This window comes from Leucoraja erinacea, chromosome 10 (genome assembly GCF_028641065.1).
Source record: "Leucoraja erinacea ecotype New England chromosome 10, Leri_hhj_1, whole genome shotgun sequence".
Classification (NCBI taxonomy): Eukaryota; Metazoa; Chordata; class Chondrichthyes; order Rajiformes; family Rajidae; genus Leucoraja; species Leucoraja erinaceus.
The window spans coordinates 40937040-41067358 of NC_073386.1; the positions used below are offsets into that span (position 1 = coordinate 40937040).

General features: G+C 41.2%; 3 protein-coding genes across 4 annotated transcripts; 1 reads left to right on the top strand and 2 right to left on the bottom strand.

Moving 5' to 3' along the window:
* Positions 1-3698: 3698 nt before the first annotated feature.
* stx6 (syntaxin 6) lies at positions 3699-24421 on the top strand. The gene is made up of 8 exons (XM_055642011.1): positions 3699-3868; positions 4339-4507; positions 7234-7329; positions 8592-8654; positions 9503-9625; positions 10637-10743; positions 15642-15736; positions 20672-24421. Exons 1-8 carry the CDS (start codon positions 3834-3836, stop codon positions 20743-20745), a joined length of 762 nt encoding a protein of 253 aa, XP_055497986.1. The 5' UTR covers positions 3699-3833; the 3' UTR covers positions 20746-24421.
* Positions 24422-35834: 11413 nt separating this feature from the next.
* Positions 35835-85791, bottom strand: LOC129701066 (uncharacterized). 2 transcript variants are annotated; one of them, XM_055642016.1, is made up of 10 exons: positions 83689-85791; positions 77846-78919; positions 75941-76013; positions 64044-64187; positions 58915-60899; positions 56640-56871; positions 52034-52277; positions 44114-44235; positions 43207-43388; positions 35835-38148 (listed from the first exon to the last, which is right to left on the bottom strand). In XM_055642016.1, the coding sequence occupies exons 2-10, from the start codon at positions 78882-78884 to the stop codon at positions 37958-37960; spliced, it is 4212 nt and encodes a 1403-aa protein (XP_055497991.1). In that variant the 5' UTR covers positions 78885-78919; positions 83689-85791; the 3' UTR covers positions 35835-37957. The 2 variants fall into 2 exon arrangements, with proteins under 2 accessions (XP_055497991.1, XP_055497990.1); XM_055642015.1 differs by having other exon boundaries at positions 77846-85791.
* A 9310-nt stretch (positions 85792-95101) lies between these two features.
* On the bottom strand, positions 95102-95647 carry LOC129700675 (thrombospondin-2-like). Its single transcript, XM_055641254.1, has one exon. It carries the CDS (start codon positions 95645-95647, stop codon positions 95102-95104), a length of 546 nt encoding a protein of 181 aa, XP_055497229.1.
* Positions 95648-130319: the final 34672 nt, after the last annotated feature.

A 130319-nucleotide genomic window follows, 5' to 3' on the forward strand; every position in this document is an offset into this window, starting at 1 on the left:
TAAATGACAAACAAAATGAGAGGCCAGAAAATAGTTTCCACGGCCCTGACGTCAGGATTCGACACGCTGAAAGGCGTAACTTTCCATTATTTACAATGCAGCAGTGCCAAACGCGTTGGGGAAATGGAAGCGAATATTTCATTGAGCAGGTTCATTCAGCGCCATGCACAAACGCAGCGAATTAGTCGTATTATTTTAAAAAGTGCATGCAGAAAATATTTTGTTTTTGCCGTTGTTTAAACGATTCTAAATGTTAGTGTACATGTTAGGGCCTCATTGCTAAGCAGCTGGGCTAGAGCTCCTTTACTGGAGACAAACGAGGTCAACACAAACGAGGTCAACACAAATGTGGGCAAGAGCTTTCCAATCATATCCCGAGTTAGTTTTGTAGTCTGATTCTGTTCCAGGCAGACGCACGTAGGCTAACGCATTCATTATCAACAGTACGCGGCTACCCTGTCTTCTCGTTCATTTAACAAACAGCCAGATTTTCAATGAGAAAGATTCCAACCCTACCCAGGGCTCCAAAACTAAACGTTAAAACATTAACTAACCCATGTTTTTTTATTCATTTAATCATCAGCTAAAAAAATGTTAGAGACGATAAATGGGTCATAGACGGGGGGGGGTTAGAGGTTAGAGGTAACACATAGTAAATAGTATGATTTTGCAGCCCGTTGATCATTTTCCATCCATGGCCATCAAATAGCATATTTGCCAGGCCATTTCCATCTCCTGTTTGAAGGAGAATTATGGAACATCATTTCTATATTTCCAAAGACATAGACTATTCAGCCTATCAAGTCTATGTCCATTTTCCCCACCAATTTACTCCCCCTCAGATTTTGCTGCTCACTTACACACCATGGACAAATTAACAAGTAGTCTACCAAACCAGCATGTCTCTGGGATAGCACCCAGAATGGTGAGGGAAATCCTTGCGGTCATGTAAACTGCACACAAAGAGTACCGAAGATCAACATTGAACTTAATCTACTTAATCATTACACCATACTGTCAAAAGGGGAGGCTGTTAAGGGAGTTTTGCAATAAAACATCCGATCTTGGAAACATCGATGACTGAAATCATTCCCTATACACGAGTTTGAGAAAAATGTATGGAAAACAACAAAAGATCATTTTGTTTCCCTCATCCCTAACCTGTCTGAAGAAGGGTCTCGACCTCACCCATTCCTTCTCTCCAGAGATGCTGCCTGTCCCGCTGAGCTACTCCAGCATTTTATGTCTATAAAAGATCCTTAGTGTCAGTTTACTTTTCAGAGTGACTGAATCTAATTGGTGTTTGTTTATTTGGTTAAACAGTGGCAGATACTGGTTAGGCCTCTCTCCTCCCCACTTCTAAAGGTTGTCACCTTACAATTGATTAGTCTCATTATAATCTATTCGTTAAGGTGAGAGGGGAAAATGTTAAAGGAAATGTGCAGGGCAAGCTTTTGCTTTAGGTAGAGGGTCATGGGTGCCAGGAACACGCTGCTGTGGGTGGTGGTGGAAACAGATACGGTAGTGACATTTAAGAGACTTTTGGATAAGCACATGGATATGCAGGGAATTGAGGGATATGGATTATGTGAAGGCAGATATGGGTTGGTCTTTGAATCATTTTCAACACAGACAGGTTGAAGGCCCTATTCCTCTGTTATATTATTCTACGATGATCTAATATCCAAAGTGATTGCTTACTCAAATGAGTACACTTAAAAAAAAAAATCATACACCAGGAAATTGTTGTCAGTGATCTTTATCCAGGTCTTTACAATGCAAATTTGGCTCCCATACCAGAATCACTGGATGCACATTTGCTGACAGATTTAAGTGTTAAGCACTAGAGGGCCACTCATGGGAATCCTAATGAAATTTAAAGGCTTGCAATTATAAGGGCACCACACACAATCTCAGATCCTTCTAAAGCTCTTTCCAGACAAGAATTTACTTTTTCCTTTGAATTTCTAATAAACTCAAAAGCCTATTTGCACACAGCAAGATCCCAACAGTAGCAATAAGATGATAACCCAATAATCACAAAATATTTAATGATGTTGGTTTAGGATTCATTAATTACTGGGCAAGATAGCAAAGCAAGTTTAATTGGTTTCAGACTTGTTTCTAGAGATCTGAACACAATCTATTCTGATATTCCAAACAAATACTCAGAGAGTGCTGCAATGGTTGGACTCCATCTTCTAGATCAGATGTGAAATTTCAGATCTGGTCTCTGTCTCACGTGGAAATTTAATGAAAAAATGAAATCCCATGACATAATTCCCAATAAAACAGCAGGTTCATTCTTGCAGTGTTCTTAGCAAATAACAAATTACCTTGTCATTACCACATTACCATTTTCTACTGCTTGCAAATTGTTTGCCACGTTTCATACATTACAATGGCTACAAATGTGTTTCGCTTGTGATGGAGCTCTCTAGAACACCTAATTTATGCAAGAAATAACAAATGCACACCCTCTTTTCTAAAAGCACATCGAGTAATTAGTCATTTGGAGAAAGTTGAATCTCAGACACTGCGGTCACAAATGAGTAACAGTGAAGTTATAAGAACCAAAGCTGAATGAGGATGGTGTCCAGAGGAAGATGTTTACTAATAACAATTGTTGAGAGATTGCTTTAAGGGACAAACTATGTAGAGAAACAATGATGATCAGGATATCCAGGCAAGCACGAGAAAAGTATTTGGATGAAATATACACACTTCACTCGGACAAAGAGTAACTATATATTTAATCTGCTTTTAAAACTTACTGTTTATTCTGCTTCCACCAGCCTTTCCATCAGTCTACCTTGTTACCTATATTAAAATGTTTTTCGAACAGTGATGGAGTGATTTAACAGGCCAGACATAATCTCTGATGAGAATGGACATATGACCTCTTTCAATCTGGGTCCTATATCCAGCCACTCGAAATTCTTTCTCATTTATTCTATTGAAGCCCTTTAAAATCTTAATCAACAACAGATCCTTCCCCATTTCCAAAGGAATTCAATCTGCTTTATCTCACAATTGAAATCTATCCTCACACCTTGCATCCGTGATCACTTGAGTGAAATTAGGAACTCATTTGCCACAAAAAGGTTAACAACCCAAATGTCACCAAAAACGTCTCTTTAGTAGCAAATCAGTTCCTAACAGAGGAACAATCCTGCCCTGTAAATTAATGACCAGGCTTCGGATTTCTATTTACAGATTTTAATCCATAAATACCCATCGAATTGAGCCATGACATTTTCTGAAACATTTCCAAATAAATAGCCTACTTAAATTTGATGGTGATGAGGGATATGCTGCACACAGACCTTCTGATAGTCTAAAGTTGCTCCTGATTTCTCAACTTTCTCTCTCATCAGGACACGGTTCCTGGGAGCAGCTCCCCGACTCTTTCTCTCTCCCTGCTCACACACACTCACTCCCCTGCTGCTTCTGCACAGAAACTTCGCCAGGGTGTAGTTTGCACAGTAATTGTGAGGTGGTGGGGCGGGAGGGGTGCATCGGAAACTAGAGCTCGTTTGGTTTGGGAGGAAGGTCGGGGCGATTGCCCTCCTGCATCTGCTGCCGATGGGAGTGATGCATGGGGCCGGGGTTGGGGCCTGGGCCGAGGCCGGCCTGCTCCACCGTTACTCCTGGCAACCCGCGCCCTCTCACCCGGCAGCGCTTCCTGGCGGCCGGAGACAGCAAGATGGCGGCGGGGACGGACTGAAGGGGAGAGGAGGAAGATCGGCCCAACCAACGGCTGCGGAGCTCACCGGCAGCGCCGTCTTCGGAGCTTCCTGCAGAGTCAACGATCGCCCACCGCCGCCGCCGCCATGTCGATGGAGGATCCCTTCTTCGTGGTGAAAGGGTTAGCAACGCTGTCGGGCACAGCGGACGGAGCTTGAAGCTTGAACTCGTCCTACCGTCCGCTCTAATCCTCCCCTCTCCCATGAAACCTCACCCCGTCCCAATCCAGCCCCATCCTGCTTCCCAAGATTACCCTCTGTCCCCCATATACTCTTCCCAGCCTCAACCCTCCCTCCCAATACTCCCTCCCTCCATCTGCCCTTCTCCTTCCCTCCACCACTGCCCATCTCCCTCTCCCACTACCCCCTCCCTCTCCCAGTAACCGTACTCCTCTGCAACACCTCCTCATTTGCTCCCTCACACTTCAGCGCTGCCCTATTTGCCCTTCCCCTTGTTGTGCCTCATCTCACGCAGCCAGTCCTCCCGTGCCCTCATTCAGTCAAGACCCATTGTTCCTTCTGGATTATACAGATTTCACTGTTGTGTGTACCAGCTAAAGCATTATCCATTTACTGATTTGTCCCTTTGCAGTGAAGTGCAAAAAGCGGTTAATACTTCCCAAGGATTATACCAACGATGGACCGAACTCCTGAGCGATCCTTCTTCAACCAGCAAGGAAGAGTGTGACTGGACAACCAATGAGTTGAGGAACAGTCTTCGTAGTATAGAGTGGGATCTGGAGGACCTAGATGAGACTATTAATATCCTTTAACTGCAGATGCCTTGATATTTCCTTTCAAGTAATTTCTAAAACGATTTTGTCGGATTTGACGCTGCATTCACTAATTGCAAGTAAGAATTTGCAATGGTTGTGTCAAACCCACGTGTCCCTTTTGTCAGATATGCACCAAAATGTTAGCCATGACATCCCTGTTATCCATAAAATTTGCCTGTCAATGCCTTTACAGAGGCTATTGGTATAACCTTGTGCAGAATTGCAAATGACTCAATGTTATTTTTAAAAACACTTTACGTTATGCAGGAATCTACGGAATTATGGAAAATATTCTCCATGTTTGTTTCCTCTCGCATCCCAAATCAGTGCGAGTTTAAGGTTAATTCATCTCGGCAAATTACCCCTAATGTGTAGGGAAAGTGTGATGACTTGGAACAAGTGTGAACGGGTGACCAATAGTCGGCATGGACTTGGTGGACCAAAGTGCCTATTTCCAAGTTGTATCTCTAACTCACAAACTAAAATATCCTTCCTTTTGATCCTGCTGGGAGTCACGTAATTTTACATGCCTCAGGTTCATATACTTTTGCTTCGTGGTTAAGTGACTGGACATAGCAACATATAAACTTCTTAGAGGATTGGACAGGGTATATGTAGGAAAAATGTTCCCGACGTTTAAGGGGGTTCACAGTTTAAGAATAAGTGATAGGCCATTTAGGACTGAGATGAGGAAAACTTTTTTACCCAGAGAGTTGTTAATCTGTGGAATTCTATGCCACAGAAGGCAGTGGAGGCCAATTCACTGGTGTTTTCAAGAGAATTAAATTTAGGTCTTAGGGCTAAGGGAATCAAGGGATATGGGGGAAAAAGCTGGAATGGGGTACTGATTTTGCATGATCAGCCATGATCATATTGGCTCGAGGGACCGAATGGCCTACTCCTGCACTTATTTTATATGTTTCTATGGACTGACAGCCTTTGTGCTGGGCCATTGATCCAGGGACTTGAGCATGAATCCCATCTCAACAGGTGGATTTTTTTTTTAAAGCTGCAGACATTAACCATGAAACAAGTGGACTGTTGTATAAAACAATATCTGCTTCTTTACCCACGATGGCCTGTGCATGACTCAAAGCACACGGTTGTAGCTGACTCTTATCTACCTTCTCAGTTCAGAAGCAAACAGGGATGGACAAGCAGCAATACTGACAGCAATATCTACATCCCTTGAACAAATAAGAAAGTACCACCTCTCTTTCCCAATCGCAACATTTAAGAAACATTTAGACGGGTACATGGATAAGATAGGTTTTATGGGTTAGGGCCAAACGCAGGCAGGTGGGACTGGTGTGGATGGGACATGTTGGTTGTTGTGGGCAAGTGGGGACAAAGGGCCTGTTTCCACGCTGTATGGCACTATAGCCACAAATAATTTTACCACAAATCAATTTCTCCAATACGAGTAGCATCTTCATAAATCTCTGTACCTTCTCTCCTGTTACCACATCCTTCCTTTAATTTGGTGAACAGAACTGCAATGTGGTAGCCACATGTTACCCTGCTTATGATTACAACTGGAGGTGAAGTTCACCATTCATTGAAAGAACTAACTTGTAAACAGCATAAATACCAAGGACAATGTTTGTGTGTCCGAATTTCTAATGGTTAATATTTGACTTACTGGAGTCGGGTTTCAGACTGAGGGGGGGGGGGGGGGGAGGGGGGAAGGGGGAGGGCTAGGGGGGTAAATGGGGGGGGCAAGGGGGGAAAGGGGGGAGGGGGAGGGGAGGGCTGGCCACAAATGACCTCAGGCAAGGCGGTGCATGGTAGCCCACTGTACTAGGGAAGGTGTGATCTCAACAAGGGAACAATGTGGAGAACTGCAAAACTGGTAAAATGACTAGGATGAAAGGGGAGGAGATCATAAGTTACTTAAAATTAGAGAATTCAATGTGAATACATCTGGGTTGTAAGCTACCCAAGCAAACTATGAGGTGTTCTTCCTCGAATTTATGTGTGGCCTCACTCTGACACTGGAGGAAGCCCAGGACAGAAAGGTCAGTTTGGGAAGGGGAGTTGAATGGTTGGCAACTAGAAGATCCCTCATACCCACGTGGACCAAGCATCTTTATAGCATTTACTATATTTTAGTTTTCAGAATCTTTAATACTCCATTGTTTTGGAAAGAGATTAGATTCAGCCAAGTTAGCAAACAGAAAATATTCCATTGTTTTGGAAAGAGATTAGATTCAGCCAAGTTAGCAAACAGAAAATCAATTGTTGGAACAAAACTATTTTCCTGTAAGGATGAATATAGCAGATATGTGGCATATTTATAATAGCTGTCATGATGGAGTGTCACAGGTCAAATTACTCTCTTGTCTATAGACATACGCATGTCTTAAAAGGAGTAACTTAGAAATATGTCACTTTTTATTCTAGGCTAGGGTGGGAAAGAGTAAGAGGAAAAGAATGCAATGGTTAAGAAGTTTAATGTCAGGATATGTGCTTTTTTTAGTTCAGTGTGTGCCAAGGTTGTCATTGTGTTGAACTGCAAACTTATCCTGCATTGGGAAACTAAATAATGCTACATTCTGAATAATTATTTTTTCACCGGATTTGATAATATGTTCCTGCAAAGAAGCATACTGACATAATTCACTATATTAAAGACAATATATCAATGCAAGTTGTTACTGAGTTTAAATCTACTATGCACGCATCAGTCAATTTGCCTCAACTGCAACATAAGCATCGTGGAGACAAACCCTCGTAAGTTTAACCTCGATCCAGCAGAGCTGATTAAAAGGAAAGCGTTCATCACTAGCACCAAAACAATTGTAAAGGTAAGTCCTTGTGATGCATTCACAGAAAGGCATGAAAGTAGATGCTTTATGTAGGCTTTGGCAGTGGAATCCAGAGGCCCAGGCTGTGGGAAATTGAGGACACAGCATCTCCCATTGTTGGGCAAGGACATGATGGGGCTAGATAGCAGAACGGAAGGCTGTGTGGAGAGGAAGAACATAATGTCCTTTTGTCCTCTTACTTGTACCACTTATGCTTTTTATGAAAATACATTTCTGCCAGGAATTTGTTTTCCTTTATGGGAAATTAAGCGATAATCCAGAGAATTAGTTCAAAACCCACGCAGATTTAAATCAACGTGCTCCGGTCTAATTGTACTTAAACAAACATGGCAAATGTTTAGGCAAGAAAAAAAACCTGTTGTCTTTACTAAAAATCACCAGGAAGGAAAGGGCAGTTAGGCATGGGTTAAATTCATAACGAAGCTCCCTCCACAATCTTGCAGTCCTGCATCAGCATTTGATTTTAAACAGTTCTCGGGTTTGTTTCTGCACATCTACTGGTCATCAGGGAAATGATAAGTGTTGGGGAAAGTCAGAGATTATGTTAAATTTGAATGTCTTCGCAGTTCATAATCTTATTTATGATATTGGTGATACCTTATGGGAGGTAGACACAGGCCAAAAAATTGGAATGGACACATACCAGATGAAAACCACATTGCAGGGGTTCTTTTATCTTCTGCATTGTACTTGTAGCCATAATTTAGTCCTATAATCTGAAATCATTCAAGCAGCCTGCAAATTACTCAGGTGAGTAGATGGGACCAGTTTAAAGTTGCCTGGGTCTTGGCTTGGAGCAGTCGAAATCATGTTGATCATGCAGACTATACTACAGGATGACTGGTGTGGGAAGTACAAAATACACTGGGAATGTTGCTGAAAGATTGCAGAGAGAGAACTTTGCTATGTATTTAACCCATGCTGTACTTCTCCTTCCCAAAAGATTTTTAGTACATTAGTCGTGTTTAGTTTGGTCTAGAAGTTGAAATGGAATGTTGTATTAATATAAACACCAATGGAACAAGATGGATAGAGGGGAGATCCACAGTCCCGTGCTGTGCTTAACATTCCCTTTTGGTATGATGTGCAGTTTGCTGCTGGAGCAAAACCAGAATCTTGTAATGGCAGCACCAGGAATGTAAAAAAAGGATCACGACCCAAAATGGCACCTTTCTATTCCTTGACCTGCTGAGTTACTCCAGCACTTTGTGTTTTAATGAACATTATTATTATGTTGACAGGAAATGAAAGATCACATGTCCAGTTCTTCCATGCAAGCATTAGTGGAACAGAAAAACCGACAGGTATGTGGCTATTATTTGACCCTTGCTTATTATTAATTGGAAACCTCATGTATCACAGGCACCACAGCTGGGATTTATTTCAAGGTTTTTTAAATCATATCAAGATATCATTGTAGGATTAAAAAAAACACAGCCTCTTGGTGAATTTCCATGATCGATTATCAGTTTTGTTACACCGGGCATGTCCGCCCCCCCCCCACCAGTGCCATTGGAACCATACAAAATCATTTTGTTGTTGCTCAGTGGGAACCATTGGCCTTGGAGGCTGAGGTTTATGGATTCAAATCTCTCTCTCTCTCTCTCTCTCTCTCTCTCTCTCTCTCTCTCTCTCTCTCTCTCTCTCTCCCTCTCTCTCTCTCTCTCTCTCTCTCTCTCTCCCTCTCTCCCCATCTCTCTCTCTCTCTCTGCAGATGCTGGTTAATACACTCTAATACCCACATCTCAACCCGAAACGTCACCTATCCATGTTCTCCAGTGATGCTGACTGACCTGCTGAGTTCCTCCAGCACTTATCATCATCATTTAAACCAGGCTGAAGCATAAGTGTTTCCTGTCCTTTAGCAAGAGTGTCATTTGGGCCGCCATGATGAGCATGAACCTACAACACGATATGAAGATCTAGGGGGTACTTCTCTTTGATGTCCTGAACAATATTTATCTATTAACCAGGGTCATTGAAACAGCTGATCTGGTCATTATTAAATTGATGTTTATGGGAACTTAGTCACGGTTTCTCGTGTCCTGCTCTGGGATTTTCTTAATCCACGCAAGTCGTTTTATTCTGTTGTCTTCAATGTGGATTCTGGCTGTGTTGGGAAATCGCACTGGCTTTTGCTATTTTTTTGCAGGCAGTGCTAAGCAGCAGGGGAAGCCAGAGACCAAGCTCCGCTTCAGATAAATACAGCCGACTCGATCAGAAAATGCAAGCAGTGAATTCTCAGTTTATGGACGACCAAAACATGCAACAACAGGTAACCTGTGAGGATGAGGGTAGCGGATGGGGAATGGGATATCTTTTAGCCTGCATGTTTGATAGAGAAATAAGATATGGATTTCAGACATGATACCCTCCCAAAAATAAAATTGGGGTGAAAAACAAAGTAGAACAAGTTGATGCAGCTGCCTAGTCCTGCACTAGATTGCAGATTTAATTTTGAAACCTTGCTAAGGTTTTTGATTTTAGTAGATCCTTGTCAAACTGGTCTCCTTGCCCGAGAGTACAAGCAGGATATTTGTGGGTGAAATTGGTATAGGTTCCTGCTCCTGATGCTTAGTTTAGTTTAGAGAAACAGCGCGGAAACATGCCCTTCGGCCCAGCGATCCCCGCACATTAACACTACCCTAGGGACAATTTTATATTTATACCAAGCCAATTAATCTACAAACCTGTACATCTTTGGAGTGTGGGAGGAAACCAAAAATCTCAGAGAAAACCCATGCAGGTCACGGGGACAACGTACAAACTCTGTACAGACAGCACCGGTAGTCGGGATCAAACCCGGGTCTCCGGCGCTGTGAGGCAGTAGCTCTTCTGCTACTGTGTTCTGCCATGTGCACGTTCGTATTTACGCTGAGCACAGGTAGGCTGTGAAGCCCCTCAAGACAGTAGTCTTTTGCTTTGTGTCAGTCTGGTTGCAAAAATCCAAGGATTCAAGTCCAAACAAAAGAAGAAAGTCATTTGTGCATTGACGGAGAAACACAAGAAAGTAGAAAAATTGCCATCTACTCGGAAATAGTTTGAATCGAGTGGAAAATCTTTGGGCAAATAAAGTAAAAGATCTTCAGGAGACTCTGGAGATGATTATGGAGATGCAACAGTCGAGTGTTGAGGAGCTGTGTTTTAGTGATGGGTGACTTTATGTAGGGAGAGACCCTATACTGGGGAAAGGGGAGGTTAACAATGATGAGGAGGAGTTAGGGACTTACCACTTGAGCTTTGGGAGCACTTGAGTCATTGTTTTTATGCTGTTCATCCTATGCAGTTGATCGTGGAGCAACAGGATGATCAGCTGGAGTTAGTTTCGGGCAGCATCGGAGTTTTGAAGAACATGTCGCAGAAGATTGGCAATGAACTGGATGAGCAAGCAGTGTGAGTGTTGTTTCAACAAAATGCCTTTTACGTTTCATTCTTTCCCATCCCTAGAGTCTTTGCTTTGGTTGGCCCCAAGAAAACATTCTATGCTTGGATCTCTTTCCAACCCTCCGTTTGCCATCTCCTTAATTAACATGTTGTAGACCTACAAGTTTCAACAACCCTAAGCTACAGTGCCCTCCATAATGTTTGGGACAAAGACCCATCATTTATATGCCTCTGTACTCCACAATTTGATATTTGTAATAGAAAAAAATCACATGTGGTTAAAGTGCACATTGTCATATTTGATTAAAGGGTATTTTTATACATTTTGGTTTCACCATGTAGAAATTACAGCTGTGTTTATACATAGTCCCCCCCCCCATTTCAGGGCACCACAATGTTTGGGACACATGGCTTCACAGGTGCTTGTAATTACTCAGGTCAGGTGTATACCTTCATGCAGGTATAAGAGAGCTCTCAGCACCCAGTCTTTCCTCCAGTCTTTTCATCACCTTTGGAAACTTTTTTTGCTGTTTATCAACATGAGGACCAAAGTTGTGTCAATGAAAGTTTAAAAAAAAGCCATTATGAGACTGAGAAACAAGAATAAAATTGTTCGTGAGACATCAGCCAAACCTTAGGCTGACTAAAATCAACTGTTTGGAACATCATTAAGAAGAAAGAGCACTGGTGAGCTTACTAATCGCAAAGGGACTGGCAGGCCAAGGAAGACCTCCACAGCTGATGACAGAAGAATTTTCTCTATAATAAAGAAAAATCCCCAAAAACCTGTCCGACAGATCAGAAACACTCTTCAGGAGTCAGGTGTGGATTAGTCAATGACTACTGTCCGTAGAAGACTTCATGAACAGAAATACAGAGGCTACACTGCAGGATGCAAACCACTGGTTATCCACAAAAATAGGACGGCCCGGTTACAGTTTGCCAAGAAGTACTTAAAAGAGCAATTACAGTTCTGGAAAAAGGTCTTGTCGACAGATGAGGCGAAGATTAACTTATATCAGAGTGATGGCACGAGCAAAGTATGGATGGGAGAAGCAACTGCCCAAGATCCAAAGCATACCACCTCATGTGTGAAACACTGTGGTGGGGTTGTTATGGTCTGGGCATGTATGGCTGCTGAAGGTACTGGCTTTTCATTGATGATACAACTGCTAATGGTAGTAGCATAATGAATTCTGAAGTGTATAGACAAATCCTATCTGCACAAGTTCAAACAAATGCCTCAAAACTCATTGACTGGCGGTTCATTCTATAGCAAGACAACGATCCCAAACATACTGCTAAAGCAACAAAGGAGTTTTTCAAACCTAAAAAATGGTCAATTCTTGAGTGGCCAAGTCAATCACCTGATCTGAATCCAATTGAGCATGCCTTTTATATGCTGAAGTAAGAACCGAAGGGAACTAGCCCCCAAAACAAACATAAGCTAAAGATAGCTGCAATACAGGCCTGGCAGAGCATCACCAGATAAGACACCCAGCAACTGGTGATGTCCATGAATCGCAGACTTCAAAAAGCCATTGCATGCAAAGGATATGCAACAAAATACTAAACATGACTACTTTCATTTACATGACATTGCTGTGTCCCAAACATTATGGTGCCCTGAAATGGGGGGACTGTATAAGCACTGCTGTAATTTCTACATTGTGAAACCAAAATGTATAAAAATGGCCTTTATTAAACCCTGACAATGTGCACTTTAACCACATGTGATTTTTTTTTTTCTATTACAAATCTCAAATTGTGGAGTACAGAGGCAAATAAATAAATGATGGGTCTTTGTCCCAAACATTATGGAGGGCGCTGTAAATGTCCATCTATGCACGAGGCAAGATATGAAGAGTTGACAGATTCTGCTGTCCAACCATACCCTACTGGTACTTGATGCAGAGCATGTTGAATGACTGTATGGTTGACTGGATTCACTATTATTGACTAAGGTTACAGCAGTGTGGCGAGGGTTACAAGAAATAAAGTATTCAATCTTTGCACAGAAGTAATAATTCTGGTGCTCTTTCCGGCTCGGGGATTAATTGGAAATTTCAAACCTTCTTATTCATTTGGCCAAATGGATGGAATTGTAATACAAAGGAGTTGTGATTGAATTAAATTGTGGAAGCGAGGGATTAAATGGCATCGTTCTTATGAAGGAAATGGGATTTATGAGGTAAAATGTTAGGTTTATGACTCGTTAATGATTTTGCAAACCCAGGAATAAGGAGAAGAGGGAATGGAATAGAGTGCAGTTTATGATATGGGTTGGAGAGAGAAGGCCAGGAGTTATTTGCGAGGTGATGGTGTGGGATACGGGTTTTGCGGAACAGCTAAAGGCTGCGTTCAGATAAACATGAATGCAATCAAGGAAAGGTAAAGTAGCAGAACAGTTAGACCACGAGACCAGCAAGAGAAAGGCCAGGACAGCACAGTGGCACAGCTGGTAGAGCTGCTGCCTTACAGTGCCAAAATCCCCCATTCATTTCTGACCCCTGGCGCTGTCCGTGTGGAGTTTGAATGTTCTCCCTGTGAGCGCATAGGTTTCCTCTGGGTGCTCCAGTTTTCTCCCACATTCCGAACACGTGCAGGTTGATTAGTTTTGATTATTGGCCACTGTAAATTGCCCCTGGTGTATAGGTGAGTGATAGAACCTGGGGGAAATTGTTGCGGTTGTAGGGAGAATGAAAATACGATTAATCAAGGATTAGTGTAAGTAGGTGGTTGATAGTTGGCACAGACTCTGGGCTAAAGCGCCTATTTCCACTCTGTATAACTATGAATAATGATCCTGAGATTTAATCGCCCATTCACAGATGGGAATATAATTTCAGTTAATTAAATAAATGCAAAGTAAGATAGTATCAGTAATGGTAATAAGAAACGACAGTATTTCAAATACCCATTCTATTCACTAACGGTATTAGGAAGATAATGTGCCACCCATATTTGGTCTGGCCTTTGTGTGACTCTTGATGAAATTAAATTGGTAGATGCTTAACTACATTCTGAAACGGGTTAGTTAAAGCACCTAGTTTAGAGTAAATTAGGGTGGGCAATAAATGATCACCTTGCCAGCAACATCGAGATTCCAAAAATGAATGAATTTTAAAAAAAAAGGGATCTTCGCAGAATTGCATTTCAGTTTACCATCTGATGCCCATCACTGTGCTGTTGATTACCGGATGAAGAGTGAAAGTTGAGCTGGAGCACTTCTGCTCTTGAAAGCTACCAATGCTTTTGTTCAAGCTTTTGGGAGTTAATAATACTGTGGTTTCAGCATCAAACCTCTGAACTGAATTCCATTTTCCATAAGCCTAACCAAGTGCAACAATTGCAAATGCTCTTTAGGGATATCCCACCCATTTCAGAGTTCTAAAGTATGGGGGCAGCAAGATGGCGCAGCTTTAGAGATGCTGCCTCACAGCACCAGAGACCCGGTTTGGTCCTCACTAAGGGTGTTGTCTGTACGGAATTTGTACATTCTCCCCATGACCTGCGTGGGTTTTCTCCGGGTGCTCCGGTTTCCTCCCACACTCCAAGGACGTACAGGTTTGTAGGTTAATTGGCTTCTGTAAATTGTAAATCGTCCCTAGAGTGTGCAGGATAATATTAGTGTGCGGAGATTGCTGGTCGGCACAGACTCAGTGGGCCGAAGGGTCTGTTTCCTTGCTGTATCTCTAAACTAAACAAAACTAAAGTATGGAACTACTTTCATAGCAAAAGGATTTGAGTATAGGAACAGGGAGGTTCTACTGCAGTTGTACAGGGTCTTGGTGAGACCACATCTGGAGTATTGTGTACAGTTTTGGTCTCCAAATCTGAGGAATGACATTATTGCCATAGAGGGAGTGCAGAGAAGGTTCACCAGATTGATCTGGGATGTCAGGACTTTCATATGAAGAAAAACTGGATAGACTTGGCTTGTACTCACTAGAATTTAGGAGATTGAGGGGGGATCTTATAGAAACTTAAAAACTTCTTAAGGGGTTGGACAGGCTAGATGCAGGAAGATTGTTCCCGATGTTGGGGAAGGCCAGGACAAGGGGTCACAGCTTAAGGATAGAGTGGAAATCCTTTAGGACCGAGATGAGAAAAACATTTTTCACACAGAGAGTGGTGAATCTCTGGAATTCTCTGCCACAGAGGGTAGTTGAGGCCAGTTAATTGGCTATATTTAAGAGGGAGTTGGATGCGGAACGTGGCTAAAGGGATCAGGGGGTATGGAGAGAAGGCAGGTACAGGATACTGAGTTGGATGATCAGCCATGATCATATTGAATGGCGGTGCAGGCTTGAAGGGCCGAATGGCCTACTCCTGCACCTATTTTCTATGTTTCTATGTTACTTTAGCCTGAGAATGGGTCTTTTATTTTTTTAATTGAGACAAATAAAGCCAGAAGAATATGCAGGTGGAATTGACACTGTGTTTTATGTAATTGTGAAGAACAAGAACTTCAGAGCATGAACATGGCTTGCAGGGAGCCATCATACCACATTTTATCTTGTTCTTACAACAGAGATATTTTGTATGCTTGAGGGGATGTCAGTGTGATGGGGTTTATTTGTAGGGGTTGAATATGATGGATATATGGAGAGATGAAATACATTTGCATTTGAAGAAGAGGGGTTTTCTTTGTGTAGATGTTTGGAGGGAAAGGTGAGAAAAGTAAATGCTTGCGGTGCTGTTACCAGGGGTGAAGTCACAATAACCTTCTTTTTAGAACAGCCATGTCAAAGCATTGTAACTAGCTTCCTCATCTGTATAAGTGGAAAATGTCATCTAAAATGGAGCTAATAACAAATTCTGTAAATTATTTAGTGTGTGTAGAGGGTGAAATTGGAGCCCTCTCCTTAGTTTAAGGTTTCTCTGAATGCTCTGCTCTCCCACAGTATGCTTGACGAGTTCACCTATGAGTTGGATAGCACACAGTCACGGATGGATAACGTCATGAAGAAGCTGGCCAAAGTGTCCCACATGACCAGTGGTAAGTTTGAAGAGATGAGCTTTCCCTGTAGACTGAATTTAATTGGTGTTGCTTGACCCAAAGTCGAAGAGAATGACACGGGAATGTTTGCCTTCCTTGAGTCCTTCTTCCCTTAAAGAGAAACTGGGAGGGGAATTATTTTTTTAATATGTTGAAAGTTTTTATGGAAGTTTTTGACTAATCGCATCCGTCTTATCTATGTTGTACAAAATTAAACAAGCTGTTTTTGTTCATAAAATTAAAGGCAACAAAAAAAACAAGGTAGTAATTATGTGATAAAAATGTTGCTGATGTTGTAAATCTGAAATAAAATACTAGAAAAGGATTTCTATTCTGGAGGAAGAAAATCAGACTTGTGTTTTCGACAGAAAGGATCATTGTACATGAAAAGCCATTTGACACTGTGTTCTGCCTCTTTAAAAGACCTATTCAGTTAATCCACATATTTTTTTCCCATATGTACACATTTCTCATTTAAGTATATATTAAATTTAGTTTTTTTTAAAGTAATCATCGACTCCTCTTCCCCATCTTTCCAGCTGTGCGTGTCGCATTTATGGTATGATTCTCGTAACATAAAGGCCTTGTCAGTTTATCCTTCTCGTTACGAGGCCTTCTCAGTTCGTGCTTCCACCTTTACAGATTTGTGTATGTGAATTATTCGTTCTCTTTACCTGTTGAATTGTAATTTATTTTGTCCCCTTTTCTTCCCTCCTTGGAAAAGTGAATGCATTTGACTGAATATGATATCAAGGCACCCTGGTAAAACTGGTTAACGAGTAACTAGGGAACACATTTGTTGCAATTGTACCTCGGGCAAAGAAAGGAGTTGATGATTAATCATCCCAGCCCTAGGACTTAACAGCGGGATGTTCTCTGGGCAGTGTCCTGGGCCCAACTACCTTCAGCTGCTTTATCAATGTCCTTCCTTCTATCATAAGGTCAGAAGCGGGGTGGGATATTAATTTGTGATTGTTCATTGTTCATCAAAGGACTTCAGTAAATGAAACAGTCCATGTCTTCATGCAGCAAGACATAAACAACATTCAGTCATGAGCTGATAAGTGGCAAATAACAGTCACAGCACAAAACTGTCAGGCAATGATCATCTCCAAAATTATATGGTCATATTTCACAGGTTATAGGAGCAGAATTAGGCCATGTGGCCCATCAATCATGGCTAATCTATCATTCCCTCTCAACGCCATTCTCCTGCCTTCTCTCCATAACTAATGACAGTTATACTAATCAAGAATCTGCAGGGTTTAATCTCCTATTCTTGAGATTTAGTGACATTATGATAGACAAATCCTTTACTATCAAAATTTTGGATGTTACCATTAACTTAGTAGTTCAGCATGACCCACCAAAATCATTTTTCTTGTGTCCTGTGTAGTCTCACATTTTTCTTGTGTCTCCAATTCAATTCAATTCAATCCAGTTCAAGTTCCCCCCAGTCTATTTCCTTTGCTCCATAGATGCTGCCGCACCCGCTGAGTTTCTCCAGCACTTTTGTCTACCCCCCCAGAGTCACTTGTTTGCCCATCCCCTACCTGCTGTAGCTGACTGGTTTCATACTTGAATGTACCTCATTCATCCCAGGAGTTAGCCAAATGAATATACTGCCTCCAAGCCAGTATATGATTTCTTAAATAAGGCCACTAAACCCGTGTACAGACTCGGGTCTGTAAACCCATACTCCAGGTGTTGCCTTGTCTACACTCTCTAAACTGTAAGAATACTTTGTGTAAGAAGGAACTGCAGATGCTGGTTTAAACTGATGATAGACACAAAATGCTGGAGTAACTCACCTGGACAGGCAGCATCTCTGGAGAGAAGGAATGGGTGACGTTTCGGGTCACCCATTCCATCCCTCCAGAGATGCTGCCTGGCCTGCTGAGCTACTCCAGCTTTTAGTGTGTGTATATTCTATAAGAATACTTTCCTTATTTCTAAAATCAAATGCTCTAGGGGACTTTTACCAATTGCTTTCCTAACCACTTGCTATCATTTTGTGAATCATGCACAAGAACATCTAGACTATACTGTAGTCTTTCTCCATTAAGATAATAGTCCTCATTTACATTCCTTTTACCAAAGTGCACAACATCGCACTTTTACACGTTGAACTCCGTGTGCCAAGTTTTCAGCTATTGACTGAACTAATCTCTATCATGTTGCAGAATTCAAATGTCATCATTACTGCATGCCTTCCCATTGGCATGTCAATGGCAAACTTGGATACATCCTCTTCCCTTCCTCCACGTCATGAATATAAATCATAAATAATTGCAAGCCAAGAACTGATGCTTGAGGCTCCCTACTAGTTGCACCCTTCCAACCTGAAAAAGACCGTATTTATTTTATTCCAACACAAAAACAGGAAATGCTGGAAATACTCAGCAGATTGGGCTGTATTGTGGGATGAGATCCTTTCCTGTTTTTGCTCCCTGAAAGTGGAGGACAGAGCTGCTGGCGTTGTTTCCTAAATGGTGCGTTTTGCAACTCCAACGTTCTTTTAGCCAGGAGAGGTCCCAACCCAAAACATTACCTGCCCATTCCCTCCACAGATGCTGCCTGACGTGCTGAGTTCCACCAGCACTTTGTGGTTTGCTTAAGATTCTAGCATCTGCAGTCTCTTGTGCCTCTATTCTTTTGTCTACATTCCCACTGGCTAACTGCGCCCATTCACTCACTGACCAGATAACTTTGTTTACAGCTTACCATGGTCACCCTGGTTTTACCCTATCAGAACCGTCCCCTCCCATTCTCCCCATAGCTTTATTAGCTTATTTTGTGCCCTTTTCAGGTCTGTGGAAGGGTCTCTGTCTTAATATCAAATTTGTTTCTCTTCCCACGGATGTGCTCTGAGCTGTTGAATGTTTCGAGCGTTTTCTGTTTTTCTTTTAAATTCCCAGCATGTGTAGTTGTTTTGACTCACATTTATTCTAACTTTGGTTTTATGCAATAACCAATCCATGATCACACACTTCCCAGAATGCCACAAGCTTCTGTGCATCAGCCCTTTATGTAACAACTTGCCAAATGCCTTCTGAATATCTAAGTACACTGCAGCTACTGATTTCACCCCTTTGCCTGCGTGCTACATTTAATTCTTTAAAATGTATCAAATTTAATTTGCCTTTCATTAAGCCATGTTTACTGGATTTGATTACACTGAGCTTCTCAAATTATTATTTCTTCCTTGATTCCAGACTTCAGCAGCCTTTGTCAACAACAGACTAACAGGCCAACTTTTTGTCTGTCTCTCCTCCTGAACTTTGGGTCATGTGCGATTTTCCAATCAGCTGATCTTTGAACAGATATGTCAAATGTACTGCATCCCAAGTTTCTCTCACCCTCTTTACCCAGGGAGGAATGAAAGATTTTGTTAAGCCTCCCATTACCTCCTCCTCAACTTTCTTTAGCAATCTTAATTACAAGCCTTCTGAACCAGATACCTTGAGCATTGCCATCATTGCTTCTACTGCCTCCTCTGGCAGCGCGTTCCAGGCACTTACCACTCTGTGAACAATAACTTCCCCGCAAATCTCTTTTAAACATTCCCCTTCTCATCTTAAAGCTGTAATACCCTGTGTTTGATATTTCCACCAGGGAAAACAATTCTGACTATCTTACCTATATGCCTCATAATTGTATGTACTTCTATCACATTTCCCTTTAGCCTCTAACATTCCAGAAAACGCAGACTAAATTTTTGCCCAACTTTTCTTTATAGATAATACATCCAATCCAGGCAACATTTTGAAATCCTCTTCTGCACTCTATCCAAAGCATCCACATCCTTCCTATAGCGTGGCACCGGAATTGCACACAATACACCAAATGTGGTTTAACCAAAGTTTTATACAGCTGTAACATGACTGTCAAACTTTTGTACTCTATGCCCCACCTGATGAAAGCAAGTTTGCCTTCTTTACCACGTATGCACTTGTGTTATCATTTTCAAGAATCTATGGATTTGCATCCCATGATCCACTGTACATAATTGCTCCTAAGGGTCCTTCCATTTACTGTATACATTCCTCTACCATTTGACCTCCAAAATCCATCTGCCGTTTTGTTGCCCAAATTTCCATCTGATCTGCATCCTGCTGTATCCTTTGACAATGTTCCAGCCTACCCATTATTTGCACCAATATCAGTGTCATTTGCAAACTTACTGATCAGTCCACATATAATTTTGTCCAAATCATTCGTATATATTACAAACAACAGAATCCTTGCAGAATGCCTCCAGCCAGAAAAACACCCCTGTACCACTTCTATGAACAAGCCATTTTACTAATTCACTGTGAGCTTAAATTTATCAACCAACCTACCATGAGGGACCTTGTCAAATACTTCACTAAATTCCATGTAGACAACATCCACTGCCCTACCCTCTACATCGGTTATTCTTTAGTCTTCTCACTGTCAGAGCTGGAGTATTGTGATCAAACACTTCCTTGTGCTGAGTTTAACCCAAAATGTCATCTATCCTACTGACTTTAGAGATTCAGTGCGGAAATAGGCCCATTGCTCCACCGAGCCTGTGCTGGCCAGCAATCACCCCGTACACAATATCCTATACACAAGGGACAATTTACAATTTTACCGAACACAATTAACCTACAAACCTATACGTCTTTGGAGTGTGGAAGGAAACCGGAGAAAACACATGGGAGAACGTATAAACTCCGTACAGACTGCACCCGTAGTCAGGAGCAAACCTGGGTCTCTGGTACTGTCCTGCAGATGGTGATTGCGCCAGAAACTGTAAGGCTATGGCACTGTGCCGCTCATCTATATAAAGAGCTGTCTTCTGCACGCTGCATTCTTTGTACCTGCCATAAAAGGAATCGATAATGGAGACATTTTTCAGGAAAACATATTTATTGTCCTTTCTAAATGGTGCTTTGTTTCATCCCACAGATCGCCGACAGTGGTGTGCAATCGTCGTTCTACTGGTCATCCTGGTTGTGGTGCTGATATTGTTTACTATCTAAATGACCTGAACATTTTGTGCAAGTGTTACATAAAGGAGGGGGGAATGGGAAGAGGGAGAACGAAGGAAGAGCCTTCCACTCTCTGGTGCGACAATCCATGGGTCAGTTGGCCAGGCTCTCGGCCTTTGGTTGCTGAGTATGAACAGGTTCTGCACCCCATCTGTCTTTCCAGCAATCACTGTTGCATTTTTCACCTGCAGAGTTACTGCTGAATGTCTCTTGATTTATCTTTAATTGGTCATTCACAGAAATTCTGAGGAATTTAAGTAGGGCCACATGAAAAGTGAAGGTGCAAGGTTACACCCAGATCTGGTCCCTGCAGGATAGATGAATGTATCATGTTTCTTGGACTTGGGGAAGAGGGTTTCTGGGCATTTGGCTTCCTAGAAGTTTTATATTTCTCCTGCACAGTGCTCTTTCTGGTTTGGGCATGTAAAGAAGGCTGTGTGAAGAACAGGAAGAACACTGTTGGCCAAGATGGCCACCAGACCCCAGTGTCAAGTGTTGGCCAGCCCTGCGTCAGCTATTCACAATAGAGGCACCAGTAAATCAAGACCAGACTCCTCCTTTCAGCTGGAGTACGTATGGATTGGAGGTGTGGCCAGCACTCTGCTTGGATGTGGTGCTTTCAGTAGCTAAATAACTAGTGCAACAGCAAGTTATTCAGCTATTGAAAGCCATGGGACACTTCCATCTGATTTCCTTGACCACATCACCTTTCACCAGAGGAACGAGAGGAAACTATAATTAGGTTTAGAACATGATCATGTTTGGTACATTCACACAGAGTGGCAATTCAACATGCAGAAACTCCTAGCATTAACTATCACACCTGGGAAATATTTACTCAGATGCCATGAGGGAACAAAATGTACGGTTGGGTCACATCATGGTGTAGCCCATTAATTTTTAGTTCTGTGTTTTGGGAACGTGCAGCTGACAAAAGAGCAACAGTGTTGTCTCTAGTTACTGCTGACCCATTCCTTCTGGTCTTATGATGGCCATGGGTGATGAGTTGACATCTGTGGGATTGCCTTGGGCTCAGACAAACATTTTTCAAAGGTAGTTATCAAAAGTACTTTTTCACCTTGGGCTTCTGTGCATTTTACCATTGATTTGAATTGGCATGAATAATTCTGTTCCAAAATGCACAGCCCCATATATTTGAGCAGCACGAAAATTCCCATAAGGCATATTTGTAAACTTATAATTGGAATGGAGTGGGGGGCAGAATGTGGGGGTGAGATGGGGTGGAATGGAATAAATAGGAGGAGATTCAAAACATGGAGTCTTCTGTGCTTACTGGAATTCTAGTAACTTTGTACCAAAGTGTTAATTTACTACTACTCCATGGTAAACTCAACCAACATTTTGTTGCCCTTCCTTATCCCTGCCACAAAACCACCTTTCCCACTCGTTCAGACACACTATATATATATATATATATATATATATATATATATACCTCCATTGTATTATTTTCCAGTCTAATCATTCAGATTACAAAGGGTTCATACAGAATAGTTCAACATAAACCTGTACACTGTCGATGGTGCTTTGCCATTGTCATTGCTAAAATGTTCTTCTTGTTCGATTTCAGTCTGTGTGTGGCACATGTACATTGTACCTTCAGTTTGTACTGACAGTAATGCAACACCATGTTTTTATGCTCTCCAGTACTCGCCCCAAACCAAGCTGGTGTCTTCTGGGGTCTCCCTTCTTCCTGTAGCAGAGAGCCAGAAAATCCCAAATTAGCAGTCCTCCTCGTCCAACACTGTGCACAGTTGAACAGTGCCGGTTAAGAAGTTCCCATGTTTACTGACTGGCCTGAGTTTATGTCAGTGTCGTGCTTTGAAGCAGCTGATGCTTGCCTATGCCCAGGGACTTTGAAGGGCTGCCCACTGCGGACTACCTGCCTGTGGTACTGCTGCAGAGAGCAACCATGCAGAAGGTGTGAGCGTGCATGGCTCTACCTGTATACCCAAGTGGGATTTCATCTCACCTAGCAAATTATGTTCACAGGCTGGATAGCAGTGAAAAAGGCAATCATTGAAATGGGAGGATGAGGAGAAGGTAAAGATGGGGAGTTATAATTAAAGTATTAAACCAAGTCTAGATGAAGGTTCCCCACCAGAAACATGGGACTCCAATTCCCTCCATCCCTGGATGCTGCTTAACCTGCTGAGTTCCCCCAGCAGATTGTTTATTGCGGGAGTTTTAATTAGTTAGATAAATGAAGGATTTGATTAAGGTGTTTGAAATGTTGAAGGATTTGATAAAAAGGGCACTGCCCAGAAATGCTGGTAGACTCTATTGAGTCAACAGGATGGTCATATCAGCAGAGGGTGCATGGCCATTTTGGATTTCAGGACCTCATGCAGTATTGACTTGACATTTTCATTGTTCAAATGACCCAGGCTGTGGGTAGGAAGGAGCTGGATTGTTCGGGTTAAGGAGACTGTAGAGGATTCCTTCAGCCGCAACAGTTCATTAGGGTAATTGAAAATATCCTTACTGAGATTGGTACGTTTGTTAGGAAATGCTATTTAGTCATGTGGGTAGATGGAAAAGTAATAATCAACAATTGAACAATGGAACAGAGGAGATTGGCCTCCTGCTGTTTGTTATTTTTTTAAACCAAGAATCAAAGGAAACATTTTAATTTTTCCAATATAGTGCTAGTATGAGATCTTCAGATGTTTAAAAACAAATCTTATTACGGCAATTGCAAAACCAAGAATATTTAAATCAAAGTATTTTGCTGTTCTGAACTAGTCGATGTAAAATTGAGCTGTTCCAAGTACCTTTGGGCCAAATTTTTACATTGGATCATTTAAATGCATCTAGTCGTTGGCCTGCAGAATCTGGCAGCTTGGGAATTGATGGAAGCTTCACAGGAACGAAACCGTCACCAGTAACAGCAACCCCCTTAGATTCCAAATGCCATTTATAGCTTAGACCGCTCACTTTGACAGTGAGGGGTGAGGAGGCAGCATCTGCACACCCCAGGACACTGCATGAAGGGCATTTGGTAGAATAGAGAATACCGTCAGTCATTCTGAGATATATTTGCTTTATCCTTGATCAGTATTTGCCCTCAACCAATTTTTTTTTTAGATTGTCTTTTAACAGTTCCCAAACCATCACCATTCATTAGGGCTCAACTAATCTACACTCGTTGGCCTTCTCTGCTACATTACTGTCTGTAATTGCTGATTGAAAAGGCAGTAGATTTGAACTCCACTCCAGAGCACCCAGGGCAACACTGAGGGAGGGCTATACTGGCAACAAGCTGCCTTTCATATGAAGTGACAAACTAAGGTCCTGTCTGTCCTCTTGGAAGGATACAAGATCCCACTGCTCCATTCTGATGAACAGAGGAGAAATAAACTGTGGCAGCCTGACCTGTTTATTCCATCATGTGCATTGGGGAACATCCCGATTCTCTGGTCATTGCTTCTGGGTTTAGGATCTTGCTGTGCACACATTGCATAACATACTTCCTGAATTACAACAACTGCAGTTCAAAAGTATCTCATTGGCCATAATGTATCTGGGTTGTTTTTAAGTTGGTGAAAGGTGCTATGTAAATGCATATCTTTAGAAGTTAACATGTGACTTCTGATTTTCATATAAACGATGATGTAATTTACAAATAAACGATGCATGATCCAGCCCCCTCTGCTTTCTCTTCTGTATGTTCACTTGTGCGCTTATTATTCTGAACACTCCAGCCAGGAGAAACATCATCCCCGCACCCACCCTGTCAAATTTCATAAGAAATCTATGTCTTCATCAACACTCCAGAGTCTGGGTCCAATTCTTCTTAATTTCTGCCTATTCAACAAATCTGCCATCCCAGGAACCAATCTGGTGAAACTTTACTGCACTCTCTTCATCACAAGGACATTCATGGGGAAGGAGACCAGACCTGTACACAATAAGCCAGATGTGCGCTCACCGGATCCCAAATGTAATTGAAGCAAGACATCTGTAACCAAATCCCATCATAATAACAAACAATTGGCCTTCCTAATTGCTTACAGACTGCACAATATCTTTAAGTGATTTGTTTGACCCTCAGATCCCTCAACACCAATACTTTTCAATTTCCCATGATTTAAAAATTACTCCACTGTAGCTTTTCACTACCAAAGTCGACCACCTCACATTCTCATTCTCATTCCACGCAGCTTTTCTGTCCGATCTGTCTATACCTTTACTAATCCTCCATTAGATTCCCCTTCCAATTTCCTCTGTTCCAGGAAGAACAATCCTAGCTTCTCCAGTCTAACTGTATAACAATGTCCCCTTATTCCTAGAATCAGTCTAATAAATGTCTCCGTAGGAAAGAACTGCAGATGCTGGATTAAATCTAAGCTAAATGCAAAATGCTGGAGTAACTCAGCGGGTCAAGCAGCATCTATGGAGAGAAGGAATGGGTGACGTTTCGGGTCGAGACCCTTCAGACTGATGTCGGGGGAGGGGGCGGCACAGAGATAGAATATAGTCTTCCCAGTTCTCCCATGTCTTCCTGTCTCCAACTACATTCTATCTTTGTCCCGCCCACTCCCCTGACATCAGTCTGAAGAAGGGTCTCGATCCGAAACGTCACCCATTCCTTCTCTCCAGAGATGCTGCCTGTCCCGCTGAGTTACTCCAGCATTTTGTGTCTAATGTCTGCTGCAGCTTCTAAAGTCTTTTTACCTTTCTGAAAGTGTGATGCCCAAAACTGGACACCATACTTCAGTTGTGGTTAAATTAGTTATTTATATATGATTATCATGATTTCCTTCTCTTGTTCTCTCTGCCCTCTATTTATGAAGCTAAAATCCCATTCATGTTCTTAAAATTACTTTCCTGCTATTTTCGACATTTTGCTCTTCCAAATTGCACATTTTGATTTTGTTTTAGCACTGAGCTTCATCTGGTGGCTCTGCCCCTTTGCATGTCTTGTAACCTGTTAGAGGTCCATTGCTGTCCATCTGACAATTCACTACAATTCCAAGATTTTTGTTGCCTGTTAATTTGGACAGTGTCCAAATATTAAAATTCATCTTTCACGTACATTAGGGAAAGCAGCAACCTGGTATCATTCTCAGGGATACACACAAAAAGCGGGAGTAACTCAGCGGCTCAGGCAACATGTCCCGCTGAGTTACTCCAGCTTTTTGTGTCTACGGTTTAAACCAGCATCTATAGTTCCTTCTTACACTACGTTCTCAGGGAGCTCTGCCATAAGCACCCCTCCAGTCTGAGAAGCAACCCACTGCTTCTCAATTTCCCACAATACTTATAACATTGATGCTAGTTGCCTTTTTTTTAATCCGTAAAGTCCCAGGTAAAAAGCTGGGGAGACAGGTTGAGGTCCATGAAAAAATATGTTAATTGTTTAAATGGGTAAATGTTTTAAGGACAGAAAGCAGAGTGTGTTGCAAGAACCGTGTCTTAGGCTGGCAGATGGCAGTTGCCACTCTCATTCCAGAGCTAAGAGTTACACATATCAATAGAAACATAGAAACTAGGTGCAGGAGTAGGCCATTCGGCCCTTCGAGTCTGCACCGCCATTCAATATGATCATGGCTGATCATCCAACTCAGTATCCTGTACCTGCCTTTTCTCCATACCCCCTGATCTCTTTAGCCACAAGGGCCACATCTAACTCCCTCCTAAATATAGCCAATGAACTGGCCTCAACTACCTTCTGTGGCAGAGAGTTCCAGAGATTCACCACTCACTGTGTGAAAAATGTTTTTCTCATCTCGGTCCTATAGGATTTCCCCTTTATCCTTAAACTGTGACACCTTGTCCAGGATATGGGTGTGCAGGGCAGCATTTCAGAGTGTACAGATATTACATGCTCAAAGGTGTGCTGAAGACTGAGGAGGCAAATAACAGACCACAGGAAGATGCAGTTAGTGACTGAAAGCACAAAATTAGACAGATTAAATTTAATACAGAGAAAAGTACATGTGTATATCAGAATTATTTAACAACATGGACGGAATGGCATAGTTCTAAAGGTGTGTGGGGAAAGAGTCTATGTGCATAGCTTTCTGAAAGTGCCAACCTTGTTGAGAGTTAGTAAAGGTATACCGGAACCTAGGATTTATTAAATAAATATAATAGCAGAAACATTATGTGAAATTTCATAAAGAAAGGATGGGCTATAATTGGAGTCCTGCAAACAGTTCTGGGCATTTCATATTGGGAAGGATAGAAAAGGCCAAGTGACAAAGCAGAAGAGACCTATTGAAAGATGGAGCTGCAGGGAACTGAGGAGACATGTGATGTCTATGATAATTGAGGGGAACCCCCATTCCCTAAGGATTGTGAACATCTCTGAGCTCCTGGTATGGAATCTGGCTGGGAGGCTCGGTCTCCACGAGCTAACACATTCTGCAATTTAGATGCACACCGGAAATATCAGAATTTAATCTATTATTTACTTTCCTTTTTGTTAAAATGTAAACATGAATTTAATCTGATTAAAAGCCTCTGGAAACCTCAGTACGCCACATCACTGGTTCTACTTATCGATTCTACCGCACATCCTCAAAGATCTCCAGCAGATGAGTCAAATTAGATTTCCCTTTCATAAATCCATGCTGAATGCTCAAGCCTATTATATTTTGCTTTTCTATTATTAAATCCTTCATTACTTGCCTGTATATGCTTGACACATTAATGTATTGGAGACAAGGCCACCACTTCCTTCCCCCTGTGCACCAGATTCACACACTAACCAAATTGACAACTGTGTGGTCTGTTTATAATTCCCTGTTCAAAGCAATACTGCCTGTTAATCATTATCACTGCAGCGTAAGCTTAGCCATGGGGAGTCATATACTAAATGTACACAACAGTGGCCATTATTTGTTGTTACTGTGCATTTGGTGTGCCCATGAATCACTATTAATGCACACATCTGTACACATTAATCACTGCTACTACACTGACAGTACACATTAATCAGCACTGTTGCATACTTTGCAGCACACAGTGGAATTCAATCGTCACAAAGCCTCCATACTAATCACTGTATGACTGAGATGCACCTGTCATTCACTACTAATTAACGCACTAGTAATTGACATTATTAACCTACATAGCAGGCACAATTAACTAACTACATAATAGTTAATTCATTGCTATTGCTGTAGTATCCCAATTGATCACTAGTGCACAACACATGACTTTTTTACACATAGTGATGTTCATTAAGAAGTATGATTGTACCACAGAGTACATTATTCACAAAACATATCAATTAATTGCCAAGTAATAGAAAGGTTGTACAAGTCGTTGGTGAGGACGCTTTTGGAGTGTTGTGTTGAGTTTTGGTCACCCTGATATAGGAAGGGTGCCATTAGGCTGGAGAGGGTGCAGATAATGTTTACAAGGATATTGGCAAGAATTAAGTGTCTGAGCTATACGCAGAGATTGAGCAGGCTAGGACACGATTCCTGGGAGCGCAGAAGGTCTTATTATAGAGGTGTATAAAACCATACTGTAAATAGATAGGGTGAATCCCCAGTCTTTTTTACTAGGGTAATCAAGAACCAGAGAGCATAGGTTTAAGGTGAGAGAGGAGAGATTTAAGAGGAGCCCGAGGGGCAACTTTTTCAAAAAGAAGGTGGTGGGTATTTGGAACAAGCTGCCAGAGGAAGTAGTTGAGGAGGCAGCTACAATAACAACATTTAAAATATGTTTGGATAGGTACGTGGATAGGAATGTTTAGAGGGATATGGGTCATTCATGTGTAAATGGGGACAGATTGGTCAACATGGGCGTGTTGGGGTGAAGGGCCTGTTTCTGGGCTGTATGGCTCTATGATTCCAAGGTAGTGTCCATTCATCACCACTACAGTAAACATCAGATTCACAACTACTGTACAAAGCAATGCCCATACTCGTACTGCTGTTGCCTATTGTCACGATCACGATACAGTTACATCTTTACCCATTAATCAATATTACTTAGCACGGCGCAACTACAAATGCACAAAGCTGTACCTTTAATCACAGTTACCCTATGTAACTGTGACTGTTAATCATCATTACTGTATATTTCATCAATCACTATTACCAAACCCTGCATTGTCCATCAGTCATGACTACTGTATGCAACAGTACCCATTAATCACTCCTAATCTGGAGCAGCATCTTTAATTGCACTTTGATGCTTATAAATTAACATTACCAAACGGTGTCTTTGATCACCATTACTTGGAAGGGGGTTCCATGTCATTCATGGTTACTGAATCAATTACAGTGCCCATTTATTACCCCCAATGCATCCCGCATTGGCCCTTAATCCTCTTTTGTGCAATGTCTCCCAACACTAGGGGAAAGGGAAATTATTTATTAGGAATCTGAGGGGTAACTTTTTCACATAAAGGGTGGTGGGTGTATGGAACGAGCTGCCAGAAGACATAGTTGAGGCAGATACTATTGCAACGTTTAAGAAATATTTGGACAGGTACATGGATAGGACAAGTTTGGATGGATATGAACCAAACACAGGCAGGTGGGACTAGTGTAGCTGGGATATGTTGGCCGGTGAAGGGCCTGTTTCCACACTGTACCACTCTATGACTATGACTCTAATGACTGTACACAGCACCGCACATTAACACTACCACCGCATATACAGTAGTACGACCTTTTAATCATTATCCTTCACATGCTTTAACCTCCATTTCTTTATTTATCAATGCCCATTAATTTCTAATGGAAGGATAGCATCCATTTATTATGACCACACAGCTAATTCATCAATAGATATCATTGTACATGGCAATTCCCAGTAATTGTATCATTCAAGATTCATGATTCAAGAGAGTTTATTGTCATGCGTCCCTGATAGGACAATGACATTCTTGCTTTGCTTCAGCACAACAGAACATAGTAGGCATGACTACAAAACAGATCAGTGTGTCCATATAGCATTATATAAATATATACACATGAATAAATAAAACGATAAAATGCAAATAAACAGATAATGGGCTATTAATGTTCAGAGTTTAGTCCGAACCAAGTTTAATAGCCTGATGGCTGTGGGGAAGTAGTTATTCCTGAACTTGGTCGTTGCAGTCTTCAGGCTTCTGTATCTACTACCTGAAGGTAGCGGGGAGATGAGTGTGTGGCCAGGATGGTAACACAACAGTTAATTACAGTGTATTGGCCTGTCCATATATCTAAATTGTGAGCACCAGTTAACTTCATTCACCAATACTGTGCACAATAGTGATTACGTTATCATGATATTGTTCAAGGACTTTGAACACGGATCCAGAAATGTGAGTTTGAATCCCATTATTGAAATTCTTGCAGTAAATCTGAAGTTAAAAGTCTAGAATCAATAATGGTAATGGTGTAGCCATCAGATTGTCATAGGAACTCATTTGATTCACTAATGTTCCTCAGGGAAGGGAATGTGTTGTCTTTGCCGAGTGTGGTCTGTATGTGACTGATGACTCACCACACCTGAGTAGACTATTGCTGATGCATCAGTTCATGAACGATGATGGACAATAAATGAGTAGATGGCACAAGGAACTGCAGTTGCTGGTTTATGTAAAAAAAAACACACAAAGTGCTGGAGTAACACAGTGCATCTGGCAGTATCTCTTGAGAAAATGGAGAGATGACGTTTTCCAGTCATTGTTGGGATTGTGGTTGAGTGAGTGGAGGTCTGTGCGTTCAAAAGGTTTTATTGGAATTGTTGCTTTGTCCAACCCATCCTCTCTTCCAGCTTTCTCTCCCTCATCACCACGATCAGTCTGAAGAAGGGTCTTGACCCGAAACGTCACCCATTCCTTTGCTAAAGAGATGCTGCCTGTCCCGCTGAGTTCCTCCAGTACTTTGTGTCTTTTTTTTAATGACGACATTGTGAGTGTCATCTACATCCTGTGACTAAATAAATACCAATTGTATTTATTGAACGCAGCAATATCTACCAGTTAAATATTACAGTGTACACTAACTACAAATAATGAACCTAGCAACCCTATTGTCCATTTAAAATGTATATACCATTGTTGATTAATAACTAACTTTACAGTGGTGTCCATTAATTGATAACAACTGTACATTATAACTTTAAGTGAGATGAAAAGGCATTGTCACAAGCATTAATATTCTGTTATTGCTGTAAGTAGAGTTATACTGCCCCTTCAGCCCAGCTTTTCCATGCTGTCCAAGATGTCTTCCTGAGCTAGTCTCATTATTCATGTTTGCCCCATATCCCTCTAAATCGTTCCAATCTGTGTCCTGCCCAGATGTCTTTTAAACTCAAGCATAGATAAGGTGAAAATCCATGGTGTTTCTTGAGGAACAAGAATTAACAGTCCTAGGATTTTGGTGAAGGAGGAAAGATTGAAAAGGCACCAGAGGGTTTATATTTTCATACAGAGGGTAGTGCATATGCCAGAAGAAATGCCAGGCGTATGCAATAACAACATTTAAAAGACACCTGGACAGACGTATGGAAAGGAAAGGTTTGGAGGGATATGGGCCAGGCACAAAGAAAGGGCACTAGCTCGCTTGGGCAACTTGTGGGTACATGTGGGGCTGAAGGCCCTGTTTCTGTGTTGTATATCTCTATCTCCATGACTCTAAACATTGTAATTATACCTGCCTCGAGCACATCATCTGGTAGCTCATTCAATACATCTCCCCTCCCTCTACTATTTCAGTTCAAATGAAGGGTCTCGACCCAAAACATATTTTCCCCCCCACAGATGATGCCTGACCCTCAGCTGCTCATTTCTATCGGACTGAAGGTAGCTATTGAGTCTGACAGGGCAAGACCATGGTGAGATTTTAAAACAAGGATGAGATGTTTAAAATTTCCTGAATGGGGACCATTCTGGTCAAGCACACTGAAATGATTACATGTAAGGATCTGGGTAGCAGCATCAAGAGAATTAAGGATACGAGAGCAGCAGCTTGAAGCCTCTTCTGTCAGCTATACCAAGAAAGATGAGCAGCCTCTTAGACCTGGAGCCCCATGTCATCACCACTGGTTGAAGCCCAGGATTCCTGTGTTAATTTGTACTCACCCAGACTCCAGAGAACCAGTCATTGAATGCAGAATGAGGAGGCCACATTGCTGTTGGAAACATGTCTGCACAATGCAGAAGGCACAGCATTTGGTCACTCCCTGTATGCATTGTGTTACTATGTTATTAATTTTGTCCTATTCTCCCTTTCTTTGACCGGGTATCTGTTTCTGTCTGATTGCACTTCTGTGTGGCAGTGGCGCATTAAATGCAATATGTAAATGTTGAGATACACAATTGTAGAAGGTCTTAGCTGTAATATTCTTGGTCGAGTCATAACATTTCGGCTACAAATCCTACATTGGGTGTTTGAGCCCAAAAATCTAATCCAACGTTCCAATGTGATATAACATTATAGCAAGATAACACCTGCTTTCTCCAGTTGATGTGAAAGTTCAAATAACATAGAAACATAGAAAATAGGAGGAGGCCATTCGGCCCTTTGAGCCAGCATCACCATTCATTGTGATCATGGCTGATCATCCCCAATCAATAACCCGTGCCTGCCTTCTCCCCATATTCCTTGATTCCACTAGCCCCCTAGAGCTCTATCTAACTCTCTCTTAAATCCATCCAGTGATTTGGCCACCACTGCCCTCTGTGGCAGGGAATTCCACAAATTCACAACTCTCTGGGTGAAAAAGTTTTTTTCTCACCTCGGTCTTAAATGGCGTCCCCATTATTCTAATAGCATTATTTGAATGAGTTATCCTTGGTATCAAGGCAATACATATTTACCAAGAAACATCATAAAATAAAGAGATCTTGATGATTATTAAATTGTTTGCAGGCAAATTGCGTGCCACATTTCTTCATTACTGCATTGAGTATACCTCAAAAGTCATGCACCTTTGCAGCACAGAAACAGACTTTTGGCCCAACTCGTCATGTCAACCGGGTTGTTTAATCACCTGCCTGTGCCGGGGCCATATTCCTCTAAAGCTTTCTCATCCATGTAACTGACCAAATGTCTTTTAAATGTTATAATTGTAACAATGTAACATCTAGCAGCTTGTTCCATACATGCACCATTCTCGGTATGAAACAGTTGCCCCTCAGGTTCCTTTTAATCTTTCCCCTCTCATCTTAAATCTATATTCTCCAGTTTTTAACTCCCCTACCCTAGGGAAAAGACCATGGTTGTTCACCTTATCTAGGCCCCTTATGACTTTAAGTACCTCCATATCTCAACCTTCCACACTCCAGGGAAAATAGACTCCTCAAGAGATTTTTTGATCCCAGCTGCCTGTACGTGACCCATACCTTTTTACTGACTATTCTTTGTTATCCAAGGTTCCCTACCCCTGCAGCCCTGCCCTTCAATCTAATAGGAACATGGTGGCCCTGAACATTTGCTATTTCACATTTAAAGGCTTTCCACTTATCAGATATCTCTTTACCTACAAACGGTCTCCTCCAATCAACTTGTAAATGTTCCTGTCTTGTACCATCAAAATTGGTTTTGTCCCAATTTAGACTTTAACTTTTAGACCAGTTCTATCCATTTCCATAGTTATCTTCAAACTAATAGAATTATGGTCTTTGGCCCCAAAGTGCTCTCTTGCTAATACTTCAGTCACTTGTTTTGCCTTATTTCATAAGAGGAGGCTGACCTATATATATATATATATGACCTATTATATATATATATATATGTTGTAGACTGAGAAAAATGTTCCCAAGCACACTTAACAATTTCCATCCCATCTGAGCCCAATGATAGTCCCAGGCTATATTTGGAAAGCCAAAATCCCCACTATTACAACCCAAATTTTTAAGAAGCTATCTATAATCTCCTTAGATATTTTTACCTCAGGGGGGCGGGGGGAGGGGGGTCTATAGTACAATCTTTGGACAATATCCCAGGATAATCTCCCAAATCAAGAATGCAACTCCCCCTCCTCTCTTATGTCCATCCTCATGCCTCCTGTAGCATTTGTTCCCCGAGACATTGAATTGCCAGCCATGTTCCTCCCTCAGCCCTGTTTCTGTAATAGTTATAATATCCCAGTCCTATGTTCTATCCATGCCCTAACTGCAACTGCTTTGCTATCAGGCCTCTCGCTTTGAACTAAATGCATTTTAAACCATCGGACTTTCCTAACTCCCTGGACCATTTCATTGTCTTAAAGCACCGTTGGTAGTTTTGAAACATGTTATGCCGAACGTCCTTCATTTTTAAAACAAAATATATGAGTTCATGTGCACATCTTAATAGAATTTGCATATACTTTCAAACATGCTCATGAATGTTTTTGCACACCATCAAATAGTTTCTTCAAACGGTATATTGTTGAGCATATGCACGCCATTTTGATGGAAGTTAATGAAAACACTTAATACCAATATTTAATTGACTGTTTTCCTATAATATTTATTAGTAATAGTTTTTTAATTGAATATTTATATTTAATGAATATCTCTGTGTACATTATTTAATCAAGAATATATACAACCCTTAAGCAAAATGTATTACGAGAATTTCAAAGTCAGCAAGAAGATTAATGTCACAGCATTGGAACAATTAACTGCAGCCTCGTCCAGGACATCAGTGTCTGAAACAAAGGTTCTTCTTGTAATGTGTTGTTGCAGATTTGCACGGCATCCTTAATCCCTCTGGGCAAGATTGACAATCAGCAGCTGGGGTTGAGGCAAGAGAGATCCCCTCCTCCCACCATGCTCTCTGGGGACAGAGGACCAGCTGGCTTCATTAGCATTACAATGGCTGTGGACGAGGCAGCTCAGGATGGAAGGTATTAGTTAAGCAGCTTTTCACTGATGACCCAGTGATTTTTGACAATGCTTCTTCCTCCCGCCACCTGATCTCCTCCACATCACCCCCCATATTTCCTGCCAACAAAGGGGAGTCATGGTGAGCAGAACGTGCAACCTTTAATCACAGAACTACACAGAAACAGGAATACTGAAACATGTCATGCAAGCCGAGCCTCCTAGAATGGCTTTTTTCATATCTTGCACAGGAACCCAGTTCCACCCATTCATCTCACTGTCAGTGGATCCTTTTCCTTTTCCCCTCACATATTAATAATCCTCTTGCCTTAAATAAATTGTAATTATTCGCTTCTATCATTCCAAGTTATATCAAGCTCTACTTTCACTCTGGCCTCTTGGTGAATACACAAGGAACTGCAGATGCTGGAAATTAGAACACAAATTGCTGGAGTGACTTAGTGGATCAGGCTGTATCTCTGGAGGACCTGCATAATTGACATTTTGGGTTGGGACCTTTCTTCAGATTTCAATGAAAGGGTTCCAACCTGAAACATTGCCTATCCGTGTTCTGAATAGATGCTGCCTGACCCATTGAGTTATCGCGACACTTTGTGCTCTCTGGGTGCCAATGTTCTTCCTTGCTTTCAGACTGGAGGTATTAGTGGCCATCTCATGTTAATGGCCCCAGTTTTGAATTTATTTCACAACACCTTCTCTACACCATCCATGCGGTTTCTTTAACCTCCATACCTTCTCCCCCACCTGCCTCCAACAACCCATCACCCTCCCCTCCATTGGTGCCACTATCACATGCCAGTCCCTGCCTCATCTCTTCCCTCTCACCTCTTTGCATGTACACCGTGGGTAAAAGACCTGTTCCTGCGCTGTATTGTTCTAAGTTCAATACTGACTACCCCCCCCCCCCCCCCCCTTTACACTCTCAGTCTTGTTGCAGGGTGTTGACCCAAAACATTGTTGACTTTCCCATTGCCTCCATAGATGCTGCCTGACATGCTGAGTTCCTCCAGACATTTTTTGTTGTTCCTCCAGTTTCATCAATTCATTTTTACTTACTTGCCTTCAAGAGATTTCCACCTAAACAAATAACTAGTGGGAATGGGAGTAGTAATGAAGGTACGATAGTGATGAGGCTTCCAGGGATAGGGACAAGCAGAGGTAGTGGACGTGGCTGAGGAGTGGGAGTTGAGGCTGGGACTATCCCAAAGTTTAAGAAACAGTTAGACAGGTACATGGATCGGACAGGTTTGGAGGGATATGGACCAAGCACAGGCAGGTGGGACTAGTGTAGCTGGGACATGTTGGCCAGTGTGGGCAAGTTGGGCTGAAGAGCCCATTTCCACACTGTATTGCTTTATAACTCTATGACAATCTCTGTACTCATTGAAATATCTAATCTTTCTCATAACTACTATTTTCCATCTTTGATACAATCCTGGTAAATCTTTGCTACATGCTCTCATTTGCTTCAATGTTCTTCCTATTGCAAAACATCAAACACTGCAAACTGTACTCTCACCGTCGTTTAATCCCAATTTGCCACACATTAATCATTAGAGAATACAATTACCTTAATTCTGCGAACAACATGGATACAGGCCAACGATACACACAAAATGCTGAGTAACTCACGGATCCAGCAGCATCTCTGGAGAAAAGGGATTGGTGACATTTCGGGTCAGGATCCTTTTTCAGACTGAAGATGAATCTCAACCCAAAACGTCACCTATCCATTTTATCCAGAGATGCTGCCTGTCCAGCTAAGTTACTCCAGCATTGTGTGTGTATCTTTGGTATAAACCAGCGTTAGCAGTTCCTTTTTATTTCATAGATACAGGCCAATCAGCCCACCCATTGTAATACTGTTCAGAAATAAATTGAATTGTCTTCTAACTTCTATCAGCAAAATTCTTTATTTCCTTTTTCCACATGAGCTGATCCGATCTTTTTTATATAGTATGTACTCCCGGTGCATTGAATTCCATATTCTCTTTCCCTTCCAGTTTTTCTGATTCTATATTTTATTTCTTGTTAAAAATGTTTTTTCATGGCTACGCAAAAATGAAAACACCATCTTGAATATGCTCTGTCATAGCTGTTCATAAGTTTAAAGATTTCCACAGAATTTCCAGGCAGTGCGAAGTGGTCCCAATTCATTGATGGCTTAAAGGAGGTAAGTTATGAAGAGGAGCTCTCTTCATCAAAAGGTGGTGAAAGTAGAGTCTTCGAGAGGTAGTTAGATCCTTGATCAGTCAGGAATGAAAGGTTATTTCAGCTTGAAAGAGACGTGGAGTTGAGATTACAAGCAGATCAGCTGTGATCTTGATCATTAATGGATCAAGCTTGACAGGCTTATTTCTGCTTCCAATTCATGTTGGTTTTTAAAAGACATTGATTGGAAGGCCACTCACCATGCTTATCAAATTCCTTGTTTTGTGCAACAATATCATTTAGTTCACATTTCTCCACATTGCCCTGCACCTGCCATCATTTTCTCCTCCCACTACTTCTTCCCAGCTTCTCAGTCTTGTATAATTGACTATCTTGGATATTGAAGTACCTGTAGCCATCTCTACATCATGCACGTACTGAAATATCAGTCATAGCTTTAATTTCAGAATGGTTTCACTTCTGATTCCAAATAAGCAATGTTTTCGCTCTTAGGATTCCTGAGCTCGTTTTCAGAGGAAAATATTTTCAGGGGAATGAGGGGAAAAGACTGGCATGGAGGATGGATGGTCCTGAAGTTGTGGACGGGACTATATAAATGTAATCTTTCTGTTTTTGTCTTTAAATAAGTGTCTGGCACCAATGCTGTTAAATATTAGCTATTTCATTTTGTGAGCAACTTTGTATTCCTAAACAGTATTGTATAGGGAACATGGCAATTGTTTGAATTATAGCTGTTGCTGGTATTAAACATGTGGTGTGCATAAAGAACATATTCTAACATTTACAAAAGAATGGCACAGTTTGTTTGTCAGTAACTCAGTGCCTCCGGTTGACAGAATAGAGACTGTACTTTAGTCTGGCTGTAAAGACTCAATTAGTTTTGTAGTTTTGATGTCAAGGAGAGCATTCTCTCAGTTATCTGCAGGAACGGAGGTTTTACTACTCTGCACTATTGCTATTGAGCAATAAATGGAGAATGTTTATCAAAGTTGTATATAGCAATGATGTTCAATCTTGATACCAATCAGGATTCCATCCTTTGATAAAGGCACCCAGACAAGTGGCTCTTGTAGCCTTATACACATGCCTTGGATATGACAACTAATCCACATACAATGGCCACTTTGATCCAGAGACCTTTTTAACTTTGGAATATACTGAAAGTACTTTGATTGCACATCTAAACCACGGGCCAGTGACTGTTACTATCGATATTCCTCGTCATGTGCTAACATTATGCCTTCTGACCCTAATTGACACTGTGTTGTCTTGTAACATCAGACTGTTCACTTCATTGAAACTGAGATCTTCCACACGTTCTCCATTGACTTCCAGAACTTCATCCCCTGGTTCCAGCAATCCAGAGTACAATTTCTCGGCATTCTTGTCTGCCATTTGGTGAATAAATATACCTAAAGCCAAGAAAAAATAATATGATTTAACTTCATAAAGTCGCTGCTCTGAAGATTTGCTCAATACAGTCGGGTGCAGGAGGAATGCAAGGAGTGGAATTGTTTAAATTTGTCTATATGTAGATTATTGATGAGAATAAATTAAAAAAAATCAGGTTAATAGAACCTGGCAAAAATATCTACTTGAATATGAAGTTTAAGGGCTCTAAGAATGTCAAGATAGTTACAGCACTGAAAAGTGAAAGGATGTAATACGTGATTTACATCTTTGTGACCAATGCAGCACAAGCTGCCAAAGTTGAATGCATGAGGTTCTTAACAACATGTAGATTAATAAAATTAAACCAACTGACATTATTGGATAACAAAATGTACACATTGTGCTAATGTATTGATTCTTCACCTTTGTGCTGCCTTTGGACACTTTGCTTGCCCTTCTCCTGCTGTGGTCTATGTAATGCAGACATATTTAGAAGTCTGTGTTTGCTGTTGAGGAGGCCACTGATGGCCAGCATGGCCCACTGTGATCAGCCCTCCTAGGCTGTCCGCACCATGTTTGCATGAGGGCCAGGAACCTGGACCAGCTAATACTATGGCAAATGGAAGGATGCTGTTCAAGTACAAACTGCTGGAAGTACAAGTACTCTGAGCTTGAGAACATTTATTTCTCCACAGAGCCACTGGGATAGCAGTTGGCCTGTAATTTGGGGAGACAACATTGAACTGCTACTTTCACTTCCTCGAAGCACATGTTGACTTTAATTGATTGAGATGATTTAACGCAATGCTGGCAGCAAGCTGTGCCTGACTGGTGTAACATATTGTTTTGTTGCCAGTAGACTGAGCTTCGCTGCTGCATGCAGACTTCAGATGGCCTCCACCTGTGCTGCTGTGGAGGCTGAAAAGTCTGTGATCAATGACTACACCATGACCGGGCCTGACAGATCTGAAATACCCAGCACTTCTCAGATGATCAGATTGACTTCTGGTTTCTCTCAGCCTATGTATTTTACAGAAGGGCTCCCCCACACTTCCTGACAGCTCTCAGTTCCTCTCTCAGTGGACTATGCACAAATCATATACTTAGGCAAATTCATTGTCTTTCTCCTGTAGATTACATAGAAACATAGAAAATAGGTGCAGGAGTAGGCCATTCGGCCCTTCGGGCCTGCACTGCCATTCAATATGATCATGGCTGATCATCCAACTCAGTATCCTGTACCTGCCTTCTCTCCATACCCCCTGATCCCTTTAGCCACAAGGGCCACATCTAACTCCCTCTTAAATATAGCCAATGAACTGGTCTCAACTACCTTCTGTGGCAGAGAGTTCCAGAGATTCACCACTCTCTGTGTGAAAAATGTTTTTCTCATCTCGGTCCTAAAGGATTTCCCCTTTATCCTTAAACTGTGACCCCTTGTCCTGGACTTCCCCAACATCGGGAACAATCTTCCTGCATCTAGCCTGTCCAACCCCGTAAGAATTTTGTAAGTTTCTCTTTTATCCTTTTGCAACCCTCGTCAAAACCGTTGAGAACTTAGCTGTCCTTCTGGACGTTGACACACTTATCTCCTGACCTGGCTGCATCTGGCTTGTGGCCGTTGCCCCATCACATCAAGCACACACCGTCTAATTACCTTGTACAGTATATTCTAGCACGACAGAATCTGAGATCCTGCTTGGAGAATTCAAGCGCAATGATGCTGCATCCTATCATTCCATCCTTGCTAGAGTTGCAGAATCATACAATGTTGATTCTGGGAATTGCTTTTTTGGGTGGTACCTCTCCCAGCACCTACCTGCACCACACCACATTTTCACAGGCCTTCCTGTTATTCTCTCATTTCTCCTGCTGAGTATTGCCTGTTCCAGTAGAAACGTTGCCTATTTCTTTCGCTCCATAGATGCTGCTGCACCCGCTGAATTTCTCCAGCATTTTTGTGTACCTTCGATTTTCCAGCATAGAAACATAGAAAATAGGTGCAGGAGTAGGCCATTCGGCCCTTCGAGCCTGCACCGCCATTCAATATGATCATGGCTGATCATTCAACTCGGTATCCTGTACCTTGCCTTCTCTCCATACCCCCTGATCCCTTTAGCCACAAGGGCCACATCTAACTCCCTCTTAACGAACTGGCCTCAACTACCTTCTGTGGCAGAGAATTCCAGCGATTCACCACTCTCCGTGTGAAAAGAGAGCATCTGCAGTTCCTTCTTAAACACAGGTGCAGGAGTAGGCCATTCGGCTCTTCGAGCCAGCACTGCCATTCAATGTGATGATGGCTGATCATCCCATATCTCTCTATACCTTTCCTATCCAAACATGTGTCCAAATGTCTTTTAAAAGTCACGATTGTATCCACTTCAATAGATTCCTCTGGCAGCTCGTTCCAGATACGGACTTTCCTCTGAGTGAATAGGTTGCGCAAGGTCCCTCCCAAATCTCCCAACTCTCACCTTAAGCCTGTACCCTCTAGTTTTAGAGGCTTGTGAGCATTCACTTTATCCATGCCCCTCATGATCTTGTACACTTTGATAAGATCACCCCTCAGCTCACTCCTATGCTCCACAGAAAAATGTCCCAGTCTATCCAACCTCTCCCTATAATGGGCCTGTCCCACTTGGGCGATTTTTCAGCAGACTGCCGAAGACTGTCAAGTTGCCGGCAGTCGCTTGAAAAACCGGCAACTGGAACGGTGACTGTCACTGAGTTACTGAGCATATTCCAGTGTCACATGGCATTTGTACATTTGGTTGCACATCGTAATGCTACAGCATGGGGGCAGTGTCCACACAGTGCTTGACTCTAAATCTATGGTACAACATCCCAATGTGTATACACTAACCTGATTCAGCCTAAAGAAGAAACACCACTCACTCTCTTCCTTACAATGAGTTCCTATGTATAAGATCATGTCAGCGGATGGAGGATTAATTTTATTTCTGTTCATTCAGCTTGGTGAAATGTTTCCAATCTGAGCATATCTGTGTGAGCTGGTTCAGCATGCTTAAAATTGTGAAATTTAATATAAATGAATTCAACTAATATACTCAACTAATAAATTGGAACAGTTGGTTAAGCAGACGATATATTGTACCTGCAACATGTGGGAACTGGTGGCCCTGCTGTAATAAACATGGAACTATATTTGCGACTGGGTCGATGGGCTACAGTCTGCTCTCCGAACATAATGGTAATTCAGGAAGTGCTGAACACAGTATTTCAGAAGGCCATCACACCCTCTCATATTAACTCCCTTCAAATCAGTGAATGGTCAGAAACAAGGTGATGTGACTTCAGGAGGGAGGTAGAAGGATCCAATTGTTGGTTCTTTCCTTTGTCTAACAGGGTAAAGGTTCTTACTCCCTTTCTGGACAAGCATGGGTTCTCCAGTGTGTGTGCAAACTGTCCATTGTATCAAGGCACAAGGAGCTTTCCAAGTCAGGTGAGAAAAGAGAAATGCAATGGAGGATAGCATAGTTAGGGGAAAATACATTGTTTTCTGCTGCAAAGACAGAGTGATCTGGAGGTATTATTATCTGCCTAGTAATAAGGTTAAGGGCATATCTTCCAGACTGGAGAAGAACTTGGAGTGGGAAGGAAAGGATCCAATTGTTGTGGTTCACATAGATGCTGAAAAATTGGTAGGACTGAGAAGGAGGTTCTACTGAGAAATTCTCAGGATCTTGGGGCAAAATTAAAATGCAGAACCACTAAAATGATAATGTCTGGATTATTACCCAAGCCGCCTGGTCATTGGCAAAGTGGTAATGCGTTACTGAAGGAGTGAAATTATAGAAATGGGTCGTTTCATGGGATAGTGAATTGGGGAAGGAGAGAACTGTTCTGTTGTGATGGGCTCCATCTGAATAATATTGGGGCTAGTTTCCATGTGAATTGCAAAATAGTGTTCTGGACAGGTCATTTGACTAAACAGGAAGTGGTGAGGACTCTACGAAAGGACTTTTAATAAATTAGTAGGAAATAAAAAAGCGGTGGCACAGGATAGTGTGCGGAAATGAGTACATAATGTGACACAGGCTGGGGCAGGAAATCTAAACAAAAGTGTGCAGCATAGGGCAAATCCAGAGTGAGTGAAAACTGTAGAAACACAAAGCGTAATGATCTTTATTTGAATGTATGTAATATTACAATAATGTAGATGAGTTGACAGCACAGATAGCAAAATAATCTACTAACTAACATTTGGAGTATTGTGTGCCGTTCTGATCACCCCATTACAGGAAGGATGTGGAGACCTTGGAAAGGGTGCTGAAAAGGTTTACTGGAAATCTACCTGAATATTAAGAGTATTAGCAATAAGGAGCAGTTAGACTAACTTAGATTGTTTTCTCTGGAGTGTCAGAGGCTGAGGAGAGACCTGATAAAAGCAGAAAACATTTGAGATAGGGGAGACAATCAGAACCTTTTTCCAAAGTTGGAATTGTCAAAGACTAGAGGGCTTAGGTTTAAGGTGAGAGGGGCAAAGTTTGAAGGAGATACGTGGGGCAAGGTTTTATTGCTAAGAGTGGTGGGTGCCTGGAATGCACTGCCAGGGGTGGTGGTCGAAGCAGATACGATAGTGGGATTTAAGAAGTTTTTGGATAGGCACATAGATATGCAGGGAAGTATGGCATATAGACTATGTGCACGCAGAGATTAGTTTAACATTGGTCAGGACATTGTGGGTGAAGGGCCGGTTCCTGTGTTCTACTGTTCTATGGCTCATATTGCATGTCAAGTATATTGTTGAATTGTACAATAGGGCATATAAAATGGCATAACCAGTGTTTTCGGAAGATTTTGAGATTTAGCAGCGAAACACTACAAATCTTATAAGAAGGAAGAAAATTGATTTTGGGAGAAACGTTTTTAAATACGTTTTTTTTCTTTGAAAACATTTCTTATGTTTTTATAACCCAATGAGATATTCACCATGTTTAGTGCACGATTGTTGCAATGGAGGCCAGGCAATATTCATTCTAATGGTTGGTCCTTTACCAGAGAATAAACCCCATAGCTCTTTGCCTGTGACTGAATTCTGAAGTAGTACTCACCACCACGAGATCTAGAGATGAAAAACCCAAAAGGTCCATGAGCTGGTTTGTACAGTTGAAGCAGGAGGCTGCCATCAGCAAATGTCTCCATTACCTGTCCAATAAACCTTGGGTGATTGGGCGATCCTATATCTTCCACACTGAGCGGTGTTAATAGTTTACAGCCAGATGTCTTTTGTTCCCTTTTAAGAATATAAAGTATGCATTAATAAAGGCCAAATCATCATATCACAATCATACAAACCTCCTCTTCCCAAATAATTCACTCTTACATGAGACATGGAAACCAAGGCCTACTCCTACTGTACCATTCCCCCAGCAATTGTTATCACATTGAAAGAGGCATGATTCGATATTAATTGGGTTCTTGTCTACATTTGGACCAACTCTGTGATGAAGGAAGGCACCATGTGATCCTAGCACATTCCAAATTGAGCAATGTAAGAAAATTATAACAATTTAATAGCACTTTGTTGGCACCATACAACATTTTGCTGATAACTGCTCGTGGACTATTATAGTGGGGCTGTAATTTCCAGATTTACCCTGCAAAGACAAGCTTGCAGTTGTCAGGCAGACACCAGTGTTGAAAAAATACAGGAAAAGCTTGACTAGGCCAAAGCAATTACTGGAGCACAAGTCCTCACACAATTTGAGCTCAAGGTATTTATGGTGGTATTAGAAAATGTATGAAATCTTTTGTTGAGTTTGTGAAGTGTAAAGAGAGGTAGAGGGAGACAAGGATTTGGGAAGGATCATCAGCTGAAGGTTTCTATTTCAGATATAAGAAGGGCAAAGGAAATGGAAGAAATTGGAAATAGGAATTAAATCATGTGAGATATGACACAACTCTATTTCTGCACAAACCCCTCCACCAATACTCAATACCTTAATTGGTACCATGTACCTGCTTCCTAAGCCAGTCTCCATCATCTCTCCTACCAGGTACGAGCTGCAACGCTTCTTCTTACTTTGGGAGTGAAGCGATTGTATGGATGATGCTTTCCTCAACTGGGCCAATGGGGACACCTAGCAGAAGATTATTTCAATAGTCAGTGAATACTCAGTCATGTTGTCACTATTTTCACACATTTTCAATGTTGACAAGGAGAATTGGTTTGTTTAAGAAAGAACTGCAGATGCTGGTAAATCGAAGGTAGACACAAAATGCTGGAGTAACTCAGTGGGTGAGGCAGCATCTATGGAGAGAAGGAATTGGCGATGTTTCTGGTCAAGACCCTTCTTCAGACTGATGTCAGGGGAGGGGGCGGGACAAGGAGAGAATAAAGGCGGAGACAGTAAGACTAGTGGGAGAACTGGGAAGGGGGAGAGGATGGAGAGAGAAAGCAAGAGCTACCTGAAGTTAGAGAAGTCAACGTTCATACCGTTGGGGTGCAAACTACCCAAGTGAATTATGAGGCGCTGTTCCTCCAATTTTTGCTGGGGCTCACTCTGACAATGGAGGAGGCCCAGGACAGAAAGGTCAGATTGGGAATGGCAGTGGAGGTTACTGGGCCACCCGGAGATCAGCTTGGTTAAGACGGACTGAGTGGAGGTGTTCAGCGAAACGATCGGCGAGCCTGCTTTTGATCTCGCCGATGTAGACACCTGGAACAACGGATGCAGTAGATGAGGTTGAAGGAGGTGCAAATGAACCTCTGTCTCACCTGGAAAGACTGTTTGGGTCCTTGGATGGAGTCGAGGGGGGAGGAAAATGGACAGGTGTTGCATCTTCTGTGGTTGCAGGGGTAAGTACCTGGGGAGGAGGTGGTTTGGGTGAGAAGGGACGAATTGACCAGGGAGTTACAGAGGGATCGGTCTCTGTGGATAGCAGAAAGGGGTGGAGATGGGAAGATGTGGCCAGTGGTGGGATCCCTTTGGAGGTAGCGAACATGTTGGAGGATTATATGCTGTATGCGATGGCTGATGGGATGGAAGGTGGAGACAAGGGGGACTCTGTCTTTGGGGGGAGGGAAGTAAGAGCGAAGCTGCGGGATATCAAGGAGACCCTAGTGAGAGCCTCATCTATAATGGAAGAGAGGAACCCCCTTCCCTAAAGAATGAGGGCATCTCCGATGGAAAACCTCATCCTGGGCGCAGATGGAGGAATTGGGAGTGGGGGATAGAGTCTTTACAAGAAGCAGGGTGGGAAGAAGTATAGTCAAGACAACTATGGGAGTCAGTCGGTTTGTAGTAGATGTCAGTAGATGTTTGTGTTCTGTACAAAAAAGCTAATCATGCTTCTGAAAGTTAATTATTCAGTTGATAGTGAAACTATTTCTGGATAATCTTATTCCTCGAGATGCTAATTCTTCTGAGTAAGCAAAGACTAAGAAAATATTTGAACAAAAACAAAGTATTGCAAAAAATATTCAATTCAATTCAATTCAACTTTAATGTCATCGCACAAATACAAGTATCAGTACAACGAAATGCAGTTTTGCGTCAGTCCTTAGTAGTTGTACATAAAGAAAAACAAAAAAAATAGAAAGAGGGAAGATACAGAATAATCAGGAAATACAGAATGATTAAACAAAGGGGACGGAGGGACCAGAGAAATCTATCGTCGGGACTCCGAGTTCAGCAGTGTGATTGTGTTGTTGTAGAAGCTTTTCCTCATCCTACTAGTACGTGACCTGAGGCTCCTGTACCGCCTCCCTGATGGGAGGAGGGCAAACAGTCCATGGTTGGGGTGTGAGGGGTCTTTGATGATCTTCCCAGCCCGTCTCAGACACCGTTTTCGGTGGAGGGCATCCATGGCAGGGAGCGGGGCACCGATGATGTGCTGCGCGGTTTTCACCACCCGTTGTAGTGCCTTCCTGTCCGCAGCAGTGCAACTGCTGTACCATACCGTGAAGCAAGTGGTCAGGATACTCTCTATGGTACAGCGGTAAAAGTTGGTCAGGATCTGGGGGGACAGGTGGGCTTTCTTGAGCCTCCTCAGGAAGTAAAGGCGCTGCTGTGCCTTTTTGATCAGCTTGGAGGTGTTGAGGGACCACGACAAGTCCTCCGAGATATGTACTCCGAGGAATTTATAGCTGGAGACGCGCTCCACCTCAGTCCCGTTTATATGGATGGGGGTATGACTGCCTTCTCTGGTCTGCCTGAAGTCAACAATAATCTCCTTCGTCTTTTTGGAGTTGAGGACGAGGTTATTGTTGGCACACCAGGCTGTCAGGTGCTGGATCTCATCCCTGTAGGCTGACTCATCGTTGTCGCTGATCAGTCCTACTACCGTGGTATCGTCAGCAAACTTAATAATGGCGTTGGATCTGTACTTTGGGATGCAGTCGTGGGTGAAGAGGGAGTAGAGGAGAGGGCTGAGTACACAGCCCTGTAACAAACTCTGAAAAGTACTTTCCCCATATTCTCAGGTAACAAACCAAGACTTCAGTCCTGGGCCTCCTCCATTGTCAGAGTGAGGCCCAGCGCAAATTGGAGGAACAACAACTCATATTTAGCTTGGGCAGCTTACACCCCAGCGGTATGAATATTGACTTCTCTAACTTCAAGTAACCCTTGATTTCCCTCTCATTCCATCCCTCCCCCTTCCCAGTTCTCAGATTAGTCTGACTGTCCTTGTTTACATAGAAACATAGAAATTAGGTGCAGGAGTAGGCCATTCGGCCCTTCGAGCCTGCACCGCCATTTAATATGATCATGGCTGATCATCCAACTCAGTATCCCGTACCTGCCTTCTCTCCATACCCTCTGATCCCCCCGGCCACAAGAGCCACATCTAACTCCCTCTTAAATATAGCCAATGAACTGGCCTCAACTACCCTCTGTGGCAGAGAGTTCCAGAGATTCACCACTCTCTGTGTGAAAAAAGTTCTCCTCATCTCGGTTTTAAAGGATTTCCCCCTTATCCTTAAGCTGTGACCCCTTGTCCTGGACTTCCCCAACATCGGGAACAATCTTCCTGCATCTAGCCTGTCCAACCCCTTAAGAATTTTGTAAGTTTCTATAAGATCCCCTCTCAATCTCCTAAACTCTAGAGAGTATAAACCAAGTCTATCCAGTCTTTCTTCATAAGACAGTCCTGACATCCCAGGAATCAGTCTGGTGAACCTTCTCTGCACTCCCTCTATGGCAATAATGTCCTTCCTCAGATTTGGAGACCAAAACTGCACGCAATACTCCAGGTGTGGTCTCACCAAGACCCTATACAACTGCAGTAGAACCTCCCTGCTCCTATACTCAAATCCTCTTGCTATGAAAGCCAACATGCCATTCGCTTTCTTTACTGCCTGCTGCACCTGCATGCCTACCTTCAATGACTGGTGTACCATGACACCCAGGTCTCGCTGCATCTCCCCCTTTTCCAATCGGCCACCGTTTAGATAATAATCTGCTTTCCCGTTTTTGCCACCAAAATGGATAACCTCACATTTATCCACATTAAACTGCATCTGCCAAACATTTGCCCACTCACCCAGCCTATCCAAGTCACCTTGCAGTCTCCTAGCATCCTCCTCACAGCTAACACTGCCCCCCAGCTTAGTGTCATCCGCAAACTTGGAGAGATATTGCCTTCAATTCCCTCATCCAGATCATTAATATATATTGTAAATAGCTGGGGTCCCAGTACTGAGCCTTGCGGTACCCCACTAGTCACTGCCTGCCATTGTGAAAAGGACCCGTTTACTCCTACTCTTTGCTTCCTGTTTGCCAGCCAGTTTTCTATCCACATCAATACTGAACCCCCAATGCCATGTGCTTTAAGTTTGTATACTAATCTCTTATGTGGGACCTTGTCGAAAGCCTTCTGGAAGTCCAGATACACCACATCCACTGGTTCTCCCCTATCCACGCTACTAGTTACATCCTCGAAAAATTCTATAAGATTCGTCAGACATGATTTACCTTTCGTAAATCCATGCTGACTTTGTCAAATGATTTCACCACTTTCTAATTGTGCTGCTATCCCATCTTTAATAACTGACTCTAGCAGTTTCCCCACTACCGATGTTAGGCTAACTGGTCTGTAATTCCCCGTTTTCTCTCTCCCTCCCTTCTTAAAAAGTGGGGTTACGTTTGCTACCCGCCAATCCACTGGAACTACTCCAGAATCTAAAGAGTTTTGAAAGATTATTACTAATGCATCCACTATTTCTGGAGCTACTTCCTTAAGTACTCTGGGATGCAGCCTATCTGGCCCTGGGGATTTATCGGCCTTTAATCCATTCAATTTACCCAACACCACTTCCCGACTAACCTGGATTTCACTCAATTCCTCCACCTCCTTTGACCCGCGGGCCCCTGCTATTTCCGGCAGATCATTTATGTCTTCCTTAGTGAAAACGGAACCAAAGTAGTTATTCAATTGGTCCGCCATATCCTGGTTCCCCATGATCAACTCACCTGTTTCTGACTGCAAGGGACCTACATTTGTTTTAACTAATCTCTTTCTTTTCACATATCTATAAAAACTTTTGCAGTCAGTTTTTATGTTCACTGCCAGTTTTCTTTCATAATCCATTTTTCCTTTTCTAATTAAGCCCTTCGTCCTCCTCTGCTGGTCTCTGAATTTCTCCCAGTCCTCCGGTATGCTGCTTTTTCTGGCTAGTTTGTACGCATCATCCTTTGCTTTGATACTATCCCTGATTTCCCTTGTTATCCATGGATGCACTACCTTCCCTGATTTATTCTTTTGCCAAACTGGGATGAACAATTTTTGTAGTTCATCCATGCAGTCTTTAAATGCCTTCCATTGCATATCCACCGTCAACCCTTTTAGAATTAATTGCCAGTCAATCTTGGCCAATTCACGTCTCATACCCTCAAAGTTACCTTTCTTTAAGTTCAAAACCATTGTTTCTGAATTAACAATGTCACTCTCCATCCTAATGAAGAACTCAACCATATTATGGTCACTCTTGCCCAAGGGGCCACGCACAACAAGACTACTAACTAACCCTTCCTCATTACTCAATACCCAGTCTAAAATAGCCAGCTCTCTCGTTGGTTCCTCTACATATTGGTTTAGATAACTATCCCGCATACATTCCAAGAAATCCTCTTCCTCAGCACCCCTGCCAGTTTGATTCACCCAATCTATATGTTTACATTTTATCTCTGTTTGAGTTGTTGCTACATTCTCCTAGCTAAATGATCTATTCTACATTTTCCTTGATCTCCATCCCCTTTGTCTCATTTTCACACCTTACAGTTCCTTATCTCTGTATCTCCCTCTCCTTTGACTCAGTCTGAAGAAGGGTCTCGACCCGAAACTTCACCCATTCCTCTCCAGAGATGCTGCCTGTCCCGCTGAGTTACTTCAGCATTTTATGTTTAACTCCAGCAGCCTTTGGTTACCCACTACATATCAAATGCATACAAACTAATATCAATAGACAATAGGTTCAGGAATAGGCCATTCGGCCCTTCGAGCAAGCACCGCTATTCACTGTGATCATGGCTGATCATCCACAATCAGTACTCAGTTTCTGCCTTCTCCCCATTCCCTTGACTCCGCTAACTTTAAGAGAATTTAACTCTCTCTTGAAAATTATTGAAACGTATAAGATTATTAAGTGTTTGGACTCGCTAGAGGCAGGAATCATGTTCCCGATGTTGGGGGAAATCCAGAACCAGGGGCCACAGATTAAGAATAAGGGGTAAGCCATCTAGAATGGAGATGAGGACAAACTTAAAACTAAGGCTGTTGAGGAGTAAATTTACATGGAATGTGGAGGAATGTGCTAAATCATAGAAACAAGGGTGATAATAGGGGACCAACTATTGAGATATAGGCTGACTAGGAATATTGTAAGAGAGAACTAAAATGATCATGGTGATTTTGGTTCAATAAAGAAGTCAAATGAGCCAGGTCAAGTAGAGCAGGTGAGGACTAGTGATCATAATACCAAAGGGCTACAAGAAAGCATATCAATCAAGGTAAAAATGTTTATCAGACAAGGGCCATTTCCAATGGGATGAGAATATGGAACCAACATTTTATTCGCAGAACTATGTGAGGCCTTTAAAGTAGAGGTGTTTCAGCTACATTCTAGGAACATTTGCATTAGGAACACAATATGAAAATTCAAGTTTGTGCTTCCTAAATGACCAGGGAGAATGAGAGTAAAAAGTATCAGGAAAAATAATTTACGACAAATGCCATGTCAGGAACAAATGGGAAGCAGACAGATTGGAGAAAACAGAGAGAAGGCAAAAGTAAAATAAGAGAGGCAAAGAGAGATCATAAAAAAGCCAGACAACAAACATATAAAACCCAAACATATGTAATATAAAAGAACTGCAGATGCCGTTTTATACCTAAGATAAATGCAGATGAGCTGCAAGCGAGCACTGTTAGGTTGCCAGGCGAAAGCATCATTGGGCAATAGATTGTGTAATACAAGATGCATATTCTGGGGCTTCCCACCTGGTGGCGCTCATGTACTATCTACCCCATGCATTCAATGCTTTGAATGTAACAAGGTGATGAGAATGACATCACTGTTAACAGAAAAATTCACAAATACTCCTCGTCTCCCCTTCCACACATCTTCATCCGACCCAAGCTATTTCCCTCATTTACTTATTCAGCTCTCCCTCAAGAATTTTGATGTGATTAACATGCGCTCCACATATCTCTAATGCATATTCAGATTACCTCCATAAATTCACAAAATTGGGCAAAAATGAATTAAAAGGGTGGCAGTATTCATACAGATTCAGGTAAAGAGCAGTTCCCACTGGGAGAAATACGTAGAGCTCATAGCTGCTACATTGAATACTTGTTGACCAGTGAGAAGACAGACAAATGTGAAATAATCTCTCTCTGTCATTTTAAAAGGTTGCTGTGATGGTGACGGAAATAGGGGGTGGGGACGGGAGGTATATTTACACTTGGGGAAGGGGGACATCAATATATAGCAACAATATCAAGGTGTGTGGCCAGTCCCCACGAGATCCAATGCACTGTCAGAGTCTTGTTCTGCAAATGGCCCTATGTCTGTCTCCGTGTGGTATGCAATGATTAGTCCGGCAATTTTCACAGAATCTTGCACATAGATGCACTGCTCTTGGCAATAAGAGAACAACACCATATTCTGCATGTATACCGAACAATGCAAAATGAACTGGCAGCGGCAGTGAGTGAAACATGAATGTCACACTTGGGACCATTTAATTTCCTGTTCTTTGAGAATCTGTGACAGGATCCACGTTTTGTGAAATTGCACACTATGGTTCATTAACTTTGAAAATGGCCACTGCAAGTTTGATTATGTCATCCGTTGCATGACTGACACTTGCTGTGTTTGCAAGGGGAATCGTACACAAAAGTACCAGGTTATTTTCTCCATGTACATGAATGTACAACTGGGTCCAATTCTTTGATAATTGTCTCAACATCATGTCAAGTCAAGTCAAGTTTATTGCAGTGAGGTACAGGAACAATGCAAATATGGCTTGCAGTAGCATTACAAGCACATACACACAGAGAAACATAGAAAAACACAAATCATTGACAAATTATACATGAAGTTATGCAAGACAGTAAAAAGAAATCAGACTGTACAAATAAAATCAAGATATTAGTGCAAAGTGCAATTTTAAAAGTCCATGGCAATGCAAGAGGTGTGCTGTTGTGTTCTTTAGTCGAGGTAGGATAGAGATCAGATCTATCAACACTTTTCAAAAACAGGTTTAGAAGGTCGCCTCTTAACTTTCTCTATTCTGGAGTGACAACTCAAGCCTATTCAGACATTTATATTTGGACTCAATTTTTGAACTTAAAAATCTTGGAAGGAGCTAAAGTGGCTAATGGTGACGGAAATGGGGGGGGGGGGGGGGGATGCCAGCCAGGTATACCCACCAGTCGCAGTGATTGCAGAGAAGGAGTCTTCCTCAAGCCATGTCCGCTGGTCTTCTCACACCTCAGGTCCCCAGACATGTCCCCTGTAGATTGGCAGTTAATCTGCTCCATACTGGATGATCGGAGCCGGTTCAATTTACTGACCGTGTTGTGTCTAATTGTTGTAAAGAAAGCCTTCATAAAGGATCGATGCTTGTGTTGACTGTCAGTAAAGTGCTGAGTTCTAGCATTGTCCTTGGAGGTGCTGGATAAGAAGCCATAATGTCATTCAGCCAGTGCTCACTTGTATCTCATCTGCACCTTACATTATAACTACACAAGCTGGTTTAATATATACAGTGGGTGTGTATGAGAGGAATCACCAAGGGGTCACCCAGGAGTTGGAATGTGTGACAAGGAATAGGTTACTCATCTGGCGAGATGCAATGGGAATACTAAGAAAGTGAAGTAAACACAGGGGCCTAGACGTTCTGAGCTTCATAACAGGAATGATAAAACATTATTGCATGTTTTCTGAATGCTGTTTCCTTCTACAAGGTTAGGATCACCATTTTCAGTCATGAATCTAGTACGACACAAGTGCAGTTGTGCAACATTGGTAAAGAAGGAAAGCTACTCTTGTGACCAATGCAATAAGATCAATTTAATTGAGCGACCAGCATTCGGATGCACAGTTAACGACCACTTGAAAGGACAGTATAGGATGGTGGGAAGGCCAGGAAGCATGCACCTCAGTTTTTTGACCAGGATCTCAAGAATATTATAGATGAAATTTGCTTCTTCAATGAAGTCCAAGAGACCTTCAAACAGGAACTGGTAGCAGATAGTGAATAAGATGCCAGCCAGGTATGCAGCCGCGAAATACAAAGACCATTACTAAAAGAATTATGACCTTCTACATTCAGGAACATCCCCATTCAACATCACCCCTCCACACAGACCTATTTTCAGAGGCATATGTCATTTGATTGTTTGCCAATTTAGCTGCAATTCGATGAATACAGCACCTCATATTTTAGGTAAAGTTTCTGCTTTTAGGTGAAGTTGGCAGAGCAAACAGGATGAGGGCCCTCTCATGGTTAGAGCTAGCATGAGCAGCTCAGCTAATGCCAATCAGATGGATGCAAGTTATCATACGTTAAAATCCATCCCTCCTTCATCAAAATTACTATTCATTCTGAACGGTTCTGTATTTATATAGATCACTTTCAGCAAAATGCCATTGTCAGCAGGATCACTATTCTAATCATTACCTTCTCAGGTTTCAGGAGATCATTTAAAGCCATCATCATTGTGTGTAAACCAAATCTGACTCATCAGAGTTCTGCTAACTACCTTCAACAGCACGTTGCTCTCACGAGGGCATAGAGAGATGCTAGTGGGGAAGAGATTGCTCTCCATCAGGAATGGATTACTGTCATATGTAAACAAAGAGCAGATTCCCAGGAGATTACTGTAGCCCTCAGTATGGAAACAGTTGATTTGTGTGATTGAATGCTTTGAATGCAGGGTTGGCATTTCTGAAGATTCTAATGGTATTCGTGTAATCTGCGATATGGCAGGCCTGCCATGAATCCAATGCCACTTTAGTACACGCAGTTTCTATCCTCCATCAAGATGTCAGATGTCAAGATGCTGGCATTCATGCAATTCCCATTGATAAACTGCTTCATAGTGGGTAAAAGTTCCAGTACTCCATGACCTAATACGATTTGTGTATTCCATCAGTCAGAAGTTGAGATGAAAACTGTTGGTTAATGAAAAGCTACTCATCCACTGCATGGGCCCAGATAGATGAAGATACTAAAGTGAAAACAGGATCTCCCTTCATGACTACAAGAAACACAGCATCTACAAGGTCGTCCTCCAAGAAATGGAGTCTGCAGCAAGGTCAGCCATAGCCTTTTAGCTACCCAACTGTAGAAGTCACTTCATTGACCAAAATATGGAATGGGGACAGAGTGACACCTAATGTTCTGGTTGTTGTTTGCCAGTAATAATTTATTTATTTAATGCTGCATTTTTATCCAATCTTTATCCATGAGAAATATGAAACTCAACATTTAGAGTAATTCACGTATACCACAACAGCATATGTGTACTTGCCAACTTTGTCAAGGTAAGTTGCGGCTTTTTCCTCTCTCGCATGATAAGGAGTTCAGTCTGTATCATTCGAAAAGCAGGCTTCAAATTGAAAGTAGGCTTTCAACAATTGTCTTCAGAATGGTTCTGATTAAAGTTCATCATAATTAATCAAGATAGATATTAGTCAATCAAAAAGCTGACCTCAATGATCTCCTACGGATTAGGGCAGGCACTGATTCATTCAAATAGTTTGCAGGTTCTCATGATGCATCACATTGCTTGACTCGGGATGTTAATTGATCTCATTGATTTATTTTAAGGCCTCTACATCTAAGGATCATTATACTGTACATTTTATTGTATTCTTGATAGATAATAATTGTTGAGAGCAATTGCTGCAAACAAAAAAGAAAAACAGATAATATTTTAGCAAAAAGTCCCTTCCATTAGACTAGCCTGTCAGATATGTCGTACAGCACTGCATCTTGCACCTTTTATGTTCTCATTTATGTTCTCACTTTAACTGTCCTCATTTCATAGATTTAATTATTTTTTGATCAAATTCTTTCTCTCTAACTGCTCCATGAACCATCAACTAGATTACTTTATTTATAGCGTATCCCCATGGAGCCCCACCCCCACCATGTCAGAGTAATGCACTTTGTCCTATCCATTTCTTGAAATGTTTTTCTTTTTCTCATATCTAATGAAGGGGCTTCAACCTGATATATTAACTTTATTTCGCATCCCACAGATGTTGCCTGGCCTACTGAGTGTTTCTGGCATTTTAGACTTTACCAGTTCTGGCGTTTAGACTTTAGAATTTAGAGATACAGCATGAAAACAGGCTCTTCGGCCCATTGAGTCCACGCCAACCAGCAATCACCCCGTACACTAGCACTACCCTTCACTAGCACCAATTTACAATTGACAGTAGCCAATTAGCCTACAAACCTGTATGTCTTTCGACTGTGGGAGGAAACCAGAGCCCCCTGAGAAAGTCCACGCCGTCACAGGGAGAATGTACAAACTCTGTAGAGCCAGCATCCGTAGTCAGAATTGAACCTGGGTCTCTGGCGCTGTATGGCAGCAACTCTAGCACTGCACCACTGTGCCACCGTTTATTTTGTGTACAATGTAACCTTACCTTAAATAGCATAAAATCTGTAGCATTCTTTATCACATTTAACTCAAACTATTTATTCTCACATAATCTAATTCTATCATCATCATCTTATAAATCTCAATCATATATAGATGCTCAACTATTTTACTGTGAAGTATTTTTAGCTTACATTGATAAAGGGATTTATTCTGGTGGTTCTACCTTTTAGCTGCCTGAAGCATCAGTTTCATCCATCATATGAGGAGAAGAATACTGAACATAGTATGCCAACTGAAACCTGAAATGTATATATATATATATATATATGTGTGTGTGTGTGTGTGTGTGTGTGTGTGTGTGTGTGTGTGTGTGTGTGTGTGTGTGTGTGTGTGTGTGTGTGTGTGTGTGTGTGTGTGTGTGTGTGTGTGTGTGTGTGTGTGTGTGTGTGTGTGTGTGTGAATATCTGTATGTATATACACACACTGAACTTCTTTTCCCTCTCTCGTTCATCATATTGTTTACAGTGTACAATGTTTATATATTCTGTTGTGCTGCAGCAAGTAAGAATTTCATTGTTCTATCTGGGACAAATGACAATAAAACGCTTTTAACTCTTGACCATTTGTAATTTTGAATGTCTGTAAAGTGTCCACATTCTGCTCTAAAGACGATAGTTCTAGCTTTCTTTAGTCATTTCCTATAATGAGGCTACATTGTAAGTATACAATATTTGTAAATTTGTTCCTTTTAGAAAAAAGCCTTTTTTCGTGCAGCATATTTCACAATTTTGGGCCGTGTTGATTTTTCTGATGTGCCTCACAGCTAATTAAACCCTTTCAACATGTCGTCTCAATATGACAGTGAGGAAATAGAGCAGCCAAAATGAACACATTAAAGCCTCATAAACAACACAATTAGCTTTATGTTGGTTGTAGAATAAACATATTTTTTATATTGCAGTCCACATGAAAGACTGCATTAGATTTGCATATCTAGTTTCCTGGGCTCCAGAGTGGAACCCCCAATCTCCTAACACAAAAGTAAATGGTAAACATGCTATCAACTAATCTACAACTGGCACCTGATGCCCTACATCAAATACCCTCCAGTCCCAAAGCTGTGTCCACCCTTCATTTATCATCCAAAACATTGACTGTCATTATATATGATTTCCTAAGGGAATCCCAGATGAAGTTAGGCAGCTCTTACGGTAGAGAATCTGGATATTAATCACCTCAGAAGACATGCTAATCCAGCCCTTCCTTCCTACTAACCAAGAATCAATATTGGCAAAGGCAGTCTCAGGATTTCCTTGCTGGTTCACCAGGCATTTACCCTGAGGCCTATAATAACCTGCTATACAAAATTACCAATTTACCTGGGGGTTCTTCAGAAAGTATGAGAGCTTTAACTCACAGTGGCAGCTGATTGTCATCTGAAGGTTTACTGTCTGGATGGTGAATGGGTCTATCTCTGCAGTCTGCTGTCCCAATCACTGGCAACAGTGGCTCACCATCCCTGGTTGCTGGCTGAGGAAGCTTGGGCAAACCGCTGTCTTCTTCCTGGAGCAAAGTTGGCAAAGATGTCAGTGACTCCCAACTGGAAGTAGAGTCTTGAGGTTGTATTCTCACTGCCACAGGCTGACTTTCTGTTAAAAGAAGAGAATAAGATGAGGTTTGCCCAGAGTCCCATTGCTTTAATCTATACCAAACAGAGCACAAGATCCTAAGAAAATAGGAGCAACAGTGGACTATTTGTCCACTCAAGCCAATTCTGACATTCAATATGAACATGGCTAAACTGCCATAAGCCACTTCTCTTCTGTGCCATTAACCCAAAGCCCTCATTTTCCCAATATTTCAAAAGTCTATTTAGCTTTAAAATACTAGCCTCTACACTCTCTGGGGGTAGATAATTCCAGAAACTCGCTGTTCTCTTCAAGAGAAATTTCACCTCAGTGTTAAACTACAATATGAGTAAATCAATACAAAATATTTAACATTGTACATGAATGACAACCAACTCTCTAAATAAAGCTTTTGCCCATACTTTACCTATAACTTTAATTCTGTTTGAATATAATCTTACAATGTGACTCTCATTAATTTGATAGCTTCACCAAAGAGCTGACACCAACAATAAGACCAAATATCTCCAATGTAGTACAAGATTTTATGATGCGAGCAGTGAGTGATCTACTAAGTTTTTCTGCTTTTCAAGCAGAATTACTGAAATATTCTCTCTGGTTAAGCATGGGCAGAAGTTTCTCTAAAAGACCCGTCACTTCAAATGATCTGTAACTTATTAATAAACGAGTGACTCTTGCCAGCAATCTGTGATGTGATTACATCAGTACTTTTCTCAATGTAATTTACTGTAGAGGGAAACATTAGCCATGCTTCCTCAGACAAACTGTTAAAGGTTAAATCCAATCCTGTCAGTTAGGGGTCTCTTTAATGTGTTGGATGCTGAGGTCCACACATCTTTTAAACAGGATACAGGTGAGCTTGATGTTTGTTTTTTTTTACTTTTCAAAGGCATCCTTTTAATTATGCCGACTAAGGTGCTATTCAGTGCTATTGTCATTACCCACAGTAGATTTCACAGGAGGTCACCAATAACCACAAACAAAACTGGACCAGCAACATACTATGGCCACTGTATAAGAGCAGGTCAGACACATTCATTGTCTGTGACCTGACTGTTCAAACATTTGAATAATTGACAAGGCACGAGTATGTGTGATGGAGTACCATCATTTGCTGTCCCTTCTGTTCCCGACGATGAGGAGGAGGGCGGTTTACGCACCCGCTCTGGCCGGCTGGTCAGGCCGCCTGTCCGCTACGGGGAACTCGCATAGTGTTGTACTGTTACCGGTGCGGGTGGTGTTCGTAGCGTATGAGCCGTGGTCACTCTGTATAGTACCTGCCATGCTTTTGTTTCTAAGAGGAAGGATGTAGATCAGTGCATGTTCCTTTAACCATAGTGACCTCCCGTATTACTAACCACTCCCCATTGTCTCCAGTATAATTGTAGTGTCCCCACCTCTAGCTCGCTCTCTAGCTCCAGTGATGACCACGGACAGCTACAGCATAGTGCCAACTAGTTACTTTAATAAACAGTTACAGTAAAAGACTTGTGTGTGCAGTAAGTCATTTTACACTTTCCAAGTTACATGTCATCCTGGTGGGTGAATATTGCTGATACTTTATCAACATATACTGGAACATTTTACACAGACTGTATGAATACTTTCTACAGAGTGTAGCAATTCCAGAATGTGTCTCACGATTACTCTCTCTAGGGTAAATCGAGGTGGACAACAAATTTTGTCAATGAAGGCAAATGGGACCAGCTCAAAAAAATACCTTGGTCGGTACAGATGAGGGCCTGTTTTAATTCTCTATGACTATAAGAAGGGCTTCAAACATACCTTTTATTTGCACTTAAAGTGGAGATATTACTATAAGATATTGCCCTTGGCCTCCTGCTGTCTTGCTTAAATAAGATAAGGGTGAAACATTTCTGGCCTGTAACCTGACTGTTCTTACTGCCTAGCACACTGGAAATGCAGGAGACTGCCTGGCACTGAAAATAATAGACAGTATTCAATTCAACTTCTAAATAATTAGCTCCAAACATTACAGTAGATGATAAATCATTCAGTAGCTGATATCAATCTCCCACATACCTGTTCTGTCCTTCTGTTTTTCAGTTTTCTGTTTGGATGAGGAGACAGTTGCCCGATTAGGATCAATAAGGCAATTCTGATTTTTGGAGTGTTTGATGGCTGTCTTATGTTCAGAGGTCACCAATCCATCATTCATGTCAGTTACCTGTTCAGATATTTCTGAGTTTTTCCAAACTTCTGATCGGTAACCTTCTGAACTTTGATAGCCACCATTGTAATTCCTTGGCATCCGAATAGCAGAATTCAATGAGGGGTTAGCTGAAGGGATTGGCCTGACATCAGTGTGGTTATTTGGCAAATTTTGATCAGGATCAGTAGGACTGTGTTGAGGTTGAAGCAAAAGCGTTTCTGGAACGGCCTGAGAATCAGATGGTCGTCCATTATTCTCCTCTGGATTTAAATGAATGAGCCTGTACTGAGAAGTACATGTATCCAGTTGTATTAACGAATTGTTCTTCTGCGTTGGTGGCAGTTGGTTTTGTTGGGAGTTGGACTGGATTGTTACATTGACTTTGTTGATCATTGGCCTCTTGGAAAGAGAATCTTGATCAGAAGTGTTTTCTTCAAATTGTGTGAGATATAATATATTAATTGAGTGGGAATTGGGCATCCTGGATCTGCTATGAGCATGAGAAAAAGCAGGAATGTCCTTGACTTGGCGATTTCTGAGCGAGCTTGTGTCCTTTTGTTGGGGTAGTGACGAACAGTGTAAGGTGGAGTTCTCTGTGTTGTGCTTAGAACTTTGAACTGACTTCATGAATGGACACAATGAAGTATCTAGCTGTGCTGAAAAGGGAGTAACCTCCACAACTTGTTCTGTGGGTAGCCTTGATATGTGACTGTGCTTTGACATCAACACACTGGCCATTGGGTCAGACTCAGCACAGTCTCTTAACTCTTGAATGCTGCTTATTTGGCAGTGGACAGATTGGAGACCATCCTCTTGTCTCTTGATGGGTTTTCTTCTTGGCTTTAAATTGCAATCAGCCACTATGCTTACTGGTTCTTTTTCAACAGTGTACTCCCCAGTGCATCTAGTTGACTTCCTTATGCCTTTGGCATTCAGTTCAACATTATTTCTAATTGAGCTATCATTGCTCCCTGATATTATGGCACAGCAGTATGTTACAATCTTAGGCTCTCTGAATTCTTTCATTTCTTGGAAAGCAGTGTCGGTAGCATTTTCTTCAGTTACTGACACATCATCAATGGAAGTGATCTCCCCTATATAAGTTTCTTTTATTGGTTCAATTCTGATTCTGTGTTGTGAAGGGAGAACCCAGCAAGGTACAATTCTGGGAGGCAAGACTCCAACATCTGGAGCCTCCATACCAAGGTTAGTTTCCACCTCCATTGCATTAGATATAGGGAGCTTGTGATAACTGGGTCTTTGAGGCTCACTGCATTGCTTAAGTACACTAGCATCTGGAAATTCATAAGAAGGAGGGTCAAGGCAGATGGCTTTGGTACCTGAAATGATGTAAGAGCCACAACAGCTACACTTCCCATCAATGCACATTGCTGTATTTACACGAGGCCTGCTGGCCTTGCCAAATTGGTTTTCTCCAGTTGCTCCAGTGGAAATTGGATTTGCTGCACTTTTCCAACTCCAGCTCTCTGTAATTTCAGCGTTCTTATTGAAAGATTTGTTGTAATTCCCCGATTCAGCTCTCGACATATGCTCCTTCCCTGGATTCCCATAGGATGGAATCCCAGGCTTTTGTATCAATCCCCTTGGGATGGGTCGCACTGAGGACTCAAGGCCACACTTCCTGTGGAATTGGTAACGGACTTCAGCCTCCTGGGTGGACTCATCCTCAAACCTTACATGGCTTGGCGACTGACTTAGCTTCTTGCGTAGTCCACAATGCGACTCAGCGCTGGAGGAGTCACTGATGTTGCAGCTGGTTTGGGTGTTCAATGAACGTCCTTTTCTGGAGAAAAGGCCTTTCTTTGGTGAAGAGACACCATTTGTGCCAATTTCCCTATAGAAAATGAAGAAATGCGTAGTTATTACAAAATAAGATATGCAACGTGCTGAAGCAGTCGGAGATTAAAGGTTGTACCAGGAAGTGAAGATAGATTACTTGTCATGGTTACATGCTCTTAATTCCGTACTCTTCCTTGACAATAATGCTTCCATAATGTTAAACGATAGCTCGGATGTTACTGTCTATACATTAGCCATGGATCAAGAGGTTGAATAGTAATATCTTGTTACCCACACTATTTTGGAGAATAACAAAATACTTCTAAGCAGTCTATACTTTTATTCAATGCCTTGATCAATATGTATCCTTAGCCAAAATCACTAAAATAAAGCATGCTCTCTTCTCTATCCTAACAATGTTTTGGAATATAACTGTTTGCATAATGTCCTAACATTCGTTACCATTCTCTACTCAAGGCATTTTTATAGAGTGATTAGCCTCACAAGAGCAGTTGCTATCGTTTCTATTTCTGCTGTGAAATTAACTTTGTATGCTGTGCAATACACTGATTGTTGCGTGCCACTCCAACACTGTCCAATGTTGTGTTGCTAGTAAATACTGTGCATTGAACCAAGCTTTATTCACCACCTGGACTCACTACCAATCCTACTTACATGGAAAGATGCAAAAGACTAAATGAGCTAACATTTCATCCTGAGAATTGGCATCAAGGTGTAACAAGACCTTAATAGTGACCAGACCCCATGTGAAATCAAACTGTAGCCATGCCTACAGAATAACTTGACCCAATTGGAGAGGACACAAACCCCCTGTTTCCAGGTTTTCATTTAATTTATTCACCCTCCTGTGATTCTGCACAGTGAATCTTGAGGTACAAGAATTTCAGAATGCAGGCTGTGGTGAGCAAGGGGTTTTTGTGCAGTGGATGATTGGTGTAGCAGTAGGTGAGTGTTTCCACATTATTTGATAGTAAATCAGGGAGAATTCCAGTGTCCCTTGTGGCCATGTGTTTGAGAAGTATATCTAGCTGCAGCTCCTGCCTGACAATAATGCACAGATGGAGTTGTAAATGGACTATAAAACATCCATGATGTAAAGGTACTGTGGACGGCACATTTAGGGAGCTGGTCACCCCACATTTATTGGCTGCACAGGCAGAAAAGCAGTAGATGACCACTGGGCAGAGTAGTAGACTTAGGCACACTAAAAAGCTGGAGAAACTCAGCGGGTGCAGCAGCATCTATAGAGCGAAGGAAATAGGCAACGTTTCGGGCCGAAACCCTTCTTCAGACTTAGGCAAGTGGCTACCACCGCTAGTTTTACTGCGGGGGGTGGGGATGGAGGAAGGGCATCTGGGAAACTATGGTGGTTTGAAGCGGGAGCAGACGGATGTTTCTGTGGCCGCACATGATGAGCACGTTAATTGCCACAACATACAAGGCTGTGGTTCAATTGCTTGTAAATTAAGTTACTATACATAGGTAGGTAGGTACACGATGGGCCAAAGGGTCTTTTTCTTGTCCTGTATAAAAGAATGTGGAAACACTCACCTACTGCTACACCAATCATCCACTGCACAAAAACCCCTTGCTCACCACAGCCTCTCCAGGCAGAATATAAATTAATTAGTTTAAAATATTTACAAATGAATTACACGCATCAAGCAGATTCAATCAATTAGTGACTCAAAAGGCTGATCCATTTACAGTCTCCATTACTTGTTCTTCAGCATTCAAATGAAAGGGTAAACTTAGTTGGGATGAAGATAAGACTGCTTCTCATAGAGTTAGAGAACTGCACAGTTCAGAAATAGACCCTTCATCCCAGATTGTCCATGCTGACCAAGTTGGCCAATCGAGCTAGTCCCACTTGCTTGTGCTTGGTTCATATTCTTCCAAACCTTCCCTATCCATGTACTTGTCTCTGTGTCCATTAAATGTAATTATAACAATTACTTCTACCACATCCTCTGGTAGCTCCTTCCATATACACATCACCCTCTTTTTGATATGTTGTCTGTCGGGTCCCTTTTAAATCTTTCACCTCTCATCTTAAACCTATGTCCTCCAGTTTTAGATCTCCCTACCTTGGGGAAAAAGACTGTCGATATTCGTCTTATCGATGTCCCATGTGATTTTATAAACCTTTATAAGGACATCCCTCAGCTTCCTAAGCTTCAGGGGAAATAGATCCAGCCTAGCCAACCTCTCCTTAAAGCTCAAACTCTCCAGACCTGGTAACATCCTTATAAACCTTTTTTAATAACATCCTTCCAATAGCAAGGTGATCCAAACTGTACTCATTACTCCAAATGTGGTCTTACCTACATCTTATACAGCTGTAACATAACATGCCTACTTCTTCATTACCCTATCAACCTGCGTTATCACTTTAATGGAATTATATACCTTGTACTGAAAAAAAGTCACAACCTGAAACATCACCCATCCATATTCTCCAGAGATCCTGCCTGACCTGCTGAGTCACTCCAGGAAGTTGTGTCTTTTTTTGTAAACCAGCATCTGCGGTTGCTTGATTCCCCTTTAGTTTCTCTGTTCTACAACAGTTCTCAAGTTACCTAAAATTGGAGAATTCAATGTTCATATCGTTGGGTTGTAAACTAGGAACACTGTAAATCAGGTACACTCAGGTAACTAACCAATCCACGCCCCGTTCTATCCTCTCCTCCATCTGGACTCACGCCTATTTCTCCTCTCCCCTTCCCTTACATTTCTTCCTCTGTTTTCTCTTCATGTTCACAGCTCTTCAATCGTTGTCTTATACCTTTTATCTTTTTATCTCCGGCCTTTGTCCAACCATCTGCCTATCAAAATCCCCCCTTACCTATATCCACCTATCACTTGACAGGCACCACATCTCCTCTCTACCAGCTTTCGTCCCCCCCCTTCCCCCAACTACAAAAGGATGAGTTACTCCAGCATTTTGTGATTTATTTTCTATAGGAGTATCTGCTGTTCCTTCCTTCTTGATAAATAGGATTGTGGGCTGAATTGTTTACTCATGCTTCTGTGATCTTATAATAAGATATTGTTCATATATTATATGCAGTTAAATTCATTTACATATATTGCAACCTTTTGGGGTAAATTGTGAATCTTCTGGCCATTCATCTGTGGTAGGATTTATTCATCCTAGAAAGCTATGAGTAGCACTTACATAGAACTCTTCACTACTGGCAGAATACTGTGGTCAGCCTTGAGTGGACTAGCTCGGGCCTTCCTCCGAGCTCTCTCCAGCAGTTGTTTTGCCAGCTCATGCCTGGGACTCAGTGGAAGCTGTCTGGAGAACACGAAGCTTCTGCTGGGTAGATTAGGATCAAACACAGGTTACTGGACTAAGTGAAGTTACATTGCAATGTGCACTTAGACAGACACACATACACTGCGCGCACATACACTGCGCACACACACACATCTTTGAGTTATGGCACATGATGACCTATGATCCTTTTGGAGAAATTAAAGATTGGTTTAATTAGGAATAAGGATTATCTATTCAAATAAAGAATGTAACCAATAAGGACGCAAGTGAGTAGGCAGGAGAACCGGTGAGCTCTGCAACATTCTATTGATCAGCCCCTTCCACATCATAGGCACTTATTAGTTCAGTCTCCTTCAGTCCTCTGCTGATTGCTTTGTAAAACAGAATAGACAGAATTTATGTGTGAAGACAAACAAAATGTTTTACCATGTCTCATTGATGCAAGATGAATTTGCAAAATCAGTTCAAATGCCCTTATTCACATCCAGGAAATCACTGATTTCAATGGAGTGGATAATTGACTAAAATTAACAGACCGTTGAAGTGAACAGTTCTGGGTCTGCTGACACTCAGTCCTGGATAACGCTAATGTTTAGTTGTTAACAATACATGGTCTACACACACATCCTAGTTTCCTGAACAAGGCTTGGATGACTGATGATGAGTCCTGTCTAAGACACCTCGCTGCTGCTCTGCTCAATGTCTGGCACAAATTAGCTTAAAGCAACCAAGTCATGGTAATGATTTGATCCACTGGCATTAATAGAGGCAAAGCGAGAAGAAGGAACGGAACAGATTCCAAGGCCCATTGTTTTTCTATACACTTGTGATGCAATTGGGAAATACAAAAATACATGCAAAAAACAACCTAGTATATTCCAAGAGGTTATTGTGATTAAAATATGTATCTCAAAATATCCCATCCATTGTCTATATGTTGCATTCTCAGTAACATTATTCACCATCACAAAACCAGTTTCTATAGGGTCTGAAGAAGGGTCTCGACCTGATACGTCGCCTATTTCCTTCACTCCATAGATGCTGCCTCACCCACTGAGTTTCTCCAGCATTTTTGTCTACCTTCTATATTTTAACTGATAACATTCTCTTAGTTTGCTGTTATAAACTCAATTCCCTCTCCCTGGCAATGATCTAAATCTGAAATAGAAACAGACTATTCAAAACCTTGTCCTACTCTCTTGTGTTCTACTGTCTGTAATCTTGCCATCTGAAGACTGCAGCCAATGTCCTAATTCACATGTGTGCTATTTGATCCTGAATTAACAGTACGTCAATTTTAATATTCTCATCTTAGCTTTCAAATGCCTCTTCCGTCTTTGCTCTCCAGAACACTTGGAATCTTGTCCAGTCCTGCAATCTGGAAGTGCTTTATGCTCCTTCAATTCTGGTTTTGTCCTCATCCCTGATTTTAATCACTGTAGTCACGGTCCTATTTCCTCACCAAATATTATAGCTTTCTTCACTTTCCTCTTTTAAAACACTTCTTTAAAACTACCATGAATCTAGCTTTTGGCCAGCTTCCCTAACGTTTCCTTTCATAACCTAGCATCAATTTATTTTGATAATCTCCAGAGAAGTTAATATCATGCTCAGTAGCACAGACGGGTGGTCCGTGGAATTCTGCTTATGCAGGGTCTGAGAGTCAAGATTTGATTGATGGGGAAACTTGGTGAACTGTAGAAAGAGTTGTTACATTTCTAAAATTAAAACAAACATATGAGAGTTGAACAAATACACAGCACCGTTGTGGTGGTATAATGGCACAGCTGGTAGAGGTGTTTCTCACCAGGTCTCCTCAGGTGCTCTCTGTGTGGAGTTTGCACGTTGTCCCTGTGACTGCCTGAGTTCCCTCCTACATCCCAAAGATGTGCGGGTTTGCAGGTTAATTGGACTCTGTCAATTGCCCCCTAGTGTATAGATTGTGAACGAGTAAGCAGGATTACATAGAACAAGTGAGAACAGGTGCTTGATGGATGGTGTAGACTCCACGGGTGAAAGGGCTTGTTTTCATGCTGTATCTCGAAACCACACTAAACTAGCAGCAACCCAAACCAAGAGTTTGATAAATAGAGGAAAAGAAAAAACTAGTAATATCACAATAGACAGGAAATTAATTGTTTGCAGTTTTTTTATTCCTCCCTCTCCATTTCAAAGGTGTTTAACCATATAACCATATAACAATTACAGCACGGAAACAGGCCCTACAAGTCCGTGCCGAACAACTTTTTTCCCTTAGTCCCACCTGCCTGCACATACCATAACCCTCCATTCCCTTCTCATCCATATGCCTATCCAATTTATTTTTAAATTATACCAACAAACCTGCCTCCACCACCTCCACTGTAAGCTCATTCCACATCGCTACCACTCTCTGAGTAAAGAAGTTCCCCCTCATGTTACCCCTAAACTTCTGTCCCTTAATTCTGAAGTCATGTCCTCTTGTTTGAATCTTCCCTATTCTCAAAGGGAAAAGCTGGTCCACATCAACTCTGTCTAATCCTCTCATAATTTTAAAGACCTCTATCAAGTCCCCACTTAACCTTCTGCGCTCCAGAGAATAAAGACCTTATTCAACCTTTCTGTGTAACTTAGTTGTTGAAACCCAGGCAACATTCTAGTAAATCTCCTCTGTACTCTCTCTATTTTGTTGACATCCTTCCTGTAATTGGGCGACCAAAATTGTACACCATACTCCAGATTTGGTCTCACCAATGCCTTGTACAATTTTAACATTACATCCCAGCTTCTATACTCAATGCTCTGATTTCTAAAGGCTAGCATACCAAAAGCTTTCTTTACCACCCTATCTATATGAGATTCCACCTTCAAGGAACTATGCATGGTTATTCCCAGATCCCTCTGTTCAACTGTATTCTTCAAGTCCCTACCATTTACCATGTACGTCCTATTTTGATTTGTCCTGCCAATGTGTAGCACCTCACACTTATCAGCATTAAACTCCATCTGCCATCTTTCAGCCCATTCTTCCAAATCGCCTAAATCACTTTGTAGACTTTGGAAATCCTCTTCATTATCCACAACACCCCCTATCTTGGTATCATCTGCACACTTACTAATCCAATTTACCACACCTTCATCCAGATCATTGATGTACATGACAAACAACAAAGGACCCAACACCGATCCCTGAGGCACCCCACTAGTCACCTGCCTCCAACCCGACAAACAACCATCCACCATTACCCTCTGGCTTCTCCCATTCAGCCACTGTTGAATCCATCTTGCTATTCCTGTATTTATACCCAACAGTTGAACCTTCTTAACCAACCTTACATGAGGAACCTTGTCAAAGGCCTTACTAAAGTCCATATAGACAACATCCACTGCTTTACCCTCGTCAATTTCCCTAGTAACCTCTTCAAAAAATTCAAGAAGATTAGTCAAACATGACCTTCCAGGCACAAATCCATGCTGACGGTTCCTAATCAGACCCTGATTATCCAGATGCTTATATATATTATCTCTAAGTATCTTTTCCATTAATTTGCCCACCACTGAAGTCAAACTAACAGGCCTATAATTGCTAGGTTTACTCTTAGAACCCTTTTTAAACAATGGAACAACATGCGCAGTACGCCAATCCTCGGGGACTATTCCCGTTTCTAATGACATTTGAAATATTTCTGTCATAGCCCCGGCTATTTCTACACTAACTTCCCTCAATGTCCTAGGGAATATCCTGTCAGGACCTGGAGACTTATCCACTTTTATATGTTTCAAAAGTGTCAGTACTTCTTTTACTTTGACTAAAAATTACTAAATTTTACTAAAAATTAATACCTAGTGGAAAAGGTGTGATTACATTTTCATGTTAAAATTAGACTGAATTATAAGTTACAGTTGTAAAGAACCACTTACAGAAATAAATTGCTAATAAATAAATTCTGACAGATATGATAGGGCAGTTGACATGTTGTGGCTGTAGCATGTGGGAGCTGGTGTACACCAATGTGATCCACAGCAGCGTTTCAACATCTAATATTCATAGCACAAGGAACTTTTTTCAGATTTAATGAGATGGAGTCCAAGCTTCGGGTGTTGTAATGCAGCAGGAAGAGGTAATGTTACCTTGGTGCTTTGTTTCAGGAGGCAGTGTTATCCCCTAGCTTCAGTTCTTTGGATCTGATATGTGGATATGGACAGAAGGTCAAGGCTATAAGTAAATCAGGAATAGGGATTCAGAATGTACGAAGAGCTTCAGTCACTGCAATTATTGAAAAGGTACTGGATTTCTGCATCCTTTGTTACTCGCAAGGATGAAGAGAAAACTGAATATAATAGGGGCATTCAAATCGAGGGATGCAAAAGAATGCTGGGTTGCTAGGCAACAGTATAGTTAGTAAGTTAGATAATGCAACCATGAGCATTATTCCTGCAGGCTTTGTTGCAAAACCAATGTCAGAGTTAAAGAAGATAGACACAAAAAGCTGAGTAACTCAGCGGGACAGGCAGCATCTCTGTAGAGAAGGAATGGGTACAGTTTGGGGTCAAAACTGAGACCCTGCTTCAGACTGGTTAGGGATAAGGGAAACGAGAGATATAGACGGTGATGTGGAGAGATAAAGAACAATGAATGAAAAATATGCAAAAACGTAATGATGATAAAGGACACAGGCCATTGTAAGGTGTTTGTAGGGTGAAAATGAGAAGCACGGAAGGAGAACTGTTGCGAAAAGTGGCAGATCAACTGACGGTACCTGTAATCCGGGATGGGTCTGAACTGGGATGTCTGGAACTGGAGCTGGAATCCACGAGGTAGAAGATGGAGGCTTAGGCAAGCACCGAGAAAACACATGTGGCTGTGGTAGCGAGTCTGGGTTAAAACGTGGTCGTAGAGTCGGAGAGCAGAAGGAATCACAGAGGGGGGGCAGCAGCGAGAGAGGATGTTGCAGAACTCTCGTCGGAGAGAGGAGGAGAACATCTTCAAAGTAGATATACCTTGAGGAGATTTTGCAGGGGAGCAGACATGTGTAAGAAGGAACTGCAGATGCTGGTTTAAACCAAAGACATCGCCTCATTGTTGAAGTGGGAGGGGAAACATCATTGTTAGGGTTCATATGGAACCAAAGACACTGGCAGGATTAAGAAAAAGATTCCACTGAGGGAGTCAGAGCAGCCAGGGTCTAAATTACAAAGAGGGCCAGAAAGATAGCAACTTTACCTTAGCCGAGCCATGGACAAATTGGCATGGGATCAGGAAGATCAGAAAGCTCAAAGAATGACATAGGGATTGTGGGTTTCAATGTCTGGGCCATTAGCTTACGTACCAGGGAAAGAGGGAGTTGTTCTGATAGAAAAGGTTTCACTTGGATTGGGATGAGATTAGTATCCTAGTAAATTGAATAACCAGGGTTGTAAATTAGAGTTTTATTTATAAATAGTTTAGGATTAAATTATGTTAAGAAGTTGGATAAATTAATTTGTTTTGGATTGGGGTGGAGAGTTAAGTGTGTTTTAAACTGAATAGTTTGTTGTTAGTGACAAGGTTTCAGGTTCAGATGAGTGAAAATTGAGAAACAATAAGATAAGGACAAGATGGAAGTGTGCGGAAGCAATATTGAAATTGATAATCACTGATGCACAAGAAAGGGCAGACCATACAAATGTAACAGGAGAACTGCAAATAGAGCCAACATTGATAACATTACCAGATGAAAGCTTTGTTAGTTTGAATGCATGCAGTATTCAAAACATGATAGACTAATTCATGGCATGGTTAGAAATAAATTGGTCTGATAAACATTAAAGAGAGGGTTATAACTGATCACCAAACTCAGTAACCTGGGCATCGACCCCTCCCTCTGCAACTGGATACTGGACTTTCTAACCAACAGACCCCAGTCTGTTAGGTTAGACAAGCACACCTCTTCAACCCTCACCCTGAACATCGGCGTTCCACAGGGCTGTGTGCTGAGCCCCCTCCTCTACTCCCTCTTCACCTACGACTGCACACCTGTACATGGTACTAACACCATCATCAAGTATGCAGATGATACAACGGTGATTGGCCTCATCAGCAACAACGATGAGTCGGCCTATAGGGAGGAGGTCCAGCTCCTAGCAGCATGGTGCGCTGACAACAACCTGGCCCTTAACTCCAAGAAGACCAAGGAGCTCATTGTAGACTTCAGGAAGTCTAGGGGCGGCACGCACACCCCCATCCACATCAACGGGACGGAGGTGGAATGTGTTTCCAGCTTCAGGTTCCTGGGGGTCAACATCTCTGATGACCTCTCTTGGACCCACAATATCTCAACTCTGGTCAAGAAGGCTCACCAGCGTCTCTTCTTCCTGAGGAGACTGAAGAAGGTCCATCTGTCTCCTCAGATTCTGGTGAACTTCTATCTCTGCACCATCGAGAGCATCCTTACCAACTGTATCACAGTATGGTATGGCAACTGCTCTGTCTCCGACCGGAAAGCACTGCAGAGGGTGGTGAAAATTGCCCAACGCATCACCGGTTCCTCGCTCCCCTCCATTGAGTCTGTCCAAAGCAAGCGTTGTCTGCGAAGGGCGCTCAGCATCGCCAAGGACTGCTCTCACCCAACCATGGACTGTTTACCCTCCTACCATCCAGGAGGCGTTACAGGTCACTCCGCTGCCGGACCAACAGGTCCAGGAACAGCTTCTTCCCTGCGGCTGTCACACTACCCAACAATGTACCTCGGTGACTGCCAATCACCCCCCCCCGGACACACCTCCCACAGGAAAAACACTATGACTGTATGCATGTAAATAGATTTATTTATTGAAATCATATTCTATGTCGCTCTTCCAGGGAGATGCTAACTGCATTTTGTTGTCTCTGTACTGTACACTGACAATGACAATTAAAGATGAATCTGAATCTGAATCGGATAAGGTGATCAGGATTAGGAACTAAACTTTGCTGGGTATTTGACATTCCAAAAAGATAGTTAGAAAGAAAAAGGATATTGGATGTTTCTGTTAATAAAAGATGACACCAGTACTGTAGTGAGAAATGATCTTGGCTTAGAAGATCGAGATGTAAAATCAGTTAGGGTGAAGATAAGAAATAGCAAGGGAACTGTTAGGCATAATTTATAGGTCCTTAAATTGAGCTACATTTTGGATCAATCCCGAATAATTAAGAGCTTTCAAGAAAAAGTACTGGAATAATTATGTAATTGTTTCTACATCTTATCATATAGATTGGACAAATCAAATTGGAAAAGGCAGGAATGAGTACAAAGCATATGACCGTTTCCTAAAGTAGTACATTGTGGAGCCAATAATGAAGAGGTTATTTTAGATCTGCTCATGTGATCTGGACAAGATTAACATGTATAAGTAAAGGATATAGTACAGGATTTTGATCAAAACACGATAGAAGTCAATACTCAAATTAAGAGTAAGAAAGTTAGGGCTGAGAAAGGTGTCTTGAAATTATCTAAAGATAATTACTATAAATTCCTGATCAGCTGGATAAGTGGGCTGAAGAATAGCGAATGAAGTTTAATTTGGATAAATCTAAGGTTGCATTTTGGAAATTCAAAGCAGGGCAGGTCCTTCACAGTGAAGAGTAGAGCGCTGGTATAGCCCATAGAGCAGAGAGATCTCAGTGTACAACTAAATAGTTCCCTGAAAGTGGCGTCACAGAGAGAGAAAAAAGGCTTTTGGCACTTTGACTTGTATCAGGGAACTGAGTAGAGAACATACACAAAGGCTGGAGAAACAGCAGGTCAGGTAGCATCTCTGGAGAAAAGAAATATATCACATTATGGATCGAGACCCTTCTTCAGACTAAGAGTCAGGGGAAAGGAGAACAAGAGATATAGATCATAATTTGGAGAAATTAATGGGACATGCAAAAAGCATGGATAATCAAGGAAATGGAGGCACATAATAGGCCTTTGTTGGGTGCGGGATAGGTGACAATGAGTTAATAGACAGAGGAACTCAACAGGACAACATTAAAACTAGTGCGATGACTAGGGTGGGGGAGAGAGGAGATGGAAGGGTTACTCGAAGCTGCACAAGCGAAATATGAGATGCATTGAGTATAGAAGTTGGGATGCAATGTTAAAATTGTACAAGGAATTGGTAAGGCAAATTCTGGAATATGGTGTACAATTCTGGTCGCCAAATTATAGGACAGATGCCAACAAAATAAAGAGAGCACAGAGGAGATTTACTAGAATGTTGCCTGGGTTTCAGCACCTAAGTTACAGAGAAAGGTTGAACAAGATAGGTATTTATTTGGAGCGCAGAAGGTTAAGGGGGGACTTGATAGAAATCTTTAAAATTATGAGAGGGATAGACAGAGTTGACATGGATAAGCTTTTTCCATTGAGAGTAGGGAAGTTTCCAAACAAGAGGACATGATTTGAGAATTAAGGGACAAAGGTTTAGGGGTAACATGAGGGGGAACTCCTTTACTCAGAGAGTGGTAGCTGTGTGGAATGAGCTTCCAGTGGAAATGGTGAAGGCAGGTTTGTTTTTATCATTTAAAAATAAATTGGATGGGTATATGGATGGGAAAGGAATGGAGTGTTGTGGTCTGAGAGCAGGTAGATGGGACTAGGTGAGAGTAAGTGTTCGGCACGGACTAGAAGGGCCGAGATGGCCTGTTTCCGTGCTGTAATTGTTATATGGTTATATGGTTTAGCTTCACTCTGCCAATGGAGGAGGCCCAGGACAGAAAGCCCATTATGGGAATGGGAAGGGGAGGTAAAGTGTTTGACAACCGGAGGATCATGTAGGCCGAGGTAGACTGAGTGAAGATGGTCAGCGAAACGATTGCTGAGACTGTGCTTAGTCTCGCCGATATCTAGGAGTCAACACCAGGAACAGCAGTACAGTCAGAGGTAGGAGGAGGTGCAGATGTCCCTGAAAGGAATGTCGGTGTCCCAGGACAGAGTCGAGGGAGGTGGTATAGGGACAGGTATTGTATCTCCTGGCGGAAGGTATCTGGGTAGGGGTGGTTTCAGTGGTTCCAAGGAATGAGTTAAACTGAGAGTTGCGAAAGGAATGGTCTCTGCGGAAAGTAGAAAGGGGTGAGAGGGGGAAGATTTAATAAGACCCTAATCGGCAATTTTCTTTTCACAGTGCGTGGTCGGTATACAGAATGAACTGCCAGTGGAAATAGTTGAGGCAGGAACAGTAACATTATTTTAAAGACATTTGGACAGGTACAAGACAAGAAGGTTTGACAAGATATGGGTCACATGCAGGTCAATGAGACTGTCTTGGATGGGACATCTTGGTCGCATGAACGATTTGACCCAAAGGGCTTGTTCCCATGCTGCATAAATCTATGACTATAATTATATAGGTATAAAGGCAGAGATAATGTAGACCAGAAAATAGATGAAAAAATAAAACAGCAGATAAGCAGCAACAAACATTAAAAAACATATTTCATGACTCTCAGCAAAGATAAGGTGAAGGGAGAAAGATTTAAAAAGAACCTAAGGGGCAACTTTTTTTACACAAAGGATGGTAGGTGTATGGAACAAGCTGCTGGGGGCAGTAGTTGAGACAGGTACCATCACAATGTTTAACAAACATTTAGACAAGTACATGATTAGGATAGGTTTAGAGGGATATGGGCCAAGAGCAGCACGTGGGAGTAGTGTAGATGGGGAATGTTGGTCGGCGTGGGCAAGTTAGGCCGAAGGGCGTGTTTACACGCTGTATGACTATGACTATATATTCCATTGAGAAATAAAGGCTTCATGTGAAGGATGACTAACTTCATGTGAAGGAAGCTAGGATGGTATCAGATTGAAAGCAAAGATATACAATGTTACAAAGATTAGCAGTAGGCCAAAAGATTGAGAACATTTACGAACTCAACAAAGGATGACGGAAATAATTACAAAAACAGACAGTATATTTTCTACAATCATATAAAAATAGCAACTAACATACAAGTTGGTCACAATCAGAGAATCATAGCATTGTACAGCATAGAAACAGGCCCTTTGGCCCACCCTGTCTATACTGACTAACATGCCGGTCTAGACTAATCCCATTTACATGGGAGGAGACTGCATCAGAGTCTGGGAGCTCCTCCAGCTCGTACTGGGAAAGCAGAGCGCTATCAGGGAGTGCAAGGTTGTTTAGATCGGCGAGGTTGTTTAGACTCCTCGGAGCAGGGACTGGCTTCCCACGGGAATGGCAGGCGGCAGAAAAATGGTTGAGTTTGCCACAGGAAAGACAGGTCTTGCCCTGTGCGGGGCAAACGTTTGAGGGATGCGCTGTAAAATGACAGTTAGGGCAACGGCATGGGGGACGTTGAGGTGGCGACCTTCATGGGGAAAGCCGCGGGGTTTCGTCGTGTAGTCAGGCGACCGGCTGGACCGGTAAAGTTAATGTCCTGGGGAGCCGGGCGGGACACGGAACCAACGGCTGAGGACATGCGGGCAGCATACATTGCATCCCGTAGTGTCAGATCGGGTTTCACGAGGAGCTAGAGAGCGAGCTGGAGGTGGGGACACTACAATTATACTGGAGACAATGGGGAGTGGTTAGTAGTGGGGAGGTCACTATGGTTAAGGGAACATGCACTGATCTACACCTGCATCAATTCCATATCCCACTGTGCCTTGCCCATTCAACGTGCCTCTTGAATGTGATTACTGTTCTTGCCTCCAACGCCTCCTCACCTCCACCATCTCTTCTAGCGGTTTTTTCCAGATACCAAACAGTCTTTATATGAAAATAATTACCCTTCAAGTTCCCTTTAAAATCCCCCACTCACCTTAAACCTTTGCCCTGTAGTTTTAGACACCTGCTATTTTATAACACAGACTCTGGCTAACTACCCTATCTATGCCTCCACTCATTTTATATACCTCTATCATGTCACTTCTCAGCCTCAAACATGTAGCCTATCCAATCACTCCTGATAATGCAACCCGTCCAATCCAGCAACATCCTTGTGAATCTTTTCTGAATCCTCTCTATCTTAATCAGGTCCTTGCTATAGTTTAATAACCAGACTGTACACAATAGTCCAACTAAAACCTGACCAATGTTTTACACAAATGTGTCTGCAACTCTTACAATCAATGCCTTGGTCAATGAAGGTACGCATGCCATACCCCTTCTTCATCACTCTGACTACAGGTCTTCCCACTTCAGTGAACTATCTATTAGTACCCCAAGGTACCTCCTTTCAACATACTCCCCCTGGCCCTGTCATCCACTGTGTATGTTCTGTCCTAGTCTAACTTCCTTCTAAGAATAAGACACAAAAATTAATAATAGAGAAATACAGAGACGTTTAACAATTAGCTTGTATCTGTCTATATGACAGAAGATTCCTTAGGTTCTGGAATAGTCCCATCAGATGATGGAAATATACTACATGTTTCACCAAGTGGGACAAATTTCATGTTAAATAATCATCCTACAAGCTTACGAGTATCGAGTGGGGACAAAATATTGCATGGCTATAATGCCTCAAGACATTTGAAGCACTGTAGCCTTGAAGGGTGGCAGACTTTTAGAACACGTACTAGCAATTGGCTCTGAATGCTCATGGGGTCAATTAAATCTTTCAAGACTTAGAGTGGTAGATTGTTGATGGATAAGGATTTCAAGACTTATGTAGCAAAAGTAACGTAAATTTGGAATCAGCAGGCTTACAGAACTTAAAAACGCTTTCCTCTTTCTAAATATAACTCCAATCCAAAGAATTTGCCATCTGGCAGAGCAGAGAGTGACGCAGCCACGATTCACTGTAGAACTCAAGGACAGGTCAAAAGCAACATATGTCTCACCTCATACCACGATCAGACTGCTGTAGTGAAATCTCTGAATCCCAGTCACTGTCATTTTCATTTATCCCACAACCTAGGAAAACCATACATACATGTAAAAAAAAAAAAAATTGAGGCTTGGACTTTGATTATTTTAGTACCATTGGAAGACAAAACAATGTAGTTCTATAAATAGCAAGAGGGTGGATAAGATACTTCAAGGAAGACAATTTCACACAGAGAGTAATGGGAAGATTGGTAGGAACAGCAATTATTGAGATTTGAAGTTTCTTTAAGTGAAGAAATAAATCTATGCACAGAACTGCAGGCCTCGCGTCATCAATACTCTGTATAACGGAAGCAAAATTTTTTTCATTTCTCAACAATTTCCCCAGAAATAAACAATGACATTCTATTAACTTCCCAATTATTTGTTATCATGTTCTGCCACCGGTTTTATTCTAGTTAAATACTGTGCTGCATGCAAAACATGTGCTACTAGACTGTATTTATTGTAAGAAGTAGGCTAAGGCGAGTTACAATTTGACTAAATCAATATCCATAATAACTGGAATAATCATAAGATACACATGTCAGGCCACATCTATGGGAAGATTTCAAGCCAAAGACCCTTTGGCTTTGACCCAGGCAAAGAGAAAGCAAGTTTTATGTTGGGAAGGGGTGGATGGGGTAATGGGAATATCTCTGAATAGAAGTGGCAAATGGTGCTATGGGGGTAAGTTATGGATGATATAAATAGTTGATTAGTCCATGGGTCAGTTAGAGAGGGTGAAATCAAACAAATAAATATATAAATGTTGTGAAATGTTTAGCTACAGGAAATTTCCAGCAATTCAGACCAAGTTAGCAGACACAAAAATGGAGTTAATATTACACGTGCACAGAAAAACAGTAGAACTGGCTGTTCTGAAAAAAACAAAAAAAAGCAAGTTAACTGAATTTGTCGAATTTGATATTCACAAAATGCTGGAGTAACTCGGTGGGTCAGGCAGCATCTCTGAAGAAAATGGATGGGTAATGATTCGGGTCAGTTGTTGAATTTGATATTGAGTGCAGGCTACAACATGCCTAGATGGGAGGTGAGGTGCTCGGTATAATAGTTCAAGAGGGCACAAAGAGATCAGAGAAAGAGGAGGATGGAGAATTAAACTTAGTAGAGTTGTGAACACAGCCCAGGTACGTGACACAAACCAGCCTCCCCCCTCCACTGACTACACTTCATTCTGCCTCAGGAAAGCAGCCAACATAATCAAGGTCATTCCCTCTTCCTCTGCATCTGCCATTGAGAAGAAGGTACAACCACCTCAGCTTCACTATAGACTGTTTATCTCCATCCCCTATCAGGAATGTCTTTGGGCTCCTGCTGTCTTCTGGAACAAAGGCCCAATTAGTTCCCTCCAGTCCTGATTAAGGATCTCCACCTAATAAACTGACTATTCTTTTGCCACCACAGACACAGCTTGATCCCCCCGAGTTCCTGCAGCAGTTTGCTTTTAGCACCTTGAAGTAAAGGGTTCCCTTCACAGTGTCAGAAGTAGCACGGTGGCGCAACTGGTAGAGCTGTTGCATTACAGTGCCCAAGGCTGGGGTTTAATCCTGAACTTGGGTGCTGCCTGTGTGGAATTTGCACGTTAGCCAGAGATCGCACAGTTTCCTCTGGGTGCTCCTGTTTCCTTCCACAACCCTAAGATATGTGGATGTGTAGATTGATTGGTGTCTAGAAATTGGCCCCAATATATAGGGAATGGGTGCGAAAGCGGAATAACATTGAACTAGTGTGAACAGATGATCAATGGACGGCGTGGACTCGGTGGGCTGAACGGCTTGTTTCCATGTTGTATCTTTCAATCGAGTAGGGAATTCTACAACACAGTGTAATACAAAAGAATCTATGAAAAAGTTTACCTTGCTTGATATATTTGTTCCTATGGAACCTATCGGCCAGAGGGGTAGATGAAAATTGGTAGCTGGATGGTGCTAGGCTCTCTTGAGGTAGGTTTTCAATACCAGTTCCAGGTCGACGCTTGGGATGCAAAGATGTTAGCATTCGTTTCAGATTGGTACGATTATATTCTACTCTTTCTGTCAGAGACAACAAGCTGGCATTACTGCTGACACTCTCCCAACTGTCCGTTCTCCAAAGGCCCCCCAGATGACCAAGCTTGTGTGTATTTTCCACAGTCCGCTCTCCTCTCCTGAGTACAGAACCGCCTAAACCATCGACTTTTGAAAAGTTCTCCAATACGCTCTTTTGTTCAGAGTTATATCTGCAGTGAACGTTGGAAATCTCTGATTCGTTAATATTCCAAGTTTCCTCTGGGAGAATCTCATCCTCAAATTTCTCTGCACTAACAACTGATTTTATATTTTCCATTCCAAGTACTTTCCAGAATCCTTTTGGAGGACTCCAGCTCTTTGTATTGCATTTTTTAGAAGGATTCTCCCCATTTAGCAAAGGAGAATGTTCCAAGTTGACTGTTTCTGTTACCCTTCTTGATATATCCTGTTTGATGCATTTACTTAAGGATTCCCTGCCCTCATTGTACTCGCCCTCCTCAAGGCTAAGAATGCTGTCTGTTAAGTAAGTGTGCTTACATAATCCAGGGCCCACTTCTTCTTCATGTTGTTTGTCCCCATGGCCATCTCCTGAAAGAATGTAGATTCTTGGTTTGCTCTGCTCTGGGCAGTTTCTATTCTTTGGCAGTTGGCATGCATCTTTTTCTGATGGCCTATTACCTTTCAGGACCCGTAGCTTGTTCTGGGGGACAGTGGGATTTGGATTTGGTATCCACTGACAGATTCTGGGGTACTTTTTGGATAGTGCAGAATATGCATTTCTGTTTGATATGCTAGCTGAATTTGTCACATCCTTTTCTTTGTAGGGAACAGCACCAACGTTACAATGATGGCTATGTGAAAGCTGCCCATCACCACTTCCTGCCATGTTGACATTGCACAGTCACTTCCCATCAAATGTGCCTGAAAAAGATGAGGAAACATGTTAGAGATGTAAGTGAAATTCTATAATTGTTTAAACATTTCATTCAGTATCCAGAACAGTGAACCTGCACTTAAATGTGTTAAACATAACTAATCCAATCAAATCATTATTTCAGCTCCTATGGACAGGCAGTCAAAGCAGGTCACGGAAATAGAAAGATTAACCGAGAACTTACCGTTTGAAGTTTGATCTTTATTTTATGAGAAGTTGAAATGAGGGATTACGTGAAGAGCCCGCCAGCCCGCATGCGCATCAATCCTCAGAGCAACTGTATGAAACCACAGACTAGTTGCAGAACTTAAACTATAGAAAGATTAACGACCTTAGACATGCCGGATGATCATTATGAGAATCAGGGTAGGGAGTGGAGGGCACGTAATCCCTCACTTCAACCTCATAAAATAAAGATCAAACTTCAAACGGTATGTTCTCGTTTAATCTTTCGATTTTATATCAAAGTCGCATGAACATATGCTTATGCCTGTGAACAACCATAGGTGGTTCCTTTAATAATCCCTTTAATAAATGGAAACCATGGTTGCGTAGGCCAATTAGGAGCTATTAAAATACCTGATGCATTGTCTTGCATTATCTTCTGCATCTTCCAATAAGGCAGAATGAAGGGAAGGCATAGAATAACATTCCCCGCCAGTCTATAGAAAATGCATCTATCGCTTATACCCCAGGGTCTGGTTGCCAGGCTATATATCGTGGCAATTGATTATTAAGCCTGGAAGCGAACAAATCAATGCCTGGTGTTCAATAACGAGCTATTATGTTGTTGAATACTACCTGATTCCACATCCATTCGGTTCGATCATTGAACCTCCGCGATCTAGCATCTACTACCATATTAAATCTGCCCGGCAAATGAGCAGCTGAAATCCAAATGCTCCTATCGAGGCACCAAGCCCAAATAACCTTTGCCAAAGCATCACAGGATAGCGATCTATATCCACCCATGTGATTTACATATGCCACCGCTGTTGAGTTATCCAATTGTAGTCTAATATGCACACTATATACCTTTCCACAATATGCTTTCAAGGCATGAAATGCTGCCAACATTTATAAATAATTGATGCCATATTTTTGACCAAGGCATAACTCCTTGTTTCATCCACCACCATAACTAGAGATAGTGTTAGTTGCACCCCATCCTTGTTCACTAGCATCATTCTACAGTGTTGTTGTGGGTTTACTAAGTAGAAAGCCGCCTGAACAACGATGAATATTCGCAATCCGCCATTGTAATTCAGCTTTAGACTGCCAACAACTGGATAGGTCTGTCAAAATTACCTTTGTGGAGTCTTAGTGCCTGATCATTTTCACACTCCAGATTTCGATAATGCATAGGCCCAAGTGCATCAACATTTTTTGTTGATGACAAACTTTATCTGGTCATTAGGTGAAGCTGATGGCAAGACTCTCTATTGACATGATGATCTGCACAGGTCATAGCGTTTTCACATTCAAACTTAACAATTTTGCAAATAATCTGATTTCAATCAGAGGCCATTAAATAAATGTTGCAGTAAAATCATGTTCTTATATTTCTGATGTGGTTCTTCTTGGAGATGGTAATATCCCGGAGTTGGTTGGACCAGCTAAATGTTAATTGACAATTTTCCAGTATTTGCTGCTGAGGCTCTGACATGAAGAGATCACAGGTGAAGAGCAGCTTTTGTACCAGTGATGTACCAGTGTTGTACCAGTTATAGGTACGGTAGTTTCAGAGGTTATGTTCATCTAACAATCAGGAGTACAAATCCCACCGCATCTGCACATTTGAATATAGTATTAGGTAGTGACTGTGAAGTTGTAAGACTGTCATAAAACCCCAATTGAATAACTGATTTCTGCAGTGGGTCTGGCTTCAAAATTTACCACAGGCATTGACTCTTAACTATCGCCTGAAGTTGCTTAGGCAGAAGATCTACCGCCCATCTTCTTAGGGCATCAAGATAATAAATGTCAAAAACAGTGGTGAAAACCAGTCTCAAGAATTAATACAATTCAAATTCAAAATCAATTCCTCAAAATTGATCCCTGTTAAATACATGCCAAAGGATTGTTGTACAGCATGCTAATAACCATTTAAGTCATGCTCCTGCCACTGCAAATTTCAATTGCATGTAATGACCAAACCATGGTTCTCTTCATACATTGAAGAACTAAGAAAGGTATAGGGTTGGTAGGGGCATAGGGGAGCAGTGGGAAAAGCTCAGATAAAATAAGTTCTGGGCCCTAATCCAAGCCAATGATCTGGAGTGGCAGGAACAGGGTGTATGCCTGGAGATCAAAGCTTTGACGAGGGAATTCAGGAGATCAGGACACTGGTGTGGAGATCTGGAAATCAGGAAGCCATATAGAAGGTTGGAGATGTGTCGTCTTTGGGAGGCTGCGGGTATGGGTACCTTGGTGGGCTGAAACATGCACAGGGAAGCTCCCAATACATAGTTTTGCTGCCTCGATGGACTTTTTTGTACCAGGAATGTCAAACAATGGAACCCAAGAGACACGGAGTGCTGGAGGAACTAGAACTGAAGAAAGCTGTTGACCCAAAACATCATCTGTTCATACCCTCCAGGCTGCCTGACCAGCTGAGTTCCTCCAGCACTTTGTATTTTGCTCAAAATTCCAACATCTGCAGTTCCTTGTGGCTCCTGGACATAGTATTGGCATTAAGACAAGTCAAAACCCAAGGTGTCCAATTAAACTTCTAGAATGGTTAGATTTGGCAAGAAATGATGTATTGCTTTCCACACTGGAAATAACAGTTGTTTAATATCGTACTGCCAAAATGTAAAATTTTGTATCTAAAAGTTGGGTGAAGTATACATAATACAGATTAATGGGGATTTGGTTCTTGATTATCTGCTGCTGATATTTAGTCATCTTATATGGTGCCAAATACGTGATTTCCTGTCATCTGGAGCCAGGTAGCCTGATGACTGCTTTGCAAGAAAACAAAATAAAGCTGACTGATTCAGTGGCTAGGATGCATAATTTAAGTAATCCAGAATTTCTGTTAATTTTTTACAAAGAAAATTGCAATCCAACATATAATATAATATAATCATTTCCTGCACAAAGGACTGAAGAAATTTTGATAATGGTGATACGTGCTCTGTCTTCACCACAACGTTTGTGTACTTTCATTAACATGGCCTTTCCACTCCCATGTAGAAATGCTGGTCATGCATTTCCTGAAATGATGCCAGTTATGAATAGGCAGTAAACTGTATCCAAATTTAGGTTTCAGAGGAGTCGAAGTTAAATCACATTTTAAATTTATCCTGACCACCTTGTATATTTAAAAAGATCTTTGTGTTATCAGAATATGTTATACAGGAACTTTTTGTCAGAATATGGTCTCCATTCATTGATTATTTGAAGGGGTAGAATGGTTCAGCACGGGAACCTAACTGAAGTTTGAACTCAGTATTAGATGAAAAGTTATACTTTATAATTTACGAACCTATCTCCAATGATGTATTATTAGTAAATTATTCCATTCTTCCTTATCATGCTTTTTGTTTTGGGTTTTTTTTCTCTTTCTCTCTTGCTATATAAAAAAAAAAATAGAAGCAGAGTCAATACACAACTGATAATGTTATTGATGTACGACTGATATACATGAAATGTTTTTATTATGATATGTGCTTGCTTCTAATAAAATAATATATTAAAAAAAGAATATGTTATATAAATCTTTGCATTAACTTTTAATAAACGCAGATGATATCTATCTATCTATCTATCTATCTATCTATCTATCTATCTATCTATCTATCTATCTATCTATCTATCTATCTATCTTCGATCCATCTACATGCATCCAGATATTACTAAAACTTACATCTTGTTTGTACCTAGATATATTTGTATCTATATATATTTGTATATTTGCGCAAGAACGGTACATCTTCTTTCATGACTATTTTAGGCCCATCTTACTCTCCATTGTCCTGGAATGTGCAGTATCAATTTTCGTTCAGATTTATGTTATTAAATATTAAACGCAAAGTTATTAACTTTAACTTAATTTCCGCCGTTAGTGCGGGCTCATCAGCCGCGCATGCACGTTGGGGGAACGGGACCCAACAGGTCCCCACTTGTTCTAGTAATATTCTAATATGCTTAGTCCTGAATGAGTGTAAATATGTTTCAAGCTTAAACTGGATTTGGTGTTAGTATATGATGTCTGTTACACCAACCTGACATCATATATAACATATAGGCCAAACATTGATATTAAGCCTCTCATTTAATTATTTAATGGCCTAGCATCTCTTTTACGGCTTCAGTGGAATTCTCCAGGAGATAGCCTGACCCAAAGTCAGATCAGAAAAATATCACAATGCAAAATCTTCCCGCCAAACTTTTTTGTTGGTATCCAAAAATTTCAAATTGGAAAAAAAAAATTCCCCTTTCTGCCTGAACAAACTCCAAACTGCCAAATACCCTCACCTCAAACCTTGTGACTCTGGTCCCTTTGCTTCTCTGCCTGCTGCTCACTTTCTCCGCTCTACATGCCCTGCCTTCCTTCATTTGTCAGTACTTGATCCAGGGTTTGGCAATTCAGGCGCTCACTCTGATGTTTCTTAAATGTTGTGAAAGTACCTACCTCCACTACCATCTAAAGTAGCGTATTGCAGTCTCAAACAGTGCGTGTGGCACCAGGTGCTGAAAATGTTCTTATGGTTGGTAACATCTGTTTGCCAGCAAATTAGTTATTACTTACATCAACTCACAAGCTGCAGACGTGGGTCTCATAAATGTCGTTCCAAACATTTAAGTTTCTGTTTCCATTTTATGTCTGTGAAACACACCCCCATCTTCAGTTCACAGAGATGGTCATCTTTCTGTGGATCACTAACTTTTGCCAAGAACTACTGTTCAAAACTTTTCTTCCAGTTACTGCAGTCATTCTGTGAATGCGTGTATGCATGAGCTACTATTTGATAAAGTGGCTGTTCAAGCTGCATACCAGTGCACCCAACCAATACCCAAAGGGAGAAAACTAGTGACTATAAAAGGCAAAACTGTGTGTAAATCTAACTGGTCTCCATGACGACAGGCAAACTGTCAAGACCAGATGATTGCAGACAGACTATCCTAAGCTGCCAGTTAATATCCAGGAACTTGTAAGGTTCAGTTTAAGGAGTGGTGCTGTTGTAATTCTACACCTGACGACTGAGCTTGTTACTGGGGAAGAACCTTAAAAAAAACTTTATATCGTCCTATGGATCAGTTATTTCTTAACCTACAAGCACATGGGTTTTGCAAGTTCATGTTTTGAAAGAAATCAGTTTCTTCTCAAGTTTTTCCTTTCTTGTTAAAGTATGTTCAATCTGAAAAGGGCAAGAAACCCCCGTAGGCAAAAATCTTAAGAAAAAACAGTATAATTACTAAAATAATGTATTTTTAACTTATCAATTTCTTTCCTACTGCTTTTCAATTATACAAAAAATGGATTCAGATCATAAAGCTGTTTGATCTGATAGGATGGTTGTGTCACATGATGAAAAATCCATGGTGACTAACGAGATGGTAACCATAGCAGTTAATAGCTTGCAAGTCCATTTTTTAATGTTACCAAAGAAAAATACAGAAACCTGATATTCTGTCAAAATTGTGGAGATATTCAACAAGACAAGCAGATTGTCGAGAGAGTAGAGCAGTGTTAATGTTTCAGGTGGATGAATTCGGAATAGTTATAGATATATAATTTTTATGTTGCAGAGAAAGGAGGTGTGGGTACAAGAGAAAAAAAAAAGGAAAATGTTGGCACAGTGGAGAAATAATTCCCAGAACCAGCAGTGCACCTGTCCGTAACTCTAGGAAGGAAGGGGTTGCAGCATTATTACGCTTGATTTCTCCAAGCAGGATCTCAGAGCCTGTCACTCCATACTTTCCTGAATATGCCAGTTTGTTAGATAGTATGTAGTCACAGCCAGGATACAAGTCAGGATACAAGTGTGGCAACTCCTAGAAGGATGAGATCACACAACAATTCTCAAGAATTCTGAAGACAGTTGCAAAAGGGCAGTCTGCATGAGAAAGATGCTGTATTTGTCTAAGGAGAAACTTTGTGCTTAGTCAGCTTATCAGAGAGGAACTGAAGGCCATGGGGGAGCCCTTCTCTAAAATATATAGGTCCAGAGAAACATTAAGCCAATGTGATCATCTGGGAAGTGCTGAGTATTTCAGATCTGTCAGGCATAGTCCAGAGTATGGTGCAGTGGCTGATGACAGCTTTCAGCCTCCAGAGCAGCACAGGTGGAGGCTATTCGAAGTATGCATGCAGCGGTGAAACTCAGTCCGATGGCAATATTTTATACCAGCCTGCTGCCACCATGACATTAAATTCAACTCATTACATGTGCTTTGAGGTAATCAAAGTAGTGATGCAATGTTGTCTCCGTGAAATTACAGGTCAACTGCTGCCTCTGTGAAGAAAAAACCCTTCTCAAGCCTACAGTACTTGTACTTTCCCACAAATGGTGCTTGCACACCATCCTTTCCTTTGCCAGCTGGTTCAGATTCCTGCCGCTCATGCAGATGTGGCACCGTCCCTGCTAAGACAGTCTAAGACGACTGCTCACATGAGTCCTGCAGTCCGTCTGCAGCCTCCTTCATCGCAAGGACCAGACTTCCAGCATGATTGCTGCACAACAAAGCCCACAGCAGAAACTGGTTTAGCGAAGGCAGCACCAGGATGAAGAATCAATACATTCACTGCAGAATGTATATGCTTTGTTACCTGAAATGTCAATTGTTTAATTATATTAATCTATTTGTTCTTAAAAACTTCTTGCTTTCAGCTTTGACAGCTTATACTGCAGTGGTCCCAAAAGGTAATCATGTGCAGAATTCTTTACCCTTTATTTGACCTTGGCTTTGTTGATAATGTGAATTGCTGTGACAATGATTCTGATTTTGTTGATGTTCCCTTACACACTTAAGGGCCTGTCCCACTTAAGCAAATTTTTAGGAGACTACATGCGACTAGGCTGTCACCACATGGTCGCCGGGATGTCGCCTGTATGATCTCCTCAGTCGCCCAAAGAGTCGTAGAGTCCTTCTGGTCACCGCAGAATTTTCGGCGACCGTTGTCTTGACGCCAATTGGGGTGGCCTGATGTAGGTGCTGTCGACAGGATGATGTGGGACATCATCAGAATGATGTAGGATGATGGCAGGATGATGTAGGTGGTTACCGGTGATGACATCAGTGAATTCCATTAAAGTTATATTATTTATAATTTAAATGTTAATGTTATTATAATATTTTTGTATGCACTGTTGTATGTCGTAGGGGCGTACAGTCGCCGTTTTTCCGGAGATCTGCAATGACTATGACAGTCGGGGCAGTCGCCTAAAAAATTGCCTATGTGGGACAGGCCCTTTAGAGTAACTCTTGAGTAGAAGGAAAAGTTATCAATTCCTTCTCTCCAGAGATGCTGCCTGTCCCGCGAGTTACTCCAGCATTTTGTGTCTAGCTATGAGAAGTTATATCAGCTGATATAAGCTATGCCTCAGTATAGATAAGCAGATGCCACATAGGCAAGAAATTCATTTATTGTAACACCTGAAATCCCCCCCTTATGGTATCTCATGTATTTACACATTTTCAAACTTGCTCAGGGTGGATGATTTTCACGTGATGGTTCCTGATCTTACATAAAGCTTTAACTTTCTGGAGCACAAGGGCACTCGGTACAGACATGGAGTATATGACAAACTGAAATGAAACAGCAAGTAGCTTGTTGGTGTGTTTAGAGATGCTGAAACGGATGATTGACCTTGGTTTTCTTCCCAGATCCCCATTGTGAGAAAAGCCAGACATTAACAAACTTAATGAGTACCACTGGCTGAGAGCTCTGGATACAGCAAAGACTTTGAGACAAGATAGCATCCTAGCTGTAGTTAAAAAAACTCCATAACAAGTCTCTAGATAAGCTGTTTTAATACAACTACAACACTAACATATACTTGAGCATTTGAAAAAGTGACAGGTGTGTCCAGTCTACATAAACAACACAAACCTAATCCACTAGTAACACCCAATCTGTTCATTCACTGTATTCATCAAAGTGATTGATAAGCTACCGTGCAGCACTTATTCACTGATAAATTACACACTGATGCTATGTTTGGGTTTCACCAAGACCACTCGGCTCTGAACCTCATCTCAGTTTTGGATGAAATATGGACCAAATTACAGAATTCCAGAGGTGAGGTGACATCAATTGACTTTGACACCAAGCAGCATTTGAGCAAACGTAGCAGTAAAGGTGCTGTCCCACAGCGGCGACCTCATCCGCGAGTTAAGAACAGTTTGCCCTCAACTCATACCCGCAGCATGGTTGACACGAGGTCCTAGGAGATCTTTGTAACTCTCCTTCAACATGCTGAAAAATGCCCGTGAGTAAAAAAAGGTTGCGTGGAAAAAAAAGATTTTTTTTTTTTTTTTTAGTTTTTTTTACTCGTAGGTTTAGCTGAGGTAGGTCGTAATAGGTCGGCATGTTATTCGTAGGTAATCGAGGGTAGTCAAAGATAATCGAAGGCAGTCTAAGGTAGTCGTAGATAGTCTTCAACATAGTCGAAGGGAGGTCGTCTTCACTCTCCACTATTCGGTGTCCAATTTTCCCGAAGCTAGTCTTCAACATAGTCGAAGGAGGTCTTGAACATGACACTTTTTCAAACTCTCCTCAACTCGCCAATTAGATCGCTGCAGTAGGACAGCCCCTTAAGGATCCCTGAGAAAACTGAAGTAAATGAGCATTAGGGGAAAAAAGACTAATGGTTGGAGTCACACCTTCCAAAAAGGTTTTTTTTGAGGTCAACCATCTCAGCTTCATCTGGGTGGTGTCCATGGATAAACTATCTATATATATATATATATATAGTATATATATATATATATATATATATATATATATATATGTGTGTGTGTGTGTGTGTGTGTGTGTGCGTGTGTATATATATATATGTGTATGTATATATATATATATATATGTGTGTGTGTGTATATATATATATATATATATATATATATATGTATATATATATATATATATATATATGTGTGTATATATATATATATATGTATATATATATATATATACATATATATATACATATATATATATATATATATATATATATATATATATATATATATATATATATTTATATATATATTATATAATATATATATATAATTTACCACATGCAAAATTCCCAATATGTCCACACCACAAAACAGGACAAATATAATGTAGCTGGTTCACCCAGCCACTCCATTTTCAATCACCAGCAAATTAACTTCTGACCAATGGAAATTTGGTCAGCAGTATGGTATCAAGATGACACAGTAAAAATTAAAATTAAAGGGCATCAAGAGAAAGTATATCATCAATGTTGCTGGATGTAAACCTAAAAATCACTACACAGCAGGATTGTGGAAGCATCTTCCTCAGGAGAACTAAAAGTTGAAGGATGCAGTTCAACTACCCCCTCAAGAGTTGTTTGGGATAGTTAATAAAAACTGGTAGTGCCCATAATCTGAAAAATGCATTTAAAAATAACCCTTCAGCATTTGCGGAGCCAGGTGCCTAGCATTAATAGGGAGCACCTTCTTATCATTCATGATAGTGAAAAATTATATTGCTCCACTACCTTGTGGCTTTTTAAAAATTAGATGCATTGTCAAATTTATGATTCACCATATCGGTAGAAGATTTTTGCAGAAAGCACAAAACTGTTTCTTGGTAGATTTGAGTGATAATATTCTCCTAAGAATGCTAAACTTGTTTTCATTTTGCAGATAATTAAGTGTTAGTGACATTTTCAGCACATGACGCAGATAGCCCCAGACAGATAGATCCTGGAGTGTTCCAATGGCACTTTTGTGCTCACAATTTCCAACCCAGATGAGGTCAAGGTGGGCCAAGAAGACACTTCTGAGGTGTAGTTGTCAAGTGAATTACTGGTCTAGAGATGCACCCTAATGTCACATCCAAAAATCACACCTCACCATTACCTCTGTGTGCCTGCAATCTAAGGAGCAGAATTTAATTTTGAGAATATCCTGCAGCTCTATACAAGCAATTCATGCCACAGGTTGAACATGTTCCATAATATGGATCCTGGAAGTGTGTGAGGAATCAAGAATGGAAGTGATAAGCCTTATCTTTTGACAGATGAAATTTGGCAGGCATCACAAATTGCTTGAGAATAAAGGTGCCATGCAAATCCACTGGAAACATGAAATTGACCCTGATTAAATTTAATTTCATGTTTACACAGTGGTTGCAAGTTTAGGGCCTGTAATTTACGTTGAACATAACATGGAGCACCACAGGATTGCTTGAATTATTTTTAGAAAAACACAATACCTACATAATGTGCCCCCCATACCACATGATGGACTCTGCCCAAAGGAGATGAAATGGTTTCTTCTTTGGTGGAGAATATCAGTAACATTCCAAATGTGTCGTGCTGCAAACTGTGCTTGAAAAACCTGAAGACTAAAAATTCTGGATGATAGTCATCCATTTCAGGATATTATTGTTGGAACTCTGCCTCCAGAAGATGACAGTTCTCTAATGCCACTAACTATGTAACTCAGCCTCGAGGTACAACGTGACCAAAGAATGAAATTCTTAGTTGCTGCAGTTCTATAGGCACATTCAATGTAACATCGCAGCAAATAAATATACTATATATTATCAACTGGTAAAATGACTCCTGTGTTTACCAAACTTCATTTTATATTCACATCACATATATTACTACATGCAGAAAGTAATTAATTGGCTGCAAGGCATTTTTTGAGACCCTGAAGTCATAAAAGGCACTGGCTCAAGGCAATTGTTTTTCCTTCTGTTTATACAATAATTATGTCAGGATCTCTTTTGGTACGATGCATCAGTCTTCCTTGGATTCAAGTTTCAGATCTCAAAAAATGTTTTAAGTAAAACGCACAATGTGGTTATTCAAAGTAGAAGTTACTTTCAAGAAAAAACATATCTTTGAAAGTTTCAGTGAATAAATTTTAACAGTCCAATGACATAACACATTCAAGTTTAGTTAACCCCAGCTGAAAGTACAGTTATATTGCTAAATTAGCAGCCAGCAAAGAACAACTCACCTAGCAATATTCAACAGATTCAACCTTCACCCATTCTTGACATAATGCTGCACATACTTAGATTTTCAATCTATTAGTAAATCTGAATTGTGCTCCCAGCGTGATTGAGAGAAAGGAGAAATATTTTGACCCTATTGGGCTGGTCCCTTTGGTTGTAAATTAAAGATCCACTCTCATATACCTGACCTTGGGGCTGTGGTCTGCTGAGCTTCTAGCCGCGGGCAGGGCGTGAACTTACCATACGGAGTCTGGGATCCCTTCCCGGGGATCGCCAGAGAAGAGCTCCGACCGCCGGCCTGCGGCCTATAACATCCTGAAGCCGCCATCTCCGGTAGGAAAGTGATGATTCAGGACCTCCAAGAGTGTTTGACCGTCCCGACGTCAGAGTTTTGATCATTCCGACGAGAGAGCCTGTACATCTGGCCGTCCGTAGCAGCGACTATAAAGGCTTAATGGCCTCGACCACGGGTAAACAAAGGAGGAGGACTGGCTGATCTTTGTTGCCTTCCATTACAGCATTTTTCACTTGTGTTGAATCTTATTGTGCATTGTGTGATTTTTTTAAAGTGTATCGCTGCTGGCAAATTCATTTCACTGCATCTTCGGGTGCATGTGATGAATAAAATTGACTTTGACTTTGGACCTGTAGTGTGCACTTCATATCTGCACATCATGAGAGATGAAGAGCTGAATTTTTCTGCTCTATATGATAATGTTGCTAACATTTCAAGGATTAAAGGTCAGTTTATTGTCACATGTACCAATTAAGGTACAATGAAATTTGAGTTACCATACAGCCATACTAAGTAAAAAGCAACAAGACACACAACCACATAAAAGTTAACATAAACATCCACCACAGTGGATTCATCATTCCTCACTGCGATGCAAGTAAATAAAATTCAATCTTCTTCCTCTTTGTCCTCCCGCGGTCGGGGCAGTCAAACCATCCGCAGTTGAGGCCATCAAAGTACCCGCAGTCGACAATTGAAGTGATCGAAACTCCTACGTCAGGGCGGTTGAAACTTTCTCCGCGGCATGGAGCTCCCGAATTGGCCTCTTCTTACGAGTAACTGTGGACTTCACAATGTTAAAGTCCACAGGCCCCCGTAGTTGCAGCTTCGATCCCAGGCAAAAGGATTGCAAGCTCCGCGATGTTAAAGTCCCGCAGACTCCCGCGGCTTGAAGCGCCGGGTCGGTCTCCATGAAAGGCCACCAACACCATGATGTTAGTCCGCAGTGGGGACGAAGATACAATGTGGGAATAAATCGCATCTCCATCGAGGTAAGAGATTGAAAAAAGTTTCCCCCAACCCCCAAGCCCCACATAAAACAAACCAAGGAACACCAAAACATACTTTTTAACACATACTAAGAATAATAAAAAGAAGAAAGAACAGACAGACTATTGCAGGCAGCCACTGCATATGACCACAAGATCTATGGACATCCCAGATCAGTTCCTCAAATAAAATATCTTTTGAATGTGACTTTAAACAAAGATCCTGTCTATTCTTTCAGGATTTTATTATTGTTTTCAAAGACCAGGTCCATCTACCCAAGTGTTTTGATCATAATTTGTCATAATTTCCATTTCTGAAACAGATTGCCTGGTCGTATATCGGATTGCTATTTTCAGAACAGTGCTATTTTTACAACAGGGACTATGTTTAGAAGTACTTCTTTGATAAAAAAAATCACTGTATAAATGCAAGTTCTTACATTTCTTTTCAATTCTGGTGAGTTTTTATGTCCAAAGGAATCCAATGACAGAGCCATCAGCCCAGGAGGTCTGGATAAGCCATATGCCGACATGCTGAGAAAGCTTAAAGAAGAACCACAATCTGGATTTCAAATATGTTTATTAACCCCTTGAAACTTTGTTATTAAAAAAACATTTGATTGCATCACTGATACAGTGATTTATTTCCACCAAAGTACTTCTGAAACATGGTCACTGTTGTAAAAATAGCACTGTTCCAAAAATAGCAATCCGATATACGGCCTGACAATCTGTTTAAGAAGTTGAAGGATAAATTATGACCAAAACACTTGGGTAGATGGTCTTGCCCTTCTTTGAAAGCAATAATGAAATCCTGAAAGAATAGACAGGATCTTTGTTTAAAGTCACATTCAAAAGATATTTTATTTGAGGAAATGATCTGGGATGTCCATACATCTTGTGGTCACATGATTGTGAAGGCTGATTCTGAATGATTATTGCGTGACCTACAAATTCATTGCATAATGCATTGTTTAAGCATTATACATAAATTTTTAACACACCATTCATGAAACGATAACAGACACGAGTAGAACAAATGGTTATTTTCACAGGCCTAGCAGGAATGTAGCATGTAGAAAACACATGTGTTATATCAAATCCATCAAATTTCCTTTAGAAAGCTGGCCTGTGAAAATGAATCATATATACACAATTAACATTCAATATAACATTCATAGGGCAGTGGAATCATACCATGCATTGTGTTCTCCAAAGGCATCAATAACTTGAACATTTGTGGGGCTTAAAACTATATGCACATTACAACAGGGATCTATATCCTGAGAACTGTTCACGTTGGAAATGTGACCGCCTTGCTAAATATTTAAGTAAAAAGATAGGCCAATCAAGTGCAGCATGTAGTTAAACCAGGGCATTTAACTCAACCATTCAGATATTGCCTCAAACAAAATTTTCATGCAATGGAAGTTTTCCGATCTATCTTCCGATCTTACAAACACTCGTTCATATGCATGAACAGCACACAAATAAGGAATTCATAACCCAGGGAGAACCTTTAGCTTTATTCAAAAATAACATTTTTTGAAAATTGTATGTCAGTATTATAATGAATGTTGAGCTCCAGTGTGGCTATTTTATCTTAGAAAAAAGAGTAGCATGAGGAGGAAAGGGTTCAGAGTCAAGGGAAACAGTGGCTCTGACTTTGAGACTCTATACTCAAAGAAACTTCTGAAAAACCATGCTCCTAACTCTGGCTGTCACTGGAACAATGCATCCATAGACTGATTTCAAAGACTACATCAATCTTATATTAGTTCTTATGGATCATACATTTCTCATTCCTTGAATATGCAACTAGATTGTGACCATCAGCAGATCCTGCTGCTGGCCAGCACCTACCTAGAAACCTTCTATAACACCATTATCCTCAGACAGTCAGCAGGGTCCATCATACTTCAGCTTCCACGCCAGATGAATGGATGGCTTTTGGATAAGAGCGTTCTGCTTAGCCCCATAGCTTTCAGGTGTCTGATCATCCCTCAGAGCACTGTACTAAATGGTGCCATACAACGACTAGGAACCATGTGGAAATTGCCATTAAGATCCCCAAGATGAGATTCTATTGTTTGGATAACTTGGTGGGGGTGCACCTTGCTGTATTCTCCAGAGAAGGCCTCAAGCTTTGTTGTTGTCTGTTCCATTAGCAAAACAGAACCTGCTGAGAGATATAACCTTAACCGCTAAATAGCAGGAGAAGCATGAATGGCAGGATCTGCAGGAGAGCAATAAAAGCATTAGATGGCAATTACAAGATGACCTCGCAGCTCGTACTGTCAGGGAATGCCAAGAGTCTCTGAAGGACATTACTTCAATAGCTTAATCCACAGAGAACCACTCCAAGCAGCAACATATTCCAAGTACCTGAATTTTGAATTTTACAAAGCAAGTTGCAATGTGCTACATTGGTGTTTGAAAATAGGCATCTCCATCAAAAGCTCCAATACACTTACATCTCATGTGCACAACTGCTCCAATATGGAATAGCCATTTCATCCATAAACTTTGAATCACATTCACAAATGCTCCCTCACTTTTGTTTTCAAAGGATGGCTGGGCAAATAAGAGTCCCTTCCATCAGCAGAGCTATCAGTCAGAGGAGGAGATACCTTAGGCTTGGTTTACAGAGTGCTAGTCACCACACTGTTATCAGTTATCACTAATGACAACCATATACTCATATGTAGACCTTTTACACCTCCCTGACTCATAGTCTTTTCTGCTTTTTACGACCTTTTATCCCTTCATGTTGACTATAGCATTTATAATTTCAGACATGTAGGACATCCAATCTGATAATGTGAAAGTTTGTTTCTTAAAAAGCAGATAGCAACAAATGTTGAAGGTAGACCATGGCAATCTTTAATTGATTTGTTAGACGGGAGTGGCGATCTACAATGAGCACAAACATTGCTCAGTGCTTCTCGGGTTCCCACTCACAGAACAAAGGACAGTTAGCACAATTATACATTTTCTTATCAGTAAAACACTCCTACCAAGTCTGAATATGGCATGACTGAAAGATTTTGTAGCTTTTCACAATATAGGAAAGCTGGGTCCAAATCAAGCTCATCCAATAACAAGTTATTACTTATCTCTGGAGCGTCAGCTATTTTTTCAATCTTGGTTTCTTTATGGCCTTGAAGAAGCAAATGTTATTACTGCAGGCTGCCATCTTAATTTTAGATTTGACTATTAGATTTGACTATTAGTCCTTCATTCCCTCCTTTTTATCAAACGTGATAACATTCACAGTCCTCGGTAGGTACATAATGGTCGCAAGTATTAGAGCAATGATTAGCAGAATGATAGAGCCATAATGTATCACAGTACCCCAAAGTCCACCAAACCAAAGGTATGGCTACCAGTTCAATAGTACCCCAAAGTCCATCAAACCAATGGCAATGCAACCAGTTCTCACTCTCTTCATTGACAACCATCCTGATGAAGCTTGTTTAGGGACAATGGATCAGGTGCCACCTGTAGGCGGTGTAATCCTTTCAGCCGATATTGGGATTGTGCCATAAAGTTTGCACCTGTCAGTCTCTTCGTAGATCGTTGCACAGATGAGGCGCTCCCCCCCCCCCCCCCCCCCCCTCTCGTCCTGTGGTGGGGTTCATCACCTTGATCTGGACGCTAGTGTATCCATGGGTTTGGACAGCTTCTCCTCCCAGTAGGTTTGGGTGGCCTGCTTTCACATTACCACGTAGAAGCAGCTGCTGGACTGGAAGCCAAAGACAAAGCTAGCATAGATTGTAGTCTGTATTGATGTAGAAGGTGCCACTGAAGTTGATGGTGTTGAACTCCTCAAATCCAACAGCAAGGCCAGGGTCAGAGTTGGCGGCCTGAAATAACTCCCTGCCCGTGTTGCGCACCACCCAGTTAGGAACGATCTGCATCGTCCCCTTTGGAGCTTCCCCAGGCTAGTCTCACTGAAGGCGCTGTTTGCGGGGCACATGTCATAGATGTCTGGGATGTTGTTGTCAAAGTTGTCCTTGCAGTTGTCACCTCTGCTGTCACCATTGGCATTGATCTGGTCAGGGTTGGGGACAAAACGGCAATTGTCCTTCTCATCAGAAACACCATCATTGCCATCCTCATCAATGTCCTGATTGTCATCACACTGATTACCCACCTGGTTTGAGTCATTGGCTTCCTGGATAGGGTTACGCATAGTCTCTTTCAAGAGGTCAATCTGTTTCAAAATGTTCAGCTTTTCTTTCTCTAGACCCTTGGTCATATGATAGAGCTCAAAATGCTTCAAAATTGATCAAATGTGTTTGTCTTTACGAAGTTGCGACTAAAAGCTTTGCACTTCCTTCTAATCTGTAAAGATGTTCTTTCTTCTGCATGGATCAGCTTTACATGGTGCTGCTGGTAGCGATCAATCAGAAACACCTTGTTACCTCCTGGGTGGGGCAAGGTCTTTCACGCATCTCTTCATGCTACTCTTTTATGTGTTTCTTAAGTCCGTCAACTCCTCTGTAAACAGCACAGCAGCTCATATACTGACATCAGTACACGGTGGGGAAATCTTCCCTTTTCCAATTTGACTTTGGTTTCCAGCCATGTTTTTGTCCAGATTGTTTCTTCACATTCTTAATATTGCACTTCTTAATTGATAACTTACTCTTCTTCTTCCAATATGGTTGAAAAGACTCATCTGAAGAACCATTCTTAACTTTTATTTCTCTGTCATCTTCACTTGATAAATAATACCTTTCAGAAAGATCACTGGACTCCAATCCATCCACAACATAATTTCTTATAGAACAAGTTGCTTCATTGCAGTTAACAGTTTTTTTTTCACATTTAATGGTTGAGTTGCATCTTGTATCTGAACTTTTTCCCAAGAGCACTCTGTACACAGGATCTGAGCACAAGAACATATCCTTCTTCAATGGGGATTCCCAGTTATCCACATTCACTGACCGCAAAGTGGCTCCACTGTATGTCCAAGGCTGAAAGTCTGCTAACACTGCGACAGGTTGATGCTTCACAACATTATCACCCTCACCATTTTCAGTCACTGTTCCATTCTGAGGTGAAAGGGTTATTGAACCATCCAGAACTTCCTCCATTGAGTCCTTATTTCTACTGGATGGGTACTGTCCCTCATTCAAAACAACGTTGCGACTTGAATGCATGTCCAGGATGTAACTGTGGCCATCTGTTATCAGATTTCTGAACAGTCCTACTAATTGCTAGGATTCTGCCCGAGTCACCTCTACCCCATTACAGACATCGGACTTTGTCTTAACTGGGTTCCTGCTTAATTAATGTTTCCAAACTTAGCTGACGTGATTCAATTTCAATAGGTTTGTTTTTATCTGTATTCTGGGTCAAGGAATGAACCATGGACACATGAGCATTCAAATTGTGAGCCTTCTCGAACTGCTACTCACATTGGTCACAAACAAATTCAAGTTCAACTTCTGTCTTGTGCTTGGTCATATGGTATTTCAAGGATGCTCTCTGCCTGCACTGGAAACCACAAACTTTACATTGCAAAGGTTTTGCTCCAGTATGGCTCATTTGTTGAACTGACAGTTGTTTACGCTGTTTGAACGTCTGTCCACATTCATCACAAATGTAGTTTATTTTCAAAAAAAGTCATTCTTTCTCCCAAGTTGTCCATCAGCGTGTGAAACCATCATTCTTCTTCCTTCCCCATCAATGCCAACTGGCTGTCTGATCCATCCCAACTCAGCTCCTCACTTTGATCCCAGCTGGGATTTACCTCAATCCAGTTCTGTAACTGAGTTGCAATACAAAATCAAGGCTTTTCAACAACAACCTGATTGCTCTCCTTCAGCTGCTGTGTGATGGAAACGAGATGGTCATTTTCAGACTGGGCATTGGTGAGCATCTGTTTCAGCTCGGTCTGTAGCTCTGGGATAAGCTGCCACCTTTTTCTGGTTATTTCAAGAACCTGTGGTAATGGATTCATCTTGGTCAGTGTTATAAACATAAGGACAGTTGTCAGTCTTATTCAGGACCTCTTGGTGCAAGGGTATATCCTCAAGTCCAGCCCATCTGGGCAAACCTCAGGATAAAAAGTAGGGTCAATAGCTCCATTGTCCTTTCTTGGTTCTCCTCCATTTATAGTCAATCATATCAGATGTCTTTAACGGGAATATTCTTCAATCTTCACGACGGTGGTGTCCTGGTACAGTCCCTTCCAATATAGTCCCAATTTTGTCCGATCCCAGTAGTATGGACTGTGTCTGTATTCAACTGGCAGTGGCTTCTGCGTTTTCAACCCCTGTGAATGCAAGACTGACAAGGTTGTGCTTAATTGCTGTCCGTTTGTAATTAATTCATTGCTGTGGGCCTGTAGGTCATTACTAACTTCCACACTCTTTAGTGTCCTATTCATTCCCTCCACTAATCCAGAATTCTACAGGTGCTGGAGGATGTAAGATCACTCTTTAACTACCTATGGCAGACCCTTTAAAAATAGATCATTATATATATATATTTTTTAAATTAAAAAATATTCCCAATTGTTCCAATCAATGTCCCCAAATTTACAATTTCAAATAATCAGATTTTGTTCTGAGATAAAGGCAAATCCAATCTCATCTAACACATCTACCTGAATGCTACGTGACCATTGTGGAATTCAGGTGTCTGTTTGAACTCAATTCAAAAGGTAAGAAATAGGAAAAAAAACTTAAAGCTAAGAGAAAACAAAGAATAAACAATTAATTTCCATAGATTGCAAGCTCATTCAATGACATCCTATTTCATCTGACATGGACCATTTCATCAAAAGGGATCTAGATTTACTAGAGTGTTGCCTGGGTTTCAACAACTAAGTTACAGAGATAGGTTGAATAAGTTAGGTCTTTATTCCCTGGAGCGCAGAAGGTTAAGGGGGGACCTGATAGAGGTCTTTAAAATGATGAGAGGGATAGACATAGTTGATGTGGACAAGCTTTTCCCTTTGAGAATAGGGAAGATTCAAACAAGAGGACATGACTTCAGAAATTAAGGGACAGAAGTTTAGGGGTAATATGAGGGGGAACTTCTTTACTCAGAGAGTGGTGGCGGTGTGGAATGAGCTCCCAGTGGAAGTGGTGGAGGCAGGTTCATTGGTATCATTTAAAAATAAATTGGATAGGCATATGGATGAGAAGGGAATGGAGGGTTATGGTACGAGTGCAGGCAGGTGGGACTAAGGGGAAAAAAATTTGTTCGGCATGGACTTGTAGGGCCGAGATGGCCTGTTTCCGTGCTGTAATTGTTATATGGTTATATGGGATATATATATATGAATATATAAATATAGCCTGTTACTTGATGTCAAGTATCCCGATATGCTTTGGGAGAATTTTTTTTTAAATAGCAAAGTTCTGAACACAGGAAAATGAAGCTGCCAGTATCTTGGTAGCATTGCCTTGAAAAGAACACTGAGCTTTTTGTGCAACTCGAAAGAACAAGGAGATCTGAGTAATCAGGTAATCAGGTAATAGCCAGAACTTGGATGAGTGACAACTTGAAATAATTTTTTTTTTAAATATCTTTTTAGAGAGCTTTTGGTTTTAACACATACTAATCTTCAAACAGTGAAAGAATGCGTACAAAAAAAGGCAAAATACACAAATTTAATCTGAGCGGAGTTAGCCAAAGTGGCGCAGCCCCCCTCGGTTCCAAAATTTTTTTTAAAATCGTGCAAAACACTAGAGACGTCTCTCTGTATTAATTTTCCATTTCACTCCCTTGTCTGACAAAAGCCGTACTTTTTTTTTGAAAAATCTTTGTTTCTATGGGAACCATTTTGCAGAATTGATGCAGAATTAGCAAACTAAGAAATTCCCGTGGCAGATTTTGTGAACTGGGACTGGGAGGTTTACAAAAGACGTCTTCTTTGTTGGAGTGAGAATTTAAAATGAACAAAAGGAGTAGTTCAATGTAATGGTGGGCGGGCTAATGTTAAAAATGGGAGTGATCTGAGCTGTGATTGGACAGTGATCCAGATTGTGATTGGCCACCTCCCCCTTCTTCTATAGACAGTGTCGCTATTGCCAGACATAGGGTCTCGAGAGGACCTTGAGAAGACTTACTGGTACCGGCTTTGTTTTCCGAACTCTTATCCGTCTTGTTCCATCTTTATTCTACAATTCAATTACTCTCTCTCTCTCTCTCTCTCTCTCTCTCTCAAAAAGCAGATAGCAACAAACGTTGAAGGTAGACCATGGCAATCTTTTATTGATTTGTCAGATGGGAGTGGCGATCTACAATGAGCACAAACGTTGCTCACTGCTTCTCTGGTTCCCACTCACAGAACAAAGGACAGTTAGCACAATTATACATTTTGCTTATTAGTAAAACACTCCTACCAAGTCTGAATATGGCATGAATGAAAGATTCTGTAGCCTATCACAATATAGGAAAGCTGGGTCCAAGTCGAGCTCATCCAATAACAAGTTATTACTTATCTCTGGAGTGTCCGCTATTTTTTCAATCATGGCTTCTTTATGGCCTTGAAGAAGTACATGTTATTACTGCAGGCTAATTCTTAACATCTTTATTGAAAAGCCAACCTGTCCTCCATATTGTGTTCCATATATTTTACAAAGTCATTCAGACTTTGTAAATGGCACCGAGCCATTCTTTTGTACTACCAGTCCATGCTTTTGTAGAAGAACTACATTTTAGATTTGACTATTAGATATGACTATTAGCTCTTTCAGTAAGGCCCTTCATTTGTTGAGCAATAAGGTTTTGCCGAGGAAGAAGACACTCTACTTCTCATTTCCATCTGAGAACTTAGATCTTACTGCTAAGAGGCTGTTGTCCAGAGGTAGAATTTAAATGTGATAAAGCATCTATCATGAATGGACAAGACCAGAAAAAGGGGAAAGGAAGATTATGAATCTTTTCCCTGGGAAAAAAAACTACACAAAGATCCTGACTCAGAAAAAGAAGACAAGGAGAAGTATGGTGTAGTCTATAGATGAAAGTAAATACCAATAACTTGGGATATTGTCTGTCTAAAAGCCTATGGGAGATATTATGTTTCAACTGGGTTTTATAAAGTTGTACCAAGACTTCCCTGCACTAAGCTGGAGACAGTCCAGAAAGGAAGTTGCCTAGACTGGAGGGCTTTAGTTATAAGGAGAGATTAAATATTCTGTTGTTTTTTCCCCCTGGAGCAAAGGAAATGGATGGGTAACCTTATAGAGATATATAAAGTTATGAGGGTAAATAGTGACAGGATAGGGGAATCTAAAACTTGGGGACATAAGTTTGAAGTGAGAGGGGAAAGATGTCAAAGGGATCTGAGAGGCAAGTTATTCACATAGAGATCATGGGTACATGGAATGCACTACCAAGAGACTGTAGAGGTAGGTACAATTACAATGTTTACCAAAAAATTATATTAAACCAGTGGGCGGAGCCACAGTATGACTCATAGCATGAATGACACTGAGCTAGAGATGTTACATTTAAATCCTTCTTCTAAACCGTTAATACATATTGTGAATATCTGGAGTCCCAGCACTAGTCACTAATCATTTAATCATTGATGCACGATTTTCACTTCCATTTGCAACTCCTAGGCCAATTAAGAAATCTGTCTCTGCATGCAGCAAGACATTGGGAAAATTCAGGCTTCAACTGATGCAAGTAACATTTGCATTATAAAAGTGCCAGGCAATGACCATTTCCAACAAGAGAGAGCTTAGCGAACCTTCTTGACATTCAATTACTATTGTATCACTGAGTTGCCCACAGCAACATCTTGGGAGTCGCCATTGAAGAGATATTCAACAGGACCAACCACATAAGTACCAAAACTATAAGAGCAGCTAAGGCCAAGTATCATATGGCAAATTACTCATCTCCTGATACACCAAAACCTTTTCCACTGAGTACAAGGCAAAAAATGTGACCTAATTCAAGACAATGATGGAATTGCTTGAATGAGTACAACACCGACATCACTCATGAAGATTGAGAGTCATCCTGGGTAAAGCAGCATACCTGATTGACATGTTATCCAGCATCCGCCTCATTCATTCCGACCATCATTGGTGAACAGTGGCCACGATGTACAACATTTACAATATGAACTGCAGTTACTCATCTTGGTTACTCCAATAGCGCCTTCTAAACAGACAACCTCTTCCATTCAGGAAGGACAAGTACAGCAGGCATATGGGAACAACATCAACTGCACATCCTCTCCAAGTCCAGATTCAGGGACAATTTCTTCCCAACTGTGATCAGGCAACTGAATGGTCCTCTCACCAGCTAGAGTGTGGTCCTGACCTCCCATCTTCCTCATTGAAGACCTTTGAACTATCTTTAATCGGACTCTGTCAGACTTTATCTTGCACTAAATGTTGGACCTTTTATTCTTTATCTGTGCACTGTGTGCAACTTGATTGTAATCATGTATCATCTTTATTCACCATGCATCCTCGTAGTATCCTCTTCACAGTTCACACTTCCACCCAGCTTTGTGTCATCTGCAAATTTGCTAATGTTACTTTCAATTCTTTCATCTAAATCATTAATGTATATTGTAAATAGCTGCGGTCCCAGCACTGAGCCTTGTGGCACCCCACTAGTCCCTGCCTGCCATTCTGAAAGGGACTCGTTAATCCCTACTCTTTGTTTCCTGGTGGCACCCAATTTTCTATCCATGTCAATACCCAACCCCAATACCATGTGCTCTAATTTTACCCACTAATCTTCTGTTTGGGACCTTATCAAAGGCTTTCTGAAAGTCCAGGTGCACTACATCCACTGGCTCTCCCTTGACACATAACCTGTTCTGCCATAAAAGTCATTTCTCCAGCTGAGCCATCTCTGCAGGTCACAACATGGGCTAATTCCAGGAGTGCTGTGATTTATTCGAGAAGTACCCTCCAGATGCAAGAGCATTGTTATCAATATTATTTCATCATCGTATCAGCAAGTGATATTGGTATTTATTATTGTCACATGTACAGGATATAGTGAAAATATGCTGTTTTGCTCAGATCGTACCATATGGAGAACAAGAGATAAAATAAACTCAATGCAGAAAATTGTGTATCAGCTAAAGAGAAAGTGCAGATAAAAAAGTTCAAGGACTGCAATGAGTTTGACTGGAAGATCAGGAATCATCCTTAGTATTTGGGAAGTTTGTTCAAGATTCTGATAACAGCAGAGAAGCTATTCTTGAATCTGGTGGTATGTGCTTTTAAGCTTTTGCTCCTTGTGCCTGACAGGAGAGGGGAGAAGAGAGAATGACCAGGGTGTGAGTGGTCGTAGATTATGCTGGTTGCTTTTCTGATGCAGCATGAAATAAAGATAAAGTTAATAGAGTTGAAAGTGTTTGTGTGAAGGACAGGTAGCGTTTACAACTCACTGCAATTTCTTGGGAGGTTGCCACACCAAGTTGTGGTGTACCCAGTTACGATGTTTTCTATAGTTAATCTGTAGAAATTGGTAAGAGTCATTGGAGACATGCCACATTACCTAATCTTCTGAGGAAATAGAGGCATTGGTCTTCCATCTTCCCTGTTGTGTCATTGTGAATGATATTAAAGTATTAATGATCACTAACCTCATAGAATCAGGAAAATGTAGCGTGGCACTGTCAAAGTGTCAAGTCTGGAAAGAAAGGAACATCACCTGGTGTACCAATCACCACATGGGTCACCTTCTCCTTGAATCAATTTAGGTTTATATGACCAAACACACTTTATGTGGGCAGAATATTTTGTTCAAAATGTACCACTGCAAGAAAGCCTCTGATACTCTCCCACCAAAAGAGGTAAAATGACATTTGTAGTAGATAATTAGGATAGGGTGCTTTGAATGTGTCACCATGTCCCTGCTAATGCTCCCTGTCACTTCTCGGTGCCCTTCTGAGAAAGTTTATACTGCAGTGTCTTCCCTGAGACCTGAATAATATGTGAAATGGTGTTGGAAAATCATGCAGTATGAAATAAAGACATACTGATGATGACAATGTTAACAGCAGGGGGTCAGGCCTAGCGGAACACATTATCAGCAAGGCTCTGACATGGAATATCATTTTGTTTTGTCTATCAGCAAAGGGAAAACTATGGCATCAAAATAGGGCATTTGCTGACTACTTGAAGGTACGCAGTGGATGGTCTCCCATGGAAATTGAACAATACCAGTGGAGATTGCCTTGATTGTGAGTGCAGGATTTATATATTTAAATGAATGGATTCGCAAATATGAATTGATGAGTGCTGCCTCCCTCTAATGAGCCACAGCTTAGGTAACGGAGAAACATCCTGTGATAGTCCTTGAATTAAATTACCATTGTGCTTTGTCAGATTTTTGCTATTTGTAGCAATCTCCTACAGGTATCTCAGCAGTGATTAGTGATGGACTGATGGGTGTCTCACACAATTAGTTTGGGTCAAATAAGGTTGAGAATGCTATCTAGAGAATGCAGCCTATTGAATTTTATGCCTACAATTTGTGTAAAAACCATATCATTCTGTTCATTGGCACTAGTGTAGACCGTCAAAATAATTTGATTCTGTGATACTAAAGCCACTCAGTTGCACAGTGGTGAGGGCACAATCTTTACACTATCTATTAATTAAATGTTTCAAATGTCCATTCACTGTAAGTTACTTGACCTTTGGGAAGTGTCATGTTTCCATGTAAACAGGCTTATTTTTGTATTTGCAAACTGTCACATCTAATTTAGAGATACCACATGGAAACTGGTCCTTCATCTCACTGAGTCCATGCATAACATCTACCAAATGTTCACACTAGGTCTATGTTATCCCTGCATATTACGGGTGATTTTACAGAGGCCAATTAACCTAAAAATCCACACATCATTCCCCAACCCTTTCCGCTTACTGCGGAGACTGCTCGCTCCGCAACTGCTTGCTTCCCTAATCCCTTCCCATTCGAACCATCCCCTTCCCTCAACCCAACTGCAGCAGGAGATGGAACATCTGTCCCTATACCTCCTCCAACATATCCATCCAGGGACCCCAGCAACCCTTCCAGGTGAGACAGAGGTTCACATGCATCTCCTCTAACCTCATGTACTGTATACGGTGTTCCTGATGTGGCCTCCTGTACGTCAACAAGTTTATGCTTAGATTAGATGACCATTTCGCCAAGCACTTACACTCAATCCACAAAGACCTGCTGGGTCTACTGAGTGCTAACCATTTTAACTCCCCTTCTCAATCCCATACTGCCCTTTCAGTCCTAAGCCTCTTCCATTCCTGGTGGAGGCCACATACAAACTGAAGAAACAGGACTTTATGTTCTGCTTGGGTATCTACAAACCGAACAAAATGAACATTGAATTCTCCAGTTAGAGGCAATTAACCTGCAAACATGCCCCCTTCCCCCTCCCCCTCTTTTTTTTGCCCTGTCTCTTCGGTGTGCAGGGAATAGAGGGATAAGAATCATGTGCAGGCAGAGTAGGGTGTGTAATTCTGGGCTGCATCAGTGAGGGGAGGGAAGCTGAATACAGAGGTGTGGTCAATTACTTTGTTGAGTGGTGTGGGTTGAATAACCTGCAGCTCAACACCAACAAGACTTAGTGATGGACTTTAGGAGGAGAGGAACACCTTTGGCCCGTCTCCATCAAGGGTGTGGATGTGCAGTTTACCAGGGAGTACAAATACCTTGGAGTGTACCTGGACAGTAAACTGGACTGGTTCAGGAACACTGAGGCCCTGTACAAGAAGGTACAGAGCCGCCTGTACTTATTGAGAAGGCTCCGTTCCTTCAACATCTGCAGTAAAATGCTGCGGATGTTCTACCAATCTGTTTTACCAGTGCCATCTTCTTCACTGTCGTGTGCTGCAGCAGCAGGGCGAAGGCCGCGGACGCCAATAGGATTAACAAACTCATCAAGAAGGCTGGCTCCTTCCTGGGGGCGGAGTTGGATTCATGGGAGGTGATCTTGGAGGGGAGGATGCTCCTCAAACTGAGAAGCATCTTGGACAATACAGCTCACCCTCTCCATGACACACTGGTCAACCAGAGGAGTACCTTCAGCAACAAACTGGTTCCACCAAGATGCAGTACAGAACACCACAGGAGATCCTTCTTCCCTGTGGCTATCATACTGTACAACTCCTCCCCCTTCTGTCGTGGGGTAGACTGACCCCCCACCCCCAATCTTAGCACATCCCCAATCCTTTCCACTCGTCACTTTAATTTCATGTTTAATGTATTTTGTGTTTTATGACTGTTGGCAGATCGAGTTCCCTCCTGGGATAAATAAAGTTCTATCTTATTGTATCATAGATCAACTTGGTATCATGCTTGGCACAGACACTGTGGGCAGAAGGAACTATTTGTGTGTTGTACTTATGTTCTATGTTTAGTTGTGGCCTCACCAATACACCTCAAAAATGTAGCAATACATCTATAATTTGAAACTGCAGACCCTAACAATGAAGACCAATATGCAATTTGCTTTCCTAAACACTTTCTGCACCTGCCTGCTAACTTTATTACAATTCATGCACAATAACACAATAACGCTGTCCCACATGGGCGACCTAATTGGCGAGTTTATAAGAGCTGGAAAAAATGACATGTAGAAGACCTCCTTCGACTATGTTGAAGACCAGCTTCGATTAGCTACAACTAACTTCAGGAAAATTGTACACCGAATAGTGGAGAGTGAAGACGACCTCCTTTGATCTCCTTCGACCTCCCTTGGACTATGATGAAGACTATCTACGACTAGCTTCGACTACCTTCGACTACCCCCGATTACCTACGACCAACATGTCGACCTACTATGAACGACTACGCCTAAACCAAGTATAGATTTTTTTCATGGCCTATTTTTTACTCGTGGGCATTTTTTGACATATTGACCATGCTGCGAGTATGAGTCAAGGGCAAACTCGACAGAACTCGCGGATTAGGTTGCCCAGGTGGGACAGGCCCTTTAGTTGCCTCTGTTCTCCCGTGATAATTTCCGTTTCTAACATTTAAATAAGAATCTAGCTCTAGAAGATAACTAAAATTTCACTGTCCCTACTCGGTACAAGTGACAATAAACTGACCTTGAACATTGCACCTTGATTCCTCTTAGCGGTGCAGAATCTCACACTTACCTACTTCATGAAAAGCTCAGTTTAAACACTTTACCAGTGGTTAACATGGGTAGGACCATTTTAAACTAATATTGACTTGTTGCCATCAGGTCCTGGCCACATATTCTAAAGGGTGGCACGGCAGCGCAGCGGTAGAGTTGGTGCCTTACAGTGCCAGAGACCTGCGTTTGATCCTGACTTTGGGTGCTTGTTAATGTAAATGTAAATTGTCCCTAGTGTGTGTAGGATAGTAGTAATATGCGGGGATTGCTGGTTGGCACGGACTCAGTGGGCTGAAGGGCCTGTTTCCACGGTGTATCTTTAAAACTAAAAAAACAATTCCTTACAACTGTCCTATAATCTCCAAAGCATGAAAAATACAACCCAATTTCAACCATTAACACTTCAAATAAGTTCGCTGATAAATAACATCATTATGTAATTTTTCTATATACAAAATATTATATGTACACCAATAGATACATGACACATTTCATAAGTATTACCAAAGAGGAATAGACTGTGAAAAAGTGGATACATCAGCAACTAATTAAATAAGTCAATGTTAGCAATGGATTGAAAGATATACAATATTGTGAAGCAGAGTGGTAGGCCTATGATTTAGGAGAATTTTAGAAACCATGAAATAATAACAGAAACATTGTTAAATATAAAAATTGGGAGTAGGGTATTTAGTCCTTTGAGGTTACTCAGTCATTCAATATGATCATGGTTGATCATGGCTGATCATATATCTCAATACTATATTCCCACCCTCTCCATACCTTTTGATGGCTTTTACCATGAGAGAGTTGCCAACCTCCTTCTTAAAATATTTAGCAATTGGGCCTTTGGGATAGTGAATTCCACTAAGTCATATCTACTTTGTGAAAGTGAAATCTGCTGTTTCAACCTCCCCACCCCGCTTCCCCCCTACTGAGTAAATACATTTCTCCTCTGGCTTGGGAACATAAGAATGTAATCCTTTGTTCTACACACACAAGGCAAGTCAAACATCCTTTCCACATTCAGGTCAGTCAAGTACTGTTGGAATTTTATCAGGTTTCAATCAAATTCCCTCTTACCATTTGATCCTTTCTCATAAAGAGGGATATAAGAGTACACTATCAATGAATATAAAACAAATTGAAAGAATTTCTACAAGTAAAAAAGGAACAGCAATAACATTAGTTGATTAAAAGCTAAGAGCAATTAATAATGGGCAATAAGGAAACAGAAATGTTAAACCAATATCTTCAAAGTAGATTACATTAACTACATATCAAAATACAGTAGCAGATAAAGGGAGAGGAGACGAAGGGAAGAGAATCTTTAAATAATAATTTTCATTACAGGGAAAAACTATCAGACCAAATGCTGACATATGTCCTGGACCTGATGGTCTACATCCTTGGACACCCTAAGAAGTGATTGCAGAGACAGAGGATACATTGGTTGTGAATTTTCAAAATGTTCTAGTTTCCTGAAATATCTCTGCTGATTAGAAAATCACAATTTTAATAGTGCTATCCGAGAAAGGAGGGAGGGGTACAGAACCGTAATTGGGAAAATGTTGGAGTCCATTATTAAAGAAGTAGAAAAAGGACATCATAAAACAAAAAAACAGAGTCAGGTTGATTTTATGAACGAGTTATCGTGCTTGACAACTTTATTATTGTTTTCTGAAGGCAGAATTAGCAGCATGGTTAAGGGGAATAAATGGATGTGATGCATTTGTGTACGCAAATACATTTAAAAGGAACCATTTACAAGATTAGGGCTATTTTTGTGAGCATGTATTGGCATGGATAAAGGATTGGATGAAAGGATTGGCAAGGATAAAGGATTGATAGAAAGCAAAGTTGGGATATATCTTGAAGATGGCAAGATCTAATTAGTCAGAATGTCATAGGGATCAGTGCTGGTCAGTGAGTAGTATTTTTAGAATTGACATAAATGAAGAAAAATTTGCTGATGATGTATAGATGAGTGGGAAAATAAGCTGCAAGAGCACAAGGAATCCATAAAAGGATCGACAGGTTAACTGGGTGAGCAGAAATAAGACAGATCGAGTATAGTGTGAGGAAATGTGAGATTTACTAGAGATTCACTTTACTGGAAAGAATAGAAAAGCAGAATATGTAAAAGGCATGAGACCAATAAATGCAGATATACATATATATATTTTTGTATATGAAAGCACACGCGAGATCTGGTTAGTAATGGAAAATGAAAAGTTGGGCTTTATTAAAAGAAGTGTGAGGTAGAGAAATGTTGTTACAACTATGCAGGATTTTGGTGAATGCAGATATACATTTGGTATACTTCTTTCGGGGGTAGTGCAGAACAGGATGAAGACATTTCTCATGAAGAAACATTTAATAGATTGGAGCTACTTTCTGTGGAACTTAAAGAATGAGAGCTGATCTTCAGTTGAGCCTGTAAGTTTCTGAGAGGACTTGGAAAGTGAGGAAACTTTCCCCAAAGGGGAGCATTGTCTCCGGATAAAGAAACACCAATTTCAGACTGAGATGAGGGAGAATTTCTTCTCTCAGATGGTTTGGAATCTTTGAAATTCTCTACCACAGACCTACAGTTACTTTTATTTAGTAAATCAAGGCAGCAATAAATGTTTGCTCAACAAGAGAAGCAAAGAATTAAGGGATCAAGTAGGAAATATTTAAGGTGAAAAAGCAGATCACCCATATTTTTTTTAATAAGAGCAGGTTCACGGGTTGTGTGGCCTTCAGTATCTCTCCTCAATTTCCTATTGCTATTTTCATCTAAATTCCAACAACACAAAGGGTTACGAAAATTGATTCTCACTTCAGACCTTAAAGTAAGAGAATAAAATAGCAAAGATGAGCAGCTGTGGCTCATTGATGAAAGCAACAGCAGAGAGCTAATGTCACCAAAGATCATCCTCCAGATTCCCTACCCACCATACTGAATAATGCAACATAGCATGGCACTGGACAAAATCAATCTTCTGAGCTTCTATCAGTACAGAGATTATGGAAGCAAAATTCTTAAATGTGCACGAGTATCAAGAGATGGTCTGTGTCTGAATTACAGCCTCAAATGAGGATTTACTTGAACAATGTGCTGGAGAAATATTTAAACTTTTCTGTAGCAGCTTTTACTAATTAATGTGAATTAAGTTGTCTCATTAAAACCTGGAAGGGAGATGAAGATTATGAATTTCAATTGAAGACTAATATGGCATTCTGGTTGGCAGGAGATTGTTATTTGTTGAATAACTAGCTGCACTATCAGAAATGCAAGTTGTAATTTTATTCAGGAACTAAAGATTTTGATTCAACCAAGTTGGTCGATCAAATGGGTTATATAAATGAACCTAATTGTTTGAAATGAAGGCTAAATATTCAGAATAGGCAATATGTCAATGTTCTTAGCTAATCAAATAATCCAGCACAGTGTTGTACAATAACATCATTCTCATTGATCACTTACAATCAAATTCCAGGTGGTGTGGAGAATTCTGCATCAGACCTTTGGGCACTACCTAATTCCCAAAGATCATTCATATTGTATAGCTGAGATTGCTCTACCCCAGAAAAGAACTTACACCCTGAATCATGATGCAGCACATGAAGGCAACTTTGTATATTCACAAATTCCTGGTGGTGTGATAATGTAAACAAACAAATGTAATGTCGAGAACAGTAAAGAAAATGTAGTAACTTTCAGAGGCTCCACATATCACAACACATCATAGTAAATGTGATAAAAGTCGTTGGTCACTTACCAGAAATGCAATACTCTAATTGCTAGTGAAAAGCCAACATTTTGTCAATAGTTTAAAACATTTTCATATCCAGGACAGTAGCAATATCCAGGACAGCATCCATTGCGACAACTAGTCGAGCTGCTACCCACATTCAAACATTGCTTTAAGAACCTTAGAATGATATTTAACTACTTACAATCAGTAGATTTTCACATCCTATCTATTAGAGGAGATGCATTAATAACAGTTAATTTTACAATTAAATATCTTTACTCAATAGAGTGTTTTGCTGATTATTTCTCCATATCAGTCTGATGAAGGCATCTCATTCTACCTCTTTATCAGTCAGTCCCAGAATGCTCAGCTAGATGTGAAGCTCTGCTATAAGCTTAATATTTCTGATTGCTTTGCTAATCTCTTAAAATGTGGTACAGGATTTGTGTTTTTTCCCCCAGCATGCAGTTACTGCTTTAATCTGCATAATCATTGAGAGTCTGTCGTTTCTCAAATAGAATATTAGTCATGGAATCAGATTTTCAAAAATGGTATACGGATTCCAGATAAAAGCAGCTGTGGTTTACCATCTGGAATGGTACTCAAATCAAGAGACTGAAATTCCTTCATTCATGAGAAAAACAACGGATTTCATTTTACACCCTCTTTCTCTTTAGCTTTTGTCTCCCTACCTACTTCTGTTTTTCTAGGTGAATTTACATCCACGCATTGGTCTAAGGTGCAATTAAAAAAACCCAGAACTAAATATTATTGATTGCTTCATGTTTAGTAGATTCTTAATTCATAGACATTATCCCGTGCATGTCAGAAGGAAAGCTTAATATATCGACTAGTCTGGTGCATGCCCCATAGCAGAAACCTGCCAATAATGATGTGGATAACATATAAGAGATATTAAACAATGCAAATAAAAAATTAATATAATTTTACTGTCTACTGGCCTCGTTCTTCTACCAGCAAATGTATTATTTTTGATGAGGGTGATTGATACTATCAGCACTCTCCAATGAACGGAATGTCCAGTTAGTGAGAATCCTTTATCTGAAGATACTTGACTGAAATTTCCTGAAAAAAAATAAATTATATATACATGAATTGTACAGAAGGTTCATTGAGTTAAGAGACATAACATGAGCTGTGAATATCTGCCAGACGAGAAGGGTTTCGGCCCAAAATGTTGCCTATTTCCTTCGCTCCATAGATGCTGCTGCACCCGCTGAGTTTCTCCAGCTTTTTTGTGTAACCTTCGATTCTCCAGCATCTGCAGTTCCTTCTTAGATACTGAACTTTCTATTGCCTTGCCACATTCAAGAATTTGAAAAGTGTTTATTCATCATAAGCACAGGAATTGAATTAGAACAATGAAAATGTTATAAATTAGCAGTTCTGTACACAGCAGCACTGTACCTATTTGTTATACAGTGTCAGACTTATACGCTATGGTATAAGCGGACTGAGCTCCAGCTGCCAGACACTCTAATTCCCTTTCCCATTCCCACACTGACCTTTCTGTCCTAGGCCTCCTCCATTGTTAGAGTGAGGCTAAACACAAATAATTTTCGCTGAACACCATCGCTCAGTCTGCTTGGACCTGCATGATCTCCCGGTCGCCAGACACTTTAATTCTTCTTCCCACTTTCACACTGACCTTTCTCTCCTAGGCCTCCTCCATTGTCAGAGTGAGGTTAAATGCAAATTGAATCTCATATTTCGCTTGGGCAGCTTACAACCCAGTGGTATTAACTGATTTCTCTAACTTCAAGTAACCCCTGCATTCCCTCTCTCCATCCCTCCCCCACCCAAATCACACCAGCTTCTGGTTTTCACCTAGCAAACAGCTAACAATGGTCTGTTTCCTTTATCATCATTACTTTTTTGCATATCTTTCATTCATTTGCTCTATACCTCCTTACATCATGGTCTATATTTCTCGTTTCCCTTTTCCCGTCTCTCAGTATGAAGAAGAACTCAGTATTAAAGTAATAGATCTGCTTTCATCAGTACGCAGTGTTTCACAGTGATAATCATATACCCACCATTAACATACCACAGTGTTGGAGTGGCCAAACCTCTACCCTCCGACCTGAACCCATATGTATGTCCCCAGTGTTTATCCAGCAATACTTTGTCATATTAATGCAGTGTCACCCCATGTTGCATCAGTAGCTATATAGGAATGTACCTGTATCTAGCAGTATTGTATCCATTTTGTAATGATGGGCTAATATTAAAAAAAACAAGAATTAAACTGGCAGCTTTGAAACCACCAGTATTTATTCCTGTGTAATTGTGGCAGAATCTATATCTGCCGTACTGTACACATTATACAGTAACAGAGCTGTACTCAGCATTACTCGTTCGGTGTAATACAGTGACAGACTTGTACCCAGCAGTACTATACCCCAGTGTTATGGAGTGACAGAACATGCACAGCAGGGCTGCACCTACATTATAGAATCAGCCCCACCCCCCTCAGTAGTGTATCGTAAGGATAAAGTGATAGTGACAGATTTGTACTCCTTGCAAATGCTACAAATCTGTACCCAGCCGTATTGTACGCTGGATTTATAGTGACAGACCTGCTCCCAATATTGCTTTATTCAGTGTTATAGAGAGATCTATTCCAACCACTCTTGTATCCTGGTGTTACAAGGTAACAGACCAGAATCAAACAGTACTGCAACAGTATCACAATGACAGCCCATTACTTACATGTACCCTACCCCATAGTTGTACCGTAACAGACATACCCAATAATGCTGTATCATAATATGATACAGTAACACACCTATTTTCTATGTTATTTATTTATTCAGATTTGTTGCCCGCAGCATTCCATAGCAGATGCATATACAGTACTGTCTTAAAACAATGTTAAAATTTTAAACTTTTCCCATCCTCTCTTCCTTGTGCCCTACCGCGATTCACACCGATTTCTCCCCTTCGACCTATAATTAATCTGGCTTCACAAATCGCACTGCTTCTATCCTTGCCTCACACCTTTTGTCTTTTCATCTCTGGTCTTTGTCCAACCATCTGCCTATCAATACCCCTCCTAATGTGTCACTCACCAGGCTTTGTCCTGCCTCTCCTCTACTCTCCTCTCTTCTAGCTCCCTATCCCCCCCCCCCCCCCCCCCCCCCCCCACAATCAGTCTGAACAAAGGGCCCGAACTGAAACATCATCTATCCATACTCTCCAGAGATGCTGTCTAACCACTAAGTTACTCCAGCACTTTGTATCTTTTTTTTGTAAACCAAAATCTGAAGTTTCTCATATCTCTCTCTCTCTCATAAAACTAATGGAGCAGTGATTACAATCCCCAAAGTGCTCTTCCACCGAAACACCAGTCACTTAGCCAATCTTGTTTCCTACTACCAGGTCCAGCCTGGTCACTCCTCAAGTTGGATTATCCTAATAATGTTTTAGGAAGCCCTCTTGGGTACACTAACAAACTCTGCCCCATTTTTGTAGTCACTAAGCCCCAGCGGCACAACTGGAAAACTAGCAAAAAAAAAGCATGTTTTAAGTTGCAGAGAGGGCTGGAGGAACAAAGGGAAAGCATGATAGGTTGTAAATCAAGGTGGCCAAGCTATGCAATTGCTTTTGGTGTTTCTGGTGCTTCTAAAAGAGGGAAATAAAAATATGTTCATCGTATTTGATCTTTCTGAAGGAACATAGAGAAAGATAAATGAAGAGCATTGGGCGAAAAAATACATGCTTCAGCGGTGTCAGTCAAAATAAAAGGGAATGCTGAAAATGCTCATCAGACCAGAAGAAAGGTAGTGCGTTAATGTTGAGGTTTTACAATTGTCTTTCGCTGCCTGGGTGGTTATTGTTGCACATTGTTGAATGCAAATGACCCTGTCCATGTTCCTCAATGTGTTAGCATCTCAGATGTTTGAGAATGAAAATCACATACATTGTTCAACTGTCAAGAGTTTTTTGGTTAGTTAATTTATTCTTGAAAATGGATTGCATGGTGCACACAATTTGTAAGCATTAAAAACAATCTCAAAATGTATTCTCATTTCATACCAGCACCCATTAAATGACAGAAAATATCATATCGCTGTATACAAGCACATGCAAAGAATTGCAGAAGTTGCATGTGCAAAATGCATGTACACACACACATTTACTCTGTGTAGGAAGGAACTGCACTAAATTATCTTTCTCAAGGTTTCCACAGCACCTAAAATGATGAAGGGTGCAACCTAAAATGTCGCCTGCACATTGGCGCCTGACCAGCTGAGTTATTCCAACACTTTGTGTTTTTTTTGTAACTGACATCTGCGGTTCATTATGTCTCCATGGTAATTACAATGTGGGTTGCGTCCAGCTCAGCCACTGAAAGTAGTGAAACCTGACTGGCAACATTGCAACCCGAGAAACAGCAGGTGCTCTGATGTAAGATAATGTTTGCTGGATGATACAGGACAGGATAAAACTCCTTGGGCTTGTTTATCTTCCTGTACAATACTATTATGCGTACACGCACAAATATATTAAAAAAAAACCATCTCCAACAACCCACCATTACCAATCTTTCCTCAGCCAAATTTATTTTTAAATGGCATGTATCATCTTATGAATTCAAAAAATGGTTCCCCTACCTGTAGTGCATTGGAAGCTTTAGCAAAGGAAAAAAACGGTTAAAGGAAGTTTCCTGAGGCAGGGAGTATTTTGAGTAGGGAATTAACATGGAACTAAAGGATGGAACCTAAAAGAACACAATGTGGAGAGAGGCTGAATGTGGACGTGCACAGCACAATGTGCTGCGCCTAATGCCGAAGGATAAGAGCCAACTCTATCCTATGGCCAGCATATACTTACGTTACCGATGGATATTAGTGTGAAATGGTGAGGGGAAGGGAGGGAGATATTGTGTATCAAGGGATCTGATTACCATCTAATTTAAGGCCAATGAGTTAGTTATGCAGATGTCAGAAAATCAAAAATCTTATGAACAATTACTGTCTACACTCAAGCGGCAAACTGTGAGTTACATACAGGCAGCAATGTAAAATAATGTAATCCTCTATTCCAATTAATTTAGCACTGCCAGAGGAGGTGCTCGAATTAAATACAATTACTCTGTTTAAATGGCATTTAGACAAACACTTAAATAGATAGATCATAAAAGGATGCAGTCTTAATGCAGAGACATGGGATTAGTGTAGATGAACATCAAGGTCTCATATATGTAGAGTGCTAATGGGCCTGTATCTCAGTTGTACATTTCTATGACTTTAAATACAGATGTATCATTGTAAAATTATCATACAAGTGATAGAGAAAGTCTGTCAGTATGACACTGGATGACAATCATGTATATAGAAATGACAGAGGAACATGGGACGATTGAAACCGGTGGAGAAAAACCTCTAGCTTTATCACTGGAAAACAGCATTGCCAGGATTGGGTCTGTTGGGATCACTGTCTAATGTGAACAAGACAGTTGGGTACAGATTTGTCACTTCATAAACTTGGAATGCCTCAACAATCACCGACCAGTGACACCCACATCTGTTGTGATGAAACATAGAAACATAGAAATTAGGTGCAGGAGTAGGCCATTCGGCCCTTCGAGCCTGCACCGCCATTCAATATGATCATGGCTGATCATCCAACTCAGTATCCCGTACCTGCCTTCTCTCCATACCCCCTGATCCCCTTAGCCACAAGGGCCACATCTAACTCCCTCTTAAATATAGCCAATGAACTGGCCTCAACTACCCTCTGTGGCAGAGAGTTCCAGAGATTCACCACTCTCTGTGTGAAAATGAAGTGTTTCAAGATGTTGGTTTTGACTTAAATCAACCCCTGCTTTACTTTAGACCCAACCAAATCACCCACCATCACAACGGATCAACAACGGTTGCAATTTGCCTTTTCTCCATTCTGCACTGAACCACTTGGACAACAAGAACATGTATATCAGGTTGTTGCTCAAATGACTACAGCTTATCATTCATCACCATCATCCCTTCCAAACGCATTGCCCAACTCAAGGAACTGAGTCTCTGCTCCTCCCTATTCAACTGGATCTTCGACTACCTCACCAGCAGACCTCGATCAGTATAAAGAAGCAACAACACTTCCTACTCGCTGCCCATCAGTAGAGGGGCACCTCAAGGCTGGGAGCTGTGTTCTCTGCTCTACTGTCTCGATATGCTTGACTGTGAAGTCAGACACAGTCCAATTCCAACTTTAAATTCACTGACGATGCCACTGCAGTCAGACAAATAACAGGTAATGATGAGTTAGAGTACATGAGGAAGATCAATAATTTGGTTGGATGATGCCAGAATCACCATCTTGCTCTTGACATTAGCACGACCAAAGAGCTGTATGTTGACCACAGGAAGAGAAAGTCAAAGGACCATGAAGTGTCTTCATTGGTGGGAAGGTGGTGGAGGTCAACAATTTCACGTTCATGGGCATACACATTTCTGATGATCTGTCCTGGGCGAAACACATTGATGCAATTACAGATCTTATCAGAGCCTTTTCTTCCTTAGACACTTGAGAGGTTTGAGGCAAGTCACCGAATACATTAGTGGACTTCAAGTGTGCAATGGAGAGCATACTGACTAATTGCATCATGGCCTTGTTCAGTAATTTGAATGCTTATTAACGAAGGAGATTATGAATGTAATGGGCAATGACCAGTCCATCACATGTATAAACCTTGTGCTCATCTAAAGCATTTACAGGAAACGCTGCTTCAAGAAGGCAGCTAATATCATCAAAGACCCATACCATTCTGGCCACATTCTCATCTTGTTGTTTATATCGAGAAGAAAATTACATCCAGGTTCAAAAATAGCTTTTCCCACAAACCATCAGGCTCTTAAAACGCCCTGCACAACACTAACCACAGTACTAACACTCAGCACCGTACTACTATAGACTTTGAACTAAGGTTACACTAAGTACTTTGGCTTGCACTGTCATGGTCAGGTTCACCTAATGTAACTGGTAATTTATTGGCTTTTTACTTGTTGTGTTATTGCATCTATTGTGCCTGTAAAGCTGCATGAAGAATTTAATTGTTCTGGTATAAGTACATATGATAATTAAACACTCTTACGTCTATCACTGTAAATTGGATACAGTAATTGTTGTGACAGGTTTGTGTCTTTATAATGGTCAATTGGCATATAACTCACATATGGTACCACTTAACACAAGTCTACAACAACGGGATACAATAGGTTGAGCAACTGATTTGTCAATGTACAACATGTCTACAGTTCTGCTTGGTACAGTTCTGCTGGGTACAGGCTATTATTATATACTAGGTTACAGTAATAGTGAGGCCAGATTTGTCATAAAAGACTGGGCAACAGTATTGATTGGGATAATCTGTCACTGCATACAGCAGATAAAATACTGCTTTACAAATATGCCACTGTGTAACAAAGGATGTTTTAATGCTAGCTACAAATCTGTCACTGTATAACATGGATAGCGCACTGCATGTTGTAGATTTATTATCATGATAGTGAGGTACAGTGCTGGTGGCCTCAGCTTTGTTACTATACAACATTAAATTACGGCACTAGGTTATACAGATCAATCACCTTTCCACTGGTATATACTGATGGGGTGGGTCCATCTCTGTACAACAGTGGTGTACAGTTCTAAGGGATGCATGCCTGACATTAAATCACATTGTGATCAATAACTGGCACTGGCATGTTTGCCACTGTATACCAGTAACATTTTTTTTGTCTTTATTGACCTCTCAGCTTGCAATCGCAACTGGCCAGGATTTATTCCCCATCGATAGATGCTCTCAAGAAAATGGTGTGGGAAATGGTGGGGAAAAGGCAACATATTTCCAAGTCAGGTTGTTACACTATACGAAGGGAGAAAAAAAAACTGGTGTTGATGCTCTCTCTGATCCTCCTACTACCCAGGTTATAGAGACTGTGGGTTTGTGAAGTGCTATTGAAGTAACCTAGGCAAGTAATTGCAGTGCATTTTGTAGATAGCATACACTGCAGCTATGGTGCACCAGTGATGGAGGGAGTGAATGGCAGGGTGGTAGATTTGGTGCCAATCACCCAGACTACTTTATCTTGGATGGTGTTGAGTTGGTTGAGTATTGTAGGACCTGGATTCATTCAAGAAAGTGGAGAATAAACCATTGTATTCTTAACTTCAGGCCTAGAGATGAGGGTAAGAATTTGAATTGTCTAGAGGAATAATTCATGAAAGGATATTCAGTTTCTGAACAATTCCTGTAGTCACAATATTAGCAGTCCTGTTGCAAGATTGAAAGTAGAGGCTCAGCAATGGTAATGCCATTGAAAATGAAGATTAGATGGTTAGAGTCTGTTGGTTAGAGCCTGTAGTGTGAATGTTACTTGACACCTATAAACACATGCCAGAATGCTGCCTGTGATTTGCAGTTTGCTGGCATGCGCAGTTTTATTTTTGAGGAACTGCAAATGGAATTGAATATCAAGTTTTTTTGTTTTTTTTTGTCTAATTGTAATCCTGTAAGTCTGTGTCCAAGATGGCTGCCGTGAAGAGAGAGTGGACGCTGGCGCGCTTTGGCTGCCGCTGCTCTCTATTCACACTGTGTTTTTGATTTTCTGTTTTTGGATTGAATTCAGTTTTTAATTTGTGTCTCTGTGATGTCTTTATTACTTATTTTATTCCGATTATATGTTTTTATTCCGATTACTATGTAAGGTGTCCTTGAGGTGTCTGAAAGGCGCCCATTAAATAAAATGTATTATTATTATTAAGTAATCATAGGTGAATATCCCCACCTCTGACCTTATGATGAAAATGTATGCAGTGATGAAGCTGCTGAAGGTGGTTGGTCTGAGAATGCAGGGTGACTTGGACAGGTTGGGGGAGTGGGCAGATGCATGGCAGATGAAGTTGAATGTGGATAAATGTGAGGTTATCCACTTTGGTAGCAAAAACAGGATGGCAGATTACTATCTAAATGGTGTCAAATTGGGAAAAGGGAAAGTACAACGGGGTCTGGGGGTCCTTGTACATCACAGAAACATAGAAACATAGAAATTAGGTGCAGGAGTAGGCCATTCGGCCCTTTGAGCCTGCACCCCCATTCAATATGATCATCCAACTCAGTATCCCGTACCTGCCTTCTCTCCATACCCTCTGATCCCCTTAGCCACAAGGGCCACATCCAACTCTCTCTTAAATATAGCCAATGAACTGGCCTCGACTACCCTCTGTGGCAGAGAGTTCCAGAGATTCACCACTCTCTGTGTGAAAAAAGTTCTTCTCATCTCGGTTTAAAGGATTTCCCCCTTATCCTTAAGCTGTGATCCCTTGTCCTGGACTTCCCCAACATCGGGAGCAATCTTCCTGCATCTAGCCTGTCCAACCCCTTAAGAATTTTGTAAGTTTCTATAAGATCCCCTCTCAATCTCCTAAATTCTAGAGAGTATAAACCAAGTCTATCCAGTCTTTCTTCGTAAGACAGTCCTGACATCCCAGGAATCAGTCTGGTGAACCTTCTCTGCACTCCCTCTATGGCATTAATGTCCTTCCTCAGATTTGGAGACCAAAACTGTACGCAATACTCCAGGTGTGGTCTCACCAAGACCCTGTACAACTGCAGTAGAACCTCCCTGCTCCTATACTCAAATCCTTTTGCTATGAAAGCTAACATACCATTCGCTTTCTTCACTGCCTGCTGCACCTGCATGCCTACTTTCAATGACTGGTGTACCATGACACCCAGGTCTCGCTGCATCTCCCCTTTTCCTAGTCGGCCACCATTTAGATAATAGTCTGCTTTCCTGTTTTTGCCACCAAAATGGATAACCTCACATTTATCCACATTATACTGCATCTGCCAAACATTTGCCCACTCACCCAGCCTATCCAAGTCACCCTGCAGTCCCCTAGCATCCTCCTCACAGCTAACACTGCCCCCCCCAGCTTAGTGTCATCCGCAAACTTGGAGATATTGCCTTCAAATCCCTCATCCAGATCATTAATATATATTGTAAATAGCTGGGGTCCCAGCACTGAGCCTTGTGGTACCCCACTAGTCACTGCCTGCCATTGTGAAAAGAACCCGTTTACTCCTACTCTTTGCTTCCCGTTTGCCAGCCAGTTCTCTATCCACATCAATACTGAACCCCCAATGCCGTGTGTGTTAGTCTATGAAAGTAAGGATCCAGGTACAGCAGGCAGTGAAGAAAGCGAATGGCATGTTGGCCTTTAACAAGAGGAATCGAAAAATGATAAGAGGCATAGATAGGGTACAGTACAGGTCTGTCAACTATGATTAGGTACAGTACAGGTCTGTCAACATGACAATGGGGGACGGTAGTGCCGTGTATAAATTTGCTACTGTATGACACTTCAATATATTGTTGGGGGTACATGACAAAGTAACAGATTGTTGTTAAAATGAAAAACATAACAAACAGAAATACGTCAATCTTATTCAGTCTGCCCTATATGTGACTTCATAGAAGTGTTTCTTTTTTTAACTGCCTCATAACTTCCAGGCATAGAGTAATAAATGCTGGCGGTGCCAATGATCTCCATGATCCATGCTCCCAGGAACAAATAAGAGCTTCTAGCAGGATTTAGGGAAGACTTCATCAATCCAATCCCCTCATTTGATTTGTTTTTACTCTTTTACTATCTATTGGAAGAAACTGTGGACCACAACTCTGAAATAAAGCAAGCCAGTGATGTGTCAGACAAAAGATTACGTGCATGCATGCACTGTACATGTTTCTACCACACATTTACCTTATTAATCCAATGTATCCTTTGTCAATTTGCATGGAAGAAACCAGAAGCAAAGTATCATACAAATAGACAAATGAAGAAGAGTATTTTGCTCCTCAAGTTTGTTCAATGCTTTAATAAGATCAAGACTAATTTGATTGTAACCTCAATGCCACATTCCTGTCTACCCATAATAATCTTTCAATCCCTTGTTTTTCTGGTATTTACTTAATATAGCATCAGGGACGACGCCGGGCTAGTCAGTGACCACACCAACACTCGAAGTAGGGTGAACGCATGTGATATATTTTATTCACGTGGTAAGAAAGTCCAGGGTCGCATGGGGATGCTGTACCACGTTTTCAGAGCGTATGTGCTATGATGCTGGCAATCTCAGATTTGTCCCAAGAGCTTACTGCTGGGCTTCAAAAGAGGAGGCGTGGCAATCTCAGGCTTCTTCCTGCAGTTCACCCTTGCCTCGAGACGAGGTGCTGACAGTACATGTTTCTTCCCAGTGGCTCAGCTTTGGGCTTGAAGAGGCGATGCTGGTGGTCTCTGGATTATCCAGTCTTAAACATAGTGGTGCAGCGGTAGAGTTGCTGTCTTGTAACGTCAGAGACCTAGGTTCGATTATGACCACGGATGCTGTCTGTATGAAATTTGTGAAATTCCTCCCACATTCCAAAAACATGCAGGTTTGTAGGTGAATTGACTTCTGTAAATTGTCCCTAGTGTATAGGACAGAACTAGTGTATAGGTGAGACTCAGTGGACCGCAGGGTCTGTTTCCATGCTGCATCTCTAAACGAAACTATACTAAACTAAACTCTGTCTATATATGGGTGCAGTCCATTATAATTTAAATTGCTCCAAGGGCACAAAAGTCCTGATTAATGCAGTATCTGGAACAACACGTACTACTATAAAAGGAAAATCAACCATAAGTTTCATCTGAACACTGTCTTGGAATCTGCTACAAAGTATAAATGTTTGTAAATATGTAAATATCAAAAATGAAAACAAGATCAGTTTCAGCTGTGAAACGACACTTTCTTGGCACATATATTTACATATAAATATAAATTACTTCCAATGTGAATGGAAATATTTTTAGGCAATGACATTTTGATGTATAAATTTGTTGAGAAAAATGACCAGAAACACTGCAAAGTTCTGTAGATACAATTCAATCAACACCTTGGTTTCTTTTAAAGTAAAAATTAATGACTGATGTTGGGGTGATTATGGTTCTGGTGAAGATGATGTAAGATGAACAATTCCAAACCTATGGGATGGCTTTTTGGGCTAGTATAATATTGCTCCAAAATAGGGTGAAAAATATGTAGGCATGTATTACAGCATGTCTTGGGAGATTAAGGCTCAAACAGAGCTGCTGGTCAGAATCGTAGCTTTCCTGCCATTTTGTAAGAGACAAATTTCTGAGGGCAATCATATTTGAGAAGGGTCTCCACTGCCGCTTTTAATTGATAGAATCAAAAGATTTTGCAGGTTAAAAGAAAGTCCAGGAATCGTGATTGATGCTGAACTATGCATTTCCCTTGAGAGTTTTGTGGGGTTAAAATCATCTTGCCTCTTGGAGAATGGAATCCATATAGCCTTAAGGGGACCGGCCTTCTGGTCATTGTGATCCTTTCCCTGTGGTGGAGAGCAGACAGTCCCCTCTGTAGTTATTGCAGTTGGATGCATTACTTTCTTGAAAATGGTTATAGGTATAGCGTCTCAAACATGTTTTTGTCTTCCCAGATGTAGGGAGGTGAAGCTATAAATTTGTGTTTGAGGTTTCCCTCTGCCAGATTTTGGAACTGCAACTAAAAGATTAACAGTGGCAATGTCTCTACTGCCATCACTGTTATAGGACTAGAATTATAGAAATAATGGTGTAGATTAAGTGGTGGTCAGTCCAGCAGATGGAGATATCGATCATGATGTGACTAATGCAGATGTCCTTTGGAGTCTCTCCGTGGGAAACATCATTGGTGTCTAGATTGGAGATATTCCCAAGAGGTTTTCTTCTTGACTCTCCGATAAGAATCTCAGCAGATCAGTTAGAATCTGTGCAAAAAGGTCATTCTTTGGAGCGTTTCTCTTTCCACAGATGAAGTGTGACCAATTGAATGTTTCCAGTATTTTCTGTTGTTTGTTTGGTTATGAGAACGTCACGCTCCATACATTTTATCAGGATTGCACTATCGCTTTCCCTATTCTCTTCTTGTAATCACCAAAGGTTAGCATCCTTTCTAATGTCAGCACTGAAATCATCCAGGAATATCAGTTTGTCTCCCTTAGGAACACAGCTAAGAGTAGAATTTCTGCCTTGAATGCAACTACAATTTCAAGTGTTGGGACATATGTGGCATGCTGGTTCCACATTAGTATGAGCTGAAGTATCCTGAAATATTAGCTTCTCTCACAATTGGGAGTCACTGAGACTCCAGACTAGTTCATTCTTGATGGCGAAAAACCTTTCCACTTTTGGCACCCTTCCAGAAATGTTTCTGTAACTTGTTTTTAAGTTGGCCATCTCCTGCCTAATGGAAGATTCCTCCAAGCAACTGCAGAGACCATATTATTGTACGGGTGTGAGGCATGGACTCTCACTCGAGCACTGTCCAAGTCTCTCGATGGTACCTACACCCGAATGCTCAGAAAAGTTCAAAATGTCAGTTGGAGGAACCACATCACCAACGCCCTGCTCTATGGGGAGAATCCACCTCTGACCGAGAAGATCAGGTCGAGAAGGATGAGGCTCGCTGGTCACTGCCACCGCCACCCAGAAATGCCAGCAAACAACCCACCCATGGAAGACGTGACCCGGGACGGCCAATCAAGACGATGCTGAAGACGTTGATGGAAGACGCACGTGAAGAGACAAAAGAGGAGCTTGCCAGCTGCATGGAGGACAGAGATGTGTGGTGCGTCCGTCACCGTGCCCGTCAGAAACCAGCACCACTGTGTCGCTAAAGCTTTCAACGATGATGATGCCAAATGTGATCCACTCAGAGTCATGGTCCTGGTTTATGAGCATCTGTGTTTGTCATTGTTGGGAGTGCCCATAAGGGTCCTGACATTTTAAGGCCCAAGCTTCATATTGAGCAGTAGAAAATCCTAATGGATGATTTCTTTTAATGTGAGTGCAGCCAATGCTCGCCAGCAACATTAACAGAACATAGTTTTTGTCCAATGACCACAGGTCCAGAAAGACGAGGGAACAGGCTCTCATGCATAGACATTAACACATATTTAGAAATATGGTAATTTGAATATCACTGTTCCTTAATTAGTACATGTGACAATAAAAGACCTCTGAAACATGGAAACATAGAAAAATAGGTGCAGGAGTAGGCCAATTCGGCCCGTCGAGCCAGCTCCGCCATTCAATATGATCATGGCTGTTCATCTAAATTCAGTACCCCATTCTTGCTTTTTCCCCATATCCCTTTTTCCTTTAGCCCTAAGAGTTAAATCTAACTCTCTCTTGAAAGTATCCAGTGAATTGGCCTCCACTGCCTTCTGTAGCAGAGAATTCCACAGGTTCACAATTCTTGATTGAAAACGTTTTTCCTCATTTCAGTCCTAAATGGCCTACCCCTTATTCTTAAACTGTGACCCCCTGGTTCTGGACTCCCCAACATGGGGAACATTTTTCCTGCATCTAGCCTGTCCAATTCCTTAAGAATTTTATATGTTCCTATAAGTACCCTCTCATCCTCCTAAATTCCAGTGAATACAAACCCAGTCGACCCATTCTTTCAACAAATGTTAGTCCCGCCATCCTGGGAATTAACCTGGCTAACCTAGGCTGCACTCCTTCAATAGCAATAATGTCCTTCCTCAAATTAGGAGACCAAATTTGCAAACAATACTCCAGGGCCCTGTACAACTGCAGTAGGACCTCCATGCTCCTAAACTCAAATCCTCTCGCAATGAAGGCCAACATGCCATTAACTTTCTTCACTGCCTGCTGTACCTGCATGCTTACTTTCAGCGACTGATGTGCAACCACACCCAGGTCTCATTGCACCTCCACTTTTCCTAACCTGACACCATTCAATAAGCTGCCTTCCTTTTCTTGCCACCAAAGCGGATAACCTCACATTTATTCACATTATACTGCATCTGCCATGCATCTGCCCACTCACCCAACCTATCCAAGTCACCCAGCAGCCTCATAGCATCCTCCTCTCAGCTTACACTGTCACCAAGCTTTGTGTCAACTGCAAACTTGGAGATTCCCCTCATCCAAATCATTAATATATATTGTAAATAACTGGGGTCCCAGCACCGAGCCTAGTAGCACCCCACTGGTCACTGCCTGCCATTCTGAAAAAGACCCATTAATTCCTACTTTTTGCTTTCTGTGGGCCAACCAGTTCTCTATCCATGTCAAAACCCTACCCCCAAAACCATGTGCTCCAATTTTGCACACTGATCTCTTGTGTGGGACCTTGTCAAAGGCTTTTTGAAAGTCCAGATACACCACATCCACTGGCTCTCCCTTATCCATTCTACTTGTTACTTCCTCAAAATATTCCAGAAGATTAGTTATGCATGATTTCCCATTTCATAAATCCATGCTGACTTTGACAGATACTGTCACTGCTTTCCAAATGTGCTGTTATAACATCTTTAATAATCGACTCATGCATCTTCCCTAGTACCCCTGTACCGATGTAAGACTAATTGGTCTGTAATTCCATTCTTTCTCTCCCTCCTTTCTTAAAAAGTGGAATTGAATTGAATAAATGTTATTAGCCAAGTATGTATACATACAATGAATTTGCCTTGGTGCTTTGCTCGCAAGTAACAACACAATATACAGTAAACAGTTACGAATAAAACATTATAATTTAAACATGTGAAGAATGAAATTAAATACCAGAGCAAAAGGAGACTACAGACTTTTGGTTGTTGAGTAGAGCTACTGCTCGTGGAAAAAAGCTGTTTGTATGTCCAGCTATGGCGGCTTTGACAGTCTGGAGTCGCCTTCCAGAGGAAAGTGCTCAAAGAGTTTGTGGCCAGGGTGAGAGGGGTCAGAGATGATCTTTCCCGCTCGCTACCTGTCCTTTGCAGTGTACAGTTCGTCGATGGGAGGAAGGTTGGAGCCAACAACCTTCTCGGCTGATCGAACGATGCGCTGCAGCCTCCGGAGTTACATTGGCTAATCTCCAGTCCACAGGAAATGATCCAGAGTTGAGAAAACACTGGAAAATGATCAGCAATGCATCCACAATTTCTAGGGCCGCCTCCGTGAATACTTTGGGATGCAGACCATCAGGCTCTGGGTATTTATCTGCCTTCAGTCCCAACAGTTTACCTAACACCATTTCCTGACTAATGTGGATTCCCTTCAGTTCCTCCCTCCCACTAGATCCTCGATGCCCTAGTATTTCTGTGAAATTGTTTGTGTCTTTCTCAGTGAAAACAGGACCATGTTATTCGTTCAACTGTTCTGTCATTTCCTTATTTCCCATTATAAATTCACCTGTCCGATTGTAAGGGACCTACATTTGTTTTCACTTGTGTGCATAACAAAGTTACATGCACAAGTGTCTATTGGCACACACACAAACACAAAGTGGTAGGTTCAGCTTGCCCACTTGCACCCTTCCTGAGACTCTTCACTCTCCATTTGCCCCACATCAACATCCTCCCATCCTTCCTCAGATCCAACTCTGTATTTCATGTGATAACCAATCTTCAAATCCTGCTAATACACTTTGCCAATACCATGAGCTCTGGTCTGGTGCATCAGCCTTTTATGGATATCTTTTCAAATTTCTTCTGAAAATCTCAAAATATAACAGTAAGTTCCAGTCCAGTAACTCTTCTTGTTACACTCATGACTCCAGCAAATATGCCAGTTATTTATTCCATGTTTATTGACTCCAGCATATTGCCAACAACAGATATTAAACTAACAGGCCTAAGATACCTGCTTCTTGAACAAAGGAAGTCACTTTTGTGGTTTTCTTAACTGCTGGTATCATTCTGGGGCTGAGTGAGGTTTGAAAAACAACCAATGGCGTTATTACCTCTGTAACTGCTTTCTTTCAAATGTTTAGATGTAGGCTATTGAGTCTTGGTGGCATGTCTGCCTTCAGTCCCAATTGCTTTTCCAATTGTTCTTCGTTATACACTGTAGATTGTTACAAGTCCTTCCATGCTATTTGAAATTAACCCACTTGATACCTGCAGGATATTTGTAGTGTCCTGCATTGTGAAGACTGATGCAAAGTAACAGCTATTTCCTTATTTCCTGGTATTAATTCCGCAGTCTTGTTCTCTATGAGTTTCAAACTTAATTTAGCTATCCTGTTTTATAAATCCTTGCTGTTTTTTACATGTTATAATGTTCATTACGTGGTTTATTTTATTCCGTTTTCTCCCCTTTATCAACTTTTTACTTTTTTGCTGCTGATTCTTGTTAAATTTGCAGTACCACAATCTGTAGTTTTACATCTAATGTTGTTACTCTACCTGCCTCCATCCCCTCCTCACACATTCCAGATATCAAGATATCAATTACTCCATGTGTGAAAAATCGAACCCTCATTTCCCCTTCAAGACCTCTCCCTCACCTTAAATTTATGCCCTGTAGGTTTAGACACCTCTACTATAAATTACAGTCTCTGGCTACTTATCCTATCTATGTATGTCTCTCATAATTATATATGCCTCTATCATGTCAGCTCTCAGCTCCTTTGCTCCAAGGAAAACTAACCCAGCTTTCCAATCTTTTCTGATAATTCAAATCCTCCAATCCAATCAATAACCTTGTGATTATGAACAATTAATTCTCCAATTTTAGGTTGAACATTGACATTACTAAAAAACAATCTACTGGAGGAACTTAATGGGTCAGGCAGCAACTGTGGAAGGAATAGAAAAAATACATTTCGATAGGAACGCTTCTTCAGACTGAATGGAGTAGGGAAAGGAGAAAGCTGGAAAAGGGATGTGGGAGTGGGGCAAAGCTTGGTAAGTGATTGGTTCATATAGGGTGAGGTGGGTAATTGGCAGATTGATGGAGTGTCAGAGGCAAGAGGTACTAAAGGAGACAAAAGGATGTCAGGTACTGTAAGGAGGTGTAAATGTAAAGACAGAAGTAGGGATAAGTATGTAAGGGGTCTGGGCGGAGGGAAAAGATAAGGAATTAAAGAGAAATATGAGACAGGGATGGTGGATGAGGGTACAGAGTACAGGAAACGAGCAGGGTAACTAACATGGTGGGAGATGGTGGGGAAATTTGCATGGAAGGAGGTGGGAGCAGGGGAAGGAAAGGGGCGATTTGGGAGATATTACTTGAAATTCACAAGTTCACAAATTCAAGTAGAATTATGCCATTCGGCTCATTGAGTCTACTCAGCCATTCAATCATGACTGATCTCTGCCTCCTAATCCCATTTTTCTGCCTTCTCCCCATAACCTTTGACACCCGTTCTAATCAAGAATTTGTATGTCTCTGTCTTAAAAATATCCATTGACGGCCTCCACAGCCACAGCAATGAGTTCCACAGATTAACGACCCTCTGATTAAAGAATTACCCTCTGACTAAAGGATTTCTAAAAGAACACCCTTTAATTCTAAGGCTATGACCTCTGGTCTTGGACTCTCCCACCATCCTTTCCACATCCACTCTATCTATGCCTTTCCACATCCACTCTATCTATGCCTTTCATTATTCTGTAGGTTTCAATGAGTAGAGGCCCAGTGCTGTCAAACACTCATCATATGCTAACCCACTCATTCCTGGAATCATTCTTGTAAACTTCCTCTGGACCCTCTCCAGAGCCAACACTTCCTTCCGCAGATATTGGGTCCAAATTTGCTCACTGTACTCCAAATGCGGCCTGACCAGCGTCTTATAGAGCCTCTGCTCTATAATTTACAAATTGTAAAAGTTAATGTTCCTTTCTTTGTTACGTAAGAAATTTGAAGTGCTGTTTTTCTAGTTTGTGTGTAGCCTCACTCTGGCAATGGAGGAGACCAAGAACAGAAGGGTATGGGAATGGGAAGGGAGTTAAGATGGTTAGCAAAGGTGAGCTTCTGCTGATCTTGGCACATGGTGCAAGGGTTTGACAAAATGGTTGCCTCGTCTATGCTCGGTCTTGCCGATGTAAAGGAGCTCACATATTCCCATGACATCCTAGGATATACCTTGTCAAGCTCCAAGGTATTTATCCACAATTATGTGTTTCATGACCGCAAAGATGGTGGTGTTGATATATTCCAACATATCACAGTTCCCTCCCCTGAACTCATTAGCTTTCATGTCCTTCTCCGTTGTAAATCTTGGAAACCCTCTTTCTATGAGATAAATTCCTGCTGAGTTTAACCTACTAGCTGTTTAAAAATCTGCCACTGTTCATCCACTGACCTATTGCTTAATCTATTTATCCATCGTAATTGCCCATATTTATGATGAGGACATTGGTTATAGACCACGGGTGCTCAACCTCAAACTGTATCCAGAATTCCACCATGTTGTGATAACTAATCACTAGGGAATCCTTAACTACAACTTTTTAAATTAATTATTCCTCATTACACCAGACCAAATCTAACAAGCCTTTCCCTAAATAGGTTCTATCACAGTCAGCTCCAAGAAACAACCTTTGGTACACTTCACAAACTCCTCTGCCACAATAACCCTGCATGTTTGATTAGTAAAATTAATATACAGATTAAAATTACCAAAAATATGAAGTGGGGGTATGTGCTTTCATGCTGTTGTATCTTCTGCCTGACAGGAGAGGGGATAAGTGAGAAGGACAGAGGTACGAGTGGTCCTTGCTTATATTTGCGCGGGCAGTATGAAATATTGATGGAGTTGATGAGGTCAACTCCATAGATGGGTACATGAGGGAGAGGTTATTGTCTTGACATCATGCTGTTAGGTTTTCCATCCCCTTCTTGTACTAATAATTGAAGTTCTCTTAATATTTCCATATTTATGCTTTTAAGAAGCAACACCGTGGCACCTATAGACAACTGATACTCATCTTTTCTTTTCCGAACTATTTATTATTTCCATCTAAAAAGAGGCCCCTATAACTATCCATAGCTCTTTTATCACTACTTAGCACCGTGCTGATACCTTCGATTAACTAAACGTTATACCCTTTATCCTATATCTGTACACTGAACGGCTTGATTGTAATCATGTATTGGCTTTTCACTGACTAGATAGCACTCGTGAAAAAAAAATGTTCACTGCACTTTAGTGACAATAATAACCTAAACTAACTCCTTTTCCTTTTTGCCAATTCTTTTGGAAGCTTAAATAACCAGAACTACTGAGTTTCTGG

Excerpts from the sequence above, each read along its gene's own strand:
- LOC129700675 (XM_055641254.1), bottom strand. The coding sequence starts at position 95,647 with ATGACCAAGGGTCTAGAGAAAGAAAAGCTGAACATTTTGAAACAGATT.
- LOC129701066 (XM_055642016.1), bottom strand. The coding sequence starts at position 78,884 with ATGGCAGGAAGTGGTGATGGGCAGCTTTCACATAGCCATCATTGTAAC. Across the intron at positions 60,900-64,043 it reads CCAGTAGTGAAGAGTTCTAT|GGAAATTGGCACAAATGGTG; the intron begins GTAAGTGCTACT and ends CATTTTCTATAG. Across the intron at positions 56,872-58,914 it reads AAAACAGAAGGACAGAACAG|AAAGTCAGCCTGTGGCAGTG; the intron begins GTATGTGGGAGA and ends TTCTTTTAACAG.
- stx6 (XM_055642011.1), top strand. The coding sequence starts at position 3,834 with ATGTCGATGGAGGATCCCTTCTTCGTGGTGAAAGG. Across the intron at positions 3,869-4,338 it reads CCCTTCTTCGTGGTGAAAGG|TGAAGTGCAAAAAGCGGTTA; the intron begins GTTAGCAACGCT and ends GTCCCTTTGCAG. Across the intron at positions 15,737-20,671 it reads AGTGTCCCACATGACCAGTG|ATCGCCGACAGTGGTGTGCA; the intron begins GTAAGTTTGAAG and ends TTCATCCCACAG.